The 144,179-nt window shown below is 36.3% G+C and overlaps 5 protein-coding genes and 1 long non-coding RNA gene across 17 annotated transcripts in view; 5 read left to right on the top strand and 1 right to left on the bottom strand.

Moving 5' to 3' along the window:
• Nucleotides 1-64,861, top strand: part of ptpn13 (protein tyrosine phosphatase non-receptor type 13) — an 86,214-nt gene extending 21,353 nt beyond the window's left edge. For 4 of the 10 annotated variants that reach the window (XM_015340101.2, XM_069186973.1, XM_015340106.2 and 1 more), the window contains exons 4-49: nt 1,482-1,547; nt 2,052-2,237; nt 2,587-2,680; nt 13,497-14,051; nt 21,645-21,740; nt 22,550-22,646; nt 24,134-24,353; nt 25,252-25,326; nt 26,283-26,457; nt 27,803-27,953; nt 28,410-28,548; nt 29,097-29,249; nt 31,005-31,187; nt 32,143-32,305; nt 32,499-32,943; nt 33,641-33,747; nt 35,604-35,660; nt 40,064-40,153; nt 40,928-41,035; nt 41,521-41,652; nt 42,616-43,061; nt 44,014-44,157; nt 44,924-45,017; nt 45,418-45,503; nt 46,049-46,211; nt 46,742-46,956; nt 47,520-47,618; nt 48,110-48,495; nt 49,142-49,349; nt 50,453-50,608; nt 51,203-51,374; nt 52,037-52,247; nt 53,087-53,175; nt 53,499-53,560; nt 54,549-54,704; nt 55,615-55,771; nt 56,084-56,191; nt 56,397-56,503; nt 56,653-56,708; nt 57,654-57,763; nt 58,462-58,610; nt 60,512-60,602; nt 61,241-61,578; nt 61,756-61,971; nt 62,546-62,608; nt 63,403-64,016. In XM_015340101.2, coding sequence (XP_015195587.2) covers nt 1,482-1,547; nt 2,052-2,237; nt 2,587-2,680; nt 13,497-14,051; nt 21,645-21,740; nt 22,550-22,646; nt 24,134-24,353; nt 25,252-25,326; nt 26,283-26,457; nt 27,803-27,953; nt 28,410-28,548; nt 29,097-29,249; nt 31,005-31,187; nt 32,143-32,305; nt 32,499-32,943; nt 33,641-33,747; nt 35,604-35,660; nt 40,064-40,153; nt 40,928-41,035; nt 41,521-41,652; nt 42,616-43,061; nt 44,014-44,157; nt 44,924-45,017; nt 45,418-45,503; nt 46,049-46,211; nt 46,742-46,956; nt 47,520-47,618; nt 48,110-48,495; nt 49,142-49,349; nt 50,453-50,608; nt 51,203-51,374; nt 52,037-52,247; nt 53,087-53,175; nt 53,499-53,560; nt 54,549-54,704; nt 55,615-55,771; nt 56,084-56,191; nt 56,397-56,503; nt 56,653-56,708; nt 57,654-57,763; nt 58,462-58,610; nt 60,512-60,602; nt 61,241-61,578; nt 61,756-61,971; nt 62,546-62,608; nt 63,403-63,480 — 7,452 coding nt within the window. In that variant the 3' untranslated portion in view covers nt 63,481-64,016. Of the gene's footprint in view, nt 1-1,481; nt 1,548-2,051; nt 2,238-2,586; nt 2,681-13,496; nt 14,052-21,644; nt 21,741-22,549; nt 22,647-24,133; nt 24,354-25,251; nt 25,327-26,282; nt 26,458-27,802; nt 27,954-28,409; nt 28,549-29,096; nt 29,250-31,004; nt 31,188-32,142; nt 32,306-32,498; nt 32,944-33,640; nt 33,748-35,603; nt 35,661-40,063; nt 40,154-40,927; nt 41,036-41,520; nt 41,653-42,615; nt 43,062-44,013; nt 44,158-44,923; nt 45,018-45,417; nt 45,504-46,048; nt 46,212-46,741; nt 46,957-47,519; nt 47,619-48,109; nt 48,496-49,141; nt 49,350-50,452; nt 50,609-51,202; nt 51,375-52,036; nt 52,248-53,086; nt 53,176-53,498; nt 53,561-54,548; nt 54,705-55,614; nt 55,772-56,083; nt 56,192-56,396; nt 56,504-56,652; nt 56,709-57,653; nt 57,764-58,461; nt 58,611-60,511; nt 60,603-61,240; nt 61,579-61,755; nt 61,972-62,545; nt 62,609-63,402; nt 64,017-64,065 lie in introns of those variants that run through there. The other 6 variants (XM_015340104.2, XM_015340112.2, XM_069186975.1 and 3 more) reach the window with 6 other exon arrangements.
• Nucleotides 64,862-66,669: 1,808 nt separating this feature from the next.
• LOC102685233 (methylenetetrahydrofolate dehydrogenase (NADP+ dependent) 2 like) lies at nt 66,670-91,017 on the top strand. Of its 3 annotated transcripts, none has more exons than XM_015338657.2 (8): nt 66,671-67,007; nt 67,879-68,063; nt 72,447-72,521; nt 73,193-73,345; nt 74,747-74,854; nt 86,086-86,178; nt 89,164-89,289; nt 90,617-91,017. In XM_015338657.2, exons 1-8 carry the CDS (start codon nt 66,874-66,876, stop codon nt 90,730-90,732), a joined length of 990 nt encoding a protein of 329 aa, XP_015194143.2. In that variant the 5' UTR covers nt 66,671-66,873; the 3' UTR covers nt 90,733-91,017. The 3 variants fall into 3 exon arrangements, with proteins under 3 accessions (XP_015194147.2, XP_015194143.2, XP_015194128.2); XM_015338642.2 differs by having other exon boundaries at nt 72,399-72,521; XM_015338661.2 differs by lacking the exon at nt 74,747-74,854 and having other exon boundaries at nt 66,670-67,007; nt 72,399-72,521.
• Nucleotides 91,018-94,123: 3,106 nt separating this feature from the next.
• Nucleotides 94,124-102,219, top strand: LOC102685433 (epigen). The gene is made up of 5 exons (XM_015339063.2): nt 94,124-94,230; nt 97,051-97,164; nt 98,886-99,006; nt 99,493-99,645; nt 100,521-102,219. The coding sequence occupies exons 1-5, from the start codon at nt 94,194-94,196 to the stop codon at nt 100,573-100,575; spliced, it is 480 nt and encodes a 159-aa protein (XP_015194549.1). The 5' UTR covers nt 94,124-94,193; the 3' UTR covers nt 100,576-102,219.
• Nucleotides 102,220-108,049: 5,830 nt separating this feature from the next.
• On the bottom strand, nt 108,050-115,408 carry LOC138237844 (uncharacterized). The gene is made up of 3 exons (XR_011189154.1): nt 115,330-115,408; nt 109,504-109,655; nt 108,050-108,365 (listed from the first exon to the last, which is right to left on the bottom strand). It is a non-coding gene; the product is annotated as an uncharacterized lncRNA (long non-coding RNA).
• A 433-nt stretch (nt 115,409-115,841) lies between these two features.
• Nucleotides 115,842-132,883, top strand: LOC102685644 (proepiregulin). The gene is made up of 5 exons (XM_015339054.2): nt 115,842-115,975; nt 126,826-126,906; nt 127,720-127,852; nt 129,429-129,575; nt 130,365-132,883. Exons 1-5 carry the CDS (start codon nt 115,936-115,938, stop codon nt 130,423-130,425), a joined length of 462 nt encoding a protein of 153 aa, XP_015194540.1. The 5' UTR covers nt 115,842-115,935; the 3' UTR covers nt 130,426-132,883.
• A 9,084-nt stretch (nt 132,884-141,967) lies between these two features.
• areg (amphiregulin) overlaps nt 141,968-144,179 on the top strand; it is a 4,412-nt gene continuing 2,200 nt past the window's right edge. The window contains exons 1-3 of the mRNA XM_006627221.3: nt 141,968-142,096; nt 142,876-143,091; nt 143,520-143,733. Of these exons, the coding sequence (XP_006627284.2) occupies nt 142,060-142,096; nt 142,876-143,091; nt 143,520-143,733 (467 nt within the window). The 5' untranslated portion in view covers nt 141,968-142,059. The remainder of the gene's footprint in view (nt 142,097-142,875; nt 143,092-143,519; nt 143,734-144,179) is intronic.

Here is a 144,179-nt window from a genome sequence, read left to right as displayed (position 1 = left end):
TTTTTACAGATGACAAAGGCATTGCAGGGAGGATTTCTCTAGTTTTTTCCTAGAATAAATTTGAACACTAGCGTGTGGTGTTTGTTGCAGTTGGGGCTATTATAAACAAATTGAATATATTCTGCGTGTGATCAATTCGTTCTTAGGCTCCACTTTGCTTTTTTTCTGAATCTGGTGAGCATGATGTATGCCACTAGTTATAATTAACTACGATCAGGAGAAAACTGTAAGCTGTGGCAGCTTGCCTTCATGCTGTAGGAGCATTTCAGCTTCCGCTGCTACTTTGCACACTTCTAAATGTGTATCAATTAAATGAACTGAACATTCTTAACGAAGTCCGTTATTTGCTTAGAAGAAAATCTGGTAACATTTTAGCTGTGATATAAGGAATTAGGAATTGCTTTTAGTTTAAAATGTCATTTTTTATTTCCAAATAGTTCTTCATAATTCTACAAGAACTGTGAAGTGTAGTTATATAATGTAATACCTGAAGAAATTTTACGGCCTTTCTTGTTTACTTGGCTAATTGATCCAGGGGTCTTGCTTATGTGTTTCCTGAAGAGTTGAGCTTTAACAATGTAACTAGTTTTAAGATTGCTTGGAAGTAATCACAAGGTTAACCGTTTCACTGAGTTTACTTCACAAATGTTTTCACTTCACTGATTTATTTACTTTCTGCCTGGATACCATTCTCATGTGTTATGGCCCAGGTTTTACTGGGGAAACAAATCAAAGGTGATTTTAAGAATGGAGATCATCAGCCAGTAAAAGATGGTGCACTGACTTGCTCCACTTCTTTCTTTTTGTTGGAAATGACCTTTCATGGAAAAGTTACTTATTCTGTTACTAATTATCTTTACGTTGTTGGTGATCATAACACAAACGATTTTAACTGAATGTGAAACAAGTAAAAAAAAGTACGAAAATGGTTGTTATTCACAGGTCCTTTGTCACAGTACAGGATAACATGGCTCCAGATCCAGTGTGGTTCTTTCCAGTCCTGTTCCTCAAATCAAGACCTTACGGTCCCAGGAACCTACTGGGTTCAGAACCTCCTGGGCTCTCAGTGGCCTTGCAGAGCCTTTATACAGAAGCTGAAAGACAACATTTTAGCATATTTTAGCATATTTACCAGTTTCTAAGTATAAGAAATAATTGTTTCATGACTATTTCATAAAGAAGCTTAACTTTTTTAACTCGGAAGTCACCTTGTTCAAGTTAAAAATGTGTTTTTTAAAGAAACACCTCAATATAATTATTGAGTCTTAAATGAAATTGTGCCAAATGGCCTCTTGTTGGTAAAGTTTAAGTTCTTAATTTAAGAACCTTTGCCAAGAATTTACTAAGCAAACCTCATTAGTGAATGCCAGCCCTGAAACTGTTGGGTATTTCAATGTGTTTTTCTTTTTTTGAACTATGTTAACTGGTATTTAGACCTAAACAGACTTTGGTTCATGAATATTAACTGTTATTCATTACAGATGCATATGTACTCTTTGGGGATGACCTTGTTTTGGGGTGCAGACTACAAAGTGCCCCAGAGCCAGGTAAGAGTTCCAGAGAGAAAACAACTTTTCATCTTAATAAAAACAAACAAACAAAAAAAAAAACGATCACACCACAGCTCATGTCTTACAATTCCTTTTGAGTGTTTTTGTTAACAGAGTTCTGAAGGGTTGAAATTACAGTACTTAAGTTTAATTTGCAGACAGGCATCAAAAGAGTTGTCTAAATGTTTGGTTATGTTTGTTCTAACAAACAGGATAATTATATTTCTCATTTCATTTGTTTGCATTTTTACCACTTTTTAATTTACAGTTTTGAATTATTTACAATTGAGCATAAATGTTTCTCCAGACATGTTGGAAAGTTTTGTAGACTTTTTTTTTGCTAAACTCCATGTCCAACCCCCCACCCCGAAATGTCAGAGATCAGAAGTGGTGAAAATCCCAAGTCTGTTGTTTTGCAAGACATTTTTTAAAAGACTGTAAATGATTGAGGGTCTTGCTTTAAAAAACAGTACCAAAATGTTTTTCTTCTGCCTCTTTCAGCCAATCAATCTAGGAGAGCATCTCAACAGCATCATGCTGAACATGTGTGATGATGCCGATCACACTCGAGTATCGGTGCGGACTGTGCTAGATGCCTGTAGCGCGCACGTCAGGAACACCAGCTGTGAGCCCTCTTTCTCCTACGTCCGGAAACTAGTCAGATTGGTGTTAGGCAGTCTATCTCAGGTAATATGCACCATTTTCTTACCTTGTTAAATTTTGCGTTCAAAAATGGCCTTCTTAAAAATTCCTAAACATTAATTTGTGCTAATCACAAAGCTGAAAAAAGACTATTTTAAAGAACCAAAGCAAAAGGCTTGGTTATTCAAATAGTAAATCAGCATTGCCTGTCAAATTAATTTTTGCTAACATTATTATTAAACGTATTACTATACCAATGTAATTGAAATCTCTGGCAGTAATGGCACTGATTAATAGAAATCTCTGACAGTGGGTCAGTAGACTGAATAGTCATAATTTCTGGTTCTATACAAACATAACAGCACTACAAGTTACATTTCTGTTTGTGTCGCAGTTGGATAGCCTGTTGTCAAAAAGTGAAAGGGAGTCACTACCAGAACGAAGCAAGGAGATCCGAGAACGTTTGAGAGGCAAAGGCTTGCCCTCAGGTAACCCGAGCCGATTTCCAGAGAATGTCTTGTCTTGCAGTTCCTGAAAGGTACTGAGTGACCGCAGCAGATATACGACCTGCATCTAGGGTTATTAAGACGTTAAGAGGCATATTCAAAGTGTAGTGTCATTGCAGTCAAATCTGGTGCACAAAATAGCAGGACTGTGGGATTTCTTTTTTTCACTTAGTGACATCACCAGAAGGAAGCAATATCCTCAGTGTTAGGGAGAATATATATGTTGCAAGTTAGTCTAAGCAATTACTTTTTTGTTAAATTATAAGAAAATTTGCTTTTTATAGATAATGTATTATATTACATGGTAACTATACACACTCCATTATAGATCAATTAAAATTAGATAATCTATAATTGACTAATTACAGTGATTTCCTCTCAACATCTTGATAATTTGGTTAATCCTTACATAAGTAATTTGTAACAGCACTGGATTTCTTTTTGAAAATCATTTCCCCCAACTCTGACCAGTACCCACCTGATTGGTACTGTCAGAATGTGTTAAGACTCCCCAAATGGTCTTCATATGTTTGTATAAAGGTAAAAAATAAAACCCAAATGTATCCAAAGTGTCAATAAGGTAAGCACCACAAGTTACAGTATATAATGTTCAGAGCATATCCTTATCAAGCACAATTATTTTAATGAATTTAAACTAGAGGGTCAAAGAAAAAAAAAACAGCTCAAATTGTAATAAGAATCGAAGAATCAGTCAACCTTGACCTCCAATTACAGTACTTGGACAGCAAGGGTTTTTTAAAGAAAATAATTTGGGCAGATGTCATGAAATGTCATTTACAGATCTACAATACAAGATAATGAAATGGCTTTTATGCACAGTTTTTGTCATTACACTGTTGAAATGGCAAAGTATAGAACTGATTCTCTGTTTTTCCATTGTAGTAAGTAAATTACTTTAGTTATAAAATGGATGGACAGTACAAGTAAGTGTAGGTTTTGTTCTGCTTCATGAACTATCCTTATGTTTGAAACTTGTAATTGAGCCAGATGTTGTGCAACAGGCATCTTGCTCCCACTAATGGAGTGACCTCATAATGACTAATACTGACAACCTCATCCTGAATTTGCATATTGATAACTCCATCTATGACATTGAGGAAAGCATACAAAAGATTTCTTTCCTGCTGAATTTGCTCATAAGTTGCAACAATTATGATTTAAAGGAGAACACAAGAAAGGTTGCAAGCAGAAGGAGGCTGTCAAGCCCTGATATCCATGACTGTCTTCAATCAGTCCTGCATTGAGCACATTAAAATACACATGCAGTGGTCAGCCCCAGTTTGTGATAGGTGTTTTGTTAAACCTGTATTTCCAGTATTTACCCTGCTCATTCTAGTGTGCCAGGACTCTGTATTAAGTATTGGAGTGAGCATGTAACAGAGGAACTGTATTGAATAGAATCTGAATCATACTTTTCATCTTAAGTAAAGAGGTGATAAAATTATCAGTTCATCCCTGATTGGTCCTCACAAGTTCTGTTGCTTTAATGGTTACTGTAATGATTTTATTCTGTAAGCTCCAGTGGCTATAAAGATATGCTCTGGAAAATGGAAGATTTGACTTATTTAATGTATTTGTTCTTTCATTTTTCCATAATTGATAGAATGTCACTAAGTACACCACCTGCAAATGCAACTAGAATAGAGTTTTGAGTGCCTGGAGCACTTTTAGAAACCTTGTTTGACCGCTTTACTAAACCTTTTTGTAAAATACTTTTTCTCTACATTGAAAAGTAGTTCATGCACTTACTAGATGGGCCATGATAATGGTTGAAACTTGGTGCATAGTGCTCAATTGAGAATCTGTTAAATCATTCTGCAGAAAGCTGGAATAAAGCAGGAAGTGAGTCAGACTGTTTTCAGGAAGGCTCAGGTTCTGACAGGCTTGATGCAGTGTGAACTGCACAACATTTTGCCAGCATTCAAACCTCTGTTGTCTCCCAGAGGTGATCATTAGACTTGTTTTGAATCCAAGCCAATTAAAAAATCTCTTCCAAAAGGGTGCTCGCTCTAGCACAGAACTGCTGTAGATGGGCCTGTGCTTGTTTAAGGCTTTGTGCTATAGAGATTTTCACCCATCAGAAATTTAAAAATATCAGTGTACCCTATCCTTAGCAGGATTTTGTATTATTATTATTATTGTACCATGTGTTTCTTTTGGAAGCAATTTATGCTTTGTGTTGCTAGTTTTTGGTAAAATGAATTAAATGTTAATCATTTGGAAGCATTACATTTGAATAAGCATGATTTTATTTTCATTTTGTAGAAAGTAGGTTCATCAAAGAATGAAACCCATAAAATCGTTTGCTGTATGAGCTGCATCACTGCGAACCTATTTCTGTGAGTTTGAGGTATAAACTGGAGTAGATTAAGATACTGTGTCATAGGAATGCACTTTTGCATGCTAAAGTGTTCCTTTCTTTTATTATTTGTGTTTCTGCCCTACTTGATGCTTCTTTGGGAAGACCTGTTGTGCAACTATTTAGGTTCAGGCAGTGGATAAAGAGGACAGAATGTATTACAGGAGTTTTTTTGAGCTGTTGTATTCTGAAAATGGTGCACTTTGAAGAAATGACACCTGACACGTTTACAAATGGGATGAGGGGCAATGTTCTTCTCCAGACGCTGACAGTATACAGCTGGCAGCACGTGATAGCTTGCATGTGCTACATGACATCACATGCTGCTGCACAGTGCTTGCTGACATTATCTGTGGGATTCTCTATGGCAAGTTACATTCATAAGTGTTCCATATTTCAGTGTTCCACCATACATAGTGTATAAGAGCGATGGCTTGTTCAGATGGCTACATTCTGAAAAGTCTTTTTGACTTTCACTGCTAAATTTAAATTCTAATCTCAGGCAGGTGACTAGAACAAAAAATAAGATTCTTTCACTGAAACAGCAGCAAAGAGTAATGTAGTTATTACAATTACAGATATTGAGTAGCTCACAAAGCATAGATAGGCTCAGATTACTTTGTGCTGGGAAATTATTCCCTCTCTTAATACAGCACATTGAAAACAAAATTAAAAGGGCAGATTTATGAGAGAAACCTTTAAATCAGATGTATAGCTCAAGTAAAATAATTGCTATACCACTTCGTGGGCTTACATTCAGAACAGGCTGTTTAACAACAAATTGTTTTGTGTGTGCTCTATTATTTATAGTAAAAATTATTTACGGAGTAAAATTAGACTGTTTCCAATGAAGTCATGTCTAATTTGAATGATGTAATTAGAATTCAGAAGACCTTTTTTTGGCTTTTGCAGGCAAAAGCTCTTATTTTGTAGTGATACAGCACTGTAGTTAACAAGAGGGTATTCTTATTTTACACTATTGACTAATGTGGTAAATTCAAGACCACAGTTTATGATGTATTACCTTAAAGGTTCTGCAAGTTCCAGTGTAGTACAGAAAATATTAAATATTTTTTGTAATGTAGCTAAATTTTTAATGAGAAATAAAGATTCATGTTTCCTCTTGTATCACCTATTTCTACATGAAACACATTAAAATGATTTAACTTACCAAAAATGTTTCCTAAGAAAATGGTGAAACATGGCTTAATTCTACTTGTTTGATCTGTTGCACATTTTGAATCATACTGAGATTTCTTTGCCATGTACAGGGTAATTAGGAAAATTGTGTGTATATATATATAGCTAATGCACACATTCCACTTTTTCTATCTGATAGAGGAATCCAAACAAATTTACCACTCCTCCACTTTTGCCTTATTAGCAAAAAGAAGTTAACTTAAAAAATCTGAAAAATGTTTTTGCTCCACATGGTCCAGAATATCAAGTGAATTTGTTATTGTTTGAAAGTCTACACAAATATGAATGTAAATTCTCACATTGTTAGATAAATAAAAAGTGGTTTGCCTTCCAAATGTAACCTTCCCAAGCTTGTAACAAGTTTCTGTTGGAAAATTTCAAAGTATTTTTATAAAATAGAGGTATTTTGTACTATATTACCCGAAGCCATTTATAGAAGAGTTGTCTGGTTAAATTGTAAATTTGGGTTAATTTGATCTTGCAATGTGATGCTACCACATTTTCTGTCCCCATAAATGACAGAAAATTAATTTTGAAGAGTAGAGGTACAGATAAAGATAAGCAGGTGTAATTATATTTCCATTGTATTCTTGAGCCTCTTCCTTCATCATTTTTGTGTCCTTGGGAGATTCTCGGTTAAGCAAAATACCTTTTTCTCCTAGCTCCTCTGTAGTCACATATGCTTACCCCTTGTCCTCCTCCTAACTAATATGAAAATCTCAACTCCATATGACTTGTCAGTACTTAGAAATGTCATTAAGGCAGCAGAAACAAGTTATCTTTGACAAACGTAGTACCATTTCAAAATAGCAGAAGTGAATGTCTGGAATGACGCATAAAGACTAAGATAAGATATTGGCCATTAAAATTTATTGTATTAGGAATTTGTCTTTTCACATACCCCAACTTGCTCTCCATGACAAAGACAGGAGAGAAGCTTGGGGTCAGAGCGCAGGGTCAGCCATTTATACGGTGCCCCTGGAGCAGTTGGGTTTAAGGGCCATGCTCAGGGGCCCAACGGAGTAGGATTCCTCTGCCGGCCACAGGATATGAAGAGGTAGCCTTCCAGGCACAGGTGCAGGTCCTTAGCTACAAAGCCACTGCTCCGAACCTGGTACTTCTGAGCAGTTTTAGATATGGAGGTGTTAATATTATGTGTTTCTGTGCAGTTTGTCAAGAACCCTATTCAGAAGCTGTTGAGTTTCAAGTACAACTCGTGTTATATAAAGTATAAAATATTTGTTATCTGTGCCTTGTTTGTGAAATTTGTGTTCGTATTTCAAATTTGTATTGAAGTTCAAGTTGATGTGTATGCCCTTCCCATATTAAAAGAAGTACTCTAACTTTGCATGGCTTTCTACTGTAGAGACTGCATCCTTGATGTTGTTATCATGAGCTTTTTGGGTGAGACTGAAAAGGACACTGTGGCCTTCAGCATAATTCCATTCCAGTTGCTAATATAATTGCCTTGTTGCGGTCATTAAAATATACTCTTGCTGCAATGGGACAGTCTATCTTGAGTTATTCCTGTTAATATGAGGAAATATGATTTCTTAATGGAACTAAATGTTTTTTCTGCTTCTAACAGCTCCTGTTTTACCATTATTCAATAACCATTCAAATTCTGAATTGCTGCTTTAGCATCAATTTCATCATGAAGCTTTGTATTTTATCTCTTTTGTGTAGTTTTCATGCAAAGGAGGGATTTGCCAGCACACTTCTGCTTTTGCCCTCCACTAGGGGGAAGTTGGGTGCAGCACTGGGCTATTGCCTCACGGGGCTATGGGTGCATTAATTAAGGCACAACAGTTGGGTCTCCTATCTCAGGGAGGATGATTTCTTTGCCACCCATAACTCTAGCAGCTCAATCTTTGTTTATGGCACTAGAGGATTGCAACTAGATCTACTTGAGGTTTCTCAAAAAGGCTTGCAGATATTGAGGAATGTCTATATTCTTTGTATACATTTCCAGTGTAGCGTGTGCTGGCAGCTTGGTTAGAACTGCTATCTAACTGCTTCCAGAAGCTCTTCAGCAAAGGCAGATCTCTGTTGATGGTGAAAGTGTCTGGTCACGATTTTCATATTTCATGGACAAACTGACTCTGTGTTCCAAGCTATACTGCTGCCCTCCAGATGAAATCCTGCTCCACAGTGAAGGATTAATATAGTCTCAGCTGTCCTCTGGAAGCTGCCCTTACATTTTTCTGCTCTTCGAGATCTCTCCTTGAAGGCAGCCTTTTTTGTTCCACATGGCAGATGCAAACTCTCATTTTTAGCTGATTTCTATTTAAATTATATTTCTAGCTTTTGCATTAATTAGGCCGTCAAACTAGAAACTTTCTGCCCTCCTCCATTCCACCTGGGGTCTGAGAGGCTGTTTTGCATTTTGTGCCGTTTCTTTTTATGTTGAGCAGGCCAAGAGCAAGTGCCAGTCAAATAGTTTTGTGTGCTTTTGCACTCGCTGTTGGGTTGTCTCACTGTTGGGTGTCTAAGCTAATAGGAGGGTTTGTAGGACTGCTGGATTGCTTCCATCAATGAAGACTTCTCTGTTTTTTATTAGAGGTACAGGCTCTTGTTTCTCTCTGTGCTGCCCCTGAGAGAAAAGGCAATTTAGTGCTGTCTTGTGCGTGCAGTGATATAGCTTGATATGTGGTTCCTGCCACTGTAAATCACGCAAGATCTTTAGGAATGTGGTATATTGCCTCTGGTGCTAGGGGATTAAATAGGGGATTATCCCAATTGGTAATAGTAGAATTTACTTCAAGGAAGTGAAACTTTTCTGTGTAACTAGTATGTTTTATACTGCAGGTATTAGAGACATCTTAATGATAAAGTTTCTACAAAATGATTGCTTTATTACTCCTTATTTCTTTCAAATAAGAGGCATTTATCAATTTTTAGAGTATAAAAATACTATAATGAATGAATTACTTATCACATTATGCAAACTTGTGCACAAAAATTAAGAAAGTATTAGAAACAATAACCTGATAAATTCTGCTTTTTGTTAGCTTTGCCCTCTAGCACTTTTATGCTTTTACTAGTATACAACACCAAGCACTCCTCTTAGAAGTGCCTGGATATTTGATGTTACTTTTGGAAATTCCATTTGCTCAAAAAAAGGCATCTGCTCTGTAGATTAAACCAGCACATTTAATGGCTATGGTTGGCTGCTGAGAGCACTGCACTTTCTAGAAGGATTACAAAAAAAGGAAACTGCTGTGAAGATCTGTACTTCAAAGAGGATTTTAGCTCAAAGGTGACCGACCACACTTTACCAGTGTTATCAGAGTCTGTGAGCTTAGGTCCCCATTCAGGTTTCTTTTTTGTATAAAAGCTGTATTGTGTTTTTAACATTAAATTGATACATTTTTTAAAAAAGATTTGAAACATTCAGGCTGGTCGGTAAGCATTTTTCATCAAGATATTACAAGTTTCTTTAGCTTTTTTATTCTAGTCTTCCATTGTTCCCATTTATGGTTGTACAAAAGAGGAAGTTGCAAAGCTGAAGTAGCTTAGTTTGAGGACTCTTAATTTGTGGTCTTCAGGTATGTGATTCCTGAAGGGTGATCTGTAAGTGGGCGATCTGGGTGGATCTGTGCCTGTGGCTGGCAGGGGAATCCTACTCCAAGCTAATAAAGTAATCTTATCTAAATCACTGCATGCTCTAGACATGGTGAAACCACTCTTACTGGTTGAGTTACATGAATGTAATAACTTAAGGGATCATGTACCTGTTGGAAAACCTCCACCCTGGTTTACATTAATTGTGACAGTCAAAATGGACTTTTAGTATTTGATAAGCTCTTTAGAAGGCTATTATTTAGCTCATTAGTAATCATTTTTGTTACTACTGACCATTTCCGCTAGCTCAGTACTAATATGTTAGTGCTGTTATATTTTGTCTGTGTGACTTTTTTTACTCTGTGCAAGTTTAGCTTAATGTGATGTCACAGTGTTCAGCAGAACCATACATGTTCTCGTATTGGTTGTGTAGTGGTAGATTTCTTGTGAGATACGAATGTTGCAGTTAGTAGGATTCTCTCTCTCATACTCTCCAGACCTGAATCCCTTGGAGCATATGTGGGATGAGCTGTGGTCTGTGTGTGTCAGCAGTTAGGAGGTGTTCAACAATGTGTAACCAGGCTTTCTGAGAGGAATGGGAGAGAACCCCACAAGACCGCATCTGCAACCTGGTACACAGCATTCACTGCAGATGTACAGTGTGTATTGCTTCCAGCTGTGACCACACACTGCACAGATTATTTTCCTGAACAAATTGTGAATTTCTTGCAGTTATATCAAAAGAATCTTCCAATGTATATTTTTCATGAATATCTGTAGTCTTAAAATTGCTTTGCAAATATTCCTCACGATTAGTGGCTTTACTTTTGTACATACGGTAACTTTATAAATGCTCCATGAGTGATGTGGCTTGTTGCTTTTGAAATAGTATTAAAATATTAGGTGCTGTAAGTGTCTGGATTACTCATGGTGGTGCACTCAACCTCTAGATTTTTTACTTTTTATCACATTGATTTTTTTTGGTCCGTTCTCGGATATACAGTTCTTGTTGATGAGAGTCATATCACTGCAAAGTCATTTTAGCTGTAATTTTCATTATCTAATAATGTTTCTTTATTAGCCCTATACAATTTCTTGCATTAGGAATTCGTCTTTTCGCATACCCCAGCTTTTCTCCATGAAGACACAGACACACAGATAGGGAGAGAAGCTTGGGGTCAGAGCGCAGGGTCTGCCATTGTATGGCGCCCCTGGAGCAGTTAGGGTTAAGGGCCTTGCTCAGGGGCCCAACGGAGTAGGATTCCTCTGCCAGCCCCAGGATTTGAACCGGCAACCTTCCAGTCGCAGGCGCAGATCCTTAGCCACAGAGCCATCTACTGTATGCTAGATATGCTTTTGTAATAATAATAATAATTGATTACACTTATATAGCGCTTTTTGGACACTCCACTCAAAGGGCTTTACAGGTAATGGGGACTCCCCTCCACCACCACCAATGTGCATCATCCACCTGGATGATGCGACGGCAGCCATAGTGCGCCAGAACGCTCACCACACATCAGCTATCAGTGGGGAGGAGAGCAGAGTAATGTAGCCAATTCATAGATGGGGATTATTAGGAGGCCATGACTGGTAAGGGCCAATGGGAAATGTGGCCAGGACACCGGGGTTACACCCCTACTCATTTCGAGAAACGCCCTGGGATTTTTAATGACCACAGAGAGTCAGGACCTCGGTTTTATGTCTCATCCGAAGGACGGCGCCTGTTTACAGTATAGTGTCCCCGTCACTATACTGGGGCATTAGGACCCACATGGACCACAGGGTGAGCACCCCCTGCTGGCCCCACTAACACCTCTTCCATCAGCAACCTTAGTTTTTCCCAGGAGGTCTCTCATCCAGGTACTGACCAGGCTCACACCTGCTTAGCTTCAGTGGGTTACCAGTTGTGAGTTGCAGGGTGATATGGCTAGAATAGTATAGTTTTGATGTTTTAGATTTAGCTCATTTAGATGTTAATGTACACCAGTATTTTGATATAGTCAGAATTAAATGGCCCCAGGATAAATAAAGTATTTTGAAATGCATGGTTTAGGAAAGCATTCACCAAAAAAAAACTCTGTGGAGTCATTATTTGGTAGTGCATAAATAAGGAACTCTGTTGTATACTGAATAATAGAATATTCTGGTTAGTCTGAAGAACAAGGAATTGAATGTGACCTAATTCTTGGCAAGACACCAGGGCAACACTGCTGAGGCTAAAAAAGGTTCAGCACAGTCAAAGCTCATGAGGTTGAATGTAGAGTTCATCTGGAAATTGTGTGCAAGATGTTGTAGCTGTGTTTAGTTACTCAAGTATGAGTTTTCTGCTTGTGCAAAATCACTGGTCTGTAAAGCTTACATTAAGAGAGTGTTGACGGTTAAGTGAGCGAAACGTGGAAGTAAGGTTTTGGAGGGATTATTGAGTATCCTAAGAATTCTAGTATAAAGCCACAATTTGTTTTTAAAATTCTACATTTTGTTTACAAAACAGTATTTTATCTTCAAAATCAAAATCTTGTCTAGTTCAAAATTGGAAATAATCTCCATTTATTATCTTGTCCAGGATACACATACTGTAGGGATCCAGACCTCATCAGGTCAGGTATATCGTTCGGTTTTGGTTATGTAACAAGTGAACTTTAATTCATTGTTAGAAATTAGAAAGGAGAAATAATACTTTCAACATAGACAACTCACTCTAAACAACGCAGGGCCTTCTTCGGGTGTCAAGATGATGTTTTCAGGTGACAGCAGGAGAAGACTCTACAGCCAAAACATTTCTCCGTTGTAACCTTTACTTTGCATAAACAGCCACACACTTGCTTTCACATTTGTCTTTGCTAAGTAAATTTAAATGGGTATTCAAATTACAGAAATGATAAATCAATGGCATAAGGTTGAAAGGCGCAGGAAGAGGATGAGCAGGATTGTTCATGCTATGCAACTGGTACAGAATTTGTTACTATTCTATGATCTGTACTGTATATAATAGCCCTTTCCTGGACCATTATATGTATATTGCTGGTGGCGCATCTAATAATTCAATTCCAAAATAAGTAAAACGAGGATTAATTATGATGATTCTTCTTCAGATTTTTTAATAGGTTTTAGAAGTATCTTTGGACTTCAGTTTCCCAGATAGTAAGGTATTTCAGGAATTAGCTTATGGTACACCAGCATCTCAGAAAGAACTAAGAATGAGAACTGGTTGTTTGATCTTGATAAACACTAAGGTTTTCGAAAAGCACTAAATACTTATACAGAAACAAAGGTAGAATTTGATATAGAAGTGTTTGTTTTAGCCTTCTGATTACAATAGGTATTGGAAGACTGATAGTGAATTGTAAGTGCCACAGTTATTCAAGATTTGTCTGGAAAGTGTAATAGTCCAATAAGTATTTTAGACAGATAATAAAGGGTTGAGTAAATGCTAAATTAAAAATTGTATTTTGAGCTTTTTACAATAATAATGACCCCACATTTGCTTAATGTATGAGTACTCTTTTCACACTGACACCTTTTAAGCGTTTTGGTCTAGTGTCTTTTAAGTTTAAAAATATAGTACTTTTTGACTACATTTTGCCCACCATCCAACAAAATAGACCATTGCAACTTGACAGTTAACCAACGCATTGTGTTTTTGAACTACAGGGAGAAGTGCAGCACCTAGGGTCCTGGAGAGGTACAGAGCCCGGGCTCAAGAGCAAGTGCCACTGAACCGGGGGCTCAGCCGGTCCATGGGGTCTCTGCCCATCAACGACCTCCTCAGGGGAGAGGAAGAGGGAGGTGCCCCCTACACATCTTTGGATTACAATCCCGGGCACGCGGGTGGCCCAGAGCAGTTTTATCAGCAAAGAGTCAGGCGAACTGCAGCGGACAGGAAGCCTCCTTCCTATCGTGGGGATTCGGGATACCCCAGGAAAAATTGGTCGTCCTCTCTGGATTTGGCAGGCTATGACCTGGAAGCTCTCCGATACGGTGCAGGGGACGGGTCTCACAAAGCCAGTTCCTTGTCTCAGCGTTCTGAAGGAAGAGTCGGGGAGTACAGGAGCACTGACTTTGGGGGACTGTCAAGCAGCTTGGAGCCCAGGAAAGCCCAATACGTGCCAGCCCACAATGTCAACTCTGCACTCCTAGGTGCATACGACAGGATTAAGGAACGGCAGAAGAAGCTGCAAGTGCTCAGGCAGGCCATGGAAGTGGAAGGTAAGCTTCTTGGCAATTCCTGAAGCTGTAGATAAGGTAGTAGTTATCTTGCTTTTCTTGTCAGACTAGATGTTTGGCTTCTTTTGGTATTCCTGTTATTTCAAGATTTTTTTTTCCCCTCATACTTTTGAAATCTACTTGGGCATGGCCTTGGTGGCTTCACTTAACTGGGTGTTCATAAAATAGCACTTTTGCCTTACAATAACTTGTAAATGCCAGAAAAATAGCCTTTTAGATTCAAGGTTTAGGTTCTAAACTCTTGGTAAGTTTGGGGAAAATGGATTGTGTTATTAATTCAGCTGACTAAGTTTTGCTTTCAGCATTAACTTACAGGAGCGGAAACATTTTGTGATGGACTAATTTGTCAGAAGTTAAAAAAACTTACTTAATCTTTAAATTATAGATCTGGAAAAGTGGTAGATCCTAATTTTGTCCAAATCTGCTCTGTGAGTATTCAATGCAGCCAAAGACGTTTTTTAAGACTTCCCAAGAGCTTCCCCTGAACTCGCCTTTTAAGCAGAGGAGATTGATGGAGATGTAAATGAGCAAATTGGCCTGGCATAGTAATGTAGAGGTTAAGAGTTCGGTTAGGAATCTGGGAGAAATGTTGCAGAGCACTCAGCAGGCTAGTAATGTGATTCATTTGAAGCTGAATGAATGAATAGCCAATGTCGACAAACTAGATGTGAAGTACTGTTTGTGTCACTGGGTGCCAGCAAGAAATCAGTTTGCTAGGTTATAGAGCAGGCTTCTTCTTTCCACAAAATTGTCAAGTCTTATACTGTATGTAGATACACACTTTTGTATATCATGTGAATCTTTGTATTTCAGACAGTTATAGGAACTTAACATTGTTTTTTTTTACTTTTTCCTTAATCCAAAATGATGCGTCTCGTATGTTAGGCCCCCCTTCTTTCAGATTGGGAAAAGTTTTCCAACAGCCTAGGGGTCAGTAATCAGTAATTGGAGTCATGTGTGGAGGATAATGGAATTCCAAGCATGATTTGTGTCCCTGGCTCCTGGCTTACTGTCAAGGGGCTCCAGGCAGGACTGGATGGTGGGTGTGTGTATGTTCTGAGGCTCATGTGTGAAGCTACACGTCCAAACGTGCTAAATCTGCAACTGTCAGCTACAATAGATATCTGCTCTCAGAGATCAATGTGATAATATACAGTGTGCCTATTGATGTTTCCTGAAATGCTTAATGTAAAGAAAATGTCTAAACATAAGAGATTGCTTTTAAGTTACAGCTGTATAGGTAATTAACAATGATGATATAGATGTTATGCCAGTGAAACCTGGATGAAGATTGGATAGATTTTAAGACCACACCACAAAGAAAGGGAGCAATACACTTCAAAATAGGGCAGATCCCATTATCTGAGAACTTTCCATGCCTAGTTATACTTGTTTCTGTTTGACTCAATCAGTATTCAGTTCCACAGCACTGTTTCCACACTGCATCCACTGGAAGGCATTAGTTTCAGTCACATTCTAGAGGCTTTCCTGGTAGTCATGCAACACTATGGTGTGTCTACCTTCACATCAACAATAACTGATAACGTTCCTATCAGCTATGCAAAATACATCTAAAAACATTGAAGACTTATCGAGTCAGGTTTTCCCAGTCCAGAACTTGAGCAGTACTTGAGCTGTACTCAATTTCGGACCAATTGTATATTAATGCAATTAAATGAAGACCCCTTTTTAAGTGGTTGAACAGGTTAAAATAAACAGCCAACATTTTTAAGGCAAGTGTTGCATTTTCTGCAAAACAAATAAGTGGAGGATGCAGTTTTCTTCAACATTGAGACAGTTTTTCAGTATTTTCAACACATACTGTCTGATGAGACCCTTCTTATCTCTTAAAACTGGCAAAGTGATACATTATATGTTCAAAAAATATAATGCTGTGGAGTTCAAATTTGTTCCAAGATCCACAATGAAATCTGAAGATCCAACAGGGGTCGGCAGTCCAAATATTATCTAGCAGTGTTTTAAGAAAATAGCTTGCCTATCATTTTTGAGCTGTAAATTCTTGAAATCCTGTTTTCTTTGCACCTTTAAACTTCTTTGGATTTTCTGGAAACAAATCTGCATATTTCACAGTCATTCTGAGGGTGAACAGTCCTGGCACAAAGGAAATAAAACCTGATGATGATTTTCAAGTATAGGGAAATGATCCATGAATATGAACTTTTCTTTTGAATTGTGGTGGGCATCGCAATCATACTTCTGGGACACCTAATGCTGCTTGAGCAAAGGTTTTCCAGCGTATTTGGTAACCTTTGGTAGGTCATATTTCTGTGCACAACGAAACCTTTTGGAAGATTCCACTTTTGATGATCTTAACTAATGGCAAACATATAAAGATCAAAATGTACAGTAGGTGCATACATCAGAGCTTACTGAGGTATCTGGAAGTATATTGAAATAGCTCTGACCAAGTGAGTCTAAACTTAAGTTATAATATTCGAATGTGGCTCTTATCTTACCACTTCAAACTGTCGCTGTATCTGATTCTCATTGAGGAAATGAGATTACTCTAAGAGCTAAACGTTCTACCTTGACTAGTGACTATTTCAATTTCTTACTTTTTTATAGTCTTTGTAATTGAGTGGCAGCAAAACCGGTGATTGCTGAAATATGTCAGGCATAGCAGAATATATTGATTCATCCGAGATTTAGACCGTGACATACAACAGATTTTAAGCATTTTGTTGACTTATTGAGGACTAAGAGAATACACCTGGAACAACAGTTTAAAGTTCAGAAATTGCAGAAGATTTCGAATAGTTTTATTGCATTAAATATGTATTTTAGGTCTGTTCAAAAACAGGAGGTGAAATTTCTGTAGGAAGGCTGGCTTAGGAAACACCTGTGGAGACAGATTAAATGTTATTTTTTCCATCAAGATTTGTTTTTCAAAGACATTTTCCAGTTCTTCTGTAATGTTTCCCTGGATTTCTCCCATTTTTACATTTGTTGCTTCCCAAACGATTATGAATTCCAACTGCAAAAGTAATTCACAATAATAGAAGAAATGAGCTGCATGTTTGCTTGACCAGAAGTACAGACTTCTTTTTTTTTTCTCCTTCCTTCGACATTTTGTTGAGGGAGCCAACATTTCAGATAGTGTCTACAGGAATTCTTTTTGGCTCACTGTTGTGAAAAAAACCTTATATATATAGCCTGCTCTTATACTGTATAAGCCTTTTCATGGTTAATTCTCAATTTTAAACAAAAGTACAAGCACAATAAGAAAGTACTTATAGAATACAGTAATTCATACTTCTCCAACTATTTGGAAGGAAGCATTTTCTTGAATTAGAATTTAATGTTTAGAACCAGCTTTGAAGGGCTGCATTTGGAAGAGTACCGTGTTTTTTCATAGCTTGTTTGTACTGTAGGTGCTCATTAAATTTGAATTTAATGTGCTTTACTGCAAATTGGAAGCAAACTTGTTTCATACCTTCTATTATCCATGTTTTATTGTTTCAACATTTTTTTTTGGTCTACTTCAGTCTCATTTACAGTTGATTCATAATTCAGCAGTACATTTACATATACGTTAAGACCACAGCTACATAACATTACTTCTGTACTTCAAAAACTGTTTTGGCTTCCAGGTGAATTATACATAAACCTAAATAGTTATGAACACCTTTGAAGTGTAGCTCTAGATTATCTAGTGGAATTGTTAAAAAGCTTCATCCTGTACTTCTCATTCTACATACTGGTCAACTGGAAACAGTTAAAAGTTGGGTTTCTCAGTTGTATGGGTTATTCTTCTTAGACCTCTGAGCACTCCCTAAAGTAAAGGCACTTTATTAACTTACATTGTATGGACTTGTTTTCTTATCTACTGAAGTAAGGGATTTAACATTTGGTTGTTATTCCATTTGGTTTATGGCCAGAGATTACTATTTTCAATGTTGAGTACGGAGTGACCACTGAAATGCAGTGACACAGGCACATAAAACACAGTGAGGTTTATCCACCCATCCATTTTCTAACTGCTTTATCCAGTTCATGGCTGTGGGTCCACACAGATAGCACCCAAAGCTGGGAATTAAATCCAAAGCTTTAGTGCTGTTAGCCACCAATACTAATGTGCTATTGTAATGAATCACTGGGATGGGTGGATGGAAAGAATTGGGACTGAATTTGATTGAGTAGGCTGGTACATGAAATCATTACCTGAGGTGCTGACCTTGCAGGTTTTAAGTACAGTACATTTTCCATACTTTGTTTAGCACCCCTGCACATACCTTGGAGCCTTTTATTTTATTTCTGGCTATCTTCAACACAAAGCTTGGTTTAAATTTATGAGCGCTCTTATGTAAGAACAAATTAAGCCCAAATTGCAAACTCCTGAAATATGCAGACTGTTTCAGCTGTTTGTTTTAATTGTCTGACACTTGGATATCTTAAAAGCTTAATCTCTGTATACATTTTAACTTTTAACGTGTGATTTGCTGATTAAGTGCTTCAATATCAATTTGCTGATGTCTTTTTACTCTGAGAAAGATCGGTCACTGGGTGATAGCCTTGTCTAATAGTATCCATTAGTAATTCTTTGGCATTTTTGGCAGTTTTTAAAACTTACTTGGAGACCTATGCCTTCACTGTAGCTTTTAATGTAAAATTTAGCTTTACTATTCGTTTACTGGGTCAATTTGCTGTTCTTTTTATGTGTATTGCGTGCAATGATACTGTACAGAACATTATAATCTAATGAGTACTTTTCGAGAGAGATTTTCATTATCACAGTGCAGTGTTATGTTAGGCTAGGCCTTTAGGTAAAAAGCCTGGACTGTTCTCTAAAACATTTTGTATAGAGCTCCTCTTTACTTTTGAGCAAATTCTTGGAAACAGATTATGGCTGCTAAATCACGGTCTCCACTGTTAATTTGCAGAATGCTTCCATCCATTTTGATCCTATTTCCCCTCCATTTTCAGAGGTTGAATGTAAATGTGGTGTTTTGAATTATAATAAAAATATCATGATTTTGTTAGTCAATGGAATATTGCCAAAGGGCACCAATTTCTGTAATGCAAATGAGTGTTTAAATGATAGATATTTCATGAAAGGAATCACACTTTCACCTCAAAGGATGCATACAAAAGCATCAGTTTAAAATAGGTTTGTTTAAAGATAGCACAATGAATCAAGTTTACATGCCTCAGACATTACATCATAAACAGGCTAGATTGCCTTTTGAAAATATCATTGAATTGTTGGTAACTGTAGGCAAGGTTATTCTGTTTGGTCTTGTTTAACTTTGAATGGAACATTGTGCACATTTTAATAATGCTTTATTATTTAGTGCAGCCTACATCAATTTTTTGCCATTGATCTGCACATACAGCGGGTCTGTCTGTGTGTGCAGGAAGCTTCTGGGTGTGGCTGAGACAGCATCTTGAGAGGCACAAAGGGAACATTTTTGTGACCAGGAAATAAACCTGGTGCTCCAAAAGACCACTCCTCCATCATTGGAGTCCAGTGAAGTGAGATCATTATGGTTTCATTTGACACTAAGACCTGTTGACACACTGTATTATTTTTACCTAAAATGATTTAAGATATCTCACACTCCCATGCAATTACAGAGATTCAATATTTTTTTATTGACTAAAATAGATCACGGCCATTAAGTTTGGTTTTGTGTTGACACTGTCAAAAATGCTTTTGTTTCGTGTCGCATAAGTTATTATATCAATTAACTTTCTGATTCATAAGGTGTAGTGAAGTCTAGAAGGTCTACAAGTCAACAGAAAAATGTTTGTCACAAGACAAGTCTCTTATCAGCTAGTCTATGTAAAGATGAACAATCAGTGAAGAATGTTATTTGAAATATGTTGTTCTCACTATTTTTCAGACTGGATTTTCTAGTTCCGTTTTGTGTAAAAATAAACTGATGGATTCAATGGGTACTTTCAATAGAAACTGAGTTTCTTTTTCCCTTAGGTGCTTAGAGATAACTGGAGATATATATTAGCTTGTAAACAGTTCAGGGCAAAGTATTTATTTTGACATGAATGTTTCCAAACTGAGTTGTCTCTGCCAATTGAAGGGTGGAATAATGGGTAGATGGAAAGCAGATAGGTGGATGGAGTGTCAATGTTTTATAGGTTAGGAAAGTATGGTGTTACTGTACAGTATGTCAAAATTGTTGTTTGGAGTGTTCTTCTTCAAGACAGGGCCATGAATCCTCCCCTCCCCCCAAATAAATTAAATCAAACAGCATTTTCTGTCAGGCCCCCATGCTTATGATTATGAAGAGCATTGCGGACTAAATACTAGACAGCTTGTATATTGGCATTCAAATCGTATGTTACTTTATTTTGCTGTCTCAACTAATACAATGGAGTATTATGTCACTTTCTTTTTTGTTAACAGGATTTGTTTAGCTTCATCTTTCATTTGCTCATCTTCCTGTTATTTATTAAGTTTATAATGTACTGTCTACATTGTGTGGTGTTGTACTGTGTATGTCCTGAGAGATCAGCATGATTTAAGAATTCCATACAGTATAATGCATATATTCCACACCTGGTATATTGGTTGTGGAGATGTTGCAAATGCTATCTGGACTGGGAACAACGGATGTTATGCCTTTAGTTTAGAATGTCATACATCCTGGCATTCCCTATCAGAATAACCTCAAGCCTTGTCTTCAATGCCAATACACAGACAAGAGCTAGTTTGGGCAAGAACCACAACTTGCTAACTTTTTGGAATCAAGAGAAGCATTTCTATGTGAAGTTGTTTCCTTGAAGAAATTGCTGTCCCAATTTTCAGTCCTTTGCAACAATGAGATTTATCCTGTACTTCCCTAGCACTGTTCATTTCAATCGCAACACTGTTAAAGCCCTTCTCCCAGTGTGCACGTGATCCGTCTCTTCTAAAATATTCCCATGGAAACTGCCAGCTGATACAGACCTTTTTTGCAGTTCACCTTGTGCTGTACATTTTACTGTTAAAATTGATTACATGCTGTCTAGACTACAGATAAATCATATTAGACAATTGAGTATATGAGGCTAGGGTGGCATCCAATTTCATATTGAGCTTTTCTCAAAGATTTAAGATGGTGCGTTTGTCTTTAAATACTTATGCTATTAAATATATTTTTTTAAATCCTCATCCCTTCTGAGATGGATGACAAGCACACAGATGTGGCTGCTCCTGCATGAGTTTATTTTGAAAAGTGGGGCAAAAGAATGAATCCATCCACTGTGGTTGTCTGTGACAGTGGGTAGTGAAGCATGTATTGTATAACCTATTTGCAAATCAGTTAGTGGGTTTTCTTCTTTGGTTTTGTTAGGGGCTCTGAAAAGTTAACTGCCAAGCAGGTGGGATATGGTATTTGTTAGATAAGCCTGCACAGGAGTGGCTTTTGGCAGAGAGCAGTGTTAGCATGCTGTAGACTGCTATACAGTAGACTACTTCACTTGAGTTTTTTAGTTTTGAGGCACCAAAAGCGCCTCTTCTTGTAACCATTTACATGGTCCATGTGTGATTTTGGTTAGATTTTTGGAGTGTGAGCTTTTGATGAGGATTGATATTAATTTTTGCATGTGTTGCAGAGCCTCTGAGCACTCATCGAAGATACCACAGTGATGCATGTAGCAGCTCCAGTGAAAGTCCATCTATAGCTTCTTCAGATGCAGACTACAGACAAGGTAGGTAATGTCTATTGAGTAGCTCTGTAGTAGCATCTTTTGAGCTATCTGTGGGCTCTGGAGGCGGGGGAGAATTGTAGGACCCTCTCCCCCTTCCTCTTTGCTTAGCCCAGTATTCTTTAGAAGACTAGTGTAGGGGAAAAATGTCTACTGTAGTTGTCCTTGATAGCTCAAGCTCTAATCAGGTTATGTTTATCAGGTTTGGTTTATAATGAAATCTGTGGTGCTGATTGAGGTGTTTTACTGTGCATACAAAAACTACAGAGTCGCTTCAACACTGGCAGATACATTGATTGTATAGTGGGGAAAAATGGCTGTAGTTCTTAATGTGTGTAAATTCTGATACTGATTTTACATTTGTCATCCTTATTGTATAGTTATTGTATTACCATCTTCCAATTTGTGCACTATTTCCTCATTTATCGCATCAAGTGAGTTTATCACTGATCTTAAAATTGGATATTAAACATTCACAGTGAAAATTAACATGGGAAAGTGTATATACCAATGTTTGCAAAAATAAATGCTTGGCCGGTACAAAAAAAGATTTGGATTACAATTGTCTTCTTAATAGTTTAAGATTCTATTATTCCAACATTCATAAGGTGTTGTAGGGAATGCACTTTAAAGTAGAGGCATTGTCTTTGGTACCTTTCTTTTTCACTGATAAAATTTGCAGAAGCTTAGTTTGGCTGCTCATCTCCGCTGGCTTGTGAAGTTGCCAGGAATCTTGGCATCTTGTAAAAGCTGAGCTAATGTGAGGTCAAATGATAGAATAACATGTCATTGTTGATTTTTTTTTCTGATAGCAAGAAGACCCGAGGATGTGAGAAGATATGGCTCTCAGGTGGGCATGTCTGAACATGATGTCATCTCTCTAGCCAGTCATGTGTCTTTACGAAACAGGTAAGGCCTGGGGGAGGTTGTTTTTGTTTTGTTTTTAATGTTCGTACCAGGAAAAGACTATGGATGTTATCTAAAAACAAAACTGAACCTCGGTTTTAAATCTGGAATATTTTGCACTTTCTTGTTAGTTGACACTTGAAAGTTAAAGTAACATTTTATAAAAGACTGCTTCTAACAGTGTAGGTGTCAGTTTCTTGAAATGTTTGGTTTCAACTTTTAAATCCATAGATGTTTTTACTATTTTTTTTTCAAATCAATATACAGTTACAGGAAATCCATGCAGGTATTTATTTTATAGTACTCTGGAAGGATTATGGCAGTAGCTAATGCATATGCTGTTTTTTATGGTGGTTATTCATCTCTAATCTCTTGAGGTAATTGTGGCATAATCCTATGGCACCTCATCCTGCGGCTAATAGTTTCAAAGATTTTGAAACATTTTATGGATTTTGAACTTAATGGCTTTCATAAAGTGTTATACAGGGTAGAACACTTGTATTACTTTATACAGAAGTATATTGGATGGTCTGATTTTTAGCTTGAGTGCTCCCTCTGCAGGATGTTCAGAAACTCTGTTGCCATTTGACACAACATCAGTGCAAATTAGTTTGGGTGTGATTTCATAATGAAAAGATTTTGATTGGGAAGCATTTCAACATGACAGATTGCAATTCTGAAGTATGAGGCTATTTTTATTGGGGGAACATGAGAATTGGAAATACTGTATGCCTATCTTAAATCGGTATCAGCCATGTGTAGACACAAATAGGTTTCATGCCATTTTCCTACATCTGCCATCAAATGAGCTTGGTGCAAACACCAATTCTTGTGATTATTTAACACCCTTGTGGATTCAGTGTTTAGCTACATATAACATAAATGGAAATAAAACATACTATGTGTAATAGTCACGTCTTAATCAACGTTCTGCATCCTGTTATTGATGGAATTGAATTTCTCACTTTCTTAATATTTGATTCTATGAAAGGAACCTTTAATCAAGACACTAGCCTGCTACTTAAAGGCATTTCACTGAAATGTTCATACTGTCTCCACCCCTCTTCCATCCTTTACTTAAGGGAAATTTTAAATTTAAATGTATGTGCTACAAAGCTGATGTCTGGTGCAGAAATGGCATGTTCAATGCATATTGAAATAAGTTTTTTTTTTTTACTTTAATTGACTCAAGTAAGTAGGACTCAAGATAAGTATCAAAAACACATTGGATGGTGTATTAAGTGCCATTAAAATCGGGACATTTTAGTATTGTGGTTATTTCTTTATATGATTTTGGAGTGTAGTTACAGTGAAAACAAAGGTATGTTATGGAACCTTTGTATGAGAGCCAGGCGTCTCTTGGGAATAACTGGCATTAGAAAAAGTGCAGTATACGTGGTTGAGGCCAACGTTGAGATGTAAAGTAGTTTTGAATGTTGGAGCTTGTGCCGTGTTGGTTACAAATCTTTACAAATTTTTCTTTTTACCAGGCCCTACGATGTGGCCTCTGAGGAGGGCCTGGTGAGTGGGGAGGTGATGTTGAGGAGGCAGGAGGAGGAGATGCAGAGGCTGCAGGCCCAAATGGCACACAGGCACTCATTAGCCAGCCTGTACTCGGGGGAGCTGCCCAGGACTTCGCTGCTTGACATCACACGAGACCCGTTGAGAGACATGGCTCTGGAGAACTCTCTCACTCAGAGGAAACTGAAGGTACAGTTGGACCAACTGAAACTGCTCTGTGAGCAGTAGTTCAGAATCCACTTCTAGCAGGCAGATTTGCACAGATCACATTATTTCTTTAAAAAGCAGAGTAGAGACCATTTTGTTCCCAAGTGCATCCACAGAGAGTTGAGGAGCACTGAGGTGGCAAGAGGTGTCCACAACAGCTTATATAGAATAAGAGAATGTAAAATATTTTAGAAGGGAATTGATGCTTACATAACCACCATAATTTGACATTGAGAGTAGAGAGTAGATCTTTATAGAGAGTGAATCCTAAACTACATGAAACTTGATTAGAGTTCTGTGTAGGTCAGTGATAATGTTTTTCTGCCGTGTTGAAATTCTGAAGGCTTTTGCTTTTTAACAACTTGTGAAACCTTGTATTACATTGCAGTCCTTGTTCTAAGTCCCCTAATTTAGTTTTACAGGCAACTGCTCAACCTGCCAGTTATCCCCATTAAAGTACTTTCTGAATATTACCATAAATATTTGATCAATCACTTTCTTGTATAGCACCTTTCAATCCGGAGTGTTCTCAGGATGTATAAATAAATGTATATTTATTGAAATAAAAAGAGAAAAGTTGTATTTATTAAGCGCATCGTTTCCATTCTTACAAATTTAGTTAGCAAGAAGTTGTCTTGCTTAGTCGCTTAGCTGTCTTTCTTCTGCAAGAAGATGCATTAAAAAGGTAGGAGGTTACATAGCCCTTTCTCGTCCAGTATTGTGACTGTTCTTGTATTTTGTCATGTTCTTAATTTTTTGTTTTATTTTTATACTGTTGCCAGTATCACTGGGCATTGTCATATTCTTGTCCTGATGATTCACACCTTGTTACCTATCTTTTCAGTTCCTTTATTTTTCTGTGTTCTCTTCTGATGTTTAGAATTTCTTCGGCCCCGAGTTTGTGAAAATGACCAGTGAGCCCTGTCTCTCTCTGGATGTTCCTACTTCAATTCTGGTAAAGGGCTGTGCATTTCTTTTAAGATCTCCATTTGTGGGGAAAATGGGATCATGACATATTTCTCTGTAGAATAATGTTCTTGCTAATGCTAGTACCTACTTGGAGCCATTTTGTTCAACATCCTGTACCTCGTTAAGTCAAAAGTCTCCATCAAAGAATTAGTTATATCCTCAGCTAGTAATTGTTCTTTACTGCTCACAATAGGGATTAAAATGCAGATGTCAATTGATGATAAATCCAGTTTTACCAGTTCTGCTCTTTTAGTGTAAATAGCATTCACTTGCTAAGGTAGTATATGAAATCCACTTTAATCAATAGAATATTCTTTATTTCAAATAATGTTTCATACTTCTAGATTAATGTCCGCTTTATTCAGTAATTAAGGTAGCTTTCATTTTAAATGTATGTGGTTTTCATGCATGCTGTTCATTTCTGAATTTAATACATGCCTGTGAATATCTTCCAAATATTCAGAAATGCAGTTTTGTTTTCATTGTCTACATAGTGGGACTTGTATTTGTTTCAGTTAATAGACTAGTTTAAATCATTATTCCTTTTGGATGCATTTGCATTTATATTTTGTAAAGTTTGAGACGTGGTTATAATTTATCATATTACATATTTTAGTAAAATAATTTTGTTTGCTAGGAAGCCTGCAGAGGAAGTTAATTGTTACAGTGTGCTGGGCAAGCATTGTGATTGTTATAAAAAGGTTTGTGTTTGCTGGATTGAAAATAACACCAGGAAATATCATGTCTATAATGCAGCAAAACATGGCAAGAAACTGCTTAAAAAATGCAGTTCCAGAGAACAGCTTGAAACAAAGGGGAAATAAAAAATCACTTTAGTTTTCAAAACGGAACAATTCAATGTTGCATTTAAAAGTACTTGCTACATTTAAGTAACAACAAGACCTGTTGCTTCAAGGCTTTTTCTCCTTTTGTTTAAAATAGAACAAAAAGGGAAAGGGGGATGACATTCGAAGGATAATCAACATTGTACTGCTGAGTGGACAGAGGCTTGAGCTGACATGCGATACCAAGTCTATCTGCAAAGACGTGCTGGATATGGTGGTTGCCCACATTGGCCTTGTTGAGCACCATCTGTTTGGCTTGGCATTCTTCAAAGGTAACAGTCAGAGTGCTACTTTTTAAAAGCAATATGTTGGAGTGATCTCCTATCTGAGTACTAAGTGCAGTTTCAGACTTCAGCATTTTCAAAATATAATTATAGCTAACGCAACTCCTTTCCAAAAAATGGTGTATTACTGAAGTGCCATTGTCACATTTTTCATTGAAGTATTGAAATACCTGTAAAAACAATATTTTGGTAAACCTCTCCATCATATGGTTCTCATGTGCAATGGCCTGACTTTTTAAAAATAGCCTCAGTATAAAAACACAAGAATAAACACAAAGTAAAACAGACATGACAGCACTGGTGTCCAGTATGTTGTTTGTGTGTGTCAAGTAGGACCCGGTGGCAGAACTGTTGATTTTCTCATTTATATGTGGATGGGTTTATTATATGTGAAACATGGTCAGTTTCTTCGCCCTAGTCCCAGTATTTCTACTGTTCAGCATTTGCCGACTTGCTGATAACCTGTCAGGGCAGTGAAAGGTTGAATCTGTACTGGTAGCAATTGTTATACAATTGGCTGCAGGAATGGAATTCACTTGCTCCTGATAATTTGAAATGTGAATGACAAAGGATGACACAATTGTCAGTTGATAATATACCAGAAACAGACAAGGTTCAGCCTTAAGAATAGATCAGATTCGTTGGCATTTCTGACTTTTGTCATTTTGATGCATATACTTAATTTCTGTGTATATGTATGCTATTGTGTGTGTTTAGGAGTATCTCCTCCAATAGATATCCACTTCTGAATTTATGCTTAATGTAGAGTCAGAGCTGTGAGTTGTAGTTTACTAATCACTATATAGAGAATCAACTTCACAAAAAAGGGTTAATTGTTTTCGCTGTTCAGGTGTATTATTAATTTGCTTGACACTGTCATCCAAAGTGACAAAGCTGTACAGCTGGGAATGTTACTGGAGCAATCTAACCAAAGTACCCAGTTTAAGGGTAAATTAGTAATACACCTGGGGTTTGAACCTACAACTGTCCAGTTATGCAGTAGGTTCAGAGCCCAAACCACTCTTATGCTGAATAGTCCACATTCCACATACGTATGCATTCATTTTGAACAAGAATAAAATTAATCCATTACTTTTTAAGATTTGGACCATTTTAATTTTAAAAAAATTGGTTTACTTTTTAACTGCCAGTTATAAAATACTTTTTCTTGAAATGTTGTCTTTATTGGCATCCAATGCAAATGTACGTTTTTGTATCATTTTCATTGTAGCTGACAAAGCCTGTTTTCTTTGAAGAATTCTCGGGCCATACACACTTGCAGTTCACTGTACAGATGAGATGAAGGACCTTACCCTCATTTTTTTCATTTCAGACAATGAGTTTTTCTTCGTTGATCCTGATGCAAAACTTTCTAAAGTGGCACCAGATGGCTGGAAGGACGATCCCAAGAAGAAGAGATCGGATGTTAACTTCACACTTTTCTTCCGAATCAAGTTTTTTGTGGATGATGTCAACATGTTACAGTAAAGATTTCTTTTTACTGTAGTTTACAGTAAAGATTTCTTTTTACTGTAGTTGTTAAACAACTGTGCTGTTCCATAACGCTCTTTTTTATTCTAAAATATTTCAAGATGCTTTGTCAGTGCTCATTTGCACTCGAATATCCATAATGTAAGTGTGTGGCTGCCCTGAAAAGTCAGCTCTCAACCAGTTGAGTCTAATGTCTGTACTGCATGCATTTCCTTAAATAAGGCCAGTGTAAAGGGGGGAAAAAAAAACAAAAAAATCCATAGGAGTTTTTAATAGAATGGATAGACACACTCCAATAGTTGTAGCCAGTACCTAGTCTCACCTAGCTCTCTTTGCTAATTCGAACATCATGGTTTAAAACATTTTTTAGTTTTTAATTCTTTTTAAAATAATTGTTAGTTTTAAACATTTTTTAGTTCTTTAATTATAACCTCTTTTCCCTTGCCCAGGCACACTCTGACCAAACATCAGTACTACCTGCAGCTGCGGAAGGACATCCTGGAGGAGAGGCTGCGCTGTGATGAGGAGAGTGCATTGCTGTTGGCAACACTAGCACTGCAGGCAGAGTTTGGTGATTACCAGCCAGAGGTACAGTGGAACCCGTTCACTTGTACTTGTGAAAGGTGGATATTAAAGGAGGAGTATCTGGATATCTTTAATTGGTCACTTTCTGTTCTGTGCTGTGATGTGCTGCTTGTATTTAATGAACTTTGAGGACATGGGCATGTGCCACAGCATGTAACCATTTTCAGCGATCGTCTTTTTAGTTGCAGTTTTGTTGCTTGTTCAGTTTTGTTTAAAGTTCCTGCAATTGACCCACTCCTCCAAGCTGAATACATTGTCTATACTACCCTTTTGTTCAGGCCTGCACTTCAGCTCACTCCCAGTTGTACAAATCTCAGAGCAGGCAGGCCCATGTAGTTTGAGAGCATAGTTATTTCTTTAAAAAAGCCATGTTTTGAGTTTACAATAGAAGGTAAATGGAAAGGAAGATCAGAATCCAGCATGCACAGGACTGGCAAATGCTGGAGAACAATGCAATGCCAAAATTCATTGCATTGTCCATTGAAGTGGGTAAAGATTTGAAAGCACTGTAGTTTATACAACAGTTGCATTGTTTATTATTTCTCTTTTAGATTCATGGGAAAAGTTATTTTAGGCTTGAACATTACTTGCCCATCTCCGTGCTAGAGAAGGTGGACCAGAGGACTGTCAAGGAAGAGCTCCCTAAACTGCATTCTACCTATACTGGGGCTTCAGAAGCAGAAACGGAATTTGAATTCCTCAAGGTAAAAAATAACGGGTTTACACTGCCGAAACTTTTTTGGTTATTGAGTAGATTATTAAACTCTGAAATAGTTCTAATTTTAGTTTTTCCTCCATTTTTTTATGTGTATCATCTGCACTTTTGTAAAATTAAATAGATAACTTTTTCCTGATATTCTGCATGTCCTTTGTAGCAAAAACAAGTTCTTATGACACGGCTAGTTCTAGGAAACCACTTGGAAAAGTTTGTGTTGTATAACACCGGTGATCTTTCCCTAACTTTTTTTCTAATATTTATCTAATCCTTAATTCTCCAATTTTGTTTTCTAAGTACAGTCTGTCCTGTGACCTTTGGCAGTTGAGCTTTAGCCTTTAAACACTGGATCAGATAGGCCATGTGCTGGTTATCTGCAAATTTGTTTAACATTAGTCCTGAGGCACACTAAAATAGTACTCATATGAGAAACAGTTGCAGGTCCAAATATCTTCAGCCTGTTTATCAAATCAGTACATTCATTGGAACATTCACTACTTGGAGTCAATTAGTGTTCAGTCTTAGTGGCAGTATCATTAAATATAAGTAGGTTTGCAAGGGAATGCTTTGCTTAAAAGTGAGTCAAGATCCTTCATGACAGTCCAGTCATTGCTGGTTCAAGCCTGGATCATGTTAGTACCTGTCTGTGACTGGAATTCCCCAAGTGTGGAAAACAATAGGCCAAGGTGCTGTAAGGATGGAGTGGGGGTATGGCAGCCAGTGGCCTTTTGGTGAAAGATAGACTGCTGTGCTGCAGTCTTGTAGTGACATCAGCAAGCAACGTGCCATTCCTGCAGTGAGTGTGGGCTCTCCTGGATGGGGCACTGTGGAGCTTGCAGGGTGCAACTGCGATCTGAGCTTTTCTATTCTCCCAGTGTGACAACGGTCATTGCCAAAAGTCTAGGTACTGTACTGTTAATTGGACATAAAATATAATTGACAATTACATAATTAAAAAGAAACCTAAAAAAACTTTGGACCTGTGATTCAAATGCAGAATATATCATTAGAAATGTGTATACAGATATTTAAATCTAAAATAGTTTGTACCATATATCCGTGTATGCACAGGCAATACCTATAATCTAATTGTTTTTCCTTTCATGCAAATCAGAATTGAAAGGTAAAACTATTTTTTATTAATTAGCTGTTGCTTGGCATACTTGTTTTCAATATTGCAGTCTTAGTTTATTGATTTATGTAATTCTTGATCTTTGTCATTAGGACATTGAGTATTTGCAAACCTGTGTTGCACAAATAACAGAACTGCATTGATCAAGGCATCATTCTGAACAATTCTAGTTTTAACAGACATGAAATTAGATTAAATAAAAACGTATTTCATTCTGCAAGCGCTTTGTCCCAGTATGCAGAAATTAAAGCAGAATTAAACACCTCATACCCCATGCATGACAGTGCCACACAATTTTGAGGATAATGTCACTTTCAATGGTGAGATGAGTATTACTGAGTAAAGAGTCTCAGAGCAAAAAAAAAAACAGCAACCAGCTAATAACATAAAAATAAATTAAAATGGATTAAAATTTGCATACTTAAATACGAGATATTTTAGGAACAAAATGAAAGAAATCAGAACCTGTATGCTGATAGATTTGTAACTCTGGAGATGAAAGATAAGGAAATCTTTAAAATCTTCAAGCTGCATCACAGGACACTATTTAATTCTACTTATCTCTGTCTCCAACAACCCTAACCCTAACCCTAACCCCCCCCCCGGCTACAGGTTTGCCAGAAGCTCACAGAGTATGGGGTGCACTTTCATCGGGTGCTCCCAGAAAAGAAATCGCAGACTGGGATCATGTTAGGAGTGTGTTCTAAAGGTGTGCTCATTTTTGAACTGCTCAACGCAGCTCGCACCCCGGTCTTGAGGTTTCCATGGAGGGAAACCAAGAAAATCTCTTTCACGGTACGGTTGTATTCTTTTGTGTCTCTCATGAAGAAATGGGAGGGAGGGGGAAATGAAAAATGTACCTTCCTTACAGCATTTAAATCCTTTATGTTACATTTGGAGTCTTTGGATTATTAATCTACTCCTTACCCAAAAAGCAACATGTGCCTCCTGACATTCACCACTGCCATTAAATTATAGCTCTTTTTAACTGGATCCAAAGGAAAACAAGCTGTTCCATGGTCTAAAACAAACTTCAGCTGATTGCTGCTTTGCTGCTAAAGAACAGTTATACTTTTTTGCACTTAATGATAAACTGTTGCTCTGGCTGTTCATTTAATCTTCACTAGATCACAGTTTATTGAAAAGGTGTTCATTGCTCTCACTCTCAGTTTAGCATGTTTAATTATTATTTTGTTAATTTTAAATTATGATGTGCAGTATAGTTTTGCTGAATAGAATGTTTGTCTAGGCACATAAATTGTTTGCATCTATACTGTAGTTTAACTGCAGCTGGAAGCCTGCCTACAGCCATAACACAAACCAATCCACTTTATGCTTGTAAAACTGTAGGACTGAAATGCAGATTTAAACAGACTCTGGGATTAGTGATCCCTGTAAACTTTACTTGAGGGGTTGATGAGGCATAGCACTTAGCAACTGTGATGTTAAGTGAAAGCAGCTCATCTTTTATAATTAGCAGACTTCTTTTAAGTGGTTAACAGAGTCTGCTGATTCCCTTTTGAAATAACCACCAAAAGTGAAGAGCCGTAATTATTCCTTATTCTGGATGCCTTTACTGGATTGTGTTTATGGAAGATTTTCCATTTCTTCATTGTCTGTAGCCTGTGTCTACAGGCTAAAACTGGATTTTATCTTCCTTTACCAGAGCAAGAGTTGGAGCCAAGAAACCTGTCGATGCCACAGTATGTTTCACATTTGGTATTGAAACTGTACTTCTTTTCTTCCAAAGAAAAAAAAGATCAGCTTACAGAACACCTCTGATGGGATCAAGCATCTGTTTCAGACAGACAGCAACAAGACCTGTCAGTACCTCCTTCAAATGTGCTCTGCTCAGCACAAGTTCCATCTGCAAATGAAAGCAAGGCAGACCAACCAGGAGCTCCAAGACATCGGTTAGAGCACTATTCTTCGTATCTTTTTGAGATCTGTTTATATATATGACTTTCTGTCTCTATACTCTATATTTTCACTACTTCAGAACTGAAGGTCATTGTCCATTTACTGTATATGTGAAATATATTTAATGACCCTTAAAGCAAGAATGATGTGAACTCATTTTAGTCAGTTGTCTTTTCCTCCCTCCAGAAAATTCCTCTTTGGGCAACATGAACTATCTCAGTGCGACGCCTCCTAGAAGTGGATTGGGACACGCCATGAGTACTGCTAGCCTTGCCCCTAGCTCCACTGGGCTTTCTGCTGACCTGCAGCCTGTACATACCGACCAGCTGAAGAGGATCTCCCACTCTGAGCTTTCCCTGAATAAGCAAGGGCCAGGAAGGTGGCAACTTGTAGTGGACCCCCCCTATCCCAGTTTCGGCCCCAATCCACGAGCGATGAGCAGATCACACCATAATCTTAGCCGGGTCCCCGAGCCCCCCGAGGGGCCTGGTGGCACGCATGCCAGCCAATCCCGCAGTAGCCTGAACAGTGCCCATCTGCTGGCTAATCCAGACGGGTCCAGACTGCTGGCCTCCCACCAGAGAGCCAGCTCTGACACAGGCTCCATCACTGCGTCTAGGAAGCACGAGACGTGAGTACATTGGGATGCACTGTTAATCCTCAGAGGTTTATGAAGTAACAACTGTTAAAGCAACAATTAAACTGATTGTTACAATCCTGTATTCTGATTATCCATGGAATAGTCATGTTTAGTCATATATAGTCATGTTTATTCAATAGTCATGTTTAGGAACTACTTGGGTAAGGCGGTGCACCTCTGGTAACTCATTAGGATATTGTAATGGCATGGAGTGGTGAATGACCAATCGTGAATTCTAAAATCATTTACAACAAATTCCTTTTGTTTATAGCCCTAAAAAGCAAAACAAAGCATCTCGTTTGTAGTGTGGTTTGTGCTGGGCACCTTACAAAGCTGTCAGCGATCGCTTATTTGAATGTTCCCTGCAGCACTTCTTGCTAGAAAAGCTCTTAGGTTGGTATGACAGATGTTAACAAACTGTTTTTTAGCTAATAAAAACGAATATATTAAATTGAAGATCTTATACGTTTGCAGTTACAGCAGTAAGGCTGTGTATTGAATTGTCCTGATTTCATGCATTTAGATTCCTAAGAAGATAGTGTGCCCGTTTCTTAAAAGAAAACACATCCCATGTGGCATTTCTGCTTGAACTAATCCAATATCTGCAAATTAAATAAGACAAATCCTACTCTGCATTTCCCTCTGCTCCATTGGCTCTGATAATTGCCTTTTCTCTTTCTTCTAAAAGTGTTTCCAGCTCCAAGTCCTTTGCAGGCTCGACTCGAAACCCTGAGAGATCCCTCAAGGATTCTGACTCTTCCTCCTTTGAAGAGACAGGACAAGCCTATGTCGTAGGTCAGGACTTTTTTTAAATTCTCATTTTCTATGTCAGCTTATCATGGTGTTTATTGTAGCCTTGCAGTAACATGCCAGGTAATTAGAGCTTTTTAGCTCTAATCATGAATTGGTAAAGCAATTTTAATTATTTACTTAATGTAAGATGAGGTTGTAAAACTCTAAAACCAGTATAAAGTTTTCTTCAAAGTATGCTTGGGGTTATCTTTTTTTGGTACATTCAGGCTGTGTTTGCACACTTGCCCCCTTCACATGCACGTTCTTGTTGAAGTTTGCAAGGGCTTAGGGTATTCCATCTCTGAATTTGTGTTTCACAAGGGTGCTCATGAGCACCCCGATGCACCCTTCTTTGCAGTCTGCATCGGAGCGGACTCCTCTGAAGGGACTTACCCCCAGTTCTTTTTTGTGTGTTCTTTCTCATCAAAGTGGAGTTGCCATGGAGAATAATTTTTAAAACTCATTTTATATGAAACAATTTCTTTAGACTACTTTAGATTCATGTATTTCTAGGTATGAAGTTTTGACACAAAGCTTTTATTTCATCTCCCTGTTTCAACTGATAAATATTTGTTTACCTGTGATGTATTTTGTACATGGAGTATTTAATAGTACAACCTTTGAGGTATTGCCAAGTCTACCTTATTTAGTTTCTTGTGAATGAACGGGAATGAATGCGTTATGTTCCTCATACTGCCTTTTTTGTAATGGGACAGATTAAATGATGTGCATTTAGTAATTTAGCTTTGAGTAAATAAACTGGTATTGCCATATTTTCCTTAGTTTGCTTAGTTTTGAGTCAAGCCTGCTCAAGTGTCCTTGGTGTGTCACTACTTTTATGCAGGGACAGACCAGGTGAAATTCAATTTTGTCAAGATGTGAGCAATGTGCACCGCAAAAGCAGCATCAGCTTCAGAAAGTATTTTGACCTTGAGCCATGTAACCTTCGACTGACCTTACTCTTTTTATAAACTGCACCCTCGAATATTCATGCACTTGAAGTCCACACATGCACTGAAGTGGGGACATGGAGGAAGGGCTTAGTACGAGAACTGGGACATCATGGCCACAGACTCTCCTCCAGTGAAAATAGATGAGGGACTAAAATATCTGTTGGTCTCAAGAAGAGTTTGAAATCAAATCGTTTGGGATATACAGTAATACATAATATACTAAATGTTTAGAATTACAGTAAACCCAGTTTTTTAGCAAAGGTTGTTAACATTTAAACATGATGGGCTAATTTTAAAACTGTTAGGGGCTTTTGTAGTTTAATTAAGCATAATTAATACAGTTGAAAAAGCTATTTGTCTTACTTTCCAAAGGAAGATGAAAAAAGACAGTATTATTAGCTTTCTGTGACTGCTGTGGCATCTTGAGCAATTCCAGAGAGATGGTCAAGTGACCACAGCTCTGAGAGTGCTGCCAAGATGTCATTGGCTTGACAGTCAGCACTGAAGCAGCTTTTCATGGTATTGATGAGGGCTTCATCAATTCTACCTGCAGTGCCCTGACTCTCACTGTACAGTAGCAAATGGTTTAGGGCACAAATAAGAGGTGGACATCCCAACATTGAAATATCCTCTGAGATATGTACGTCTTTGTATCTCCTGTGTAAGTATAAAGGGTGCTACAGTGAGCCCAGCTGATAAAAAGTGGGCAAAACCAAACTGGAGAAGATGGAAAGAATGCTTGCCAATTCTGTTTTTTAAAACATTGAAGATCTCCTTGCAGCTAATACCAAAACTATTGTACTGTGATGAGAAAAAGACTGAACTGTGCTGCAGTGGTTGATTACAGTGGACCATCAGTTATGGTTTTTGGTTGAAAAGAAATGACAATGTCATATCTTTTTATAGGGATAAGTATGCACAGCTCTGACATGCCTTCTACCCCTGGCTCTTTAAGTGTGAATGGTAGGTTAGTGTTTTTTTCCCCTTTTCTTTAAATCTAGGGTTAAATTTCTTTCAGTCTTTACACTTGTAAATATAATTTTGCTTTACTGTCTTCTGTCACTATTTCTTGCCCTTCCTTTCTCTACCATCCTTGCAGACATCTGCTTCAGGTAAAAGCATTGTTCTTTATTGTTCCTTCCACTGTTTTTCTTGTTTCTGTTTTGTATTAATTTTAACCCTTTTCTTCCCTGGGGGCTGTTTTTTCAGAGGTTAGTTCTCATGATGGCGTAATGCATTATAGCAGCTTTTGCTTGGTGTATTCCACTTAACTGTGTTATACTTTAACTTTTAGAAGATGTCTTCAGACGATCATATTTTGAAAAATGTGACCCTACTCTAAGTCTGTTAAGGCAGAACTCCCTAAATAGATTTTGTTGTTCAAGGACCTATGCATATGAACCCCATGTTTCCTATGTTACAGTTCATACAGCAGCAAGATAAGCTTGCACAACTTTTCTCTTTTAAAAAAAAACACTGGGGTCTCCCTTTTAGTTGAAGTGCCAACAGCACTTGGTCTGAGCACAGACTAAGCTCTGTAATATTGATATCGCAAGTATTAGCCTCACGTTGTAGATGGATGATTACAGAACATGTCTGGGCTCGTTTTTGATATTAGCCAGAGTTGTTGCATCTTTGTGACGAGCATCTAATCCTAAAACTTCTCTGGGGTTTACAGCGACATGAGGGAGTTGCACACTGCCAGTTAACACCAACTCTCAAGGCATTGCAGAGCCTACATTGTATCAGGAGCTGAATGGCTGGATGGGTGGGCATGTTGGATTTTGTCTGCATACTCATTTTCTCACGTAGTAGGGGGCCCATTGCTGTGAGCAGAGATGTAAATCATTTTCAATTCCAGTTAGATGGGCATGAAATGTAAAGCACAAAAATGCTTAATTTTCTACAAACAGAAGTCTTTTTTTCTGCTGTTTCAAAGTTAAAATGGATAAACAGTTGAGCTGGTTCTTATCTTAAATGTGGTCAATTTGGGAAGAATGAGGTGACTGTGATCTTCAAATTGTGCTAAACACAGGGCATTTCCTTTAATTGCTTTGTGCTCTCGTGCGTATCACAAAATTTGTGAAGTTTCGGTATACTTGTGCATTCTTTGGCCTTGCATTCAACTTAGAATAACTTTTAGTTTGGCTTAATGTAGCCAGCTAATGCAAATCAACATGGCCTAAAACATTGTTTTGCACATAAAGTAAAAATACTGTAGTTATAGAAAAGGTCATTTCCTGTACTTCATTGTCACAAGCCAGAAGTAACTAATTCAGGACAGGGGATTTTACTTGTCATTTCATGCTCTGCAGTTGAACAACTGAAAACCAATGTAATATAAGAAATAATTAAAGGTTATTTTAGAATCTGTTACAGACACTTGGGGTCCCCTTTAGAAAATCTCTAGATAATTGAAAATTATTCAATATTGTCCTAGTTGTTCTTGCAATTCTACTGAAAACAAAAGCTTTACAATTTACTTACCACAAAATAATATGTATTGATTTTGTGACCTTCTGAGAAACCACCCCCTGCTTGAAAATTCATTAAAAAATTTGCTTGTAAAAACGTCACCCTAATTCATACTAATATTGTGCAAGAGTGCAATGCATGGAATCACAATTGTGTAAAGAATTTTGTATTTCCTTTTCCAATAACTGAGCTTTTTAACATGTGGTCACACTTTAGTAACAATAAGGTCAGTCTGTAGATTTTCCATGAAGACTCTTCGAAATAGTTATAGTATTCTTAAATTTAAGCTTAAAAAACAGACACAATGGTTGAATCTTTCAGAATTGGTTAATTTATTACTGAATATACAGTGGTGTGAAAAAGTGTTTGTTTCCTGATTTCTTTTTTTTTTGCATGTTTGTCACACTCATCAAACAAATTGAAATATTAGACAAAGATAACACAAGTAAACACAAAATGCAGTTTTTAAATGAAGGTTTTTATTATTAAGGGAAAAAAAAAATCCAAACCTACATGGCCCTGGGTGAAAAAGTGATTCCCCCCTAAACCTAATAACTGGTTGGGCCACCCTTAGCAGCAACAACTGCAATCAAGCGTTTGCGATAACTGGCAATGAGTCTTTTACAGCGCTGTGGAGGAATTTTGGCCCACTCATCTTTGCAGAATTGTTGTAATTCAGCCACATTGGAGGGTTTTCGAGCCTTAACCGCTCCGAGCCTTAAGGTCATGCCACAACATCTCAGTCGGATTCAGGTCAGGACTTTGACTAGGCCACTCCAACGTCTTCATTTTGTTTTTCTTAAGCCATTCAGAGGTGGACTTGCTGGTGTGTTTTGGATCATTGTCCTGCTGCAGAACCCAAGTCATTTCAGCTTGAGGTCACGAACAGATGGCCGGACATTCTCCTTCAGGGTTTTTTGGTAGACCGCAGAATTCATGGTTCCATTTACCACAGCAAGTCTTCCAGGTCCTGAAGCAGCAAAACAGCCTCAGACCATCACACTACCACCATATTTTACTGTTGGTATGATGTTCCTTTTCTGAAGTGCTGTGTTACTTTTACGCCAGATGTAATGGGACACACACCTTCCAAAAAGTTCAGCTTTTGTCTCGTCAGTCCACAGAGTATTTTCCCAAAAGTCTTGGGGATCATCAAGATGTTTTCTGGCAAATCTGAGATGAGCCTTTATGTTCTTTTTGCTCAGCAGTGGTTTTAGTCTTGGAACTCTGCCATGCAGGCCATTTTTGCCCAGTCTCTTTATTATGGTGGAGTCATGAACACTGACCTTAACTGAGGCAAGTGAAGCCTGCAGTTCTTTGGATGTTGTTGTGGGGTTTTTTGTGACCTCTTGGATGAGTTGTCGCTGCGCTCTTGGGGTAATTTTGGTCGACCGGCCACTCCGGGGGAAGGTCCACCACTGTTCCATGTTTTCGCCATTTGTGGATAATGGCTCTCACTGTGGTTTGCTGGAGTCCCAAAGCTTTAGAGATGGCTTTATAACCTTTTCCAGACTGATAAATCTCAATTACTCTGTTTCTCATTTGTTCCTGAGTTTCTTTGGATCGCAGCATGATGTCTAGCTTTTGAGGATCTTTTGGTCTACTTCACTTTGTCAGGCAGGTGTTTTTTTAAGTGTTTTCTTGATTGAGAACAGGTGTGGCAGTAATCAGGCCTGGGTGTGGCTAGAGAAATTGAACTCAGCTTTCCAAAGACTCAGCTTTCCACTTTTTCACACAGGGCCATGTAGGTTTGGATTTTTTTTCCATTAATAATAAAAAAACCTTCATTTAAAAACTGCATTTTGTGTTTACTTGTGTTATCTTTGTCTAATATTTCAATTTGTTTGATCTGAAATATTTTAGTATAACAAACATGCAAAAAAATAAGAAATCAGGAAGGGGGCAAACACTTTTTCACACCACTGTAAATTGACTCATTTTTATGGTCACTGTTAGTTGCCTCTTATGCTTGGATAATATAGGTCTTCAACTTTAATGGGTATTTCATCCAAACATTTCTAGAATTGTTAAAAGCTTTCTTTAGGTGTTGTTGGGGTGCTCTCATAGTTTGCTGCTAGTAATTCCTTTGCAACAGCACAGCTTTAGGTCTCCTTAAGTAAGTTCCTATTTACTACATTTGCTAAATATGTTACAGCTCTTTTAAAATAACATTCAGAGGTCCTAGAGAAATTGAATTCTACTTCCCTTGTAAAGTGTTTTGATTGATATAGGGTTAACATGGAACTGTTCCATCAGTATCAATTTGTGTCTTCTGTTCCTTTCTTTTGTTCGTGCCAGGCATCCAAAAACAAATGCTCTAATTTATATGCCAACTGGCTGGTTGTTAAACATGGGTCATTAGCCGTTTGTTGACCTTCTGTCATTCAAGACAGCAGACAATTAATGTGCATGATTATAACCTTTCAGATGTATGCAAATTGTCATATAATCACATATGTAATTAATAGCAGCAAGCAGTGCAAATGTGGGGTTTGATAGTGGTAAAGTTGTTAGAATTATCAGAAATGGTACATTAAAACATTGTGTACTTGCTGTGATGATATGGCATGAAGAAGCAAAGCTGTTTTACTTGATTTATTTCTGTAGCAGCCCTGAAATATACACATATATCTTGAAGTGAAGTGTTCTGCATGGCGACTTTTTGCATGACCAAATTGTTTTCATTGGTTTTAAAAGAAATATAAATGTTTTTGATGTAAAACTGATGGATCATTTTATGTAACTTTTAAATTAACCAAACAAGGCCAACAATGCAACATAAAACAGTCCCAAAATAAAACCAGATTTTCCCTTGTTCTTTATATTGTGTACCTCCTGGTTTGCTGTAAAGCAGGATGTCTGATAAATGTTCCTGTGTTGCATTTGAATAGATTCACTGAGACAGAAGCTCAATGCATTACCATCTCCAGAGAGAGAGATTACAATGGTGAATCTGAAGAAGGATGTGAAATATGGCCTGGGTGAGCCTGCTGTATATTCCTGTGACATTGGTCACTGCAACTGTCAATGCGCTATAAACTGATTACACTTCGGGAAATGCTGATAAATTCCACTGTGTATGCAAAGAGGTTATCAGGCTTGTACCAGATGTTTATCTTGGACTTATTTTAACAATGGTTCTGTATTTTAATGTAGTTCAGTGATACTGTGGTCTCTTTTTTTTATTTTATATCGTTACCTTCCTGGGAAAGTGGAAGTGAAGAAGTGAGAAGTTCTGTGTAGAATTGTACCTTTAATATTAACACACATTTGTTTGGTATGGATTCCAATTTTTTGCACGTGTAAAAACTATTAAAACTGCGGTTTGCTTCTTTAGGTAGTTTCTGAACTGGTTATAGACAAATCAAGCCACTAAAGATGGGACTTTTATTTATAACATCTTAAAGACAATTAGGCTTTCTATTTCTGGGATTTTGATGATTGTAGTATCATTTGATTCGTGTTTTAGTTTTAATATACCCTTTTACATTTGTGGTAGTATCTTCCTTACGTTTACATTGGCCAAATTGTTTTTTGAGAAGAAAGCTGTAAGCCTGTGGCAAATCTCCTGAAATACCAATGCTCTAGTAAAAGGCATACCTATTTTTTTAGATGTGCTAAACTGGAGCTTTTTACGATTCAGTTATTTATAAGCATTTTTATCACACATGAGAAAGGACAGGATAGAGCAAGCTGTTTTTTTTGGCACATGGATGTATAATGTGTTTGAAGTTCTATATGATGTGCTACTGCAGGGTTTCAGATAGTTGGGGGAGAGCACTCTGGCCGGAAAGATTTGGGGACATTCATCAGCTCCATTACTCCAGGGGGACCTGCTGACCTTAATGGGTGCTTAAAGCCAGGTATGCTATTTGGGTTTGTCTGTCTGTTTGACACAATATAGTATTGTCTGGGGTCTCATGCTGCTTAATTGACTGTGCATTTTTGCAGGAATAGGATTGGAATTAGCCAGACCAGAGCGCTCTTGGTGTTTTAGCCAAGTGACACCTATGACTTTCTGGGCATGTGTAGGCTAACCGTGACATCAGTGATAGATGTGCCACAACTTCAGTAGGTTCAACCCCTTCCCATAAGGCACTGTGGAGCCTTAATGTGAAGTGACGATTGGGTCTGTAGGTGAAAATGTCTATAAAAATCAATCAATTTATAACCACATGAAGGAACACATACATACTGTAGAGATGTAAGTAATATCTTCCAGACTTTTGCATGATGGAAAAAAATCTAATTAATGCTCTGCCTAAAGTTGCTTTTGAACATATGACTTAAAAAAAGATTTGCTTGGCTGAGATAATGATATCCTGTGATTGGTCTATCCTTTCCTTAGGAGATCGACTAATTTCTGTGAATGACGTGAATCTGGAGGGCATCTCCCATGAAGCAGCTGTAGAAGTCCTCCAAAATATGCCAGATGATGTCACACTAGTGGTCTCGCAGCCAAAAGAGAGGCTTTACAAAGGTACATCATTATTCTGTATTTACTATTGACAACATGATTAATGATTTCCCTTTGTTTGTTTTACTTCAGAGGAATAAATCTCTCCTATGTAAAAGACAAATCAAATATGCATCCTAGAACGTATACCAAGAATGTGTCTATGTACTACACTCTTTATAAGCAGAAGACAAAATGCATACGCTGGTTGAAATATCTTGGAGAAAAAATCATGATCATTTATTGTCATCAAGCATCATAACTATAATTTCCAAGTTAAGCACTCTGATACTGAGAGCGAGTGGAGGGAATAGAAAGTTGCTTTTGCTTTTTACCGTTTTGGCACTTTCACACATTGTTGGATGAGAAAAATCTGCACTTTAAATTGGCAGAAATCTCAAGGCAAGTGTGGATGTATTGTATCAGTATGGATATTAAGATGCAGATTAGAAGGCATGGATAGCATAATGTGTGTCCAGTAGATAACCTTTTAACTTATGCATTTATCATTAGAGTCTGGAGTTATTACGGATAACCCTATGATGTCTTATTTATAAATCATGGGAAACAGAATTGCTTTAGGAACAGGAGGAGATCGATCAGGCTGACTAGTCTCACCCCAGATCAAAAGATGGTGCCATTCTCTTGCGAGCCTCTGTGTTTCCTGTACCAGCATCATGGTTTCCTGTCTTATCTTGATTACATTTATATGACGTTTTCTATAGCTTGGATCTGTGTAGGAGGTGATGGCTTATAGTGCTGCTACTGCAGTCAAGCCCTTATTGTTGGCTGGATCTCTCATAGCTGCCTGATTCTTGTTTGGGAGTTCCTTGATCAGATGGAGGGAGATAACCATTAGAATGAAAAGGAAAATCGAATAGAAAAGTTCAAGAGATGATGATAAAATAATGCTGTTATATTGGAGTATAAAAGCCAGAGTTTCTATTAGTTCATCTACTTTTGCTTCTGTATTGCTTTTCTCGCTAGAATCTACAAGTACATTTCAGCTCAAGAATCAAAGTCGCGCAAGGTCACCCGGACAGAGGCAAAAACAAGATGATGAATCCTCATCAGAAGAACACAACAGGGCCCCGAGTTGCTCCAGACCAGCTTCAGGCGGCTCGGCGACTGTGTCATTAAGCAGGCAAAATGGCAGCATGAGTTCACAGGATTCTAGAACCGAAAGCGCAAGTCTCTCTCAGACCATCATCAATGGCTTTCATAAAAAACAGGTCCCTGATGGAGCAGCACCACTTCCTTCTTGCCATCCTGAAAACGCAGTGACTTCTGACACGCCTGCACCAGCTTTACCTCCAAAATCCTGGAAGGGACGAATTCCTGAAATTGTTAAAGACCAATATGATTCAGACAGAGGGGACTCAGACATGGATGAAGACACATGCTCAAGTAGCCAGGAGAAGCAAATGTCTAAAGTAAGCAAACTTTGTTTTTTCAGGAGTCAGGATTTAACATTTCCTAAAAAAAAGTGTTGTGTATTTGAGGTGTGAGTGAATGCACGGATGTTGTCGTTCACATCTACTAGAGGGATTGAGAAGCAGTGACAAACAAAACAAAGAGCATAATGGCATTTGACGTATACCCTTTACATTAACATGCTGATTGTATTGCTTAAACTATTAGAACTGCTAAGCACATTGTATGCCATACAACTTGAAATTATTTTTGATTGTTTTAAATGATAGTTACAGGTAAAAACTATAGCAATAGTATTAAATATGTATTAATTACTATATCTTTAAAGTTGTCTTTCTTAAATTGTTGCAATGTCCAGGTGGAGATTGTCAAAGAGCAAAGTATTTTCAGTAAATAAAGTATATAAAGAGAATATTGTGGGTTGATTTGTCTCCTTTCTCACAATTGATGGTGTATAATCAGTTACAGCACTGACATGCCATTCACGTTATCTGTGTAGCAGGCATGCTCAGTTAAATTTAAGTTTATGGGGTAAATATTTAACATGATTCTGGAGTGCTGCAAAAGAGTAGCCAGGGCTACACATTTTGACTTATTCTGTTGTACACAGTACGCTTACGGACAAAGGTGGTTTTATTTCATAGGTTTGTGCAATATTTTGCTGAAATCTTTTCACAGAATTAAAATGACAATATGAGATTTCATTATAAGTACATTTAATTCAGTTAATACCTAATCATTCAGGCACACAGTATATAAATAGTTCAACCTAAGAGTTTTTTGCTTATTACTTCTGAATATTCCATTAAATTTGCATGCATTTGTGAATGAGAGTGCATTGCACAAAGCATGCTCCTTTTCTCAGCTTTCACAATTTATAACTTCCAAGACTTTTGCATGTATCTGTTTTCTTACTTCAAGTTACAGTCGTGTGATGTTTTCTGTTTACAGGGGTTGTCTCCAAGCAGCTCCATGGAAAAATTAAGTGGTAATGCCCAAGGTGTCAATGATCTCAAACCTGGAGATTTATTTGACGTACACTTGTCCAAAAAGGACAACAGTCTGGGCATAAGTGTCACGGTACTGTTCGGCAAGGTTTTTGCACTTCTTTCTTTTTTTTCTTAACTCGTAACTGTTTGTGTTTGTCTCTAGCCTCACTGCATGTGAAGTGCTTCGCTTTGCTTGATTACTTGGGAAGCAAAAAAAAATGTTCCTTTTCGCATGCAAGTATTTGAAGCATTTGAATGCAACACAAATTCACAGGGGATGTGTACAATAGGTACAATGACTTATTTGAGCATGCGGTTAAAAATCACATATTAAGAGTGAACCACAATGTATTCTTAATTTGGTATAATGATCTTGCTAATATCTGTGCCTGCACGGATTTCTGTTTTTGAATACTTGATAGTTCTGGTGTGTGGAAAAAGTCTGATTACTTTCAGCATAATACTTCATATCTTTGTGATCTGAAGCATGATTCTCTTAACAATTTGTCTGATTACAATCTTAACACTGTTAATTTACCATATTACATAAGAGTAATACACTATTTAATTGGATTGCCCGCTGCTTTTATAAATTTAGAAGGGGCTCCAATTACATTATCTAAACTGTTATCAATAAGGAATACCTGAATCAAGTTTTTCATTGAGCACAAAAACAGTAAAACACTATAACCACGCTGTAGCTGCTTGTATTGAAATTGAGTGAATTGTTGGCTTTTTACTTTGCTTTGTTTGCTTACCATAACCAAACAAAATGGAAATGTACTAAACTCTGATTCTGGGGGTATTTATACCACAGCCTGATCACTTTACATGACTGAGATAAGTTGGTAATTGTTTCTTTTCCATTCCAGGGTGGGGTGAATACCAGCGTGAGACATGGAGGGATATATGTCAAGGCCATAATTCCTAAAGGGGCAGCTGAACTTGATGGGAGGATACATAAGGGTACATTATGGCTACGGTTTTGACTTCTTATTTGAATTAGCCTTAAACTAGGTGATATTGGGACTACCACTCTTCTTTTCAGTCTTTGCAAGCAATCCTTAGGAAGAAAAGTCAGTTAAATGAAATGTTGCAGTGATTATCGAGCTTGTAAATATTGTCCATGCATTGTTAGCTTCTTTCCCCTTCATTGGTGTTTTCTCTTTAGCCTTTTTTAAAAATATGACATGTTCTGAAAGCAGTAAGCTCTCCTTTTCAGATGCTGATAACACCCAATGTAAACTTCAGTAACATTTTAAACTTCAAATTAAAAGGTAATTTTGGTGGCACACCTGTGCCTGTATGCATATTCTCAGCCCTAGTTACCTTGAGAAATTCTAATATTGCCTTTTTTGCTTGTTAGGTGACCGTGTGTTGGCTGTTAACGGGACTAGTCTGGAGGGTGCCACTCACAAGCAGGCTGTGGAGACCTTGAGAGATACTGGCCAGGTCAGAAACAATTTTCATGTCCTTTTTTAATTAGTGCAGGCATACCTTTGAGAATTATATCTCAAGTTCTGTACTACATCCTTCTACAACCTGCTTGTAGTGCTAAGAAAATAAACAAGTTGGTTGAAATATCCAGAAAAAATGCTAATGAGCAAACAGAAGTGTCAAGCTCCTGAGCTCATTTTGTTTGAAGCCTCGCTTTTGCTTTATTTTCACTTTTTAGCACTTTTGACCCCACAATGTGGAAATTGGAATTAATACCATTGGTAAAAAAAAATTCCACCACTGAAACACATCTCTGGCAAAACTGGGTTATAATGACCTCTGTGTGTGGTTTCTTATAGCTCTTCACTTTGGTGCAACGTGTTATAAGAGGTATACATACTTTTGTTAATCGTCATTAAAAGTTAAGATTTTTGTGTTTTAGTGGAGAATTGATGATTGTCAATTGGCTACTTCCCTTTGCGTGTAAGAAACAGTATTCAGTTTGTAACATTATTCTTTTGACACCTGGATTGTCTTTTGCTGCTTGACATGTTCTGCAGGTAGTCCACCTGTTGCTGGAAAAGGGCCAGCTTCCTGCTGCAAGAGTGCATGCTCCTGTCACCCCACAGTGCACCCCTCCATCAGTGTCCAATGTGCAAACTGATCAAGAGGTGGTGTGTGAAGCACAGGGCCCACCCAAGGAGTACAGCTTCATTAATGATGGTAAGGAAACTGAACTTGGTTTTAATCAATTTTCCATCGCATTGGCCCAACTACAATCTGTCCCAGGGGTAAGGAAATAATTTCATTACCAAGTAGGAATTTAAGGGTTGCTTAACTGACCCAACTGAGTACTTAAAGAATTAGGAAATACCTGTAAGGGGTGGTTTCAAGTTTGCCTATCACTGCTTTATGTTAAAATGACTACACATTGGCTATTTCAACAGCTTTTGTTCTTGCAAAAATATAGCATTATTCAGTTATGTAATGTGATTTGAATTGCTGAATGTTACAGATCCTTTTGCCCTCAGTGAATATCTGACAAACCAGAGTGAGGGAGCAGTTCTGAATACAAGTTAACAGGTTGGCTTTCAATAACAATCAAAATGTTCCAGGAATATTTTGAATGGTTAGACCCAGAAGAGTGCTCAGTTATTACTCTTAAGGATAAGGAAAAAGTATAAAATTTAATGACAAGGAGGTGTAATATTAGTCTGCTTTTAAATTAATTTTTGTACTGTCAATCTCCACAGACAATGTGTTTGAAGTGAAGCTGCTGAAGAACACGTCAGGCCTGGGGTTCAGTTTCAGCAGGGAGGAGAACCTTCCCATTGAGCCAGCGGGGGCCAGTGTAGTGAGGGTGAAGAAGCTGTTTCCAGGGCAACCAGCAGCGGAGAGTGGCAAGATTGAAGTGGGCGATGTCATTCTCCACGTCAACCAGACCTCCTTGAAAGGGCTTTCGCAACACGTATGTCAGTTCTTTACTGTCCAAGTTCAAAATGTCAATTTAAGAATACATGGAACTGGGCTGTGTAATGTGTATTCCTATCCTTGAGGTTTTTTTATACCAGCTCACTCACATGGTAGAAATAAAGTGTAGGATTTCTCTTTGGCCTTTCCTTTAAAATTATTTTGAATTCTAAAATATTCAGAAATAAAAATCAGAAAAAAAATCATACGATCTTTAGTACCGTTTCCTTATATTAAAGTTTTAAATTTTATAGTTATATAAATTAAAATGAATATTCAAGTTGTGATTATTGGTTGTTAAAGGGGAAGGTTTGCCAATATACAATATGTTATTATTCAGTTTTATTTTACTTGAAAACTTAAACTTACCTTCCATATTGAAAAATGTGTTTTTAATACAATAATAGTCTTGACTTCACCTTCATGTTATTTTTTCTATTTTTCTTCATCTTTATGCAGTCTATATTACAATGTATACATATATTGGATATTGATATGGTCAATATTATTTTAGCAATTGCAGTCATCCTCATCATTATTTTTGCTGTTTGTTGATTTTAGGAGGTGATATCGGCACTAAGAGGGACAGGGCTAGAAGTCACCCTGCTTTTGTGCCGTCCTCAGCCAGGAGTCATTCCAGAGATTGATGCAACGTTTTTGGTAAGAAAAGCTGAACCTTTATATATTTTTTTTCATTAATCATGCTGACATTGTCTGACTATCTAGTCATTTAGACCATAATGCAGACAAATTTCAGACTGCAGTGGGGTTCTGCTCACAGAAAGTGGCTTGAACCTAAGGTACTACAGTGGGGCCTTTAACACTTCCTTCACTCAATAATCAACTGTAAAATATACTATACTGTGATACATATTAAAGAGATTTAGACATCCTCAGAAGCTTGTAAGAAACTGTTCTATGAAACAAAAAGACAAATGAAAAAACAACAACTACTACCACATGGAGTTGTCTCTTTTTCCTGCCCAACTTCCAGACAACCAGTTTTGAACTACCTTAACTGCTTGAGAGTAAACAAAAAGGCATAAAAAGATTATTTAAGATATATTAAATACATTACCAGACAATTTGACATACACTCAATATTGGGACAGGACAGCAAAGTTTTAAAATCCCCTTTGGTCTGTTGGCAGACACCCATGAGTTCTCCTAGGAAGGAGCTTTCAGCACCTTTGGAAACCAACCAGAATAAATCGGCCCTTCTACAGAAGGAGCAGAGCGACAGCTCAGCTGAAGAGATTGAGGAGAAGGTAGGGGAGGCTGAGGATGGACTGGAAAGGCTCCAGATCAAATCTCCATCACGGCGGGACAGCTACAGCGACAGCACGGATGATGACGAGGTAGAGAAGGCCTTCAGCCCCTCGATGGAGCAGAGCAGTCAAGCGTGGGATGCCAGTATCTACCAGACCCCCAGCTTAAGCACAACCCAGTATGAAACTGCCTGTGAACTGGAGGACACAATACAAACTGCTACCTATTCGCCTCAAAGATCACCCAGCAAGCCAGAGTTTCATGACAGGTTGGAAAACCAAAACATATGCCCTTTGTAGGCTTTTCATAAAGGTTTTAGCTCCTTGAAACTGAAAAGAAAAATTTTATTGGGTATACTTATTCTATGCTCCATTGACTGTTCCCATTAGGAACATTGTTTCCACCTGTTTTTTCATTATTTCCCTCTATGTTTTGAATCCTGCTAGTTACAATACAGAGCTGTGGTTTTGAAAAACCCACCACTGTGTTGTGGAAGAGCTATTAGCTATCAGAACTCTTGGGCTAAAATAATCTTCCCTTTGACAAAGAAAAGTTCAAACCTCTTCACATGAGATGTTTAATGACGCAGTATCTTCTTACTGTAGAAGAGCATGCCTGCAGGGAGATGACCCTATAAGATGCTTATACTTAAACTGAAGTGGGAGGCCATACTTTAATAGTACTATTGTTTTCCTTTGCAAATCATTGAATTTCTTTTAATGTTTTTTCTTTGCTCCATTTTGTATGCAGTGCTGTCTTAATTTCTTCGATTAAGGCTAATTTACAATGACAGGGCTCTGTAAACTAGGAGGCAAGATGGCTTACACTGATATTTAGGTTTGGTTTACCTTGTCTCTCTCTTTTTTTTTACTAGCTTGTAATTGGTTTTCAACCTGTCATTCTAATCCTTGCAGCAATCCTCCCTCCCCACTGCTGTCTGAGATGGAGCGCCATCCACAGGCTGAGGTCCCATCTCCTACACCTTTGGATGAGAGATACTTCATCTCTAGCCCCAGCAGTCACTTGGCCACACCACTTGCACATGAGCGTCAGACACAGGGAGTAGAAGCCAATACAGGCTCACTCAGTGACAAAGGCCAAGATCTTGAAGAGTTTGAACCTGTAAGAATTTTGAAAAATGGGGAAGGGTGGAGGTAGAGGCTGAAACATGTACTAAAACAAGAGTCTGCAGCCTTGTGTCTGGAGAGCCATGGTCCCTACAGTTTATATAGATAACCTTAATGGCCAGTGAAATTTGGAAAGCCTCAAGTTAAGTGACTGAATAATCCATTTCTGCCTCTATAATCAGCTGGAATGAAAATCAGAAAACACTACAGCTCTCCATGACTAGGGCTGCAGGCCCCTGTGCTAAGTATAATCTTATAGAGCTTTAACTGTTTTGCAAACTCTAGAAGCTGAAATTCATCTATAATACTATTTTTCAACAAAGAAAACATTCCACATCGTAACCAAAATACAAAACTAATGCAATTTTAAATGACAATTTACAAACCCAATGTTCTATTGCTAAAAATATCTCAAAGTAAATTTGTCAATTTTTATGCGCACACTACTAATTAATGTCGTATGACAGGGACTAGTCTACATTACAGCCACAGATCTCCTGTTTGCGTTGCCCCGTTCATTTCCATGACAAGAATTCAACTTCTTTTGCTTGCTTCTACAGCTGTGACATCCAGTCCTGAGATACTGAAGTTGTCTCTATTCATAAATTATTGCTGAACAGATAACTTTCTGTTACCATTGTTATAATAAAAATTACAGTTGCAATAAATACATTGCAGTCAGTAAGTAAATTTGGCTCTGTATTCCAGCACATTGGATTTGAAATGAAAGAATGACTGAGGCTAGAGTGCAGAATGTCACCTTTAATTCGAGGGTATTTACGTCTCCTATATGGTTCACACAATAAAATCAGAGCCCTCTTTATAAATAGTTCCCCCATTTCATGGGACCAAAGGTAATTGGACACATTAACATAGTCTTAAATAAAATTTGACATTTTGCTGACAGATGCATAATTATTTTTTTAGAAAAAGAAGCAAGAGTGTGTTAATACACATTACTGTACAAACAGTATTTTTAAAACTTTTTTCTTCGTCTTGTGATCTCAGAGTGTTTTGCTTTTGGCTCTTGTTTTCACTACCACTCTTGCAAATCTGACCTGTTTTTTTTTCCCCTTGCCTTCTTTCTCTTCCACATAGGAAGCTGAGCTCAGTGTCTCTTTATTGAAGTCTGAGAAAGGTAGTCTGGGTTTCACTGTCACAAAAGGAAATGATCAGAGCTGCTACATTCATGACATCATCCAGGATCCAGCCAAGAGTGATGGCAGGCTGAAGCCAGGGGACAGGCTCATAATGGTATGTGGAATGGTGACAGCTTTCTCTGCAGCTATGCTTGTGTTCCAGAAAAGTTCACTGATTCAGTAAACTGATTGTAGAACAATGCTTGTGTTGTATTTCTGTTTAATACTTGTTCTTTTGATGGGGAAAAAACAATCATTACATTTAAGTATAAGAGGTTGTAAAATGATTAATTTAGACCTTGCAGTTTCAAGTTAGGTATTGTTGATTAAATCCAGAATTTGTTGCACCCCTAATAGCAATCTGAGGAAGGTACAGTAATCCAAGTAATTATTTTCTGGTTAATATCAAGTTGCTACAGTATGTCATCTTGTTTATGTAGTCAGTATTTATGTGTAGTCAGATAAAAAGCAGTCTTGATAGGGAGATGTGTCCCTTCACATAGATGTTGTATTTTGTTAAAGTTGCAGCTTGAATTTTTTTTTTACAGATTTCCAAGCCTCTGTTCACTATTAAGTACTGGTAAACGCTAATGTTTGAAACCAATAGAAGTTATAGATTATAAATCCTGTATGACATTTGCAAAACAAAATGCTTATCCTTTTAAAAGCTGCACTCAGACTAGTGTACATGTTCTTTCTGTCTTTGCAGGTGAATGGGACTGATGTCAGCAACATGAGTCACACTGAAGTAGTCAATGTTGTTCGAGCTGCGCCCAAAGTGGTTGATTTAGTGATCGGCCGCGTCTTGGATGTCCCAAAACCTCCTATAGAGCCCCGTCTTCTGCCAGATATTACATTTCAGTGCCAAGAGGAGAAACTAGGTAATTGTTAAATGTTTTTTTAATATTTCTTTAAAAGATCAGTATCCTGCAAAATTCTTCCATAATCCCCAGTAATCTTATATGCTTATGGTTTACATATCTTATATAATATGGATCCCGAATACTTGCTAAAAGTAATAAACAAAAAACCTGATGAGTCTAGCATCAGAAAGGCATTTTATGCAGCCAAATGTAACAGAAAACTTGGCACACATCCTAGCCTTTAATGGCTCAGAGCGTCTGCTTCCCCTGGGTTATACTGGCTGGAAAACTTGCAGGCTGTGCAGGAATGCCACATGTTATTCCAGCAGACTTGGCTTTAATACACAGCATAAGGGTGCAGGCCTTTATTATATCAGGTGGTGTTTTAATGGGGTTGACCAGAATCAACAATCACTGTAGGTCACTTCCACTGATGTTGTTAAGTTAGGTATGTGAAAAGTATGTCGTTTAGGAGATTGGCGATTACTAATAATTCTTCACTGTCAGTTTTTATAAACATGTAATATGTTACTATTACCAAAGCTGTTTTTTCAGCTGTGATCAATATTGAAAGGGTATCAATATCCTTCAATGGTGACATTAATAAATACATTTTGAGAATGATTTTCCTATATATGCATCTATTTATAACAATGCTTATTTTTCCCCTCAACTTGTAGGGCTGGTTCTGGGAGGTGGCAGTGAGAGTCCATATAAGGTGTTATATGTGGCAGACATTATCCCGGGATCAGTGGTTTCTGTACAGACATGTCTACGACAGCTCGACCTCATCCACTACATCAATGGGACTCTAACTCAAAACCTGTCTCTCATGGAGGCCAAGAGTCTCCTGGAGTTGTCAAAGCCAAACATTATACTGAAAGCCACAAGGTAAACTGCACAAGGAAGTAAAAAAACTTGTAATATCTGATTAACTGATTATTTTTCAGTAATACGGTAGTGCATTTTCTCATGACACTTCAAAATAATCATTCTCTTGACTTCAGATATATCTGTCTGAATGTAGTATCTGTCGCTTGTTGTATTAATTACTACAGTGTATTATGACTGGAGGGTATAGAAACAAAAGTAGAAGAGAGGTGTTTTAGACTCAGGTGAATGGCCACATTGTACTGTAGTATCATCACCAGCAGGTATATTTACATTTGGACTTGTTGAAGATACAATAATTTAAGGTCACGCACTAAAGGAAATGAGAAGTACAGTTTACATGCTTTAATGCTAAATATTATTGATTATTTGATCATGGGAATACTGATCATTAAATATTGTAAAAGAAAATATATGCATGGCAGATCTCCACTGCATCTGTTGATCGTAATTATAATGTTGACTTTTGCCATACATTTTAAAGAATGCACTATATACAGTATAAAAGAAACCAGTTCTAGAAATTGAAACAGTGTCTCACTGGTAAGTCTCTGAGTTTTAAACATTGCCAGAACGTGCCTATTCACATGAGTACAGATTAGAAAAAGAGTGTAATTTGTAATGGGTTGCGATTGTAGTTGCACCCCAGTTGGATTTTCAGTCAGGTATTATCAAGTGAATCGGTGTCCAATGGTTGTCTCCCTTGCATACACAAAGAAATTGCTTTATCTAACACTCTAAGTAAAAATGCAACTAAAAAATGTCGCAACTAAGCAGGAAATATTTGGTTTCTTTCCTTGTGAAAATAAATTCTGAATATTTCATATTTTTCTTTCTAGGGATGGTAGACCACTCGCACCAGGAACAAAAAGACTTGTATCATTAAACAACCTTAGTCTAAAATTAAACGGATCCTCTGGTGTGAATGGTAAGAATTAATTGTTTAATAAGTCAAATGCAGGGCAGTGCCTATAGCTATTGTACTTACTATAGTAATTTTTAGTGAAATTATTTATTAGACGTTTAAGTAGTGTAGGTAGTGTTAATGCACAATGTATAGCATTAATCAGTTTGTCCACTTCTCATTAAGGCTTGTGGGTAATGAGTAACTTGCTAAGTGTCCACCAATAAGGAGGTTTCAAAGTTTTTCCTCCAGGAAATGCACATATGTTGCTCCTAAAGCATATATTTACTAGCAGCTCTGTATCTGACTAAGTGAAACTACATTTTTTCATGTCCCATCACATAAAGGTTATCTCCATGGAGATGAGAGCAATGAATCTGAACTCTACACATCTCTAAGCCCCTCTGAGGTAAGACTGGCTAAACAGTTCCTTTCAATTTATTCTTAATAAGTAAAGTATTGTCTTGACTAGTGTTAACAGTCACATCTTTTCAGGGAAGAGGTGTTAGTGGGGCAAGCAGGGGGCGCTCACTCTGAGGTAAATGTGAGTCCTAATGCCCCAGTATCGTGATGGGGACGCTATAATGTAAACGGGCACCGTCCTTTGGATGAGATGTAAAACCGACTCTCTGTGGTCATTAAAAATCCCAGGGTGTTTCTCGAAAAGAGTAGGGGTGTAACCTCGGCATCCTGACCAAATTTCCCATTGGCCCTTACCAATCATGGCCTCCTAATAATCTCCATCTATGAATTGGCTTCATTACTCTGCTCTCCTCCCCACTGATAGCTGATGTGTGGTGAGCGTTCTGGCGCACTATGGCTGCCGCCGCATCATCCAGGTGGATGCTGCACATTGGTGGTGGTGGAGGGGAGTCCCCATTACCTGTAAAGCACTTTGAGTGTCCAGAAAAGAGTTATACAGTATAAGTGTAAGCAATTATTATTATTACGATTTAGGCTTGAGCATAAAACTAGATCTAAAATAAATGGTTTAGGGGTATGTTTTATTTTTTTTTATTATTCCAGGTCTGTGTAATATTTCAGTTATATTTTTTTCTTTCATATTTCCAAATTTAGCCCAAATCCTGCATTTAATGAATGTGTAGACTTGCCAGTATAAAATGTGACTTTTTTGGTATAATGCTTGGGTTGTTTTTTACTTTGACATTTTGATTCCATTGTGACCAGTTTTCACCATTAGGAATGAGGAAGTTGAGATGAGACCCTACTGAAAGTTAAACAAGGTGACACTTTCAGTGATTCTACAAGGCCGAGAAGATAGTAGAATTCTTAGATCAAGGCATTTGAAACTGCTTCTACCAATTATCACATCATATTGCATTAATTGCTGATAATTGACTGTTTATCCATTTGTCCTTGTGATTTCTCCATTTCAGGAAAGAATAATTCACATTGAACTGGATAAGCCTGACTCAGGAGGTCTAGGATTTTCTGTGATAGGTGGAGAAAAGGGCATTTTTGTGAAGTCGATCACACCGGGAAGTACAGCTGACAAGGAAGGAACATTACAAGTCGGAGACAGGTTGCTGCAGGTAAAATCTAATTTTGCATTATTTTTATTAAGAGAATCAAAGCTGATGTTAAAATAATTTTGTGCACTTAGCTCTGTATTTTCACAAAATTTATTTTAGACCTCCACAAATTGATAGAAAGTCACGAGAAAACATTTACAAAACACTACCTTGTGTATGGTACCGAAAAGCCCTACAGATGGCCAGTCTTTGCTTTAGTTGGTCAACTACACGTACAAGATGAAGAAACACTTAAATGTATTTTTCTTCCAACATTGTTTTAAAAGCCTTGTGTATATTTGAGTGCTTTGTTCAGTTTTATATAACCATAATCAGATTTTTGAGGACTGTTGTCAACAATTAACATAAGCTTGTTTTTTAAACACTTTACTTTGACTATTTTTGCACCAAAGGACCAGATGAAATTCCTTGTACATGTACAGTAATGTACTCTCCAAATAAGTGATTCTAATTCGTCTAATACATATGGATTGTTGTACCTTCTTTGATTGCCTGAATTCAAGACTAGTTCAGACTAACGTGATTTTGTTTTACAATATTTTAATTGGTTCTGCATTCTTATCAAGTTCAAGCAGCTTGCTTTAATGCTCTACCTTGAAGTGCTATCCCTTTCAAATCGCATGCTGCTGAGTTCAACTGCAATGGATAACTTGTTAATTCATTTTATGTATTTTATTTAAAACTATAAATATGAGAAATCGGAACCAATAAAAATTTTTTATATGCTAGTATTTATTATTTTACTTTCTCTTACTTGAAATTTGCATGATCCCACTGGAGGGCAAAGAATGTGAAAATTGAGTGTGAGTGATATTAGTTTTAGATATATATATATAGTGTGCATGTTTTGCAACTTTTAAGTATTTTGTACCCTGGATTGTGGGAACTCTGGACATGTGTTTGTCATCAGGTCAATGAGGAGTCGATGGCGGGAGTATCCCACCACAGAGCTGTGACCACAATCCGCAAAACCCGAGGAGTGGTGCGCCTTACAGTCTCACGGCCTCCAGGAGAGAGTCCGTATGACTTTCTGCCATTGCTCCCGGCAAAACATAAGTCAAATAAAGGTATGTGCTTCTTGATTCATCATCGTCTCAGGATATAGCTAAGAAATCTTTCAAGTTCTCACTGTAACAGAGTCACAAAAGCTATGTGTTTAAAAAATGGTTACTGGTGGAGTAATAGGGATTGCTTCAATATTATTAGGACAGTCAATAGATCATTGCTTCAATGTCTGCAAGGCTTTCCAGAAATACAATCAGGCATTGCAACAGTATACTGTCATATAAACATAAACATTGTGCTTCCTGGATTAAAATTACAAATGTTTTCTGTTGAATTTTGAATTTTGATTGGTGTCAATTTGACTATTATTTCAGATACTGGCTATGACAATGGCGTGGAGTCTTCACTGTATAATCATGCTGATGGCCAGATAAGTAATCCACTAAGCAAGGCAAAAACACCACCATCTTTGCCTCCTATAGGTAAGATACATGTTTTTATTAACAACAGAACGAAGGGACAAACAAAAGTTTGTCATTCTGGTATAGGCTTGAGTATAACAGTGGTACTTAGTAGCTGACCGAGTGTTGTGGATTATGTTATTAGTACTGTAATTGAAAAATGAACTATGTAGTGGGGGAAAAAAAAGTATTGGGAAAGGGTCTGATGGTGTGTTTGTCATTCCAGATTATGTCTCTAAGGCATTAGAGGTGCTAAAAAGGGAGGAAGAGGAGACTCCTCTGTCTGAAGATACAGACTGTGATGGCTCTTCTCTGCCTGAGGACTCACCAGAGGTAACACAGTTGGACAAAGGGAGTGTGATCTACAATAGGACTCAAAACAACCTTTCTGTGGGCATGGCCTGTATATTTGCATTGTGTTATAGCAGTAAAACACAAAATACTATACAAGAAAACTAACCAGACCTCCTTTATTATTGCAGGCATCAAGAAAATATGGTTGGAAAGAAGAATCTGTGGATGGCCCGCTTCTAGAGAGGTAGGGTGAAGGTTTTAGTAACTTTTTTAACATATTTTTAAGCCTATAGAGTAAATACTTGTTGTATTTATTGAACTTGATTGTGGTTATCCAGGGTAGTTAGTCTTTAATGGTTTCTTGGAAATTTTATATTTTTGTTTTAGGGCAACACGTTTTTTTACTTTTCAATTTCAAGGCTTCTTGCTTATCTCCTGTCTCCTGCTCAATACGTTTCAACAACTTCATTTGATTAATATTTTCCATTGTATTATAAGTTTTCTTTGTCTAGTCCTCATTTGTCATTGATCCCCAGAATCAATGATGTCAATCAATGTCAGTGAAGATTAAATTGTTATTTTTGCTTGTTTTTCCAAGTGAAAACATAATTTTTGTATATAGCCAACACCATGATCCATGGCAGTTTATAATGTATGAATTGTGTTAAATTCATAAGAAACAATAGTTCATAAAATGACAAGATGGAAAAATAACATCTGATGTAATGAAATGGTTCGAATTAAAGCACTTTCACTTTCAACAAGCAAGCAATCGGGATCGACTCGCAGCAGGGGCAAGGAGAGCTGCACTCATCACATGAACACACTGCTGGGATCAGTTCCATATTTACAGCATGTGCAGTCTGCAAAATCACTAGATTGAGACTTAAAAGCGTTGGTGCAGTGCACTGTGAGAGTTGCAGAAGGATATAGTTAAAACCCTAGAGAGAACTTCTGCCTGACCAGATTAGACTTTAGCAGATGCTGGAAGGTGATTTAAATGTGTCCTTCTGCAACAGATTGTTAAAAATGAACAATTTTCCTAACATAATAGTACACTGATAGATTAAAGGCAGCATGGAAATTTGTATTTTTTCCCCACAAGAAATGGGAAATAAAATATTGTTTTTACGTAGATTTTTTGCATCAGGGTTCTGTTCTTAACATTGTCTTATTAATTCCTCTTTAGTTCTGCCCATAGTAGCCAGAGGTCCACTGTGGGAGCTGCAGATGAGGATGACATCACATGGGGAAGTGAAGAACTACCTATTGAGACTCTAAAGCCTATGGTCACAGAAGGTAGGCAGTCTATGTGGTATTTCTTAAGAATAACTGCTCAATTGTTGCTGTTCATGTATGTGAAAACTTTTTCTCTGTGGTACCAATATTTAATTGATTGTTTGCTTTAGTTAATTTCTGTACATATTCATTTACATTTACCTATTTTAGCTACATCTCTCTGATCTTAAAAATAAACTGTGGTGTTTGGTAATGAGTGACCATAAAACACATGAAATAATTATGTAATGGTATTTGTAGCCTTGAGCAGAGTTGAATTGGAAATAATGGCATGAAGTCTGTGAATTATTGAGCTCACCAAACTGTAACTATCCAAAATGCTTTGCCAAGCCTTTGTTGGAACCACTTTGTGTTCTTGCCTGTTTTTGGAGGGTTTTGACTTTTTTGCTCCATCTTGTAATATGTACAGTATGATAACTTGATATTAAATCTGGATATTTTACTTGACCCATCTAAGGTTTCTGAGTTTCATCTCAAGATTAACTCATTGGTTGCATTGGCCATATGTTTTGAGTCATGGTCATATTGCAAGTAAACCTACACAAATGTGATGGATCAGTTAAAGTGTGGATAAAGAAAAGAAATGTAGATGTTCCAAGAATACCACGTTGTGAGGCATGATATAATGTACTGACACTTGTGTGTTGTACAAAGTGTAAGAATAATGCTGTCTGTTTCACTCCTTTTACCCTTTTCAGATGGTCCTATAATAACTGATGAAGAGCTCACATCGCTTCCTCTCATCAATGTGATTCCTGGTGGCCAGTATACAGGGTCCAAGCTTAATGCTGTTATTCGCATGATGCGAGGCCTGCTAGACCAGAAGATCCCTTTACAAGAGTTTGAGGTAGCCATGGCTATCACTTACAAATATTTACACATTTTTGATAGAGCTGTTTTTTCTTGATGTAGATAAACAAAAATCCTATTAATGTTAAAACAAACTTGATATTGTCTGTTTTTTTTGTTAAACATATTGGAATAAATATAGCCAACTGGGCAAAACATTAAAAAAGGGGGTCAGATAAACACGTCTGTCCACACTGACAGCTGCAGCACCGTTTTGCTGTTTGTCTTTTACATGTTCAATCTCTATAACCAAGTATGAGTAACAAGCATCGGCATGTCCACCCAGGCCTTGAAATGTTTTGTTTGACAGTTGTAAGACCGACAAGCAAAAGATGCAATGTGAGCAAACCGATAGTAGCCAACTAACCATTACTACTGAATCTGATTGGTACAGTCACACTATTAAATAAAAAAATACAGTAGTTGGATGCAACCAGAAGCACTTTTTCATAGAGCATTCCCAAACCCAGTGAATAGGTCAGTCCCTGTTTATCTAGAAGAAGAGAAAGTATTTCACACATCTAGACTGATCAGCTTTGACTGGTATTATACGGTATATAGAGATAAAGGGATGAGAGCAGACCCCATGAAAAAAGTAAGAAAATGATAGTCAACCCGTGGATGAGATGTTAGGGCAGTATAAAGTTGTACACCATAGGGGTGGATGACTGTGTGGAATTCTTAAGACCCTTAGCTAAAAAGCCCAAAAGTAATATAACCACTGCCTTTAACATGCTATAAAGTAATTAACCAAACCTTTGTTAGTTTGCTCCTCCGAATAAAACAAGTTAGAATGGAGTTAATGTTTTGGTGGTGAACTGAAATGAAAATCGTGGGAAATAATCCAAAGAAGTTTTGTTCGTTTTTAGAATGCAGATTCTACTGTGTAGTGTGGGTTGAAAATAATAGAAAAGAATCAGCTTATCAGCATAAAGTGAAGCCTGATGTTTAGACCCATCAAGGGGAAAAGTGCTGATGTGCTGTCTAATACCCTGAGCCAGTGACAATGGTGACAGTGCACATTCCCATCAAGGGGCCTCTGTCAAATGTAAAGCAATGGGATATTTTAGCCCTAGTCTGAACAAATGGTGAGGTGTAGGAATCGTACTATTTCATGACTTACTAAAGCCAAAAGTTTGAGGACGGTCCAAGTGTACAGTCGTTTTGTTCTATTGATCTAATGTCTCTTTTGCATCTAAACACAGCACAACACCACACTACTTGGTGAGAGGCTCTACAATGTATCTATAATGTGGAAACGTGTTATATTTCATTACAGAAAGCCTGTTGGAAAAAGCTAAATGTCAGAATTTAACAATGGAAGTGGCCGATAACATTCATTAGGAAGCTGAAGTTTTCCATTTATAATTAGGGATAATTGAAGTAATTTTAAACTAATCTTTTAATTCAAGCCACACAAGATGTGTCAGGATATAAACATACAAACAGATAGGTATAAGCACAGTGGTGGAAGGTAGCCTGTACACTTGGAAGTTTGATGCATATACTGTAATGCAGAGTGCAAGTACTGTACACATTGTAGCCAGCCTTTAAACAGAGATATAATCAGATGACATGAGTGGATATTTTCATTTGCCCCGCAAGAATGCAATACTGGGTTCTAACCCTAACCCATATGTTTCAATATTAATTCAGGACAAACTGATGTGTTGTATTTGTTGTTGTGATAATGATTAGTTCTAGACATTGTTACTGAGTTTTTGACATTTGAATCAGAGTCTAAAAGTAAGGTAGTAATCAAATTGTATTTCTGAGAGGACTTTCTTGTTAGTCCTCTTTACTCAGTATAGCCAGAATTTCCATTTGTGAATTCTTAAGTGATTTGTTTTTTGTTTTAGAATATACTCTATATTGATTCTTGTATGCTGCCTTTTACAGAATCTCCAGAATCTGCTGCCATTGGATAACTGTTTAATTGGGCAGACGAAGGAGAACAAAAAGAAGAACAGATACAAAAACATTGTTCCCTGTAAGTACAGCTGATCCTCTTTGTGTCTCAGACAAAGCCTAGCTTTCTGATCCAGGAGAATAGTAGCCATGAGACCGCTTTAATTAAACGTCCTCATCTAAATTTCAAATAAGCAAGCAGCTGTGTTCTCATTTATGCAATGCAACCCTCTTCTCCCCAACAATATAATAGGTAATCAAGCAGATTTTGAAAAGCTTTGCAAAGTGTCTTTTCTACCAGTCCTGAAATTCATCAGTGATAGAAGTATGACTCATTTAGTTTTATTTTCCTTCATCTGCTGTGTTGAATTCCAAAATAAATAAGTGACAAGCTGTACAAAAAATGCATCACTATATTTACTATTTAAGATTTAATATTATATAGGACAATATTTTGTCATTTCTGTGAGTAGCAAAGGCCAAAAGAGGAAAAATAGTAGAATTGAAAGAACAGATTGCTTATTTTGTGTAATATTTCCCTAGGTGAAAATTAAGTCTTGTTTTGCTTTGCTCTTGCTGGTATGAGCAATATAGTATAGAATTTGCATACATTAAAAGTGCTGGATGTCCTTCAGTAAACATTTTGTTACATGTAGGGTGTGAACAGTAGTACTGAAATACTACACAAAACAAAGTGCAAACCATTTGTCTTGTTTTCAGTTGACACAACAAGAGTAGTTTTGGGAAAAGACGGAGGTTATATCAATGCCAGTTTCATAAAAATGCCAGTCAAAGACGAGGGATTTCTGTACATTGCCTGCCAAGGGCCCCTCCCAACAACACTGGCTGACTTCTGGCAGATGGTTTGGGAACAAAAATCCAACGTCATTGCCATGATGACCCAGGAGGTGGAAGGAGGAAAAGTGAAGTGTCAACGATACTGGCCTGATACCCCCAGAAGTCCTGAAATGGTAGATGACAGGCTTGAGTTAACACTGATCAAAGACCAACATTTGGACAACTTCGTAATTCGTCTGATTGAGGTCAAGGATGTTCAGGTATGGTTTCCAGCAGAATCCTCTGTGGAATGTGCAACCCTCTATAACTGCAGTAGTTTCTGATAGGATTTAGATTTAATTTACAAACTGATCCAACATTATAAAAACTTCTACTTCCACTACCATTTCAAAGCTGGCAAGCTGAAATTTTTAACTTCTTTGTTGGTGTGTTTTTAGACTGGCAAAGTCCAGCACGTCACCCATCTGAACTACACTGGCTGGCCAGACCATGGTACACCAACACAGCCAGAGCAGCTGCTCACCTTCATCTCCTACATGAGGCACATCCACCAATCAGGACCCATTATTACTCACTGCAGTGCTGGGATTGGCCGCTCTGGGACTCTGATTTGCATTGATGTGGTTCTAGGTCTAATCAGCAAAGATGTGGATGTGAGTATTGTACACTGTCATCAGTATTAAAACTAGAACCCAGGGAATGTTGAGTCATTTTAAAACTAATATTCAATATTCCCTATACAAGACAAATATAATGAGAAATGTGAACCTTGTTTTAAAATATAAATTTAAAAACTTTATTAGGAGTATTAGTATAAGTTAACAACTCCAAGTTATTAATTTGCAGAATAGTTTTTGGACATCTATAGTATCAACATAATAAACTAAATCAAAGTGGCAGGTTATTTGTTCTTGTGGGTAAATTGAAGTACAAACTACTTGTATGAAAAGTGCAGATCATTTCATTGCAATGCCGTCAAGAGTAATGCACGCACACACAGCACATCTTATAGTCCAGTCTAATGTCACTGTGTAGCTGACAAAAGCCTAGAGAAGCATAATGAAAGATCCTTAAAATAATCAGCACAGATTAACCACCTTTGCCAATTGGTCTGCAATCCACAAACATTGCAACTGTGTTGCACTGAACAGCTTCACAGCCACAGCGAGAAATCTGCTTTTAATGTTATTTGTTACTTGCAAAGTCTAATCTTGTTTTTGTTTGAAGTTTGATATTTCAGATGTGGTCCGCACAATGAGACTTCAGCGACAAGGGATGGTCCAAACAGAGGTGATGACTTTTGTTTCTTACATTATAACATTCTACCACTAGCTAGTAATGACGTGTGTCCGATTCATTGATGTGAGCATATAACAGCAGGAACAAAGGACTAGCTTTTTACCTTGTTGTTCCATACTGTATGTGCATTTAGTCTTTATTTCCCTAGTGTGCAGAAGACAAAAACCATAAGCATTCTGTAATAAGCTTTATGTGCACTTTCTTTCTGTGCTATTTCCAGTCACTACCACACCATGCAATGATGGCTCCAAACAACCTTTTATTTCTTAAAATTATTTATTCCTTTAAAAATGTCTTTTAATGCTTTTGCATGGAACAATTCAAGAAATTCAGTTCCTCAGTCCAGTAAACATAAATATGTAGGTACCTATCCATTTTCCCATTTGTTATATTATTTGTACCATAACAATGAATAATGTTATTCTGTTAGTGGGTGCAACAGTGTGAGTTCAGTCACTGGAGTCCAAGCAACTAAACCTTATTGCGTTAAGACCATTCTGGGCAAGTTTTCACATTGGAGGCCAAGGTGCTCCAATTTCAGATTTCTCAGCTATATTCCTAGGTTTCAGAATTCATTCTAAATTCATGATCCTGAAGTTCTGCTAATATTAAGTAGCAGTCAATCATGTATCTTTGGTGGTAAGATGAAATGTTTCAGTGGCTCTCGTTCATTTCCATTTTATTTCCAGTTTCAAAGTGTTTCTAATTATTTAGATTCAGTAGTATGTTTTGCTTGTGGACAGAAAAGCTTATTATAAACATTTGTTATGCTTTATTTTTAACAGGAGCAGTATATTTTCTGCTATCAAGTCATTTTGTATGTGCTCAGATGTCTTCAGGCTGAAGAGAAGATCTCAGGATAGCACATTAAAGGTTAACAGTGAAATGATATTGGAGCCCCCACTTTGGTGAAAACAATGCAGTCCCCTTGATAAACAGACACGTTTCTATATAAAACAACTTTTTTTTTTGCCATAGAAGGATGTTTTGTGGAAGTTCAGAAATGGCCTTACAATAGTTGTCAATAACATTTAAAGGAAAATTCTGGGGTCACTTTGTATCATTAATTTACTGTATACTGATTGCTGCTTCTATGGCAACAAAAATATTGACTCTTATTAATTTTATGCCAGATTTAAAAAACAACTTATAAAAATAATCTTAACAATGAATTAATTTTACCTATATGGAACAAAGACATATTTGGAAGTGGTTTTAAGGATATATAAAATGCCTACGATACAAAAACAGTATTTGCTTTGTAAAGTTGTGAATTATCATACTTTCTGTGGTAATCAATGGAATTAAATTGAAATGTATATATTTATTAAAATGTGGGTACGTTTTTAATGTTTACAGGCCTTTTTGCAATTTGTAAATAAAAGTGTATCATACAGTATAGCTACGTTTCTCGATAATTTATTTTTATATTTTGTTTCTATGCCCAGCTACCCCATAGGACATATGCTACTGGTGCAGTGTGAGACCAAAACTTAACTGACCTAATGGACTGTGAATCAGAAAAGGCCCTGGATTTAGAGAAATCAGATGGCATTGTCACCATTGATCTTGGGGTAAAATTAGACAGTATGCTTGCAATAAATGTATCCAAAGCTTTGTTGTATGAGTTTCAGCTCATTTTTGCCTGTTAGTATGCAATGATTTGGTTGATGTTTTTTTTTATTAAGCTTTTGTAAAGATTTACATCATGTCTACATTCTAGAGAGCACGTTTGAACAATTAATAATTGACCTGTCCTTTTGGAGGGAAAAAGGACTTGACTTGATCTTTGTAAAAGGACCAGACCACAGAGTGTCACCTTGACCATTCAGTAGTAGAGCCAACATTAGTGAAATAAAAGTCAAACGGCTTTATTACACAGTGTACAGGTTGGCACTATGGTGTTGTCACTTCTTTTATTTAGAATGTAGATGTTTGAACTTCTGCATAATATATAGAAACTGCATTGGTTGCTTCTGTGCTAGAGGTCATGTCCTTTCAGGGAAAAATCTTTTAAGCCCCAACTCTGCCTGCCCCCAGAATGCAAATATTTGGAAAGTATAATTTTGTGAAAATTTCTGGATCCTGACAAAGTAAATGTTTAAAATGATTATTCATGGGTGCATATGAATCCTCTAATGAAACGGATCACACAGGCAACCTTTATCAGTTTTCCTGACAAGGGAGATGAACTGCTTTCTTGAATCATTGGGTCCTGAATAAAGAAGCCTTTTCCTTCCCTGAGATATTATCCTGCGCCCCAACAACATACTGTACAAAGAGCTGTATGTAACAAAACTGCCTGCTGCAATTCTAAAAGTAAGATTCCAAGAAAATATTGTAATTGATTGTCGTGAAATATTAAAAGTGCCCTTGACACTAAGACAACAGTTAATATCACAGTAACTGCAAGTCAGACATGTATTTGTTAGCACGGTCTTAAGCAATATGCTGTACAGTAAACTTATTTTATAAAGTTATGAAAGCAGTCTGCAAATGAATTTTAATACAAAACAACATCTGTCAATCAAGCTGTTGTCTACGGCTGCTTTCCATCAACTTATAGGAAAGGTAACCAAAGTAATGTTAATTGTAGGGTGATGACTAAAATCTACTGTTGCTTAATTTTAATACACTTCATATTAAATGTTTTAACTTCTGGAAATACTTCTAAACTGTTTAGGCCTTTTCATCATAAATAAGAAGTAAAAATGAGATCTAGCAGGTAGAAGTTTATTGCACGATGTAGTACAAGACTGCAGTAAGTTTAAGGATTAATGGAATGCTGAAAAGAAGAATGCAGTTTAAGCACCAACAGGTTAGACACGTTTTTAAAATCATAGCCATTCTGAAGATGTGTACAGTAAAAGTGTAAACCATAATTCAATGAATAGTAATGCATAATACATATTGATATTTCCTAGACAAATTCTTATAAACACTTAATAGTATAATAAAACCTATAAATTTAATCTATGTTGGTCGTTATAATGTACCCAAGAATATTACAGGGGTTTGTTTAACTGCTTATGTCATTCTGGAGTATAAAGGTACCTTTGTATTCAAATTTACAGGTAACTTTTCTCAGCAACTACACCAACAACAATAAATTGGTTGATGGGGGGGAGAATGATTTCATATCCCTGAAACAAACTTATTTGGCAGATGAAAGGGGCTATGATTGTGATTGGTTCAAATCAAAATGTGTACACATGTACAGAGAATAGTGTGCTCAATATACCACTAATCACCTTATTTAAGAAAATTGTCACTTTCAAGGGTAATATGAGAACATTGAACAAAGAGAAATGGTCACACTCCAGCTCAGTTCTTAGAGGTACTGTAGTATTGTAACCTATAATTAGATGTTTAATGGAAAAGGGATATTAAACAAAATAATTGACTTTTTTATTTTCAATTTAAATGAATAAATGCCGTGTAATACATATATTGTATATGTGTAAATCTATAAAGTATTGTTTGCTTCATATACTGTATATGAAATGATATATACTAAGGCATTATTGTACATGAAATAAATATATCTTTTTAAGGTATTCTAATTTGTCACTGACTCACAAACATCTGTTCTGACCCTAGTAAAGACGTTCTGCTTAATGAATCAATAATATGGGTTTTCACGTTTATGTAAGAAACTATAGACATTCATAACATAATGATAGTGCTTAATATTGTTTCAGGTGAAATGTGGCAGAAACTGTCTTCATTTGTACATACAGTATAATGTTTTGTTTTAAGAATTCAGAGCTATAATCTTAAAATTGTAACAATTCGTCCTCACGAACTATACGAAAGAAAACGTTAAGGTCCCTGTTAAAACGAGTGTCGGCTTTATGGTCTTCAATAGTTAATCTTGAATGTATGGAGTGGTATTAAAACCGCAAGAAATTAATATCAGTTGGAACCGGCATTTCTTGCGCCTTTAATGACATTTGGTATGTATACAGTATATGATGTACAATACTATTATTGCGATACCCATGACAAGGATCTAGCGTAAACAATCAGGAATACGTTCATCGCGATTTTCCTAGGCTAGGAAAGTGATTTCTGTGTAACGGACAACAAAGCTTGGGTCGAAAAGCACGATGCGCCTCCCTTTCGACTGTAATTCCCTCTGACCCCTCCTACTAGTGTCTACCTGCATCAACACTGATGCCTGCCTTGGTCTCCATGCTCTGCTTAGGACCGCTTTCAGCTGCTCAGACTGGCTGCACGGCTGCAGACTGTGGATCATGGCGGCCTCCATTCCAAAACCGCTTTCCTTTTTCAAAATCTACGGCGGTTTGCCTCAGCCTTGCTGTCAAGGCAAATCACGGGCTTACATGATATCTTGTCAACACAGACATTTTCATTTATCGACTCGTAGGTAAGAGGATGTTTTATCTCAATGCACCGGTACATTTACACCGCGGATGCTAGTGAGTTTCCAGATCTGTCCAGAGTCAGAAGGATGTTCGTCACGTGTCATTAGTTTTGATTTATTACTGCGGGAATATTTCAAGGAGAGCTGTGCAGCAAACGGAATAATTTCTAGTATCAAGAAAATGAATAATGTATTTAGCAGCTATGACATAATTGCGAATTGGCAACTAACAGCACTTCAACAGTTAAATGAACTAAGCGTAAAAGTGTAATATTTCCGTGTGCAATAGTTCTTAAGAGTCCTTGAAATACTGGACGTTATCTGCCAAATACAGCCGTCTTTAAGTTAAATCCAGGAACTGAGTATTCGGTTACCTTTGTTAATCAATTCTGATAGCTGCGCTTTTCATTTCTGCGGTATTACTTTATAAAAAAGCGTGTTTAAAACAGCACGTGTTTGTTGTATGCTATTGGATATCTCAGTTGTTTTATTTTCCCCATAACCTGTTTTTATCACTACGGGAAGTAGATTGGCGTTGTTTATGACAATAGGAGATTTTAGAACCACAATTTTAAGAGACAAAAGAAATCAAACACCCTGTTAGAAATCAATTGCTTGGCAACTGCTAAAAATCCCTTTTGGAATTGTGCATGCTTTTGTAATGTGTTAGAAAAAATAAATATAAAGCGACATCCTTCTTTTGTCGTGTAAAGATTGCTTCACAGTAACAGTGAATTTATCTGAAGCTAGAGCAGGTTTCCTCAGAAGCTTCCAAACCATTATTTAAAATATTTGTGTAGAACAGGGTTTGTAAGTGGATTTATTTTTGTGACCTGCTGCAATTGTGATTATAACCCCTTTCTGATTGCTTCAGTCATGCAGCAAAAATAATCTCTGGTACAGAGCTGGCAAAGCAGATTCAGAAAGAAATTCAAAAGGATGTGGAGAACTGGGTGTTCCAGGGCAACAAGAGACCTCATCTCAGTGTTATTTTAGTGGGAGATGATCCTGCCAGCCATTCCTATGTGAGGAATAAGACCAAATCTGCCACGACCTTAGGTGAGTTCATATTCAGATATATGATGCATTTCAAACACTAGTATGTTTTCATAGTTTTAAACAAACCTAACATGAATGACGGTCAACTCCTTCCTATTAGAACACATCATCTGTCATGTTATGCCCTCCACACTGAATGAAGAAGGAGATGAAGGTCTCTAGATGACAAGCAGCCTTTTTATTCTTTCAGTAATACATGCAGACTTTTGGGTGATTTCCAATTTTGGGTGATTTCTGAAGATATTTCCAAAAAAGGTCTAACACATCCTATGAAGGTTAGCTAAGTATATATTCTTCATAGAATAATTATAGGTGTTTTCTCTTTTCTCTTTTCAGCATGGAATAAACCTATTACTTGATCCTTCATAGGATGTGATAGATCTTTTTTTTTTCCTTTGGGGGAACCCAAACTTGCTTGGAATGAAAATCTTCAACTCACATGGACATTTTTCCTACTTTCCCTATTTTTGTGTCTCTGTCACATTTACAAATTATTCCAGGTTTTAGATTCTTAATGTAAATTAGAATGAATAATGGCCCATTATCTCATGAGTTCTCTCTTTTCTGCTCACTATTTCTTAGCCCATCTGTGCAATGTATAATATCTTGATTTCCCATGTTTATGAATTGGAGTTTTCATCTTTCTTAATGGAGTTTAATCAAAAGGTTTGTGTAAGTGATAGTGCATGATATTGTAACATACTTTGCGTTCTCTGCTAATATTAAATGTTCTTAAATTAAATGTTCAAAGAAATGTTTCATTTTGTTAAACAAAACATACACTTTACAAGTCCACATGGTGCCACTGTATTGCATAAATATGGATTTTGTAATTTAGTTTTATTTTTTCCATAACATGATATGACAGAGTTAAGGGATTGTTAAATAGTTTCTTACCTTGAATTTGTTTCCATTTATATGATTAGGTATTGGTATATTTTGGTTAGATAAAATTATAACAGTGTCAGAGTGTCAATAGAACTTGGCTAAGAAGACAAGTCTGGAAAGTAAGACTCTGGACTCAAAGGTGTCAGGAAATATTGAGTTTGTAAAATTGTGCAGTTCTTGACAACTTCAGTCTTTTCTATGTCTTCATTTAACTGATTGAAATCTGGACAAAGCATTTGCTTGCCATAAGATGTTGAATACCTGCTAGAATGAAATATTTATTCAATTAATTTGTTTCCTTTTTTATCCTCTACTGTTTATTCAGCATGGTGATAAGTGTTTTTGTATGGGTGTGGTTCACACCTGGGTTTACAGGTGTATGAGTGTAGTGTTTTTGGTATAATATTTTTATTAATGCAGTCTCCTTCAGTTTTTCTAGTAGGGTTTGACATGTTTTGTGAGGTTTTTGTATCACTTATGCTGAATTCTCCTGTTGACATTAGCACTTATTTTGCTAATGTGCTAAATGTACAGTAGGACAATACTGCTTTTTTATGCTTTAAATCTTCACTCTATATCTAGGTCATTTGGAGTCATTTTAATGTTAAAGCAAGCCTTAAATATCTTATCACTATATCATGCTTTTTTGCTTTGCTACTAAAGAAAATTACAGTGAGTTCCTATGAGCATGCATAATTACTTATTGTGTTTTTTCATTCAGCAATGATTATAGTGTGTCCAGAATGGGAGTTATTCTTTGCATATATGTGTTTGACAAGGAGATATAGCACCACACAAATCATGCACATTCTGAAGATCTGTATAATTTCCAAAGAAACATTCACCAAACAGGAATTATTCATCAAAATGAAGAAACAAAGTCTTAGAATAATAAAAATGCAGCAACTAAATATTGGAGCCAACAGCAATAGTTGAAATCTGTTTTTAATGCTTCTCAATATACAGTAGATATGCTTTGATAATATACAGTCCAAGATTTTCATCCTGGCATCTGATCTAAACAATTCCAGATATCAATAAGGCTAAAAGTTTAAGTGTGCTGTTTATTCTCATTGACTAAGGAGACATTCATGAGGAGGTGCTTTTGGAATTCTGTTGGGATTAATAGAATAAAACATACATACTGTAGCCCTTTGTAAATAAACTCTGCTGCTGTGAAAGACGTCTAAAAAGTACCTATTTTTAATCATTTCCTGCTTCGCATGTCTAAAGAAAAGGTTGTACTAAAGATAGTGGATGTTTTCTTGTAGTGGAAATAAAAAGGTGTAGTCCATTCTGATTTCTAAAGCTCATTCTGATTTCTGGAGCAAGAAGTGGACTAAAGAGCATGTGAGTGTGCTCCTATAAGGGATGCTTGTTGCACATTGCAACAATTCCAGTTCCCACTTATAGAGCTGGGAGGACTGGAGCAACTGGGTGAAGTACATTGCCCTAGGGTACAAAACCAGTCAGCAGTGTTGACTTGGACACATACTGTACTGTACAGTACCCTGAGTCCGAAAGCTACCCACAATGCTAACGTATGACTTCCACTTTACGGTTGAAACAGTGTAAAGTGGGTGTACGGTACAGTATATTTTAAATTTGTAAGTGCATGAAATTCCATGTGTTAATCAGCTTATCTCATTGTTCCTATCCTTTAACAAACTTCGGGTGAATGAGGTTATGCATATTTTCCTCTGAGGCCCGTGTTGCCAAGCTATTAGCCATTTTATACACCGGAACTTCCAACGGGGATTACAAGGGAGTCAGTATTGACTGGAGAAGTAGTGTAGTCCTCACTGACAACATTACAACTTAGCAGGCAGACGGCAATTGTCAGGGGTCATCAGGGGTGACTGATATCCAGCAAACAGTGGGTATCCTGCCTGACACAAACCCATCTAACCATGGTGGCTATTGTGTACTGCTGTTTAGAAAGTGGACTGCATTTTGGGTTCGTTTGACTAATGGCACAGCACTGACTTAGCTGGATATGTTTATGTCTTTACAGAAATGCTAGCAGTTGCTTCATTTATGCATTACCAGATACTTAAACAGCATTGAGATTTTTTTCAGTTCCTGTGATCTTTAGCTGCTATTTCCATGCCAAAGTCTTTTTTTGTGTGTTGAAGTCTTTTAGGTTGCCACATATATTAGAAACACAATACTGTATATTTTGTTTCATGTTAAATGATACAATTATTAATAATTGATGCTGAATTACACTTGGCTGCTTACAGAAAAGCTGTCCACGACTCATGAACCTGAGGCAAAAAAGTTTTTTTGCTAATTAACGTGACAAAAATGTCAATAGTAAATGTAAAATGACAAGAAACATCTAGTGTAAGGGGATGTCTTCCATTAAAAATTGATCAAGAAGATGAATGGGGACTTTGTAATAGCCGCTGACAGACAGATCCAGAGTCAGAGAATGATATACAGTAACTGGGGTTCCCTATTGGCTTGCCTGGAGTGCAGGGTGAGGCCTGTGATCTCAACTTCATTAGTTCCAGCCTGGGTGATGCCACTAGGGGATTCCCCAAGCGGTGGCATGTAATTGGCAGCCCTAATTGATGATCAGTGGCTCTGTTGACTCTCTGTGCGTAGAACCCCTTGTGAATTACCAGGCATGTGCAGACATCGCTGAGAGACAGATGACAGATATCTCCACAGGTGGGTGTGTCTCAGACGTATGAGTCTTACTGTATCTCACAGAACAGGAGTTATTGCTGCAGAGCCATGTCTGCAAAATAATTATTGGGTGGCTGTATTAACAAAAATAGTATGACAGGTAACTGAAGGTGGAATTCTATTATGTAGGGGGCGTACAGGCAAGACTTAATCAAGGAATCCTAATAGCTATATTAACAATGTAAGTGTTAAATCACAGAGAGACAATAAGGATCACTGTTGCAGAGGGCTTGGTAATTTTAAGCAGTTGTGCAAAATGTATCAAGCTTAAGTATGCATTAAATAATTACTTATGTTGTAATGAGGTTATTCATTTTAATTATGTAAAACAAAATATACAGTCGATTAATGTTGGTTACTACCATTCAGGTAAGATGTCCTCTGCAGGGCTGAAAAAATTGAGGTGTATGTCGTCTGTCTTATTCGAAGGCTTTGGTTTCCAAGTCAAAAGTGTCTGAGATGCAATGTGTTTTTACAGAGACCAGTGATTCAGTTGCTTGCAGAGAAGGATCTAAAGGCGATTACCTTCTGAAAAGGCTGTATACAAATAAAACCACTGAAGAAGCTGACTGGATCATTCATTCACACAGACTACTTGTTGTAGGTGACTTAGAGCAATCTATTTGCACTGATGCTGTCAGCTTGTCTTATATTTTTACATTTTTATAAAAAACAGTTTTTCATCACTTCATTAACCTGATTTGTTATTTAAAAGTTATGATGTTTTAAGTATATTGCCTTTTTTATTCTTAGGAATCAGCAGTGAAACCTTACTAAGACCCAGTTCTGTTTCCCAAGAAGAACTTCTGGAAATGATTGACAGACAGAACAGAGACTGGGGAGTCAGTGGTGTACTTGTTCAACTTCCTTTACCAGGTACGCTAGGCTATGTTTCTCAGTTCATTCCCCTGGTTAACAATCAATTACAAAATATAAAATATTAATTAGTTCTGGTGGGTAGCTGTGTCAGCATGAGTAGGCTGTAAAGAAACAAGTAATACCTTTCTTCCATGCTGAAAAGAGAAGAAAGAAAACACGTTTCTTCACCTGTAGAGGGCACACAGACAAAATATTGTTTTTTCTGTCTTCTCTTTTCAGCATGGAATAAACCTGTTATTTATTCCATGTACAAAGCTATAACATCTTGTGTAAGGGCCATTTAAAGCTATCTTGAATAAAATTCTGCAATATTCTGTAATTCAGCAAATTTTCTATGCATAACATAATACTTTGAATGTTTTGATTTTTGCATTTTACTAGGCAGCAATTATTTAGCTATTAATACTTTTTTACTCAATTTCTATTTCTCTCTCCAATTTATGAGAAAAGATTTAAATTGCCCTTCACAGTTATGTATTATCGATTAAAAAGTGCTGGGAATACGCACTTGTGTCCATCTTAGTTTGCCCTGTCAATTCTGTAATGATGTGATCATAACTCAGAACGCTGAAAGATGCAACTGAATACAGGTATGCATCAACAGGCACTTCCTCCATAGGTGTAAATGTACAGCCCAGTCAAACTTCTCATTTTTCTGTGCCATTTAGAGCACATCAACGAGCGTGCTGTGTGTAACGCCATAGCCCCAGAGAAGGACGTGGATGGGTTTCACATAGTGAACATTGGAAAGCTGTGCCTTGACCAGAAATCAATGGTGCCTGCTACTCCTGCTGCTGTCTGGGAAATTATTAAAAGAACTGGTAAAAGAAATTCTTCACTCAACTCTTCCAATTTTTTTCCCCATGTATCTACCAAGTCAAACAAGCAGTTAAAACTAGCACTTTGAAGGCAGTATTTCAAAATAAGATTCTAGTCAGTTTTAATTGAGGTTTACTTGTTACTTGAGGCTTATACTGTACAGTAAGTACATTCTGTTTGCAGGTCACTTTACCATAACAAAATCCAGAGGGCTCTGTATACAGAAACTTCAGTTATTAATAGTTGTATTACTAATCTGTTACGTAAAGCATGTCATTAATGCTCTGTAAGATTTTTTTTTCTTTTGACTGTCCATTGTGGACTGATTTCACTTAGTATCATTTAGTAAACCTAATGTCTTTGTGCCATAAATCTCGCTATATGTCTTTAATATAGCCAGCAGGTGGCACTAATTTATAAGAAATGTCTGTTTTTTTCCCTTTTAGAAAGCTTTGTTACATGTGTTATACCAACAGAATGCAAAAAGAGTACATTATATCCCCATTTACATTTATTTATTTTTTTCTAAAGGTTAATTTTGTCCTTAAAGTCTTTAATAAAAAAACCTCATTTTAACTGCTGTATGCCTTTATGTGAGCAGAATTTGTGGTAACTATATGAAACCATATGCACAGTGGGAACATTGCCACCTCTTCAAATTTGTAATAATTAATTAATCAAACATAATCCAAAGAGCCACAGACATGTGAAATGCAGAGTGCCAGGAATGTATGGACAGGCTAATATTTTTTCTTCACTATTAGAAAAAGAGGGGCATTTTATTTCAGCCAAGCTCTTTACTTGAATCCTTAGCTGAACTATCCAGTTGTATGAGTAGACCCTTTGCAAGGTTTTTTTTACTCAAAACTTTAATTTATAAACATTTACAATAGTTAAAAGAAGACTCCAGCATGTTTTTCAAACTAAAAACAGTAAAGGGTTCAGATTAATGCTAATAGTGTTAAGGGGTCTATTCAGCTGTGCAAGTCAATAGGACCAAAATTGGGAACCTCTGTCTTAGAGCATGATTCTTTAAAACATTTCTCACCAGACCATCTTATTTTAAAATAAAAATCTTTATATTTGATTTTTTTTATATTCCCCTTGGTAATCAAATGGAGTATTATTTTAGTTACTAAGGTCCATTGCTTGGATCGTTGTTTTTTTTAATGATAAACAATTTGAAAATACTAATTCATACTAAACTTCCTACACCTCCTTTAAGGATAAAGAATAGCTTTTTCAACATTACATTTATGAGAAAAACACATTGTGAATGCAGTTCATTCCTAATATCTTGTGTTCTTTCAGAAGCTGTTTTCTTGAAGGCATTACAGTGAAGAGCGAATGTTAAGGGTTATAATGTATTAAGAATGGATATTGATGAGTAGTGTCTCTTAAAGGAATCGACACAATGGGAAAAAATGTTGTGGTTGCCGGGAGGTCCAAAAATGTTGGCATGCCAATTTCTATGCTTTTGCACACCGATGGGAGACATGAAAGACCAGGAGGTAAGGGAACCAACTGCTGTTACTGTGGCCTTTGCTGTATATAATAAAACATTTCACTCTAATAGCAGTGAAGAGTAATTTTGCCCAAAGTTAATCATTTTTGTAGTATTTCAACCGATAGGTCAATTATCTGTTGGCGTTTTCCTGGTTAATTAAAGTTGACATGTTTAGATGTTTAATCTTTTTCTTTGTTCAAAAATATTTTACATTTAAAAAGTCTAACATTTTACTATAAACCTTTCACTCTGATTAAGTTTATATGACATTTCCTGTCACAGTTGGACTTTACATGAAAGACCTCACATTTTTCACATTTTACCATAAGAAATAAAATGGGCCACTGTCTTTTAAATTTGACATCTGTGTTGCACAACATTGAGTGCGTGTTCTGTAAACATGATCAAGTGTGTTGTTTTTGGACTGGATTCCATAGCAATTAATTTATAAATTGAAATATAAATTGTGCTACTTATGTAACTTTTATTGCTTTTTCAGTTTTTGCTTGGAAAAATTAACTTAGGAAAGGAAATGTAGATTTACTTAAACCATTTCAAGTAGGTAGCTGTGTCAGCTTGCATAGGCTGCTAAGCAACAAGTAAAAGGTTTATTCCATGCTGAAAAGAGAAGAAAGAAAACACAAAGTTTTGGCTGTGGAGCCTTCTTCGGGCGAGCACCCTCATGACCGAAGAAGGCTCCATAGCCTAAATGTTGTGTTTTCTTTCTTCTCTTGGAATAAACTCAGCATTCTCAATGGAATAAACCTTTTACTTATGCCTTTACTTAAAGCATTCTCCTTCCGGAAGCATCTTTCAAAACAAAAGCTACAACAAAGAAAATGTCAGTGGCACTATACATAAGGGAAATGATAATATGATAGATATGGTTTTGAAAAATAGATCATATTGAAAAACAAACTTAGAAAAATTAGAATTAAAATTATTATATCTATGTAGGAAGAAGTTTAAAATTTAGTAACATAAAACAGAGCAGGATAGCACTAGCATTTGTATGTGCAGTATACCTTTACTGTAAATGTATCCTTTTTTGCATTAGTAATAAAAAACAATACTCTCTAACCTTCCATTACTCCATTACTTTCATATACTTTCATTTCATCACATTTTACAGTAGAAAGTATTCACTCTAAAACAACAATTTGTTATTGCAGCTAAATACTTAAACTGGGAATCACAAATGATTCATCGATTTAGTTGTGGTCTTACTAATGATCTGCTTTCGTGTCACTGCTTCTAAGATGTTTTAATTCTTTCTCAAATAGTGCACATGAGGATTTCAACAGATCTAGTCATTGGCTTCATAAGTGGCTTAACTTTGCTTAATCAGAAGACATAGCATGATGTCTTGATGATCCATTGATTTTATTTCTCCAGTAATAACTCAGTGTTTTTGTTGCACTAGTCACAAATGCTGTGTTTACTATTTTTAGCAAGTAAAAAAGCAACACTTTTGGCAAACTTTGTTTTTGCTATTAAATGTGATAAAAGATTCGGGGTTCCAATGATTGGAAATATCTTCCTAAACAATGAAATGTTTTACAACCTTTTCTTAGAGAATTGAAGGTGATTTTGTTAGTGGTGTTTAGTATAATGTTAGAAATGGTCTGCTCACGCTAGCATCTTCAATGCAGAGAGAAGACAAATGGAAATTTTCCTTCTTTTTATCCACTCAAGGAGGTTGTCCATTATAAAGAATTAACTAGAAGACCAGACTGGTGTCCAGCTGGTTTGGAGACAGAATGAAGGTTCTTTGGTGCTATACAGTACTTAATGCTTGTTCTGTTGAATACACTTACAGCAAAGGGTCCACATTGAGTGCAGGCTGAGTGTTATAGTCAAGTCCTTACAGGTGTGAGACTGGGTGGTCCATTACAAATTGGTGACTTTTTCATAGCCATTGCAGAAACAGAAAATGTACAGTATGATGATAAGTTTTCTCCTTGTCCTGTCATCAACTTTGGAGGGTTGTGGTGCCACTTTTTCTCCACTTATTGATGATAGTCTTCACAGTGCTCTATGGTACATCCAATGCCTTTGATATTCTTTTACACCCCACTCCTGACCGGTACCTTTCAACAATAAGATTCCATAGATGTTTTGTCAGCTCCTTGTGGACTATGGCTATCCCAGTAGGATGCATCCATGAAAGTTTCAAGGAAATCCTACAGGAACAGCTGATTTTTATTTGGGGTTAATCAGAATCACTTTTATTGATGGCAGGTGTACGCTATTTACCTTTGGACAGGATCAGTTAACTCTGAACACAGCTACAGCCCCCATTATCAAAAGGTGTGCACACTTATGCTACCAGGGTGTTGTAGGTTTTTTTATTTCAATTACTTTTCCTAATAATTATCTATTTGTTTTTCTCTTGAATTTTGTTGGTTGCAAGGTAACATTAAAGATGTACAAATGTCTAACATGATTTATCTTGATTTCTGGCTTAACTTCACAAAAATCTGCAATTTTAATAAGGGTGTGTAGACTTTTTATATCCACCATATGCATCTCAGCATGCCTAGACTGCATGAATTATATTATGAATTAAAGAAAGGTGTGTCTTTAACGTTTTTCTTTGACAAAAAATACTTTACAAAAATACTGTTAGTGCAATGAGCATAACTCTTTAAGAAAGTGACAAATTAAATTTTACAGCAATTCTAACGTCAGGGTTCTTGGTTTCCAGGATTGGCTCACCCTTGGATGTGAGTGGAAGTAGAACTAATTACATCTGCTTCCCATAAGCAAAAAAAGTACTTTTTTGGTGTTCTGGTTAAATTTCCAAAATAGATTAAACTGCTTCTATTGAGAAGAGTGACTGCAGAAGGAAGTTTAAAAAAGCTTAATGTCAACAGAAAGATTTAAAAACTAACTTTTCTGAAACTGAAACTTAAACATTTGTTTTTAAACAACAGTCCATGATTCATTTACCAAGACAAGATTACTTTCCTAGTTACTTGGAGAATCCCAAGTGTCAGTACAGCAGTATTTCACATACAGATCACTGAGACTGAGACAATGAAGAAGAATACAGTATGTTAATGACAGCTGTAACTTTTGGAATAAACTCTTCATCTAGTTAGAATTTTGCATGTTGTTTACAAAACCAGTTTAGAAGGTGAATTATGTTGACCATTGAATAGAGAGCTAGAGATGACTGTAGGTGTCAGAGCAGCCATTCAAAATACGTAAACTTCTTCAATGAACAGCTGGAATGCTAGACTTACAGTACCCAGAACAAAGACGTTAAGAGTACAAAGTATAAACAAGTAAGACTGTGAAGTAGACAGTGGTAATAAAGCACTCCCTTTCATTCAAACAGACCAAAATTATTAGGTGACGGCTTGGAAGGATACCCTTTTCTCTCAAAGGCATACAATACATCACCTGAAAACTAAATTGCTGGACGTTATGTCATTTGCCAAACCGCTTTATACCACACAATGTTGCGGGAAGAAACGAGGGCAAGGCAGGGTACACCCTGGATGGGGTGCCAGTCCATCGCAGGGCAAGTACAACCCAATCATACATGGGGACATTCTGGAGGCCACAGTAAAGGCCGAAGGGGGAAATTTGGCCCGGCCGAAGGGATAACTCCCTACTCTTATTGAGAAATGCCTGGGGTATTTGGACCCACACAGTCCGCAGGGTGGGCTCCTCCCAGCTCCCCCCCCGCTGGTCCCACTAACACCACTTCCAGCAGCAACAACAGGTTTTCCCAGGAGGTCTCTTATCCAGGTACTAACCAGGCTCAACCCTGCTTAGCTTCAGTGGGTTGCCAGTTGAGAGCTGCAGGGTGATGCAGTATAGCTGCTGGCACATTTACCAATGTATTGTTTTATTTCTAGAAGGTAATTAGAGCTTATTTATAACATTGAAACATTAAGCATTTTTCTGTCAGTAATTAGTGGATATTTCAAATTAGTTTAACATCACACAAAATTGTTTTTGGCATGAGGAAGTAAAATATATTTCCGATATTCCTGTAGTTTTATGTCTTCTTACTAACATGGCCAGTTTCCACATTTGTATTGTCATTTCAGCAATCCAACACCTTCAGCTTCCTACTACGGTTGTAACATTTCCTAGCGTGCCTGTCCCCCAGACGCACCACACATAAAATACTTGTTTGATGTATGGCCTAATGTGCTTGCAATCTCAGCCTTGCTTGAACCAGTTCAAAACAAATAAAAATGTCCTTTTACTTTAGCTTGTAATATACAGTAAATAGGCAAGTACTTCAAACCAATATGGTTTACCGTTCTTTGACTTGATGGACTTTAGAAATGTATTGAAAGTGTTTTAAAACATATTTACCACCTACAGTATTGTCTCCAGTTACATTTTGTTAGTTTTCAGTCTGGGTGTTCACAATCATAGCACTGCTTGCACCACTTCAAAGTAAATAAAAAACTGGCCTTTTACTTTGTTCTTTTCCTAGTTTCGGTATTTGCCTACAGTATGTCTTGTAAATAGACAAATACTGTAAACTAATATGGTTTATAGCTCTTTGACTTAATTCAATTTGGAAATAAACTGAAATTATTAGAAGAGAGAGCAAAGTACAATACAAATTTTGAGCCTTTTTACACTATAGAGATATCCAAAACTGCTGAGCACTTGGTTCTTTGTTGTACATTCCCATTACAAATTATACCAGTATTGCTTTGGAAGCAAACCTATTACAACATGTCCAGATGATGAAATGCTTGAAAAAATATATGGTAGAATTGACTTCGTGTGGTAATCCACTAATCCTTGTCAAGAGTTAACATTTTTTTAAGTGATTTCTCCAGGATGTCCATATATAGCAGAGGAGGAAAACAGGAAGGAGGGGGCCATGCTTTTCATTAGGCCATACATCAAACAAGTATTCTGTATGTGGCGCGTCTGGGAGCAGGCATGCTAGGAAACGTTAGAATTGTAAGAGGAAGCTGAAGGCGTTGGATTGCTGAAATCTCAACAAATGTGGAAACAGCTCTTGTTAGCATTCTGAAATCTATCATTCTGTCCAGTGCTATCAGAGAGCTTGTTTTTTAGCTGCTGTCTGTGGTTTGTTGGGTGAAAAAAGAATGGGGAGAGTTTTCACTGATTTCATGTTCTGTAAACTCCAGGCTGTCACACAAGTTTATTACTTCATTCTTAAGCACACATAAAAACTTCAAATATTATAATGACAATTCTTTTTCTCATCAGTCAAATGTATTTAAAGAGCTGTAGGCTCTTGTACGATGCAGCAGGAGTTTTTGCTCTGTTTCTGATGGAAAATAAAGTCAAATAATCTTTTGACTTTAAATATAATTTGTACTAATGTTACAATACACGCCGTGCTAAAATAGGGAACATGCTTTTTTAGTAATAGAATTAAATAATAAGAACAATAAGAACATGTATTTGTTAATGAATTGATTATGTGTGGAAATGTAATTTCCCATATCATTACAACATTATGTACATTAAGAATACCTGTCCATTATGTACCAAATCAATACAGGGAAAATAATTGCACAGTATCATCAAATATTGAATACATGTGAAGGAAACATTTGCAACATTATTTTTTCTATTAAGAAGATACAATGAAACTTTAATATTTAATTTCTTAAAATATAGAAATCAAACAAATTTGTGACTGCGTGTTTAACTTAACCATTATTAATGACATAACCCTGCTTTTGAAATCTTGACATTGTCTTGATGATACAAGGTTTTGGCATGAACAAAGAAAAACCTTTATGAGAAATGAGAATAATTGCAGATTAGGGTCTACAGGGTGTTTCCAATGAAGTTTACTGTCATCTTGTAGTCAGGATGTAAAGTAAGGATGAATGAAACCTGTTGTCTGACATGAAACCCCACAACTATTTTTAATGTCCTAGTCTTTCCCATACAAACTAGTTAATAATTAATAATAGTAATAATTATAAGACCTGGGATCTTGAACGCAAACATTTTATAGAAAGCTATATTCTTTTAATGTGAACAAAAAGCTAATTCTGAATATATTAAGGTCTCAACATTTGTGAATTTGCTTATTCTTGATTCGGTCTGGCCGATGTAGTATTGCAATAAAGAAGAGCAGAGAGGGAAGAAACTGAAGGTTCGTCATCGCAACTTTCAAATTCGTAGCGCAACAGACTAGGATCTTGAGATGAATCCAGCTCGTAACGGCCCGCCAGGAGTACATTCTCCCCAGCAATCACATTTCAATGTAGTCTTGTTTCCATATACTAACAAACACTCCAGGTTCTGTGTTGAAATCGTGGGTGATGACAGGCTTTACAGACTGACAATTTTATTGCCCGTTTAATTACAGTGGGGAGTGCTAATCACAGATGCAGAGAGAAAGTGCTGGCTGGAAGCAGAGGCGGGATTCATATTGTTTACTTTAACTGATTACTTTAAGTTTGTGATTACTGTTGGTTCTTTCTGTTGATCAATGTTAATCAAATTAACGTAAAGGCAATGTATAGTTGTTACGTCCCAGTGTGTGTTCTGTGTGTGTTTTTTCTGTTATGTCCACACTGCTGACCCTTGATTGTTCTCCCTTCCCCATTGGCCAACCATCACACCACTGTTTCAATATGATGTCATCATCAATCAGCCCTCAGCCAATCAGAACACATATTATTCACTATATAACATGGAGGCTTTCAGAAAGAAAAGGCCTTTCGTTTGACTTTGGTCCCGTTCGGTTTTGGTTTTCGCTTCGCTTCTTGTTATTGCTTCGGCTTCGTTAGTTGGTTTGTATTGCTTTGTGTTCGTGTATTTTCGTATAGCTTCGGCTTTGTTGTTTTGTTGGTTTATGTTAGTTTCTTTGTACTTTTGTTTGTTGGTATGCTCATCCTTGTTTTGTCATTACCTTGCCCAAGTGTTACATGTTCAACTTTTGTGTTCTTTTGTACCCTGCTCCTGTTCATTACTTTTGTTTTCCCTTATTTGTCTTCCTGGTTCCCTTGGTTTTGTGTGACCTTTTGTATATAAGGTTAGTTTAGGTTGTTGGGTACACTTACACACTTAGTTGACTTTGTATTAGTACACTAGTTTAGTACGGGTGAGTGCCATTTGTCTTGTATGGTTTTGGGTAGTCAGTGCAGGTTAGCTAGGGTGTTGAAGACGCCGAAGACCGCGTGTTTCGGGTTTTCTTTTGTAGTCAGATTAGCTTTCCCTCCCTGTCCTAGCCAGCTCCATTTTTGTTTGTTATTTTCTTTTCTTTGGCACCACTCTAGTTTCTTACCCTTGTTATCACGCTTCCTAGTCCCTCACCAGAATCCCCCTGCTTCCAAAAGAATTATCCTAAATGTTACACCCCTTTTCCCCTAGACACTTGGGGTCGTAACAATAGTACTTTAATTATCACATAGGGGAGGGCTACCTATGTCTTTTAATGCATATTATATAGTGTCGTACTGTACATTGTGCAACAGTATAGGCATTGACTTTGTTCTATGTGAATTTGGCTTTTTGCTCAGCTTCTCTCCAGAGTTGTGGATACCTTACTGTCCTAGATATATTGTGTTTCAGCTGTATAAGAGGACTGTATTGTTTAAAAGGCCTGTATTGATTAGGGTCTTGTATAAGAGCTTTTCTCATATTGGCTAGAATCAAGATTAAATAAGCACCAGTTGTCTTGTTGTCCTGCCATGTTTCAAACAGTGCTGTACTCAAGTAGTTCTGCTGCGACATTTGATACACAATAATGGTGAAAATAATTTGCAGTGGTGGGTTCAGAACTATAACTTAAATGAAAGTCTGTTTGGACATTATTAGTTGTTACCTGAGGGCCTTGAGAAATCTGACCAGCATCCCTCTTGAATTTTCAAACAGTTCAATGGTGGTCTTGTGGTATATTCTATCAGCAATAAAAAATGATGGGGGGTTCAATTTATCTTTATTGGTACTGTTAATGAATAGGCTGTCACAATAAGAAACAACTGGGTGCCTAATTCTAAAAGTCATGTGATAATGAATTAGCAATGAATGTGATTCCCATCAAAAGAATGTTAACCCTTCAAACTATCAGGGAGGTAATGGACCATTCCAAAACCCCCATAGGCTCTATTCATCAGTTCATTCCCATCTGGCTTCAGATGAAAGCTGAGTGTAAAGAACATGCTTTAACTTGAACTGTCACCCACAGTAGAGTCAAATGAGCATGTGTGACTGGTTAGTAAGTATACTACTTCTGTGACAGAAGTACTTGTTGGAAAACATCTATGATATTTTCATTTGAACCTTCGCTCAAAAGTAGATTTTGTTTCTTAAAGTCATTTGGAAGCTCAATTCTTAGATATGAAGGAGGCTGTGATGTGCTGAGATATACTTGCACGTAATATATGATAAAATGTTCATGTTGCATACTGGCAACATGCCCAATGCTATCCTGCGGGACTGTTACTTCTGACTCATGGCAATGAAACTGAAATTAAACTTGAAACAAAAATAATTCCTTGTTTAGTTTCCCAAACACATAAATCTAAGGTATGCAAATTGCTTGTTTTGTTAATGTAGGACTGTCATAAAGTATATTTTGGTTGACTATATATTTATAAGACTTATGTTTATGAATGCTTGAAGAGCTGCACAGTGCTAAAGTGATTCCAATAGGTTTGTGGTATACAGCAGTTTTAGGGAATAAGTGAACAAAAGCAGCTAACTTTATAAGGACCTTTTAAATCTATTAAATGTTGTTTTTTTTTCTTGTCTCAATTTTTTTGGAGGTCTATCTAAAGAAACCCTATACTATATTTAATATTTTTAATCAATACCATTGTCACATTTGTCACCAAATAATGTAGAACAGTGGGTGTAACACAAAAATAACTTTGAGATGTTTTGATTTAGTAAGCAATGCAAACTAATTCTGTTTCTAAATTGTGATAATAAAGATGAATGATTTCTCACAACAATTATGTTTGAAACCAGAAAAGTTTCTTTCGTATATTACTGAAACTGAAGATTTAAAGATATTTACCATAATTACTAAGTATAATTCATGGATAACAATTTCCAAAAAAGTAATACTGAGTGAATTTTGTTAACTATTAAGAGTATTGTTGTATTCTGTACAAAGTACTCAGTTTTCCTTTATTAGGGATTTCATGAAGAAAGAAAAACACATAATTCACTTGCTGATTTGTGTGTGGTATCATAAGTATTCACTAAGTAATGAGTGTTTAGATCCTTATTTAATGTTGTGAACGAAGAGTTGTGTCTAGATAACACCTGGTTTTAGCTGTTCTTACCCCCACACACAGAGCACACTATCCCCCTATCATTATAGACTGGCTTTGAACAAGTGTATTCATTCTTTCAAACAGTGATGACATGCCAAAACAGCAACGGTTTCCTGAATTAGGAGCACATTTTTGTCTCGTTTACAGAGTATAATTAAGTACAACTTGCATTTTAGGTTCCTTTTGAACTATGTAACATATATGTCAGGTAATGTGTTGTTCTCTGGTCTATACCAAAGCTGCTCCCATCAGGATCCCTATGGATGTGGGACCCTGTGGCAGGACCTTCATAATGATGTGCCAGAAGGCTTGCAGGCCATGCTGCTGATGCTTCATTGCTTCCTAGAAATCCCCTAGAACAGACTTACAGGAAGAATGGACAACAGCACAGCAGTGTCTTGTAGAAACTGCCGAGGGGGTTGGTTACCCATGCTCTAGTGAGTCACTAGCCAGTTGCACACCTGCATCTTTGGTCAGCTCATCCGCTTGGTGCTTCTGACCGAGCAAGGCTTTTATCCAGGGGGCCTCCGAGCCATACAGAATGGAAACACCACCCTTAGGTGGTAAATCTCATTTCAGAGGGAGCCTTCTATGGAAAATGCTACTAAGTCAAAAGCCCTGGCCCATACTGTCTGAAAGACCTGCTGTTTTCCTTCCCTCTTATAGTGCTTCCCCATACTTGAATGTGATCAGGGAGGATAAAGCCACAGTCTACCTAATAGCCTGTTACTGACAATGGCAAACTGGCTTTGCCTAGCCAATGCAAGTGCTATCTGGTCAACCCTGGAGACTACCAAATTGCCAGATCATGCTCAGTCAGGTACAGGATACCCTTTGTTATTCCAATCTCACTAGCTAAATAAAGACTTTGTTCAGATGGCAGATAAACACTGGATTGAATTTGCTTCCAGAGCCTCCATTTGAATTATTTCTCTACTTTTATCTGACCTTTATGACCTGGAAGAAAATCCTGCTTGCCGTTACCTTGGTAAGAAGAGTAAGAGAATTGCAGGTCCTGTAAGAATCACCTGAACACATCTTGTTTGTTAACTCTGCAAGCACACGTAAAACTATTTCAGTATCCCATAGAGATTTAGCTTTCTTTTCAGTTCTATTTACATTTGGTCTGAATCAATCTAGGCCCTCCAAGTGCTGAAGTTAAGGATGACAGATTTGCCTGTCTCTCCTCATCTTCAGTAAGGTGAGTTCTCCTGTCTAATCTCTGTCCCTGAGACAGCTTGGATATGAATATATAAATACCTATGATGCAATGGGTTATGTTACTACTGTATGTTGCGTTCATGAAGGGGAACACCACGTTGTTATCACAGCCCTGGTTCCCTGAGATTGCAGCTTAACCATTCATCTCTGAGGCCACATTATCCTTTGTAGTGTCCTTGAGTTATTCCAGGGTGGTTTCCTCGCGCAGGTACCTGACATACAGTATGATCCCCCATTCATATACAGTAGCTCTGGATTGGAGCAGCTTTGGTATAGAGCCCTTTGGGATGAATTAGTTAATCAGCGGCTTACCCCTGTGGATCTTACCTTAGTGAACCCACTTTATGGTAACAGCTAGATGATTTTCAAGCATACTTTACTAATTTGATGTAATCATTCTTATAAAGCTGAAATTGTTTTTCTCTCATTAACAACATTGTAGAAAACCTCACAAGATAGCAAAATGACCTGTGCACTCTTGCATTAAACATTGTCTCATTTAAGTCTATACTCTAGACTAAAAGAAGCACTTTAAATGCTTTTAAGATTGTTTACTTTTCCTGGCCTTAAAACATTAATTAAATATTAAAATGAATTGTACGCTTTGCTTTTCTGTGAGATACAGTATGTGTGTGCATTATTGACAGTCAACATCAAATGCTATCCAAGAAGCAATATGTAAAAATTGGACTTTTTAACTTTTTTGTAAAACAATTTATGTAAGCTATATATACATGTGTGTGTTTGCACATTACAGGGGATGCCACAGTGACAATAGCACACAGGTTTACACCCAAAGATCAACTGAAAGTCCACACCAGCTTCGCAGATATCATCATTGCCGCAGCTGGTAAGCATCTAGCTTTAAATATTTGTGTGGGGCCTTATTTAGTAATTAAGCTATTTCCTGTACATAAACATTGCAAACTGAGAATAAGTGTTCTGTATCATAGTATGCTTATTTCATCCCTTTTGCAACTTTGTGGATGTTCAGTTTAATCAAACTTTTCCCCAAAATGGAAGTTGTTGATACTACTGAGGAGGACTGAGAGAAAATATTTCTTGAAGGTACTCCGAAGAATTTGTGCAGTACATTTAATAACCTAAAACATGCGTACTATATTTTGATTAAACCACTTTTGTTTTTTTTATGGTAATATGTGATCGGAAATATTTCTTAGAATTTTAAAATGTGGTCAGAAAGAATGCATGATTATGGAGCTAAATCTACATTCCGTTATCCCATATATTTGTTTTTGAGTAGTATATAAAGATATTCTGTAATTGAATATGTATAACAATGAAAAACAAAAAATCTTTGTAAGTTGGGAAATAGAAGTTTACGTGAAAAGGCATTTTTTTTAGTTATTGACGGATTCATAAGTTTACATTTATTTAATGTGATTTTGAGACAGCCATAAAGTATTAGGACACACCAGGATGTGCTCAAAAAATTATTGGAGGGAAAATTAAGTTGAAATGAGTTTAAGTGTTTTCAGGAATAATGTTGGAGTATTTGGCTTAATTATCCATCCCTGGCAGTGCAGAAAAAAAAGCTTTGCAATGTCTTGACAGTTTTAACGGAAATGAAGGATTAAACAAATACCTTAGAAGCAGCTTCTTGTGAAAACATTCTATAATTTAAAGTCAAAGAAAATCAAGTCATCCACCGTGTTTTAGTTTTTGCTGCCATTCTTTGATATCTAATATTTATCATAATAATAATAAAAATAATAATAATAATAATAATAATAATAATAATAATAATTTGACAGCATTAAAGTTACAATTCTGAAAAGCAATCATAAAATACCCTTTTTCATCACACATGAATTATTGGAATGCATGTGTCTTTTGTCAGGACATGTTCCCTATGCAAATTCTTCTCTATACATATTATCTCATTATTGAACATCATAAGACCGTGACTTCTACCCTCCAAAATACTTCCACAGAACTTTCTTCGTTTAAGAATATACTCTACCCCATTTTCCTCATACTGTACCTGTATACATTGTGTTTTCAAGTTTTTGAATGACTTAAAAATATGCATAAGAGTTTATCCTTAGACATCTCTAACAGAGATCCAGAGTGAGGGTGATAGTTCTGCATTTTAACCCACATTTCCTTAATTGGATGTTTAAGATGGGTGGGGATGCTAAAGATTTAAAAGAATCAGATAAGATCACTTGCTGAGCATCAGGGATATAAATTATTCTTTAATTAAGGTGGGTATATTTGTGTATTATAAAATATACCCAAAGGAGGAGGACATTTGTTTAGAATATATAGTACAGTATAATGCATTTTAAAATTAACCTTAGCAATATTTAGTAAGATTTAGTAATATTTAGTCAGTGAAATAAGCTAATGACATATCTTCTTTAATGAATAAATACATTGACTTTGGAGAAAATAAAGAGTATCAGTTTGAAAGGGGGTATTTTTAGTTATTCCCCTGAAAATAAATCTTAAGAAAATAAACTGATGCTATGTTAATCCCTCAGAAATGTTTATTCATCTGTGAAATGCTCATTGTGTCACTGCTCAATTCACTACTAAAAATGCAATACCTCTAAATTTTGATGAACCTACAGTACTGTATATCAAAGATCATAACTGTATTTGATGTCCTAAATCCCCTTGATATTTAATGAAGGACATTATTTAAAAACTGACTTGTGTCTGACAGTAAAACACTATAAGTACTAGGCACTTGTAGTGTTTTACTATCAGACACAAGTCAGTTATTAAACAATGTCCTTCATTTAACATCAAGTGATTTAGGAATTCCATTGTATGTATTTTGATAAGTCATGATGTCAGGATAGTGTTTAAACATTTTGTCGTTGTCAACTATTTGCGTAGTTGTAATTGAAACCACTTTTTATAGTTCACTATGAATTTTAATTTGGCTTTCCTTTTTCGATAAATCCAGCAGATTTGTTTCCATAATATTTTTTTCCATCAAATATGAAATGGCTGTATTCACAGCTTCTTTGTATAGCATTGTTCTAGCATTGTTTGTATATAACTTTAACTGGAATTAAGTTGCATACCTAGAGGTGCATTTGATGCTAGCAGTCTTTTGTTCACAGTCAGAACAATATTCCAGACTTTTCAGTGCTAAATGCAATAATAACCATCAATCATCATGGCATTTCAGTGGCTTGCATTAGCAGAATGCCAAAATAAATTTGAAATTGTGGGGAATGATCTTTGTACGACAGCACTGCAACATTACAATGAAATTGGAAAGGAAGTTCAAAACCCAGACATTTTTGCATGACCAGATTAAAATGAACATTTTAGTTTAATAATGCTTTATCCTTAACTATTTATTGAAAGGCGCTATATAAGAATAAAAACTGATTAATTGGTAATACAGTAATAGGAGGTTTTTAGCATTAGCCCGTTGGTGGTTTGTTGGAGGATGACTTTATCGTCAACTGATTGATGTTGAGGTTTCAGATTGAAAATCAGGTTAGCCAATCACTCAGATGCACCAATGATTTTCACAAGACTCATTTCTAAAAGTTTATTTAACACCTTGTTTGGGAAGTTTTAATAGTTAGCTTCAAATGCAAGATGGATATATCTTGTCATACACATTTATATATTTCTGTCAAATGCTTTAAGGATGCAGGACACTAAAATGCTGCAATTTCTGTGCTAAACATTCTTGGGTGATTACTTGATGATATAACATTTACTAAAATGTATTTCAAACCAGGATAAATATTAAAAGATTATGGCATAGGTTATCATGATTGCCATAATTTGTTTTTCTATTAAGAAGGAATATGAAAGTAACTATTGGTTTACTTTTACTCAGGAGTTCCTAATTTGATTACAGCCGATATGGTAAAGGAAGGAGCTGCTGTCATTGATGTTGGTATCAATCGGATCCAGGACTCTAAAACTGGGAAAGCTAGATTGGTTGGAGATGTTGACTTTGAAGGTAAATTAAATTACAATTTATTCAGTTGCAAGATGGGGGTCAGAGTAGAGAGTTGAGCCTGGGGATTGAAAGTAACATTTTTTAGTGTAGCTAGTTATCTGTCCGAAATTGTTTCAATGATAGCAGTAATGGGTGAGTATTGATTGGAATTTCCAATTATACTTGTGAGTTACTTGAAAAGGAATTGATCCACAAGCATTAAGAAACAAAATCGAAGCAAAAATAAAAAAATATATATGTTCTTGTTATTTTTTGGAAGGTTGTGTATATACAGTATAATTTTGTTTTGGGAGATGGTAAATGGTGTTACTGTATTGTTTTTCAAGATGTTTCTGCATTGAGTACCCATCTGATTTTATTTTGTAACACATGACACCTTTCATCCCGATCCGGGTTAATAACTGGCGGTTAAGCATGTGCAATTGAGACTGCATTCCACAGACAGTTAGTAACCAGGAGTATGGCTATTAAAGCGCCTGTACATCAGTTATTAAGCTAAGATCTTCTTAAATGCCACCTTAACCAAAGCTTCCTCCAGTTATGTTTTTTCAGCTGTTGAGGTTGTGGATTAAAAGAACATAATTAAATTGTCAACAAATACTACACACTGTTGTAGTAGCTGAACAGGTTGGAGTACAACTGCAGCTGTGTTTGTTAGACGTTTTATTATTATCTCCAATCCTTTTCACCAATAGAGCCACCCGAGTGTTTCAAAAGAAAAATATATGCTGTATATGGTACTGTACATGTACATATAAGGGTGGTATTGAATTGTATGAGTCCACATCTGAATACAAGCACTAGGAAGAAAGGCATCAGAGCCACAGGATAATGGAGCTGTCAGGTAGAATTTGTTAGGTCTCTAATGCAAAGTAATGAAGTAATTAAACCGATAGAGAGCTGTTTGTTCATTGTGATTTGGGTGTTACTCAGGTTATTGTTATTTTTTCCTTCTGAATTAAAAGCCTGAGCACCTCAAACAGTAGAGGGTTCTTCTGGATCACAGGCCAAGAACAGGATCCACATTTTTATACAAAGGATTCTGGGACTATAAAACTAACAACCCAGCCATGTTGTTGAAACCGATACTCAAAAAGTGTCTGGATGAGATCCCTGGAACAATTAATTGTTAATGACCAAACAGGCTTGATGGGCAGAATTGCTTTTTTCTCATTTAAAACCTTTATTTTGCTGTATAGTATACAGTATAGTGCTGTCTGGTGTCTGACCAATCATTTCAAGGGTCCTGTCGGCCTAAGTCAGTTCAGGTCCTAACTGCAGTTTGATTAAATTATTACAGTATGATTACTTATCACATTTCTTTCAGAGGTGAAGAAGAAAGCTGGATTCATTACACCCGTACCTGGAGGTGTGGGGCCCATGACAGTGGCCATGCTGATGAAGAATACTGTGACTGCTGCAAAAAATATACTGACACACTGAAGCACTGTTGCCATTTCAATGTTTTAATTTGATACTACTGAAAAAATATTTTATTACTATTAATTTATTTATTCTTATTTAAGGTATTTTAAATTTTTTATTTTTTTCTACAGTAAATTTATGTTGTTGTTCTGTTAATTTATTATGATGGAATGTGAACACGTCTGACTTCTTTGAAAAAAGAAATTGAAGTTGTTTTAGAACGTTATGATCTCATAAACAGCAGGGTTTTATCAAAAATGTTAATGCTTTAAAATATCCTAATTAAAAAAAAAGTTTTCAAACCCAGGGTTTCTGAATGCAAATTAATTCAGGAATGCAAAAGAAATGTATTATAGACAACCATTGTAAGACACGTTTATTCTTATTCAGTGTGTATGCCAGTTTTACAAGTCATCTCAAGACTGAACTGCCTCGGAAAGAACATGATTCTGCAGAACATGTACAAATACCTTGGAATGTACACTATCTCACAATTACAGGTTAATCCCACTATAAGGAGAAATTAATTTTTGCTTGTTATTTTCCCTTCATCATGCAGATGTGAATTGCCAAATTGTAGGGTAAGGGTGTGAAGAGCTTCAAGAAAACATTTAGAGATGATTTGAGGAACAAAATAATCCAGTATGTGTTACTTACGGGTGGCAGATCAGGTGTTTATGTTATGTATTTAAAGACCACCGAAATGCAAAAAGAAAATGTTGTATATTTTATGATAATACAGGAGAGACAATGCTAGACGTCCTTTCAAAGAGTTTTTATTTTCATGTTACTTTTTCTTTGGATGCTGTTACTGCAAAATTGTCTATTTACTTGGTAAGATGCCACCTGTCTTGTAGTCCGAATCGCGTCACATTTACCAAAAACCAGCTCTGAAGTTTTGAATCTTAAGTGTTGCAAGACTAAAGTGCTGCTTCCCATGGCTAGATGTACTGACTCAGAGACGCCAGCTTTTTTTATCACTAAAATCACTCAGATGAAAAGAAATATAATGAAAGACATGCCAATTATCTTAAAGTATGCTGCGCGGCCAGATTTTTGTCTGTGGTAAAGGTACAGTATATCATTTTTTTTTTTCAGATAGTCTGAAAACCCCAATGTAAGTTACACACTTGGAAAAAATGATATGCAAGTTTGGGTCATTAATGTTATTTATCACCAGTATGTTGTTGCCAATACATGAAGTGTTTTGGAAATTGTGGAAGCTACTCCTGTTTCCGAAGTATACCACAGATAATGCAAACCTCCTAAACATTTGAGGAGCTTACACATTCACAATCTGCTGCTCCTTTTCTGTAGTATCCTAATATCCTTTAGTATTTCAATACACCTTATATATGTTGTTTTTAGAATGTGAATTTTTTGTTGCACAAAATATGTTCCTGTGAAGGTAAAGTAATTCATAAAGTTTAGAACAATTCTTTTTTTTATAATAAAGCATTTGATCATTGCTAGGGAAATAGATATTTATTATGTTGCTGAGCAAAATATTGAGTTGTTTCTGTAGCTGCAAAATAATATTTATATTTATGAGTAATTCTAGAACGATTTCCACTGATTTAAGAATGAAAGATTCCAGTTACAATTCTCCAGTAAAATATACAACAATGAAGCATTTTTTCCATGACAATTTTTTTCTCAGATAAGAAATACAGTACATATTAGATTGTTTCATGACAATTTATCAATGATATATAACCTAAAAACATTATAATTCCAGTGTAGCAATATCTTTTTGTACCTTGGTGGCCAAAATTGCATGCAATTTTATCAATGTTGTCTAACTAGGGCATTGAATACAGTAATTCTAATTACTTTTGTTTAATATTAATATTAATTAATATTGTTTCAATTATCCCATGACTGAAATACTGCATTTTAAACCATATATCCTAACATTCTGTTTGAATATTTTATTTTTTCAATTTGTATTGCTCACATTGTCTAAAAGGAAAATGTCACATCTTTTTCATGACTAGTCTCTTCAAGTTCTATGTTTCTCATGTTTTATTTCTAGTCAGTGTTTCTGCTTTTGCCACAATCTTTAATCATTGACAATAAATATAATCTGTCTGGGGTTTGCCAAGTCTTGAATCATATCCAGCTCATTTTGAATTTTCTTGTGCACATTCTACAGTGTTTGGTAATCCTCCAATTTTGAACCATCTGCATGTTTGAAAAGTTTGGTAAGAATATGAAAATCTAGATCGTTGCTCTTGAGTAGGAAGAGCTGCAGTCCTAACAAAGATCCCGGGGGTACTCTGATTGTATCACTCTAATCTCCAATGAGCATTTAATCTCTGTTTTCTTTGCATTAACCAGTTCTTAATCCAAATATAGTACATGCATTTCTTTAATTGCCTACCACCTGTAGTTTGAGGATTTGAGAATCATAGCTTGTTAATGGGCTATATTTGACTTCAGTCAGCATTAGAGATCTTCCCCATTAAATTAAATTTAAATTTCTCCTGCCTTTGAAGTAAAGCATTACACAAAAACGTACGCACAAATCAGCGTTTGACAAAGACTTTTTTTTGTTATGTCAGACTGAGTGAAACACTTTCACTAAAATAAATGCACACATACTCATCTGTGCATAGTCTAAATAACATACTGTACTACAGTTACTGTACATGCTGTAGGTCTAAATTCTCGATAGATGGTCTCAGTCTTTTCAAGGGTTTTGGGTTCAGTGTTGCTAAGAATGTGAATGTAGCAGCTACTGAGCCTCCTAGTTTCACTGGTTGTAACCAGTCTAGACTAATCACAGCACATTGTCAATAGAATCATTTTTGGTGTTCTCGCGTCTAACAGTACAGTGATTCTATATGACATATACTGTAATTAAAAATCTTCTTCAGTTTTTAAGAGTTTTCCCCTTCCTTTCCCATTAATGGACTTCTATATATACAGTACTTAAGCAAGTGATATTAAATTAAAGTTCACAATGTGCTGAATTTTAAGTCAAAATTGTTACTGTACAGTTTGTACATCTATAATTATGTATCATGTTTAAACATTAACAAACAAAAGATTTACAGAAATCCACTAAGTCATTTAAAAAAACATTTATCAACTAGGCTTTAAAGCTAAGTACTTGTAAGAATCTGCTGAAGTGGTCTGCATCAATGTGTTATTCTTAACTTCAGGCAAATACTTCATCTCACCATAAAATTCCATAAAAATTGTCCTTGCATGTACATTGCCTGAGGAAACAGGAAGTGCTATCACAATGTTTAGAGACACCTGACGCAGAATAGGAGGTGTCCAGGTATTGAATAAAAAAAAAACAAGAAGCAACCAGCTACTGCCCGAGAAATGTTTTTCATTGGCTGATTGTTCTAGCTCATTTATTACGACAGTACATTTAAAAGATATATAACTGAAACCAGTGTGCACTGTAAATTGAAGAGAAGAAAGTCTAGGGTTCTGTTTCATAGAAGAGCAGAAAGGCAGAAACAATGGAAGGATGGGCAGACAGACATCTATTACAAATTGGTAAGTATATTTGTGTCTGATTTTCCATAGTAAATAATAAAAAGGGGTGAAAATAACAAATTGTATCCCAATAAAGCACATCTGCTGTTTAACTTAGAAACCAAAAATAACCAACAGATTGCTACGATTTTTTCAAATAGATTTTAGGATATTTATTACATTTAATTTAGGGACCAGTATTATAGCACAAGAGTTTATTTTCACAATTTTAAATGGAAATGTAAACCAAAGGAAATAACTATACAGTATATTGTTCTACATGTTTCTACTGTGGTAACCTACAGTAACTACAGCTTTTCTTAAAAAAATATTTCTGTATTCTGTAATCAATCTGAGATTTCCCTAATTACAGCAGGACTGAAATTACTACTGAAACTAAAATGTTGTCAGTCAGTTCTCAGTTTATATTCTGATTTTGGAATTAAGATTAATAAAACTACGAACCTGATTGTTTGGTATTTCTATTGACAAGATATTACCAGCATAATTCCATTTACTAATAGAATCTGATGTTTAACATGTTCAATTATAGAAATAATAGAGAAATAAAGTGTCATTTAGAAGTCAAGTATAATAAGTTAGCTTGCTACATCAATGTTGTCACAATTACAGTATAACACTTAGATTACAAATGTGATTGGGTGGAAGGTGTGTAATATATAAAGAAGAACACTTCATTAATACAGTAAGTTATTGGTAGTCATTCTATTGACAAACATTTAGTGAAATGTTATTGAATTACGATGGTATTACATCTCTGCTAAAAAAACTGCATCATTGCATAATTAAACAACAGTTTCCTTTCTTGGTCTTTTCTTCCTCTTTTTATCTCACAGAGCTCACTCACATAAGACTTATATACAGTATAAGGTGTAATGTTTGAACATGACCTAATATGTGAGGTTTCATCTCTATTTTGATTTGCTCGCCAGTACTTCACAAATATTTTAAATAATTTTAAATCCATTTTTCTTTCCGCTTCAAACACCTGAATTCTCAGTTTCGAGATCAGAGGTAGGCATCTTTCATTGGAAGAACACTTTCTTAAGTAAATTTTGAATTCTGTTCTAGCATGACATTCAGTGCAGAGCAGTAAATTTTACTGTTCTTGAAAAGGAAAAATGGATTAAAATCTGGCAGGTGCTCCATCACCATGAAACGTGTGTGTTACAATTAAACAGAAGCTTGCCAATTAGTTTTGCAACCCTAAAGGTTACACAAGGTCCTGTACGTTTCCAGGGATGACCTTGAGCATACTAAGATACCAAATTAAGAGCAACTCAAAAATGTAATTTCTCTTAAGTTTGAGCTTGATCAGGTTGGGGATGTCCTCTCACTAACAGGTAGAGATTTACATTATGCTGCAGAAAATTGTGCTACCTTTTAATGTAGTGTCAGGCCGAATTATTGGATTAAACCAATAAAATATCTTTCCTGATCATTTAAGTGATCTAACTGTTTTAAAGGTGACAAAGGTGACAAATAGTGCTATAATGAGCACCAGAGTAAGGCAGCTACTGTGAATTAAAAAAACATTTAGTGTACTGAAAATTTGAGACTTTAGGTTTCTTATGGCCTATTTAGAAATAGATATGAAATGGCTTCTACAAACAATATGTAAGAAAAAAATATAAATAATACCACCTAATATTCCGATCTGTCCTGAAAGAACTGGTTCAGATGTTTTCATTGTGGTTGACTATCACTGCAGGTGGATCCTGTGAATATAACTGCACTATCTTTATAAACCATGAGAACAGGACCCAAAGTGGTTTTAATTACTATGAAAAGTCATTTGTCTTTGATCCTTGTGACCAAGCAATTATTGGTACCAAGCCCTTGCTTTAAGGCATTTTCGAAGACAGATGCTTTGAGAAGCACGTGATACCTTCTAATTATTCTCATGAGAACTTCCTTCATACACATGAATTATTTCTAAAACCATCATATTAGCTTTGTATGTAACACACCTGTAATTTTTAAACACTCCCTTCTCATTTCGACTGAACATAGTTCTCTTCTTCCTGATAAAAAAAAAGTTTATATTAGCATTGTATAGTATGGAAATATAAAGCATTCCTGTATATTTATTCAATTTTTCACAATAAATATAAAAGCCTACTAATTTATGTACTGTATAGTACAAATCTTTACAAATTTATGTAAAAAAGATTTCTACTTCAAATTGTATCACACCATGCTAAGGTATGTCTGTAGTATTTGTCTACAATTTATTTGTCTTGGAATTGGTTTTAGGCCCTAGACTGGATATTCCCATTATTTCAGTAGAAAGTTTCATACAGCACTTTTCAATACATCAGTATAACCAGAATATAAGATTAGAACACAAATTCTCATAGCTTATAACAATTAGTTTGTTTTTGTTGTTGATTAATCTGTTATGGTTTCATACAGTATACTGTATCTTGACAAAAAAAATAATTCCAATATGGGGGAATGTCTATGCTGTTTCCATTTGAAATACTGCACAACCCACATTCACATGCTTTATAAACTAAATGAACTTCTTAAGACTAGTCCGAGGCTTTTGGAAGAAATTTCTGGTTGGATAAATTAATGCTTATACTGTAATTAGGTTTCTAAACATGCATCCAAGTCAATCACAAATTAGATTTCTAACAGGGTTGTGGTGTTTTGGTGTTTAATACAGTACATTTGCTTGCATAATACTTAAGGCATTAGATGTACTTTTATGACAATTATATTTACTGTAAAACACTTGCATTATCATTGATTTTCATGAACCCATTCATGTTCAGTGTATTCGTAAATGGCATTGACACTCATCCTTTTTCACAGCAATATCAGCTTTAACACTAGCAGCTGTCTGCTCTTCGTCCACTTCTATGACTGAGAAATCTTCAGAAAGTATGGAACAGCTCAGTGACATTTCAGAATTCAATTATACCACAGGTATGTTTATGTTTTCATTTACTTGGCTTTTCTCTGTATTATATGATTGGTTCTTTCACAGAACAAATACTATGTTTTGTGAAATGCCACGCAAAAAGGTTTATTTTTTGTGCTAGAGTTAACATAATTTTAATTATTTTAATTTTAACATAAGTTTGGCTATTTGGCTCATGTGGTCCATTGGTATTTCGTTTCCAATTGATGGGAATCACACAGCTCCTTCTTGAAAGAAGACAGAGATATGACAACCAATGAAAAACACAAATCCCATTTTTTTTTGTTACTTGTAGTCAAAGTAGAAAAATATTTTTACTGTGAGAAGAATAACACGAAATGTATCGCACAGAGTGAGGAAAATTAAAAATCAGTTGATCTAATCACTCTTGATCTAAACTATGTGGGTTCCTTAACCACTGAATAATCAGCCAGGAGTCTTTATGCATTAGTGATGAATTGTTGAAATATGGAAAAGATTGGGGAGGTCAAATTACAGTTAGTCAAGGTTCTGGCAGTTGGCTTGTCAGGTATCTGTGGACTTTCTGTGTTAGTTGTGAGAGCAGATGCAACAGGTAGTGTTTGATTGGAATTCCAAATTAGAGAAGCCAGAGCATCCTTATCCTGGTCATTGGGAATCCTGTATGATTTACAATAGATTTACATCTGTGCTTTTCATTATTCCTGAGATCCCGGCCACTTAAAGTAATTGAACTTTCAGCTGAACTTATTTTGCTTTTAATTTGGCCCTTTTTTGTGTTTAGGTCTTTGACAGCTAAATATCTATAGCAACTTGAAAATGTAAGCTAGTTTTCAGTGGCCTGAAAACTGTTAAGTAGGTCTCGTATAGCTGATAACTGGTGCAATAAAGTAACTGAGAATTCAGCTACAGTGAAAATCCGAAAACAATAAATAGTATTGTCTCTGCCTATATCCCCATTGCAATAGGACAGTAATCTTTTTTATACATACTGTACAGTATGTACTGTTAGGATATTAGTCCATCACTGTTTTACCTGTTTAGGTTTTGCATGCTAGGAGGATACAATGTTTCTCCATGGTACCATTTTTGCATTTTTTCAGATATGACTAAATGGCCATTCAGCAAAATGTAACAGGTTGAATTCATGAGTAATGCATACAGATATCAATTATTAACTTACCTATTTGTGTCTTGGGATCCTGCCCATCTAAACCAGTAACAATGCAGTTTGATCTGGAATACTTTGGCTTAAAAATAGTTTAACCTCAATTGTGACAAGACATGTCAGTGTCATATTCATTTTCCTTTTTTTTGTGAATTTTGTGGTGATGACGAAACAATATAAACATGGTTTGGAAATCGCTGTGTCTGGGCTGTGTCTGTGGTGAAATTGCACTTATGGTTGGTATTACATAAAGCAAAGAAAAATCCATTAGAGATTAGGGAACCAATGATTAAGACAAAAAGAAGTACAGTCACGCCTTTTCGCTCAAGTGATACTAGCACCAAAGATTAAAATGAAGCGTGACACAGTTTAATCTTTGTTTTCAGTGCTTACTCACTAATATGTTTGTCTTGAAAAAGAAAATCATTGAACTTACAGTACATGTGGTAAAAGCCAATTTTCATTTATTGAGTAACACAAAATCTTACCACTTACCTGAATAGTTAGTTATTCAGAAAATAACGAGAATTTTAATTTACCTTTCTTGTCCTGTTACTTTAATCTTTTTTGTCCCTTTAGATGGAAGTACACAAGTGCCTCTTACATTAGAACTTCTAAGTCCTTGTGCAGGCGATGACCAGAGTTTCTGCATGAATGGACTCTGCAGCTATCACAAAGATCTCAATAAACCTACTTGCAGGTAACCATGTGCAAATGTAATAGATTTCTTTGTGTATATATTTATTTGCAAATAAAGTATAATCAATTTAGTTTATTTCCTTTATACTAAACACTAGATGAATTGATAATGATTCCAGATGTTATGTTGTCTTGACAAAATTATTTGTTCTCGCTGCACATGAAGTTGATTAATTTTTGTTCATATTTGTCAAGTAAACCCATTTAGTCATAAATGTTGCACACTTTCCATACATTTTCTATTCTATTCCTGTATCATTGAGATTATATTTTCACCACACATTTTTATTGTTTGCACATAACTTGTGGATTACATATATAAATTTTAACCTATCCCAGTTTCACTCTGGTTAAAATCCCTGTTCTTGTGTTGCTGGAAGACTTTTTTTGTGAACAGTTCCTTATCGACATTTTAGCTCAGATACACATGGTCATTGCAGAATTGTTGTTTTACACAGGAAAACCTGTTTCTATTTTGTATTTGAAGGTGTTACAAAAATTATACTGGTGAAAGGTGTCAGCACCTAGTCTTGGACTCTCATGGCGAAGAAAGTCCTGAAAAGCTCATTGCTCTAGGAGTTGGTGTTTTTCTGCTCTTCTGTGCCATTTTAATTCTCTTCTGCTGCTGTTTAAAGAAAAGGTACAGTATACAAGAAACACCTTATGATGCACAAACCCATAAAGCATCTATCAATCTGTTTTTTTTTAATTGTATTATTTATATTTACTGTAGATGGATATATGTAGATTTAAGACTAACCTTGTATATTTTTTTCAAATTCTGAAGTTTTATTTTAGGTACTGTAGTGTAGTAATAAAGTATACACGAATGAGTTAAGTCCAATTAAACCACAAGTCAGTTTATGCTGTAAACTAACTGATACAGATCATCAGAGTCCAGTGTCCCACTAGTTTTCTTCATACAAAGTACTATATAATGTATTTCTCCCTCAAAATAATTATAATAGTTATTAAGTATATGACAGAAATAGAGTTAAAGTGCTATTTGTGAATCCATCCAGCATTGAGACAAAAATCAGAGAAAGAAATCTTTAACTCATCAATCATTACTGCTAGAATACTACGGAATTGTGACCAGCTGTTTTATATAGAAATAAATATGAACTGCACTAAAACCCCTTTATCTGATTATAGGAGGATATTATTATTGTATTAATCAAATTGGATGAAAGACACAAGGACCACAGATGTCAATAAAGACAAATACATAGTCAGTGAAAAAAATAGATGATAAAGCAAAACTAAATGAGTCATCTCATTCATTCATTAAAATGATTTTTTGTTTGAAAGTATTATTTTAATCAAGAAGCTACTATACAAGACCTTGTTTCTGTATTATTTCTGAAGATTCCAAATCAGATACCTGAAATAAGGTGTCTGACCTTCATAAAAAAATTGAATGATATTTAAATATGGGACTGGTGGTCCTGTACAGTATGTGGTTTAAACAATGTTCTTAACGGTATCTTACAGTGTCACTGTGCTTCTTTTCAGATGTGTGAAACAGAAGTCTACGTATAAGATATGCCCACCAGAAAACACAGTCTGAAGGTTTAAAGTGAACATGGGAAAAACACTACTGGTTGTAATAGCAAACTTTAAGTTGCTGCTCACCCAGACAGTTATAGTAAGAGAGACCAAATGATTTCAAATGCATCCCATAGTAAAGCTTTCACTTTATGAATGATAGCTCATTGTGAAAATTTTTCAATATGCTTTGTCTTGAATTCTGTAGCTGCAAATAAGACACTTAAACAGTTACCGAACACAATTGCAGACTACATAATAAAATAACATCTCAGTGAAATTAGCAGATGAAAGATGGACTCAAAGTAAAATAAATCTGTAACACCTTAGCAGTGATTACCGAAGTGAATAATCCTTGACAACATAACTTGTTACAGATGCCAATTAAATCATTCAATGGATTATTCACAAAATATATTCATAAGAACATAAGAATGGTCACATAAGAGACAAGGCTGTTCAGCTCATGTTGACCATTGGTTTGTTGGTAGTTGACTGATGCATGGATTTCATCCAACTGTTTCTTGAAAGAAACTACTGTACAACATGGCTGAGTAGCTTGTGTCATATGACCACAAGTCAAATAACAACTGTTATAAAGCAGATTATATTGGTATGAAGACCACATTTTATTGGTATGACCAGCTAAACTTCTTGGTTTTGAGGGACAGCTGTATGGCCATTAGGATAAGGAAATCTGAACTTCCTATGATAAACCAAAGGATTACTGTATTAGAGGTGCCTTAGGGAATGGTGCAAGGGTGTTAGTGTGCCAAATGTTATGGGCTAATGGACTAAATGTTTAGGTTTATACCCTAGAAAGCTGGGGAGTGACAGGAATTAGGATTTGTCATTCTCTCAATCTTTTGTTATAAACTAAATTAAGAAGCTGGTGCACTTTAATATTTTCAGAAAACACAAGCAACATTTCAATATTCTTTGAGACCCAAGACAGAAGGCAAGGGTTTATGTTCACTAAAATCATCATCAGTGCCTTGATGAACAGTATAGTGTTAGTACAGAATAGTATGTATCCCAATAAGAGGTCATTCTATAAAATTATACTGTACTGTAACCAATTCTATAAAATTATAAACTGTACTGTAACTATTATTCGATGTGTTCTTTAAAAAAGACCCAAGTAAATGCTAACCAATATTCAGTGTATGAACAATGATGTTCTTATGTTCTACTCAAGGTTAGAATGATTAGAAAAAGTTATTTCATGACATTTTGATCTGAAGCCAATCCTTTTTTTCTGAAGCACTTCTATCCAAAAAAAAAAAAACAAGAAAAATATAACTTGTTAGAAAACAATAAACTTTGTTTGTGTACACCTAAACAAATGTAGAGAGGTTTAATACCCGAGAATAGTGATTCCTGCTCTTAGGTGTTCACATTCATAATGTTGACTGACAGTAAAATATATATTTTTTTTTTTTGCTGGGAAAAGATTTTTGCAATGTATTGAAACCATTATTTTAAAAATCATTTTAGCCCTGTGTACAACACGAAAGCTCCCTTTTCTTCCAGTCAGCAATGTGCACACTTCAGATCAACTTTCTCTAAAACAGTGTGATTAAATATTTATTTAAGTTATTAATGAAAACATTCTGTATGTTTTATGTGCATGATGGTTTTCTAATAAATCCTAGAATAACTTTAACCAAACTAAACTGGGGTCTCATTTGTGTTGTCTTTGTGTCTTCATTACCTTATGTGACTCTCTGAGGGGTGCAGCAGTTCCCAATGCTGTCCCTTCTGGCTTTTTGTCCTTCCTGAGTTCTTAATCACAAGCTAATCAATTTCAGTCTTTTTGTTTGCATATTTAAAAAAAAATTGCTTTCAACTCTTAAAACATATAAGAGTTTTGTAACTCTTATCAACCTAGTGCTACTTTCTAAATTGCAGAACTCCTCTTATTTAGGTACATTGAAATGTACTGTAAATGTAGAAGGAAAAAGTGGTCATTGACAGAGGGTCTGATACATTTTATCTTTGTAGATAAAGCCCAATTCTAGATATATCAATTTGCATAATAGACAAAAGCTGTTAAAAGATCATTAAATACATACATACATACATCATATGTTTCTATTTGATTCTGCCTATATCTAACTTGTAAATACTATAACTTTTTACCCTCTAATGTTTATACTGTAGCAAACATTCTAAAACCTTCACTACAAAGCTGAAGTTCATGATCTTTTTTTCCATATGATTATAACTACAGTATGTTTTATTAGGAGACATGTGAGTGTGAGACAAGATGAATAAACAGGCTACAGTATATCTTGAAAGAGTTGATCTCAGGTGAAATGCAGGGACAAGAATGTTTGCCTCATTGTGCAGACATCCGTATGTCATACAGTATGTTTGTTGATGCATTCCTAAGAAACAACATGCTCTCCTAGTACCTTAATATAGACTTGACATTCAATAGTTGGAATTCTTAGAACACTTATTGAAATCACATTGTTTATGACGGCATTTACAATCAGGTGCCTTCGTCACTGTGTATATTTTATAATGGATGCTGAGCCCAGAAGGTTTAAAGACCTGTATAAAGGTGTATTCTTGTTTTTGGTCCTCCTGTCCTCTTTGTGTTTGTGAGTTTGTCAGTTTGTGGCATGGCCATGAGCCCAAGTGTCACCACCCCAAGATAAGAGGGTAAGTAAAAGTGAGTTTCCCATGTTCAAGGTGTCCAGAGTAAAGGACTGGTGTTGCATTGTGTACACTTGCTTGGGTAAAACTGTTGTCTGCTATTTCAGCCCTCAGCGAGCTAGGCTTTCTTTTGATTTTCTAATTACTTAATGTTGCTAAAACATACAGTACATTTACTGCTTTTTCAGTGAGTGGGTCTGATCATCATTCACTCTAGGACTCACATTTGGCAGTGACATATGTATGTCAGTAGTTCTGTTAGATCCTAATGAATGTGATAGAGAGATGAAGAGTATTTGGCATGACTTGCTTAGCTGAGGGAATGGCAGGCTGGGCATGAGAATAGGCCCAAAACACCCTCACTGTTGAGAGGATTGAGCTAGGGAGTGGCTGCAGGGGTGTAGATGGGGTGGCAGGAGGAATGAGCAAAAGATCTCATTGTAGTGTAATGCCAGTTTTAGGCACTTTTGAAATACAATGAAAATATATCAATAATAAGCTCATTACTGTATATTCATTGAGTATCACTGCATAACACATTTTATGTGTTAATAACACATTTTAATTTTACCTTCTCCCCCAAAGTGGAGCTAGTGGTTCCTAATGGCTGTGTCTCATCTAGGTGGGTGCTAGACTTTAGTGATGAATGAAGTGCATGCTCTCCTATAAACCTTTGAGCTAATAACATGCAAATAATTTATTACTCCCATAAGTGATATGGTACTTCCATTCCATGTGTTACGACCGTTGTACTTTATGTTGTTGTAGTACATTTTTAGTCTTTGTTTTAGGATAAAATTGATATTGCAACAATGTTTATCAGGATAGTCCCATATGATTGAGTCTTATGGGACTACCCCATAATATAGTACCTGAGAGCTGTGAGGTGGCAGCACTACTGCTAAATGCTATGATAGAAATATACCGTATAGTTTTCTCTGGAGGCATCAGGGAAAATATTCTCTTCTTTATTAGCCTTTTCTTCTTAATTCCTTAAGCATGATATAAGAGGGTACAACATTTTCAAATATGTTGAAATACTATAACCAAAATTAGCATTTGCTTCACGGGTGTATGTTTCTACTGGATGCACTCTGGGAATGAGTCACTAACTGGTATGTTGTTTTCCCCGTGATATCACTACTTATGTTGAGCATGTGTCTTACATGTTTAACTGTCCTTCATGTTGTTTTTTGTTTTATTAAATATAACTCTGGAAACACATCTGTGGTTTTGGTTTTGCCATACTGTACCTAATCTACTTTTCCAAGTGGTGAATAATTTGACAACCACCAAAACAAAATGCTGTAAACATGTTATCCAGTAGCACGCACCTTTATTCATTACTTTAAGAACTTAAATGTAGGCTGTTGTTTTTTCACGTTTCACTTGCTTTGGTGCTTTGGTACCTAGGGGACACTACATTTTTAAACTTTCTCTGAAAATATTCTTACCCTTTGACAGGAATGCTTGGTTGATTTTTGTCAAATATATCCTAAATCAAAAACTAATTTTGTGTTAAAAGACAATGTTTAATATTTTTCAAACAATTTTTATTGGTTTTAACAAAAAATAATATGTACTCTACAACAAGACAAATTATTTCTTCATGTACTCGTTTTGGTACTGTCTTCATGAGTAATATGAGATGCAGACAGAATACTTTTTTTCATGGCTGTGTGGGCCCTTCTCTCAGGGTGAACATATGAAGTGATTTGGTAGTTCCATTTACTGAATTGTTTTTTGTATTCAAGACTTTTGGGTCTTATCATGGCTGAAATGACAATGTCACAAAATATACCATAAGGGCCCCAAACTGTTGCCATTTTGATTTTGATTTTCATTGATGTTCAAGGGAGAGCAGAGTAAGGTGGTCACACAGGTGTGTGTTTAAATAAAAAATGACAGTCACATGTTGTTAAATATTGAATTTGTTATTTTACAACTGTAAGAAGAGTGTGCATGATCCTTTCCTCTGGAAAAAGTGTCAAATAGTGTATGTGATGACTAAGATCTTAAACTTTTCCAGTTTGTCTGTTTTCTTACAAAACAACAAGAAGATAATTAATTATCACTAACTTAGTAATTCATTACATCATGTGCCACATTTAATAATTTTATCAATAAACATAGTGCTTTAAATAGGCTCCTGTACTTAATTAATTTCCACCCATACTGGATTGTTTTCAGCTTTTCCCTGAATTGTAATTGTTAAAACAATTAAAGGTACATGTATAACAGAAACTGGCATACATAAGGTGTGTAAAAAGAGTTTTTTTTTCAGTTAAACATCAAGAATTTGTACTTGAATCTTAATATTAAACCAGAATGAAAGCTTATATAATTAGTTCTTTCTTTGTTTTAGGATCTCAATTCATGTAAAAGTAATGTACAGTTGTGAGAAAACATTTGTGAACCCTTTGGAATTATCTGGATTTCTGCATGAATGGCTTCTAAAATGTGATCTGATTTTTACCGAAGTCATAATAAGAGATAAAGACAGTCTTACTTAACAAACAACACACACAACATTTTACATTGTCATATCTTTATGGAACAAAGGATTAAACAATCAAGGTTATTGATGGAAAAAGTATATGTACCCTTCTATTTAGTAACTATTGGAACCTCATTTATTGGCAATAACCTCAACCAAACTCTTTCTGTAGCTGCTGATCAGACCTGCCGAGCGGTTTGGAGGTATTTTGGCCCATTCCTCTATACAAAACTGTTTCAGGTCATGTATATTTTTGGGATGTCATGCTTGAACGGCCTGCTTCAGATCACGCCACACCATTTCAATGGGATTGAGGTCAGGACTCTGACTTGGCCATTGTAAAATACGGAAGTTCTTCTCTTTGATCCACTCCTCGTTGATTTACTCCTGTGTTTTGGATCATTGTCATGTTGAATAACCCAACTTCTTCTGAGTTTTAGTTCATAGACAGACACCCTGACATTCTGCTGTAGGATTTCCTGATACAACTTGGAATTCATTGGTGCCTCAATGATTGCAAGCTGTCCAGGCCCTGAGGCAGCAAAGCAGCCCCACACCATTATACTCACGCTTCACAGTTGGGATTAGATTTTGGTGTTGGTATACAGTTTTGTTTTCTCTATCTTTTCAAGATGTCGTTATCCTAGAGGTTCACATACTTTTTCCATCAATGACCTTGATTGTTTAAACCATTTGTTCAATAAAGATATGACAGTGTAAAATGTTGTGTGTGTTGTTTGTTAAACAAGACTGCATTTATTATTATGACTTAGATGAAGATCAGATCACATTTTAGTAGCCATTCATGCAGAAATCCAGATAATTCCAAAGGGTTCACAAACATTTTCTCACAACCGTAGTTTGCCAATACAAAGGAACAGTGTTTTAAAAACATTTCCCATATGCCTTCAATAAAATGTAATTCTATATTTTAATTTCAAAAGTCTATGAAAAGAAGTCCCTATTGCACCCAGATACGTAATTGTTGATTAAATGAATACAAATACAAATATATTTGTTTTACCCAACTTTAATATTATAGATTGCCAACCACGATATCACCACAATTGCAGTATACAGCAGTTCGATGTAGCTGAACATGTATATTGTACACTTCATAAGATAGCAAGTGCTGATCCCTCCACTTAAAAATTCCCAGTGACAATGTGGTAAATTTTGAAAACACACCCTGAAGAATTTCACTGTAATGCAACTTTGTACTACAATACAAGAACTCAGTGACCTTACGTTTTTCACAGGAATGCTTTACAGTATACTCGGCACCTCCACATATTCTGAGGAATTTAAGTTACAGCTTTAGTTTTCAGAGATTTTGCAGACATTCATGTCATGACCAAATAAGATATCCTGGATAAAATCTGGATCTTTTATTCAGCAACACCTTGCCTTTCATTATATTTAATGTATTAATGTATTTATTCATCTCATTTTTATTATTTTTTAAAAAATAAAAGGAAATGCATACTATTTCTGTGATTTTATGTCTTGTTGAAAGTCTTTAACTGTAGAATGTAGTATGATTATCACTACCAAACCTGAAAGAAAATATGCTATAATTATCCATGTATTGATTTGTTGATTTTCCCAATATTTTTATCAGTTTCATTCCAGTAGCCTGGTCATAAACATAAGGTATTGGACTGAATTGCAGCTTTGTTAAAATGTAATTATCACAAATCAAGAGGTCCCTATTCATGAACCAACTGCTTTAGTTTAACATTTAACTCTAAATCTATTTAGTGTCAATAAATGTGCTATTGTGATTATTGCATTTTTGCTCGGATATTAGCCCTACAGCCAAGTTGAAAGTGAGTATGCATTCATTAGTTAGCAAAGAGTATTTTGTCACTTGTGTCTGGTATGTTTGATGCCCAAAGGTAAAAGTCTTACGCAGTTAGGTGTGTTTCAGTCTAGACATTTGAGAGACACATCAAGTTAGACAGGCAGGCAGACTGGGTTGGTCTTTGGCCCGTTTTCATATGGCTTCAGTAAAATATAAAGAATTGTACACCCAATATACTAAATGTGATTTGAATTAATTAGTATAGTTATCAAATCATGATAAACATGGAAAGGATAGTTTTCCATTGTATGGAATTAAATGGCTATCATATGAGACATATCAGATCTTTCCTACATAAAAAGTGTGTTAATCCAGTGTTTTTCTTCCCGTTTTTATTTCTTTCTAAAAGGCTGTAAAAACGACATGCCAAAAGATGTGGCTTTGGATATGCAGGAGTTTGGTCTGGCAAATTTAATTGTGTAGGCTGGCAAATGACATGAACATTTTTACAATAGGATGTGGGATGTGGGATATTCAAAGGAAAAATACAGGAAGTTGAGGGTTAGGCTTTTATATTATCACTTTATTGCCCATATACAATTTCTTGTATTAGGAATTTGTCTTTTCACATACCCCAACTTGCTCTCCATGAGACACATAGACAGGCAGAGAAGCTTGGGGTCAAAGCACAGGGTCAGCCATTTATACAGCACTCCAAGACAGTTGGGGCTTAAGGGCCTTGCTCAGGGGCCCAACAGAGTAGGATTCCTCTGCCAGCTGTGGGATACAAACCAGCAACTTTTCAGCCACAGGCGCATATCCTTAGCCACAGAGCCACCGCACCGCCCTAATGAAGGTTAAAGAAAGATCACATACAGTCGGAAAAATAGTCTATAGTTTTGATCTTGATTAAGAAATTAATCACAGACATATTAGTATGCTATTCATCTCAATGCCATTTTAGTCTACTTGTTATGCATTTGGTTGAAACACATGAATGATTTGTTTTGCCGTTTAAAAAGAAGGCACTTAATTTTGAGAGACACCTCATGTTAGACAGGCAGGCAGACTGGGTATTACAAATCCAAAAATGTAATGGCTTCCTGAGATGTACCAAATGTACCAAATGGCCATTTCTAATTTATCGTCTTTATTTCATTCTAGACATATGAAGATGATTACAGGGAAAAGAAGGAACCCAATGGGAATCTAGTTCCTAGAGTGGTTTTGAGACAGAGGCAGTTGCAGGTTTTTGGAGTAGTGTAAAAAATTAGTTTTAGGGCAACTTATTTTCTATTGAAGTCTGAATATGAAGTTAAATTAAGCACTTTGGACCAGAGGGTTGTGGGTTCAGATCCTAGATGGGACCACTGATGTTGCATGGTAGAGCAAGGTATTTTGTCCAGATGGCTCCAGCAAACCTACTTACTGTATATAAATTGGTATCAAAATTCTATATGTGGATTTATCAAAAAAGCAATTATAATTAATTCCAGTGGCACACCCTGGAATGTTAATCTAATTTATACGTGGTTTTAGGTGCACAACATTGAGTTTTCTAGCTCTAATAATCCAGGTCTGTTGTCACCTGTATTATCTGAACTGGAAATGAAAACTGGCAGCACTACGTCTGTAAAATAGGTGACGCAAACAAAGTATTCATTCTCCGAACAAAATAATATATGGCAAGCCTCAACTAAGACTGCCAAGAATCATAAATATTTTCTGCTTTGCCCATTACCCATTTCTTTATTACTTTGATCTCTAAAATCATAATGTAAAAAGGATCCTGATTCATTTCCGCTGTAATTTGGCAAATAAACCTGAATAACATCTTTTTGTAGGACAAGTTGTAAGTGGGATAGGGTAGTTTAGAAGGCTGGAAAAGTTCATAAGTTATTAACATATTGGGATATCTGCAATGTGATTTGCATGCCTTGATTATTGTCTCAAACAGGAAAAATATCATGCAGACATATACCCACCATTTTTCAAACTGGTTTATCCTATTCACGGTTGTGAGGGAGCCAGAGCTTATCTTGGAAAATAACAGGTGCAAGGCAGGACACACCCTGGAAAAGATGCCAGTTCCATCGCAGGGTTCACATAAACAGGTACAGAGTATTACACACAGGTACTGTAGAAAAAACAGAAATTATAAACACAAAATGGGAAACAATGAGCTTAAGCATCTGTTAACACATCATTTAAATTCTCTAGCCAGCAAAGGGAAGCAATAAAAAATAAAAACAAATTGTTAGGATACTCTATATACTGTGGTTAAAAGTGTTTAAATAAATTGATTTTATGTTAAAAGTGTACAATGCACTTTCAATATCTCACTTAAAATATTGTCTACAATTTTGGTCACCATTATAAAATAGTTTGACTAATTATTTGCATAATTAACAGTTGAGTTACCATTCTTTCTATGTCTTTGTTATTTGAATAACTGTTTATGGTCAGGGATTGATACACTATCAATCACAAACAGAAAATCTGGGTTTACTGTTGACCAAGACTCAGACTAAGGTGTGCATAGATTATAGCTTTGTGAACATAATTACCACCTCAGCCTGAATTTGGGGTTGCTTCTAAGCAGGTTAATAAAAGTGTTACCATTTTAAAAGAAATGTCTTTCATGTCATCTTGTCTATTGTGAGCAACAGATATATGCCAAGATTTGGGATGCCAGACATTATACTATACTGTAGAAAATATGAGATCTTTAATATCTTCACGTTAGAATGAGAAAGTAAAGTGCAAAGTATAACATTCACAGTAGTTAAACCAGAGCAAAAGACAAGCAATTGAAATGTTCTGCACGTTTAGCCTTGCAAAACACAACAAGGGCTATTGCTCAACACGCTTATTGAAAAAAGAAGGACTAATCTGTGACTGTGGGCAGACAGCCTCAAATACTGTACACAGTTTTTGATAAACTGCATTTACACTTACTTCAAAATCCATTGTATAGATAATATCGAGCACTTTATTCTGAGTCTTGCGCACTGTTCAAATATATCATGTTCCTTTGCTTATAAAGATAATTGAGCTATTCAAACACCTGTCGTGAGTAAAGACACATAATGGGGCTATGAAATTTGTTGTATTTACAAATGGGACCATAGAGAGTACGTTCTTATAAAACAAGACATTAATCATCAGCAGGTGCTATATTACAGTAGCTCAATGTATCAGCTGCTGTCCCCTGCAATGTTCTGTATATTGTCTGTTCCCTGTACACTGTAGTAGCTGTTCTCTGTAGTACCGCATGTACAGCAAGTGTTCCAAGTTTTGTTATCCCAGTATGCAGTCTTCATAGTGAAGCTGTGAACCCTTTTGCCTGTCACTGAGGTATAAAGAAGAAAATGAGAATCACATTGTGCCTATCTGGAATAGTTTGTACTTCATCTGCCTTTTGCTAACTATGGACTGAGGATTTGGAGGTCTCCAGAGCTACTTCTGATTTGTTTGGTAGAACTTGCTTGAATAGATCCAAATATCTGTACACCTTTACCAGAGTGAAAGAAAGTTTAAAAATATAAGGCTATGGTGTAGCTGGGAATGTCTTCCATCTTTTATATATGTTCACAATATACAGTATAAATGTTTGAATTGTGTAGGAATAATCTCACTCAAACAAAATTAACAACTCCATGTTCTTTTGAATGTTCTATTATACTATTAGTATTATAGAGCACAGTGTTTAAGATGTAACTATTTTTTTCTTTCTTTTGGAGGTTGCATGTACGTACGTACTAGTGATATTTGAAACAAAATAATTAAGATGGTCAATGGTCAACCACTATTACCATTTGGTCAGTTGGAAGACACTGTTACTGTATATATTTAGAAATACTAAGACATTTCGACAATACTGTATTGAAGAAGAAGGACACAATATTGTAAGTACCTACTTTATCCCTATAAGAGTAACAGAGCTCTCTCTCACACAAGATACGCTTTCTACATTCCCAGCAAACAGGCTTTCCTGGCTATGCACCCCAGTTTCCCTCTTATCGGAGAACTGGCACAGCCTAAACCTGTGCCTCACATTCACTTGTCATGACCACACCACAAACATGCAGTAACACGCCTTTGCTCTCACATTCCCAGCAATTATACACTCCATACAACAACATCAACAATGAACAGTTTCTGTCAAATTCCAGCTGGGACTGGGATTCTCCAGGAGGCAATCAAGAATTGGATGAGGGCCACCAGGGCTTGGGTTAGGGTTAATCGGTCAGGGATAATTAGGTGTAGGTGAAAAGGCAACATCTGTGACAGGTTTGCGGGGGTTTCAGTGAGAAACGCAGTTCTCCCCCACTCAGCCCTCACTCTTGTGAGTGGCACTGTCGAGTTTGGAGCATGCAGCATATGAATGGCTTGACGTGTCATCATCAGAGTTTCATCATCAGGGAAACTCTTTTACCTTGTGGAGTTACAAGAGTCACTGCTGGGAAACATAAGGAAACAACTGCCTATTGCAAAAATTTGTAAGTGGGTAAATTGAAAAAAAAGTGAGACAAAAATCAACAAATACTTTCTCGTTTACAATATTACTCCTCAGGCCACACGCATATTCTAAAATGTATCAGTTCAATCAAAACTAATGTGAAATTAAGGCTGGACAGACATGCACTATACAGTATGAATTAGCCCATTTAGAATCCTCTGTTTAGATGTCAAGTAAGAATGAAGTTTCTTTCTATATAGTACATCACTGTATGTAATGACATATCTTTTGGTATTTTCACTGTTTAAGCAGTTCTATGGTGAAAATAAAAAGAAAAATATGGATTTACCATATTCTGTATAAAAGTATAATGGGAATTTTGCATCTGTTGCTTGCAGGGAAAGCATTAAACTGTGGCCCTGTATTGAAACAAGTGGCTAGAAAATGAAAGGATAGATATTGAGAATTCAAAAAAATATAGCTTCAGAGGAATCCTACTCCGTTGGGCCCCTGAGCAAGGCCCTTAACCCTAACTGCTCCAGGGGAGCCGTATAAATGGCTGACCCTGCACTGACCCCAAGCTTCTCTCTCCCTGTCTGTGTGTCTGTGTGTCTCATGGAGAGCAAGCTGGGGTATGTGAAAAAGACAAATTCCTAATACAAGAAATTGTATATGGTCAATAAAGAGATCTTATCTTATCTTATCTTATCTTATCTTATCTTATCTTATCTTATCTTATCTTATCTTATCTTAGTCATCACAGGGCTCTGCAAATTAAAATATTTGATCATGTTCTGTGAACTCTCCCTTTTCTATTTCTGTTTTATGTAAAAAAGATGTTAAGATTAAATTCAAGAACATATTCACAAAACTTACATATCACTGGCACATTTGTCTGAAGAATAATAAGAACTATATGAGACTCATTCTTTACCAAGCTCTTCTGAAACTAAACTGACATATACACGTTTTGGTTGATAGCTGTGCTACATGCCACTAGAGGTCAGTATATACTTTTTATAAAATCTATGATTCAATTGCACACCCCCATTTTTATTTGAATGTTAAAATAAAGAACTGAATTACTCACTAATGAAACCCTTATCTGGTTCTGCAGTAGTAAGCCACCACACCTAATCCTTAGACCATGTGTTTATACTTATGGTTGTATGTTTATTGTCATCGTTTTAAACACTAAAATTCCTTGCTGTAAATGTTTATTCTGTAAGCGGATCACGGGCAATTGAGATTCCACGTATTTGATAAAGATAAAGTTAGTGATACTTCCCTTTACGTGTTTTTGGTGCTGCTGTGAAAGGCAAACAGAACCTGAATTTGCTGGATGTCAATTCAGAGTAACAAAACAAAAAACAAAGCGTTACCATGCTGATACGTGAAATGAATTATTTGGGGCCAAGCAGAACAGCAAGTGCCTGTCCCATGTGAACCCTGTCTCTGTTTTCACTAACGTCAGTACCTGACAACACAACAGATTTCATTCAACACTCAGTCGGATTGATTTCCCACCCCAGGCTAACCTCCTTACCTTTTCTTCTCCTTGGAGTTTTTGTGTACAGCACAAAGCACAGGCAATAAGATCTTCCAATAATGTTTTATTGGCAGTAATGCTAATAAGGCATACTGTTCAGCTGAATGAGTTATTTATGACTGAAACTAGCACTCATTGAACAACAAATGTATGGAAGTCTTTGTTGGTTCTTTTCATCATGTCAGTATTAAATACATTACCTACTGTACCTAACATATGACTTGGAATTACTGCCTGCATAACTCACACTGATTATTAAACATTTAGAACTGAAAAACCAAATACTGATATACTGAAATACTTTTTTTCTGTAAGAAAGAGCCTTAAGCAGCACATAAAATAGTTACTTTTACCTCTGTCTTTCATTCTGTTATTGGAATTAACTTCAGAAATGCAAAGCGGACAGAATTTAGTTAATAATAATAATTAATAATTGCTTACACTTATATAGCGCTTTTCTGGACATTCCACTCAAAGCGCTTTACAGGTAATGGGGACTCCCCTCCACCACCACCAATGTGCAGCATCCACCTGGATGATGCGATGGCAGCCATAGTGCGCCAGAACGCTCACCACACATCAGCTATCAGTGGGGAGGAGAGCAGAGTAATGAAGCCAATTCATAGAGGGGGATTATTAGGAGACCATGATTGGTAAGAACCAATGGGAAATTCGGCCAGGACGCCGGGGTAACACCCCTACTCTTTTCGAGAAACGCCCTGGGATTTTTAATGACCACAGAGAGTCAGGACCTCGGTTTTATGTCTCATCTGAAGGACGGCGCCTGTTTACAGTATAGTGTCCCCGTCAATATACTGGGGCATAAGGACCCACATGGACCGCAGGGTGAGCGCCCCCTGCTGGCCCCACTAACACCTCTTCCAGCAGCAACCTAGTTGACCTCATTAATAAAATCTAGCATTGTTCTTTCAATCATATGAAGGATAACTAATCAATATATATTTTTGATCCTTAAGAAATCTATTTGTTTCACTTGTTTTCTTTAGTAAAATGTTTTTTCTACTTTTTTTCAGGAAATTATAAAAATCTAACAGAAAAATAAAAAGCCTTATTTGTTTTGTAAAAACAAACGAATAATGATTAAAAAGAAAATCTCTCATACACACTGTGTGATAAACGTGTACAGAAGGTATTTATTTGCATTATCTGCATTTGTACTATTTGATCTTAGTCTACCTCCAGTCACTTTAGGCATGAGGTGAGCAAAGCTCTGCTAAGCATGTTACAATTTTTTTCTGTGTCGTTCTGTCCAGCTTTTAATGTATTTTCCATGACAGTTGTTCTTGAACTGAAGCTGCAGAGGATCCCCAAACACCTGGAAACATCTTACATGGGGTAAGCAGTGGGCCAAACTTACAACTTTGGCCCACTTGACACCTGAAGAAGGCTCCACGGCCGAAACGTTGTGTTCTCTTTCTTCTTTTTTTCAGCATGGAATAAACCTATTACTTGTTCCTTTGCAGCCTACGCATGCTGACGCAGCTACCCACCTGAACTACAAACTTACAACTGACTACTTACAGTAGGTTTTCTCTTTAGTGCAACATTAGTTACACAGTGCAGTACAGTGTAGTTTATTTTTTCCAGTTATCATCAGCAGAATTACCTGGTCTGTTCACTTTTGTTACATTTCCAATTGAGAAAAATGTAGCTTCAAAAATGAGCCAGAAGAGTTTGACAGAAGTGTCTTCTGGGGCTCTTCACATTTTTTTTGTTAAGGGGTTTGACAAAAGCGAGCCAGAACAACAATAATCTAAATCTTTTCTTTTAAATCCATACCTCCTGCCTTTGAGCTCCTTGAGTACCTCCTGACCTCTGCCAAGGATTGTGTTTAGGGGTCCTTTAATGCCAGGTGAATCATATGCAGTAGGCTCCACAAACATTAGACTTTCTAAAGTGCACTTGAGAGGAGTGGAGGGTTTTTATCAATATGAAAATCTACAACAGAACAAAGACAAAGAGTTGTCTGTAACTATCCATTCTTAGTTGAAAGAAACAAATCCCTTTACAGTGCAAATACTTTTTTAAAACAATGTATATTTTAATCCACCACACCCTTTTAGTAGCTGGTTTATTGGCAACCAAATATCTTTTTAGCAACTGCAAATACGTTAAAATAACAGACTATATTTATTACAGTGACAGGAAAAATGGAAATAAACAGGTTTGTCCCACTCATTGCACCTGGAATCACCTCCTTCTGCCCAGTTTATCCATAGATCCTGCTTGACAGGTTGTAAATACCTACAAAAGCAGCTGCGAAGAAATTGGAATTAGTCACATACCTTTGTCTGCCCACAGGCTTGGTCTACTCGGGAAGGGACTGGCTCACACTTCAGGAGTGTATTCTACAAACAGGATTCAGCCCATTCCTGACTTAAGGCAATGACTTACTACAAGGCGTTTCTGCTTCTGTCTTTTTTAGGTGAGTTTTACTAAATCTTTTTTTAATACCATTTTCAAAAAAATCAGAGAACAATGTTTCTTTCGTGTGCTAAAAAGATTGGTGCTGGTGTTAATCATTAAAACCATTTAGTGGTGTGAGGTTTGTAATGTTAATATTACAGGTATTCATTTTTGTGCTCAACATACTTCTTTACTTTATGTGAAGTTGAATTTCAGAGAATTAAAATAAATATGCTTAAAGCATTTTGATGTTTATAGAGAGCGTGACACTGGAATTAAAAGAAATGTGAGATGTCTGTCTCCCTTGTTAATGCAAATATCTCCACACACAGGCAATGTATCTCACACTGAGATGGTGTGAACAATTTTCACACATACATGTGTATTTGTTACACAATGTGTTAAAATAACATAATAAATTCTAATCAGTTTTTAAATTTTATAATATATTTTGTGTAGACACCAGTTTTTATTTTATAACTCAATGAAAGCATGTCCTCTTATGTACTCTAATTTTAAATTACAAATGGAATAAGATTGTCTTTATTACTTCCTACGAAAACTAATTTAAAAATTAAATGACTGGTTTTGATCTATAAAAAATCTAAAATGACATATTGTGTTTTAGTGATGAAGTAGTTCAGGTGGTTGCTGCATCAGCATGCATAGGCTGCAAAGGAACAAGTAATAGGTTTATTCCATGCTGGAAAGAGAAGAAAGAAAACACAACGTTTCGGCTGTGGAGCCTTCTTCAGGTGTGGCTACACCCCATGTGGTGGCAGTTGAACTGATTAAAACAGGCACAGCATGGTAGGATGAAGGAGTATCCCGTAGCACCTCATAGACACAAGGAGCAAAAGAGAGTCTGAGATACAGAAAAGAGAAAAACACAATCTCTCTCAGAACCTCAGATGTGCTCAGGCCATTGTTATCAAACATGTCACCAAGAATATGGTCATCAGGTGTGGAAGTATGGAACAAACCTTCCAGCCACTTTGCTGAAGCCGATGCCCACAGGCCTTTTTTTTTTCAAGAAATACAGTACTGTAGCTGTGTGAGATCCCGTAGATGAATTAGCTGCTAGTCACCAAAGGGGGCTCGATGGGCCAAAAGGCCTCCTCTCACTTGTACAGTATCTACTCTTATGTTCTTATGAAGATGAACAGTTCTTATTGACCAGGGTGGATACAGTAGGTAAAGGACTAAAAAGTTGACAAGTGAAATTTATGTCCTAGAGTTAACCCATGTCTCAAGCACTCTTAACTGAAAGGTCCAATGATAATTCTTAAAATTTGATAAAATAAAACTGTTATGATGGAATTGATTTGTTCTAGGTGCATTGGTGAGAGTGAAATGGGAGTTCTGTCAATGCAGCAGATTTTCAGTTCTGAATAGATTGCACAGCTTCCTTTGACTTCTTCAAAGTTAAAGCATCTAGACGTTCAACCTGTTTGATAGTTAAGAAAGGACATTTTCGCAAGTTGTAGAATTTCTTGATTATGCTCAAATCTGTACCACCTTATGAATTCTACATAGATATGATCAAAAGTCTCAGAAATGTCAAGGCTTACAGAGTACAACATTATTATTGCCTTTGTTTTAGTCCCAGTTTAACTTGGGCATTCTGTGTGTTTTGCCTGGTATTTAGCATTCTGTTCTAACACTTTTTAATAGTTTTTATACTAGCTTTTCTGAGTTGCCTCATGTCTAGCTTTGCTCTGTAGAAATTTAGGATTTTGTTTTGTTTGCAGATGAAGAAGGGCAGTTTCTAACTGAGCAGTCTGTATTCTGCATTTCATTCTTATTCAGATTAGATGCAAAAGTAATATAGCAGCCCCTCATAACACTTTCACTAGCCTCTCTTAAACAATAAGGATTGTTTAAGCCTCTCTTAAATACTTGGGATTATTACCTGTAGAAAATCCTTCAAACCCTCAAAGAGATATAGTAAGAAGGCTTCTGAAGCGATTCTTGATTGTAAGTTCAATGAGACCCCGGTAATCAATACAGGGTATCAGGATCCCGTCCTTTTTTTCAACAACAAAAAAAAACAGTGGAAGCAGGAGAGGTGGAGGGGCGTATAAAACCAGATTTTAATGAGTCCTGGATGTATTGTTCCAAGGCTTTCGGATTCTGTTCTGGAGAGTGGATATATGCGTCTTTTAGGAGGTAAAGTTCCCAGTAACAAGTCTATGGCACAATCGTAGGAGTGGTGTGGAGGAAGAGAAAGTGCCTCTTGTTTACTAAAAGCTTGCTGCAGGTCTATGTAGGTTGGTGGAATCTTGGGTGATTCTACCTGTGAAATGTGGGCGACTGAATGTTTCTGAGGCAGACAGCAGCACTGTCCCCTTGATAATAACTCGTTCTGCGACCAGGAGAAGTGCAGGTTGTGTTTCTGCAACCAGGGAAAGCCTAAGAGCAGGGGCTGTGAGGGAGAGTGTAGGAGAAGTAGCCGGATTTCTTCTGAGTGTGTAGCGCCAATTTGGAGACAAACCGGAATTCTCTGCCACTGAATAGATAGGGGGAAGCCGTCCAGAGACTAAATGCGGATGGGAGGTGTTACAGGGTTACAGGGATATCCCAGGATTCGGCAAGGGAAGAGTCTACGAAGTTCTTGACCTTTGCCCCAGGAAAGAATAGCAGGGAGAAACAACCTGGAAGTAGGATGTGAGAGTGAAATGTTTCTGACCTTGGACGTGGTAGTAAGTGATTGCAGAGATGGCTTGGAACGTATTGCTGGACAGGTAGCGCAAAGATGGCCGAGAGCACCATCTTTAGAGACAGCGTCCCTCCCATCGACGTTTATCCTTTTCTTTGTAGGTAAGTTGAGAGTGTGGGGCTGAATTCGAGGAGATTCCAGCTGGGTTTGCTGGTGTTCCGCTTTATGCTCCTGTATATGGTAATCCAGCTCCTGCTCTTATAATATGTACCGCACTTAGGAAATAAATCCTTCCAAAGATTGGCTGATGAGAGGTAGCAGCATCAGGTGGTCCTTCAGCTCCTCAGACAACTCTCTGCAAAAATGAAAAATTAGGGCTTCATCATTCCATGAGGACTAAAAGCCAGGGTTAGAAATTCTTGTAGTAGTCTTGGAGGATTATATTTCCTTGATGCAGGGTTGATGGGTGGGTGGCCACCAGGCGATCGGTGCTGGCTTGGCCAAAACCGGTTTTAGCGAGAAGTGCAGCTCCCCAGTCCATAGCTTACCCTGTCAGGAGCGAAACAACAAAAGCTATCTTTTCCTTTGAGGAGGTGAAGTGCTCATAATGGAGTTGAAAGGTAATCCAGCACTGAGCCAGAAAACCTCGGCATGTTGCGGGATTCCCATCAAACTTATACGGGTTGGGCAGAGGAGGTGATCTGGAGGGCGCAGGTGGGGAAACATCAAACTGAGAAGGGGGAATGGAAGAGGATCTGGACACATTGTCAGCGAGTTGCTGGATCATGGAGTGAAGTTGAACCAGGGCGTTTGAATGTTGTGCCAAAACGGAGTAAATAGCATTGTAGCCCGCAGGATCCATGTGTGCGTATTTTGTTAGCAATAGCTGATTGCGAAAAGGTGGTAGGATCCAAGGTAAGATTGAACAGATTAAACAGAGGTTTTATTGAGTGGAGCTGGGTTTACTTATCTAAAACGCGTAGTCAATATTCATGGTCGAGGTCAAGCATGGGTCGAAAAGCCAGTTGGAGAGGACAAGGATTTCACAGACGTACAAATTGAGGCGAAGGTAGCTCAGTGAGGGTTAACTCAATACTGAGCACGGGACTGCAGGTGACTACCACTTAAGTAGTGATTGTCAGGAGTGTAGGTGCAGGACGAGGCTCGTGGTTGGGTATTTAGGCTGTGCATCGGCGTTTGTGAAAAGTAGCATGGGCTTGTGTCTGATAAGTGAGATCCATGACAGCATTGCTGCCTTACAGCTCTGGGGCTCTGGGTTCAGTTCCTGGAGTGCTATTTGCATGGGGTTTGTATATTCTTTCCGTGATCATGTAGGTTTCCCCCAGGTTCTCTGGTTTCCTCTAACAGTCCAAAGACATACTGGTAGGGTAACTGCCTTCTGGGAAAACTGGCCCCTGTGTGACTGGGTGTGTTTGTGTCAGTGTGTGCCCTGCAAGGGACTGGCATTCTTTCCAGGCAGTCTCCTGTCCTGCTTGCCAAGGCTCTGGCTCCTTTGTGACCCTAAACTGGATAAAGAGGTTAAATGAAAACAGAAAAGTCCTGTGGCTTTTGATGGCCAGACCATTCAGAATAATAACACTCTGGCCAGGTAGGCTAATGATGGCCATCTCAAGACCTCAAAATTTAGTTGTTCAATTTGTCTTCCCAAACCATTTTTTAAGCCATTATTCAGGAAAAACTGCTGGAGTGTGGGTCAACTGGACATCACTAATGTGGAGTTTCTTCTTATGGTTTTGAAATTAGTACTTTTTTCTTTGGACATCAAATTGAAATAGCAAAAATATCAAGATTACCAGATGTTTCATTAATAAATAAGGCAGAAGCACACAATGTTTACACACAAATGAAAGTATTTTCTAACTGCACTGCGTAGCCTGCATATACTGTAAATATACACAGCATATTTGTACTGCAGTTTTTTTTTTACCATTGACCTTTCAGAATAATAAACAGAGGTATTCTGCAGAACACATATTTTGAAATTTCACTGCAACCACTAGTAACAAATGAGGTTTAAAGGCACTGATTTGAAACTCAGGGCATCCGTTTTGCAAACCTGAATCACATGAATCAAATACTTTTTTTTAATTTAAGAAATTCATTGTCCAGTTTGCTTTGTCTTGAGAAATGTTTTCTTTCCATGATATTTTGACATGGTTTTTGAACATTTTCATAATGTCATTTTGCAATCACATTAATAAATGCTCACAGACGGTTGATTTTTGACTAAGTAATCAATGAGCTTTATTTTTCCAAGTCTTTCAATTGTTATATTGATGACAGACAAAAGTGTGCAAGGGACCATGGCACAAGTGTCCTGCAATATGAAGAAAACAGTAGTAGAAGCTGTTCTATAAATAATTATGGAACCATGACAATATCATTTAACTGTGAAATTATTAGTGCTCATGGGATATTCGCTGCTCCTGTTACAATCTTCTTACAGTTCAAATAACTCTCCTATCCTTTCTTCTTCAGCAAATCTGGTTTGTGTGCGTTTTGGAATCCTGACCCCTTCAAGTTTTCTCTGTACATCAGCCTGTCCAGATTCCACATACTGTCAAATATTGCTCTCAACTAAACAAATTCTATGCACGCACAGCAACCACAGACATATAAGAATTCTTGTAGGTTTTACAGGGTCTTCTCAATTAATAACGGACTAAAATCTAGGTGCTTTTCAATTAAACTGAACAAAATCTAGACAATCAGGAAATATTCTTCTATCCAAATAACTGTTCCAATTAGGCAATTAAAATCCTATCGTTAATAAGAACCCTAGGATCACACCAACACAACTCTAATGTATATTTCTTCATAGGACCTAATCTCACCCACTTCTTTTATATCTACAGCATGTACACTATATACATATCTTGCCTTCTGGACTTCCCTGGGACACTTGCAGCAGCTCCCTACTGTTGAGGAGGGGTGAGGGATGGTTGGTTAGCCTTGGGTTTATGGTCAGGCTCCAATTCTCACGATTAGGCAACTTACACCAAATAACCTCTAATACATTCTACCCTCTATTGCATTCATTAGGATCTAACCAGACTAGTGAGACTGAGTTTATTGAGCACTGTAATAAAAACAAATAGGACTTTGATTGAGGGCAGAGAACTTTAGGTGTTAGGCTGCTGGATTTACCAGTCATTTTTTACATCCCTCAGCATTTTCTAGATCCTTGTTAAATTTTGTCCTCTTTCACCAGCTAACTGACTGGCACCAAAGTAACTGCAACATAATTAATTCAATATAAGATCACAACCAATAACCTAAAAAAATTAAACACACAGAGGTTGATTGGGGGATGCATTTATAGTTTTAAAATGTAAAGAGTAAATGTTGGCTTGCAGTGAGGTAGTTTAAAACATTCACAGACACTGACTTAAGGTAAAATGATTTGAGAATTAATGTCTCATTAGGAAATGTTTACCATTATAGCAAGAATGAGTGGTTTTGAAGAGTTAAATCCTGTCAACAATTAACATAGCAATCAGCCTTACATGGTGCAACACGTATGATGTGAGTTACTGTATGTATGGCAGGGTTGTTCATCCTGGTTATGCAATGAGCTGACCAGTGGCTTCTGTGGTATAGTTTACTTTTACTACTAATGATCACAAGCTGTATTTCATAAACCATGGTACGTCTTTTATGCCCGAAGCTATGAAACATGCAAAGAATGTAAAAAAATAGCTAAACTAACCTCAACTTGGAAACTCATTTCCGTCATGATATACATTTGTGAATGATTACAGGCTCTGAATCAGAAGCAGTGAAAAGGTATTAGCACAGCAAAGCCCTCATCATCCTTCTACATATGTTTGCATCTGAAGCTGAACAGGAGCTTTCGGTATAAGAAAAACCACAAAGAAAAGATGCACTTATGAAATAGTTTGAGGTTAGTCATGCATTGTTCTTAGGAAATGCCATTTGTTATTTGGAATGCAGGTCAATTAACACAGATAGCTTCCCAATTACAGTTTAACTAGCTAGTTTGTTGGCCAATACAAAGTCTGAGGCATATGCAGGGGATGTAAAATTATACAGAACACAGGATGTTTACATAGAGTAATCTCCAACCTCCCGCAATCTTATTTGCACGTACAATTGTTACCACCTCTTTTTCATATTGACTTCAACACGCTTTTAGATAATACAGTGCTTGGATCCAAGATACAAGTAAAGGCTAATTTTATGCTGCAAAACAGAAAAAAAATTTAAAACATTGTTTTGGAGGTTAAGTCTTCTTCTGGTGTGAAGAAGACTTAACAGACAAAACATGTCTTTTCTTTCCTTCAGCTTTCCAGCATGGAGTTACCCTTTACTCATTCCTCTGTTCACATCTGAAGCTCCCCTCTTGATTCCAACATGAAATTGAACAATTAAAATTAATCTTTAGGTTACAATTGAGTACTAAAATTAAACACACCAGCAAATACAGTATATTAGAATTAGAATATTTACAGATATATGATGTGGCATACTGTACAAGATAAAATCACAGACTGTTATCTTAAAGAAAATCTATTTTGGAACTTAACATTCTGCAGTATAGCAATACTGCTACTAATATTTCTCACATTAAGAAAAAATAAAATAATCTTCCAATAAATAAATGAACAAGGCTGTATACTCAGTTACAATCTAAAACTTTTAGATTAACTTGTGGTTAAATAAATGGAGGCAAGTGATTTCAAAATAACTCCAAATTGACAAGTGCTAACATGACATTTGCTCATCTTGCTGTGGAAAAGTATGCATACAATACTTTTTTAAAACATTATTCTCTGAAGCTTCTGTGAGAAAGTAAAGGTTTTTAAAGCAGGACACCTCACTGAAGTCCTTCCTCTGGACACATGTACTGTACCATTCTCCTAAATGCTGGCTTAACAGTATAGCTATTTCCTTTGCTGGGGAGTAACATTACTAACCACTTTGTGATTCCTCTAAATTCTGAAAGTTACTTGTCTGGTTACTTGCATGGTGTCTCACACAAAAAAAATCAGGTAGCACTTTATTAGAAAAAAGGGGCTGGGACAGATGCCAGTGGAAATCCATTATTTTATTTATCCATCCATTTTCTAACCACTTCTTCCAGTACAGGGTCGCAGAGGAGCCAGAACCCTTCCTGGCAAGCAGTAGGTGCGAGGCAGGATACACCGTGGATGGGAAGCCAGTCCATTACAGGGTAGATACACAAACACACACGCGCGCACACCAGGGCCAATTTTCCCAGAAGCCAAATAACCTACCAATATGTTTTTGGACTGTGAAGGAAACTAGAGCACTTGGAAGGAACCAATACACAACACAAATATGGATAGAACATACTGTACAAACCAGAGTTATTTAACCAAAGTGATAGTACTGCTTGCCAGTATGGGAAGGTTAATGTTACCTCTCATAGCTTTAATAATTAACAGGGGTCTCATCTAGATCTCCTTTGGTCATGGCTTGGCCTCTGTACTAATGCTGATCTTCACATTTTCATAGAGATACTAATGAGCCATCCCCTCACGCCCTGTTTTTCAAATTCAGCGTAAGGTGCAGTCCGATTCTTTTTGTCTCTCAGAATGCTTTCTAGAACATCCTTTTTCTCCTAGGTTACAAAACATATTTCCCAAATTGCCACACATTTTATTCACACAAAGCACAGTGTTCCTCATTCAAGGTCAGTTAGTGTTTATAGTATTGCTAGTTATAAAATTGTTCTTTTAGGTAATAATGCATTTGCCTATGGGGCTGACACTGTGACAGTGGGACAGTTTATAATCCATACTGTCACTTGTGTTTTAGGCATTTAGTATGCCTCAATATTTAGTTTCAGAAAAAAACTCATTCAGGTTCCCACACAATCACTCACATCTTTTCTACAAGATGTATTTCAACACCTTTAAATGAGTACAATCAGAATGGAAAGTAAGACCTGCCAAGAAAAAACCTTGCAAAACAGGAAATAACTATTCAACATTTTTGTTGCTTTAGAAATTGATCAAAAATTGTTTTTTTTGTGTTTGTTTTGTGCACATTTATTCCAGAGGCATGTTTTCCCTTGAATTGTAAAACTCCTTTTTGGGTGTATAAACATGTTTGTAATCTTTCTTAATCCTCCTTGCCACTGAAATGCATTTTTAACCACATACAGTATGATGAATTATCATTATGAGATGTTTTAAAAATAAGTTTAATCTGAGAGGATAATAGTGTTACAAACTGGTTTGTCAGTTTTATGTACCTTGGAATTTCTTTAAGCATTTAAATTATACTCATTATTAACCCTTCTAAGATCTTAAAAATAGAAGGTAGGGTACATGTACAGTATTTCATTTTAGAATTCATAAGATAATGGAAATAATGTGATTTTTTTAATTAGAGTTTGCTTTAGGAGCTCAAGTTGAAGAAATATATACATATATATTGAAGATATTATATATTGAACAAATATATGTGTAAAAACTGGTATGATCCAATGAAAAATATTATTTTACACTATCATTAATTTTTGTTTCAAATGTTACTGAGGGCATTTGATTAGTTTGGGAATTTTTCTAATACTAATTCATGAAGCTTCAATATTCCACTTAGACTTTATGCATTCAAGTCCATCACAGTGGGAAGCAGTGGTATCAGAAAGTAAGTTCAGCAATAGAATCAAAAGCATTTTTTTTTCCGATACTGACATGTTCAGGCTTTGGAAATATTTTTATCTCTTTGAGCATACTTCTATAATAACATGAAGGATGTGTAATATGAGAGAACTACAGAATTTCTGATTAAGCATATTTTTTTCTAATACTGAGTTCCAGGGTGTGTGTGCTGTGTCCCAACTTGCTTTTTCAATTACAGTATGTACAGTACAAAGTATTTACAGCCTATTTAAAAATTCTTTATACAGTAGTTGATCCTTTGGTAGAGGACAGCCTGAACCAAAAATGCACGCCTTTATGTTTCATTTCGTATATCTGACCTTAGTTGCCTTTGTGCTCCAGATGTTTACCATAATTATCCCAGTTTTGCATTTAATGGTTCGCTAAACAAAAAGGTTCAGTCCAAGACTACACACCTTTCAAAACTATTTACTGCACTATGTGAATTGAAGAATCTGGCAAGAGCATGTCTCAGTGGGTTGACATAATCTTTTTTTTATAACTGCTGGAGCTGTTTCGTATTTTTTTTCAGAGCAATAACAGTTCAATTCCTGCAGGTGTCATAACATGATGGTTTTAGGTTAGCTACTATATGTAAAAATATTATTTACAAAGAGACGTTTGTTGGAGTGCAATGTTACAGTGTGGTGATAAATAAAGAGAACACTCCAATCTTTGCTATGGATTTTTCTTGATTAACTGCTGTTAGCGCATTTAGCCTAAGTCTTCTGCATATTTTAATAGATCAAAGAGTGAATCGTGAATCACCTCTGAACTGTTATTGGTTGTTTTTCCAAGAGTGTAAATGACTCTTACCATGCTCTTTATACTGGTGTGAGGCTGTTGGTTTTTTTCTCAGTGGGTGGGGGAATCTGGCAGGAACTGTTATAGTTTACTATACTGGAGATACAGGTTCAACTTTGATTGAATTTTATTCGACCTTGCCAAGAGTCAAATTGCTGTTATTCACTAGATGATTTTTGCCTATTAGCAATAGGTGTGTGTAAGTATTCATCCTCAGCTGTCTTCTATTCACTAATCACCAGTACCACCAATCTGTTGCAGTAACAGTATTTTGCAATATTGCATAGTTTTAAGAACAAGATTTTATTTTATGCTCAGTGAGCATGCTACATAACCCTCATATTGGGACAGCATCAGAGTCCCAAATAATACTAGGGTGTGTCAGGTGCTTAAGAAGAAATGTTCTATGATTTATTATTATTATGTATTTGGCTGGAACCATTATCAAAGGTAAATTAAAAGGGATGAAATAAGCAAAGTATCAACCATTATGTCCATTAAGATATGGTTTAAAAATGGTTTATGTTTGTATCTGTATTGGGAAGAAACACAAAATTCCACACTAATAAATACTTACAAAATCTTAAATTTTAGAAACTAGCATTATCTTAGAATTGATGGAAAACAAATGTGAGTGATTGTGTGCTTTAGCAATGGTTTCTATGCACATTCAAATATTTTATCTACAGTATGTTCATCTTTTAAATAACATTGCCTGTTCCCTGCTACTAGGTCTGCAACTCCTGCAACATGTCCAAAGTACGACTCCATCTCCATTGTGCGGCCCTGGACAGGTGGAGTGTTCTACATTAGGTAACAATATGTGCATTTTTCTCAGTTTCTCAGCATATACACATTTACCATTTGCTGAATCAGTAAGGACTGTGCTTGTAATAAATGCTCTATACTCCAGATCCTCTAGAAAATGGTAACATTCATCCATTATGTAAAGACTCTACTTTCACAGAAAACATTTTACACATCATTTATAATTAGGAGCAGTTTTGTGAGTGGAAGGGAGGGAAGGGAGGGAAGAGTTGAGGTGCCATAAAATAAATCACTCACCAATGAACAGAGCAGCAAAGATAATATGGAAAACAAACCTTTACAGTCTCAGTAGTGTTCATTTTAGTGTCAGTTTCACACAGAAAGACAGATAGGCATTAAAAGTCTTTGTTCTATGCAGTTCCCAGCAGTTTCCAGTTTCTCTTGTTATGTAAGTGTGACTGTAACACCTTGTATCCTTGTCTACACCTATCCCAGGATAGGCATCTTTTGCCATATAGTGTATGGTTTGATTATATGTACTAAAAGTTTGATACAAAGTAAAAACATAATGTATAGGGCAACAAGTGAGATTCAAAGAATGAAAAGCCTGCACAATAATGTTTGTGCAATTAGTAAAAATAAAAAAAAAGGTTTAGGATAAAAATAAAATTATTTCATAATGATAATATCACAATGAAATAAAAATAGTAATTTGTAAATTTCCTTGCAGAGCTGAATCATTTTTGTGAGCCCTTGCAGTATAGCCAGAAAGTGGTCATTCACTGGCTTCTAATCTGCTGAGCTAGACGTTGTAAATTACCCTTTTTTTCACAATATTCTATTTCAATTTCTCCCCAGTTTCTGTGCCACAGTCTTATGAGACCCCACAAATAGCACAAGTGAAAATACAAAAATGTGATGCAGACATGGACAAGTACTGCTTTCACGGAGAATGCATTTTTTTGGTGGACCTAAATGAACACCACTGCAGGTGAGATGAATACTGGCATTCAGGCACTGTGGCACTGAACTGTGAGCCTTGATGGATGTTGGCTTTCCTTCTTTAACTTCAGTCATGGCTCTAGCAACTGTACTAGGATTAATTTGGTAAGATTGGAACTGTGGGAACAGAGATGGAGTCTTGCTATTTAGCCATTCTTAATTCAGTGGTAATTATAAGATTTTAACATAGAATTGAAAAAGGGAGCCAAAATATTTCTCTGTACTTTGCTGCATCCTATTTCCTTCTATCTTCACAAGGCTTTAAGATCCTGATGCAGTAAAGCTTCCCCATAGTATGATGCTGCCACCACCATGCTTCACAATAAGGATGGTGTTCTGAGGATGATGTTCACTGTTATGCTTGCACCAAACATAGCAACAATGAGCCCAAAAACATTAGTCAATTTGGGTTTAGTCAGACCATAGAATCTTCTTCCACTTTGTCTCAGAGTTCCACATGCCTTCTGGTAAAGTGTAGTTGAGATTTAATGTGAGCTTTATGTCACTCTCCCATGAAGCCCAAATTTGTTAGGCATCCAGGCAATTGTCATATGCACAGTTTCTCACATCTCAGCTATGAATGACTGTAATTTCTTTAGAGACCTTTCGATTGCCCCCCTGACTAGTGCACTTTTTGCCTGTTAACTCGGTTTTTGAGGACACCCTGTTCTTCACAGTTTTACAGTTGTGCCATATTTTCTACATTTGTTTATAACAGACTTTACTGTGCTTTGAGGGATATGAAATGCCTTAGAGATCTTCTAGTACTGTACCCTTCCCGTAATTGGTGCTTTTTAATAACCCTGTCCCAGATTACTTTGAAACTTTCTTTGTCTTTGTGATGTAGGTTTTGTTGAAAGCAATCAACTGTGAGACCTCCCACAGATAAAGGCATATTTATCCAGACCTCATATGAACCACCTAATTGCACACAAGTGGACTCCATTTAATAACAAATTATGTGACTTCTAAAGGCATTTTTTTTGCACCAGAGCCTGTTTAGGTGTGTGTCACAGCAAAATACTTATTCAATCACTTATTTTCTTTTTTATATTTATAATTTATTTAGGAGGATCTCTAGAATTTAGTTTTCACTTTGACATTATAGAGTGTTTTATGTGAGTCAATGGCAACAATCCCTCACAGATACTGTACTGTACATTGTGATTTTATATTTAAACAAAGTAAAATGTGGAAAAGTCCAAGGAGAAGAAATCATTTTGATAGCCACTGTACCATGTTGCCCATCGTTTCATTTACATACATTGATTTAGGCAACAGATTGATCCCTTAAAATTATTAAATCCCTTATTTTGGTCATAAATAACCAAATTCATCACTGGAAAGGGTACTTTAGTTACTGTACATACTGTACGAATGTAACTGAGTTTTATTATGAGATGGAAATCTAAGTAAATGTTGCACTTGACTGAATACCTTAAAATACTTCACACACCATCAGTGATTATAGTATGTATTGTATATATAATACTAAATCCATTTAAAAGAAGGCTCCATAGCCAATTTTTTTTAAAATCTATTCCCTTTGTTCATGTATTTCTCAGGTGTGAGAAGGGCTTCACTGGGTCTAGATGTGCTCACATTGAGCTTGTGAGCAAGCCGTTGAATAAAGAATACATCCTTCTCACCGTGGTGTGCGTGGGGTTGCTGCTCATCGCTTTAGCAGGAACATTATACTTCTTCTACAAGTGGTATGAAAAAAATACTTTTCTTTAACTGCAGCCAGTCCTCAAGAATTACAGAAGTTTTAGTTGTAAACCGTCCTTTCTGTTTTGTGAACTGAAATAATAATAACAAAACAAATTAACTTTATTCATTAAAGAATGTATTTTGCATGTGCAACACTGATTTCCAAGAACTACAACATGAACCAGCAGGCTTTTTACTGTTTTTAATTTTCTGTTTAACATATATGTACCCACATGCTTTGCGTTAGGGTACAGTATACAGTACATAAGTAGGAAAGCCTCTGGACTCATGACTGAGTGGTTATGGGCTGGAGTCCCTGCTGCAGACACAGCTGTTGTACCTGCGGTGAGGTACAGTACTTTACCCCACCTGCTCCAGTCCACCCAGCTGTATAAGTGGGGACCAGAATACTGTAGCTGTGCGGTGATCACTGTGATGGACCAGCATCCTATCTGGTGAGGGGTGGAATGCTCTCAGTTTGTTTAATGTTATTGTGGCGAGGATGAGCTCTGGCCCAATGAGCCACTGTGCTTTGGTTTACCTTGTTTACTCTCTGTGCCTTTCAGTTAAAACATTGCTGTCTCTGCCTTGTCTTATGTGAACTGGCTGGCGACAGCTTTAACAGGATTCAGCAAAATGAGGAGTAGGCTTTACAAGATTGTGGCATAGGTTTTGTTTGATATGAACTTGTTCATTTCATTTCTGACACAGGATATTTTGCCCAAAATACTTGTATATTACAGTATCATTCTATACTACTGGTAATGACATTTGTGGTGCTTTTTTGGCAGGTACAAAAAGAATAAGTGCACTTCACGAGAGAAAAAATACCAAGAAGTACAACTTGCATGAAGGAAGATCTGTTAAAAGAATGTAACTGTGGAATCAAATGTTATGACATCAGTCAAGCCTGTGAAATATATTGGCCCCAGTGCTCTTGTGATGAAGACTTATTGTATTTACCCTCTACTAATGTGTAGAGGGTATTTGTTTGATAAGCATATATGTGGTCTTTAGTGTATAGCTGTATTCATTCTTTTGCATTAGTTAGTGTGATTATTGGGATAATGCAAAACAGTATTTCTTAATATGGTAGCACTAATGACAATAACAGTTACTGTTGGTGTTCATATTATACATAGTTGCAGCAGTAGTATGAAAAAATGCATCAATGTAGTGTCAGTGTTAAGCAGTTTTTGTCTGAAATGTTGTGAAAAGAAAATGAACATGATTGTGTTACTAATAATCCTTTGGCATATTTTTATTTAAGCCTAGTGTATACTCTATGTCAAAACTACCAACAGTAGTATACACGTAAGCTAAGAATTATTAGCTTTTGTGTTAGGATTCTTTTTCACACTGATAAAAAATTGAAACTTTCTAAAGTAAGCAACTTCTTTGTAAGCTCTTTTACTGCTGATCTTAAGATAGCACTGCATGTTCAATTGTTCTTCTGCACTCACATGACCTGCAAATACAGGCATCACGTGTGCTACATTATGCCTTGCTTCATCGCAAAATAGGCCTTCAAAATGTCTCTTTAAAACCCTTTGCCGCCTTTGAAGCGAATACCTGCCTGTAATTAGAAAACCAGCAAAGGACAGAGTTTAGAAGCACACCCATCTTCCACCTGACGTAAAGAACATGGGAAGCAGTTAGCATTTCTGAACACATTTCACTATTCTGAACACAGGAAGTAGGTTCAGATTACTCATTGATTTCAAATGAAAGTTGAGGTTTTATTGAGTAGGTGCAGCAGTGCTTTCTTCCTTCTGTTGACACACGACCTTACATGAACTGGGAACTGTTGCTCCCTATTGGCAGTATTTTCTTTGTTGCCCTTATCCAAATAGTATTGTTAAGTTCATTTAATGACATTTTTAGCACCACTGTTAACAGTTTAGGTCCACCATATTTAAAGCTTTCAGTTTCAAAATAATAAAAAAATAACATCATATCTCATGAAACAAAGCAGACAGAGAGATACTGTAACTGTGTTCAAATCTTTCAAGATTTTGTCTGCTTCTATAACAACTATCAAAAATAATTATCCTTTTGTATAATCTTGATGAAGCCACAGCTAAGAGCATATCTGCTAGGTAAATTGAACTTCTTGACAAAAGGTGTTCAATCCTGGGGTGTAACCCTTTTTTATACATATAAAATTAGATTCAACGCCAACAAAAGTAAAGGGCAGTGGAAATGGAAAAATTGGAAACTGAAATTAATGAACCAGAGAGGATCCAAGAGCAGCCATGCTGCTCCTATAAAAAGTTAAAAGTAAATAAAAGTGTAGAATAATCACATATTAAAAACAGTTCTAGAAATCCCCCAGCATAAAAAGACAATAAGGTATTAAGACCTTACTCTTCCAATAAATAATTTTCTGCTTAAGATATAAAACATGTATATGTAACAATAATATGTAACTATTTTAAATGAAATAAAATGCTATATTTAATGTAATTTTGTACAGAATTTAATCATATCCGGACCCTTACCCTGCACTGTTACAGTTCAGCAATGAGCATCTCTGGAGTTAAAGTTGTGGGGATTATTGAATGCAATATCCATGATGTGGTAGTTTTCAAACATGAATCAGTTATGTATGCTTTTGGAACTGTGTGCAAATATTATTTTTTTATAATACAGTTATCTGAAATGTGCCATAGAAAGTTTTACAATTTTCTGAAAATATGCTTGTGATTTTATTTTAACATTGCTTGTTGCTGATATTGTAAAAAAAAACTGTCAAAAAATATTTTTACATTTCAATTTTTATATTCAGTCAAGCTTAAAGCATTGTTATTTTTCCTTTATTTTATTTATTTTATTCCATCAATGTTTTTAGCCAAATAAAATCTCCTACCATCTGCTAGTACTGTTTTACTGCAGTCCAGTGGAGGGCACTATCAACTTATTTAAAGACTTCTACATTGTAAGCTGTGTTTACAGTTCAGATATATGGTACATGGCTTTAACTCAACTTTTCTTACAGTTTTCTGCAATCAAAGGCAATTCTGGAGAGCAGAAATTTAAGTTTTATAATAATAACACGAACGATTAATGGACTCTTTTTGTCACTGGCAATACAATGCATTGTTCCTATCCTTTGTGGAAACAATACAAGTCTGTTTTAAACTGTGGGAACAATTGTGTTGTTTGCTGAAGGAAAAGGAATTACTGAACAATCGACAGTCCATAGATCTTATATTTAATGAAGATGTTAAATCCACCAGAAAGAAAAGGCAATTATTAAATTCAACTTGGAATCAACCTTTTCTGTAATTTGACTCCTCCCTGCAAGTAGACAATGAAGTACTGTATGAGTACCCTTTTTGCACCACATAGAAGGATGTGCTTAAATCAGCTCATCAGTAATATGAGTATTAATACAGTACATTACCATGGGATCCATACAGCCTTTTCTCTTGGTCATCATTTTGAATGACAGAAAGGATCGATATTTTATAAAACATCTTCTCTGCAATGTATAAAACAGAACACAACAAGGAACATATTCAGACATATACACAAAACTATCCAAACAATAGGGGTTTGTTTACAACAAACTATACAAAAAAAGGGGGGGTAATTCAAGGAATAGTGGAAATGAGAAATAAAATAACCTGACTACATCATCACAGTTCTTGCACTTTCAAAATGTCATCTACCCACGCTTATTTGATAAGACAAAAAATCTGGCATTGGAAGTGACCAAATAAAAGTTAAGGGTACCAAATCTTGGAATCTTAGATTATTTTATCTAAAGTTGTAACCACAAACAAAAAGCTTTGTGCAGAGTATATTGTATATATTCACTTGGGAATCCTCACTTAGTAGGAGTCACATCTGAAAGCCTATTTTCTAGAAGCCTATGAGCTAGGTGGATTAAAATTCTTGCATTTTTATTAGTGACAAGCACTCAGAAATGCTCTATCACAGGAAGTGCCCATGAACAGTATATAGAGGTAGTGGTGCCTCACTGAGCACATAGAAGTCACATAGCCAGGTGATATGAGTATTATATGTATAAGTGTAAAATGAATTATGTGTTCTGATAAGTTTTTAGAGAAACTATTGTTTCAGACTATATCACAGTTACGTACTTTTGAGCTAGTGTATTTATCAGTGCTAAATAAAGGCCACTGGGATGGTACTGATTTTAGACAACAGAAAGTAGTTATAAAGAGAAGAGACTAGAATCATTATCATGACTGTTGAACTGATTAGATCAGTATTTTCTGCCAGCTTTTTTATCCTTGGCATTGGGAAAAGGGATGCCTGGCTCATTTGCTAATGAATTGTGCTTCTCAGGAGTTTGCAAGACAAAGTGTGGTATCAAGATCTACTCTAAATGAAATTTTAAATTAAGTATAAGAAGAATGTTCAGAATACATTGTAAGATGAGTGTCTAAGAGCATACTACCTACACTGTCATCTTAGCCAGGAGCCACCAGAAATCCAGAAGGATTGGAGATTAGAGAAACAATATTTTTAAAACTGCTTGAACAAGTCAGCTATTAGAGGTGCTTTTTCCAAAGAGCAGGCTGAACCCTGCAGAACAGAAATCTCCAGTTGAGATCTACAGTAGGCTATACCGTATGGCTATTAATGGGATAAGGATAACTGTGTGATAAGGAAGTGATAAGGATAACTGCAAGGTACAGTATGTGTGAGCTTTGTGAGCTTTTGTCAGCCATGGTATCTCTGGTATCACCTGGTTGAATCGGCACCTGTGAGCTCACAGTACTGGCAAGTGCGTCATCATGGCTCCATTAAATAGCAATGTTAAAGACTCTGAAAGTCTTTTCTGTTTCTGAAATGAATTTTATACTACATTAGATTGATGATTTTTAAAAGACTAGACTAAAGTAGGAAGTAGTAGACTTTAGGTAACTGCCTCTATTTAATTTTATATTAAATTGAAGGAAGGAATTTCATTCCAATTGCAGACTTTGGAGAAAAGTGTGCATGGTCCTTGCTCCTCCTGCACAGGTTCAGAAGTTATAGCCCCAATGCAACAATTATCAAATTCATATTAAATGTCAATTCCAATCTAAAAAACAAACATCATTTTACTAAATTCCAGTTTGTGCATTTTGCCGGGTGTAAAGCAAAATTCAGTCTAGCAACAGCCCAATCCAGCTCACAGATCAGCAGAATCTTTTAAAGAAAATGCTAAACAAATTCCTGCACTATATTAAAATCCTTAATTCTAAATATTCTGAAAATGCCATGTGCAATATATTAAAAAATGACAAAGCAACTACTAATGAAAAACTACAATATGTTTACCGTAACTTATATATGTATATATATGTTGGTTTTCTTACTTTAGCAGACCATTTTATTAGATTGGATTTCTGATTTAAAAAAACTTCAGAACACCCAGGCAACAAGTAAGTGGTCCACTTGATTTTTATATTAAATTGTAGGATTTTTTCATTTTTATTGTGAGAGGAAACCATGAGAAATATATCTCTCCAGATGTACTAAAGCAGAAGGCAAATTCCATTCATTTCTAAGTTTATAGATGTGTTATTCTTTAATGAGTATGAGTATTCTGTATGGGCATTTCAAATTTGATCAAGTCATAAATCTCTGAAAACATTCATCCATCCATTTTCTAACCACCTCTTACAATTTAGAGTCACAAGGGAGCTGGAAAACACTGGGCAAAGGCAGAGTACACCCTGGACAGGACACAAGTCAATCGCAGAGAACACACAGACACAAACCTTCACCTACTCACGCCAGGGCCAAGTTTGCCAGAAGCCAGTTAACCTACCAATACAGGTATGTCATTGGACTGTGGGAGGAACCCAGAGTACACTTGATCAGATTACTGAAAGTTTAGAAACTACTTTACGAGATTCGCTTGACGTAGTCGCATCACTTAAGAAGAAAAGAGTTATTGAAAAAAAGCTTGCACCGTGGTACACTTATCATACTCATGCACACAAACAAGCCTCTCATAAACTGGAACGCAAGTGCTGCTCTACTAATTTGGAGGTATTTCGAAGAGCCTGGAAAGATAGCCTTTTAAATTACAAGCAAGCTCTAACTACTGCTAGGTCATCATAATTTTCCAGACTGATAGAAAACAATAGAAATAATCCCAGATTTCTATTTAATAGTTTCTAAACTAACTAGAAATCATGAAACAACTGACCTGCAGGTCCCAATTGGACTTAGCTGTAACGACTTTATGAACTTTTTCAATGAGAAGATTATAAAAATTATGGACAAAATTCATGCATCTAGCTCAACCTATAACAACCTACTGCTTACCTCAACCTAAACAATTGCTTAACAGATTTAATTTATTTACTCCTTCCCAGCATGCACTTTTTGGCTTCATCTGGCAGAGGGAGTGACAGCAAACTGCCCCACCCCTCATTTGCCCCCAGGGACTCAAGCAAGGTAGGCACTGCTGACCTACAATGAGGACAAGAACATAAAAGGTCAAAGTTGAGGCCAAAGGCTAAAAGTACAATGGAAAATGTAACTTTCCTTAACTGACGTGAATAAAATAATATTCTTAATATAAACTTGCTACCTGTTCTCCGCAAGAAGCAACTAACATAGAATGAACACAACCCTAAATTTGATTAATCAGGTAGGACGATGCATGTGCTTTCAATCAACAACAAAAATTATGTTTTTTGATACTGTGCATTGATCTGGCTTATAGTTTAATAAGCCAGCCCCTTTTCAGCTGTAAAAGCAATTTTTTCATTGCTTTTCAAGATGTTGGATGTGCAAACTTCATTTCACAGCTTGCAAAGTTAATGAATCACTATTTTACAAGTGAACCCAAAACTTTACATACATATCATCTGGAGGAAATACACCCTTCAAGGGAGTAATCATTGCTTTTAAATTTCATCATAATGCCACTTGATTTGGCTGTAAAAAATGATTACTCATTCACAGTTGTGGCACAGAGTTGAAACCATTTTGTGATTGCAATATCTGTCTACAAAAAGCAACAAAAAAAAAAGACAGAACGTTGGAACATTTCTTCCATTCTTAACATGGTTATTAAACAAAGACTTTGGAATCCTGTAACAGGTTCAACCTCATTTCAGCATTCTTTACAGTCATTGTTGGTGTCTCTTCCTCTTGCACAAGTTGAAGGAAACTCTTTGGAATTAGAATGAAAAGGAAGATTCGGGAAATTGTATTTTTCCACCTTTTTCTTCCATTCTTTCTTATGTGATGAGATCCTGCATACGTAAAGTATAACTGCACCCAAACCTATTCTATAAAGAATGTCAAAGAACCAAAACAATATTGTGTTGTCAGGTATAGCAGGGTGTTGTTCATTCCTATACAAAGAGGTCTATTAATAGCACAATTTATAAATACCACCCTTTAGAGAAACAACAAAGCTTGGAGATTTTACATGGCTGGTATTTTACTAGCACTTGTTATATGAAACGTTTTCACTACTATCAGATGACAGAAAAATGTTTCTGTCTTTAGTCTTTAGTTCTCTTGTTTTCATATTCCTGATTTTACCAGATTTTATCCCTCTTAGAAGCAGTACAATATCACCAAATCTTAAAAAACATGTACTTTATGGTACCTTAATTAGATAATATATATGGATACACAGTCATAAGTCATAAGCTCTTATCCAAAATTACTTTTTTGGGATACTGGTTTAAAACCCATCATAGTTTGGGGTAATTCTTGTTCACTTGAATGCATGCATGATAAGACATTTTTGTTTCCTTTCAGACTTTAATCACTTTTGTTATTGACACACTTCAGATAAGAAAATTTAAAATGTTAAATGCCAGGCCAAATCTGTCGGGACATACAGTACAAAAATTCTCAATTGAGGACCGCATTGCATCACTAGCTTTATGACAAAGGATATTTCAAAAGACAATTTGCTAATTGTTAATAACCGTTCTAAACATGCACATATATAAATGGAGGCAAATTCTTTCTGAACAATTTAGTCACATAGACGTAATTATTCGAATCAGTACATAAGCCTTTATGAGGTCACAGGCTTCTTCCTTTAACAATAAAAAATGGTAAACACCATAAAGTGTATATATAGTGGCAATTATATTTATTAATTGCTGAACTGCACCCTCGAGCAAGCACTAGTTCCGCAAGCAATACCCACGCTAACACGATCGGAAGTTTATTACACTCACTGAGGCATGCAAAAAAGCCATATCCTAGCAAGAGCGTTCATTTTTCCATAAATTTTCAGGGATACAGTACATGCCCTCTCATCCGGTCATCCGGTTTGCATAATCCAGAATCTGTTTTCAGGTTGTTAGAATTTCACGTTTTAAAGATTTGTCTGCAAACCAGCAAGTTTAACCGTTTCGAGATTTTGCTGTTCCGCTTTTTAAGGTCTAGACATACTTTCAATGTTTATGGTTCCTCAACATTCCATTCTTTGACTGCAGATGAACTTCTATACTGTATATTAGATTTAATCTGAATAGAGGGTTTTGAGGGTTTTGTAGTTCGCAAAAGACGATGACAACCTAGCCAAATCTAAATCATACTCATTCTTGACATCAATTCTAGCTATACTACTGTATATATTATAGGCAAATCACTTTCTGCATGGGGTGCCTTGTTCCTTGTCCTGTAACCCAGCAAAACAGGTTAAGTCAAATCCCACTGTACCTTCAAACTCAATAAACATCCTCTAACACATCTAATTCCTTGGTGTTGTTATTCCTTGTAATTACTTTTCTTGAATGAAAGCATTGCAGTAAATGTGACCATGCTCTTGAAAAACATTGAAAGGCAAAGAGGAAAACACTTTATATTAGTTTAGACGGGTAGCTGCGTCAGCGTGCGTAGGCTGCAAAGGAACAAGTAATACGTTTATTCCATGCTGAAAAAAAAGAAGAAAGAGAACACAACGTTTTGGCCGTGAAGCACACCTGAAGAAGGCTCCACGGCCGAAACGTTGTGTTCTCTTTCTTCTTTTTTTCAGCATGGAATAAACCTATTACTTGTTCCTTTGCACTTTATATTATGCTTTATACATGTTTAATGATTAGTAACAGCTAGAAAGTGCCAATAGCAGATTATGTATAGGTTATGAAACAGAATGGGATCTTTGATGCAGCTATTGCTATTGCACTTTGTAGCATCCACGTCACTGTACAATATTTTAATGACTAATCTGAAATACATAATCAACCATTTACAATATCTTCATGAACATCTATTGAGTATGAAATATAAGCAAATTAATGACCAATGATCTTTATAATAAGTGTTACTTAAATATAATTGAATATGTCCATGCATTTCAGATAGCTTTTTAATCAATGAGAACTGCGATATTGCCACTGATGAGAAGCATTTAAAAAATGCCTACTGGTACTGGGGTGCTTTAGGTTGTAATCCACAGTCATCTTGGCCATTAATCTCTCAAACAATAAACAGATTTATTTTAAAGCCAGGCTGACATTAAATGAATGCCTGTTTCTTAGGACTTTTACCAGTTGGGAACTCATGTCCTCACCTGCAATTTCATGCATTCATAAGTATTGGAACTCAAGTATGGAATGTATTTATCTGTGTATAAAGCAATGGGAGGAAACAAAGTTGTTCAGGTTGTGGTTTTCATCACATGCGTCCTTTCCATTCACGGGCTTCAATGCGTACCCTCTTAAAGCATACACCCACATGAAACAAAAATAAACAGTAACAAGAAAATAGACTGCAGTGACGCAGGACAGCCCCCTTAGATTTCATAAAGCTGGAATCACAGTAGCTGTCACAGGAGTGAGTTGCGTCCATTTGTGTATTGACTGATGAAAAGCTGTTCTTTCCCAGCTATTTGCGGATTCCTGTTGGTAAACATCAAGCCTGCATGTATGTTTGAAATTGTTTATCGCGTATAAAAAACATTATACAATTACCGGATTTCGCTTGTCTAATTCTAGAAACATTGCTCCACTCTCTCCTAAGAGCCCACTTTGTCTGGCATTCTCATTCAGTGAGTCACACAAATACATAATTAGGTGTATACTGTTTATTGGTACACTACCCTGATTGATTTTCTTCATGGCTATAAAAATCCTGGTGTATAATCAGAGAAAGAGAAAGGTAAAAAAAAAGCGTCATTTGAAATGAGTCAAATGAGCAGTCATACTGCTCAATATAATCATACTGTAAACTATCCAAGCTTCAATACATTTCTTAGAAAAGGCATTATGATCGAAAAGCCTGGAAAAATGAAAATTAGGCCTGTATTCAGTAAAGAAATATTTATTTCAAAGTTTGTTAGTAATGTAGTGTACACGTCGACCCAGTCCTCAGTGTTGGCAGGTGTAAATGTTGATTGGATTAGGTTTTGTTGTATGAAAATGGACAGTTCCACAGCACATGTACAAAGAATTTATATTTTTATACCCTCCTGAAGGTGTTTCGAAGGTTAAAATAAATCTTTAAACAGACTTACTGTAATTTCTATGGTGATGGCAACACAAGAAATTTATATGGTTTTGCCATACAGCTAAAAAATGCAAATAATTTTATGAATTTGACCATGTAAGTTCTTCAACATCAGGTAACACTGGACTTTAGAAAAGTTTTGGAATAACTATAATTTTCAAGGCTAGATAACACCTAACCTTTAAAAAACTAGATACAGAAGCTACTTTAAATAATGTCATTCTTAAAAATGTTATGTGTGAGGTTAGGGAAGACTTTTTTTAAACAATAAAACATCACTGATTTACAATTATTTAACATTATTCAATAATATATAAATGGAAAACAGAAAAAGTTGAATTACTACATGATCACTTAAAGGGACAGCTCTTGAAAATATTAGAATACATTTATCTGTGAAAGTTCGTATTAACCTAACATAAATTACCTTATATGTATAAAGTATACTGTATATCTAACAGGCCTGCTCTATACAGAAAGCTGGTGAGGCCCAAACACAAGGATCTTTATTAAGCCAAATCTCAGTTCTACCCAAAACAAAGGCTTGCTACAAAACAACCGAACACCAGCTACTACAGTGAGTCCTTTCGTATACTGTACCAAACAAAATGGGGCTCTTAGCCCTCCAGCTAACTAACTAAACTAACATCATACTGTACCTCGTGTGAACCTGTTTTATCTGGTTCAAACAATAGAGGCTTCAACGGCCTCTAGTGGAAGGTCAGCTGAAACTGTTAACTCTCTACAGCTAGCCAGCCACAATATGGTTTCTGAACATTCTGAATTCATTTTTGAAAAATCTTCATTATAAGAGTGGAATACTGAAAAAAATAAATTACATTTCAGCTTCACCTTTTCTGAAGTGAAGTTTCAGAAGCTGGTATATTCAACACAAAATTATCTGTACAAACTGAGGCAAATGTTATTATTTCTTTGAATGGAAACCTATCTGGTTGGTTAGCTATGATAATGTATATGCTATTATTGTTGTTTGACAATACTTTCACAGCACAGATCTGCAACATTAACAATGCATGAAAAGTGTATTCTAAAAGCCTAAACTTATTAGGTTGTTTATGAATTTAAAAATCAATGACAATAGGAACCTACTGTAAGTTGTACTAAATGAAATGTTTGAATAATGTCAACATTTTGTAGATCTGTATGATTTTGTTGTTCCTATTTATAACTAATAGAGAGACATAAAGACAACATATATAAAATAAATTTACACAGTACACAAATAAAACAGATAAAGGTTTATTCCATCCTCAAAAGAGACACAATGTTTCAGCTGTGAAATCGTCTGCCAAAACGTTGTTTCCTTTCAGCATGGAATAAAACTTTACCTGTTCCTTTGCAGCCTATGCATGCTAATGCAGCTACTGTACCTATTTGAACTTCTTCAACCCTATCTATACAAATACATAATTCAATAACAAACCTAATGTTTTATTTTTTTTCTGGAACAAAATGCTGTTATTTTTAACATAAACATTTAATGTTGTATCTGAGCAAGTTTCTAGATTTATACTCTTCTAAAGTTATACATATGTATATTCAGAACTTTGCATATGTTGGAACATTCTCTAAAATAAAACTGTATTGTTACTTTTATACAGTGTTTGAAATTAGCAAAATGTTCTTCAAAAAGATTCACAATACTGCTAATAGTACCCCATAAACTTTGGTTAACAACAATACTTCACTTATTTTCTTTGAAAAAATGTACAGATATAAAGCTGTATGAAAAAACGCAAACCTATGCCACACTGAAACATGTATTGGAGTTTTATGAATGAAAATGAGTTTCAGTACCATAACTCTGTGGTGATTAACATTAGTATGTGTGTCCTAACCATTGAAATTCCGCTTTAGGCTATAACTTTCTGATGAAGGCGTGACATCATTCCTCTGATTGGTTGCTTCTCAGATAAAACAGTCATAAGGCACAGAGCCGTAGAGCACAGGGACAGAGAAATCCTACCATCTGACTGAAAACTTCTTTGAGAAGGAAACTCCGTCTGAAACATGAACAAGCTATTTTGTATTATTTCAGGAGTTTTAGGTAAGTTTTTTTAATGGCTACTTGTTGTTGTTTTTTATTTCTACTTTTAAAAGATCGAGAAAACAAATAACTGTAAAACGAGAAATGTTGTGCACTGCTTTTTTGGTAAAAACCTGTCAAGACAGGGATACCTCTGAATATGTTATGAATTGAATCAATCTTTGTTTCTGTTTGAGGAAGTTACTGTCTTTTGTGTGCTGTTTTAACCAGAGTAGACATACACTTTCATTATTACTGTACAAAGAGAGGCTGTTCTAGATATTAAGCAAACTTTATATATATATATTGCAGTACAATAGTAGAATAGGAGAGTTATTTTACAATAAACTGCATTACATTTGATAGTTTTGTTGGAAATACATTTTTTTTATAAAGGGCTGCTATGTGAGATTTTCTTTTACAATGTACTGCAGTGTGTTACAACATTTCATTCTGACATGCAAGGACACATCAGGTACTTAAGACACATAATTTGTTCAGAAAATAATTCAAAGTCCCAAAGACATACTGATCAGCACCATTACAAAAAAATGCTAAAATACTGTACTACAGTATGATTAAAAATGTTACTATTGGTTGCCTTTCATTTTGACACATTTTGAATTTTACCATTAAAGTTGTGAAATGTGGTCTATTAAACATTCAAAGTTTGTTGTGGATTTTTAATAGAGTATTTTAAATTTTATCATGTTTTTACATGATAGTAGTTCCAGTTCTACTGTAATGCATTGAAGTTCTAATAAAATGAATACTCAGTTGTGTTCTATTTTTCTCCACAGTATGTGGTTTAATAGGCATTCCAGGATCTCATCAGGATGAAGTACACAGTAAAGGAATCTTAGCTCCTACTGTAGCTTATGACCATAGTGGTGCAACAAATAATGTCTCTTCGGGAGATGGCCTTGAGAACTCCAATGAAGATTATGAGGATAATGAAAATGAAGGTGACTTGTCACCAACAGAGGGATCACTTGTAGATCCAGAACTAATAAGAGGTAAAGAACAGTTTTTTGTTTCTATAAACATGTCCTCCATTGAAACATGCTGGTCATACTTTCTACTTTCTTGCACAGCTCTAGAAAGATAGCTTTTTAATCAACGATGTGGCATTTTGAGATAAGCTGCTGTTGATTCGTAAGTATGTTTAGTAACTCAGAAAATAAGATTTATTAACAGGCCGACACTAATTCTTATTGTATTATAATTATTTTTCATTACAGATTTTCATTCTATGAAAATCTATTTCTCATAGATTTTAACTCCAAGCTATAGATGTAAAAAGTTTTCTGACCCATTTTCCCAAATTTCTGTTCTTTTGGGCTTGTACGTACAGTAGACCTTCTTTTTAAAGTTACATGGCACATTTCAACGAAGCCACATTTCTGACAGGTGCTGACCTTTTCATCTTGTGTTGCTTTTCCAGTTCAGCCTGTTGCCCGGCCCGAGGACAAGGGAAAGAGCAAGAAAAAGGGAAAAGGAAAACGAAAGAGCAAATCTAAGGGAGAAAAGAGTGGCAAGAGTGTGAAAGGAAAGGAAGAGAAGGAAGTGACACCAGACCCTTGCATCACCACACATGCGGATTACTGCATTCATGGGCAATGTATTTATAATCAGGAGCTGGATGAACCTACTTGCATGTGAGTGCAGCAAAATTCTTCTCTCACTGCTTGTCACCGATGTCACAAAGTCCAGGTCATAATATTTTCATTTAAACAAGTCAGCCTTGGGGAAGAATGTGAAAGAGTTTTGTATTTGTAGATTTATTTTAAATTGTCATTTGTAACATTTTTGTGAAGAAAAAAATCAACATGAGTCAAAGGAGATATGTTTTATTTTTTACCAAAAAAACATTTTATTACTCAGTTCAAACTTAAAAGTTATTTTATTGATTTGAAATTGTTGGGATTGATAGATATACAGTATACAGTAGTTGGCCATCTTGTTCTGCTGTTATATGTGGAGTTCAAAATTCATATTTCACATCAAACTTAGACATTTTTAGTTTCTTTATTTTCTTTTTTGTACTTCAGCAGAAACTTATTATTTTGAAATCATGTTATCATACCAAATTGTCTAGTTATAC

This window comes from Lepisosteus oculatus, chromosome 3 (genome assembly GCF_040954835.1).
Source record: "Lepisosteus oculatus isolate fLepOcu1 chromosome 3, fLepOcu1.hap2, whole genome shotgun sequence".
Lineage (NCBI taxonomy): Eukaryota > Metazoa > Chordata > Actinopteri > Semionotiformes > Lepisosteidae > Lepisosteus > Lepisosteus oculatus.
Note: the sequence above shows the minus strand (reverse complement) of the source record. Positions and strands in the feature narration are given on the sequence as shown.

Bases quoted from the DNA above. Each gene is read 5' to 3' on its own strand.
- LOC102685233 (XM_015338642.2), top strand. From the start codon at position 66,874: ATGGCGGCCTCCATTCCAAAACCGCTTTCCTTTTTCAAAATCTACGGC. The intron at 72,522-73,192 runs GTACGCTAGGCT...TGTGCCATTTAG, and splicing joins TGTTCAACTTCCTTTACCAG to AGCACATCAACGAGCGTGCT. The intron at 89,290-90,616 runs GTAAATTAAATT...CATTTCTTTCAG, and splicing joins TGGAGATGTTGACTTTGAAG to AGGTGAAGAAGAAAGCTGGA.
- LOC102685433 (XM_015339063.2), top strand. From the start codon at position 94,194: ATGGAAGGATGGGCAGACAGACATCTATTACAAATTG. The intron at 97,165-98,885 runs GTATGTTTATGT...TTGTCCCTTTAG, and splicing joins AGAATTCAATTATACCACAG to ATGGAAGTACACAAGTGCCT. The intron at 99,646-100,520 runs GTACAGTATACA...GCTTCTTTTCAG, and splicing joins TGCTGCTGTTTAAAGAAAAG to ATGTGTGAAACAGAAGTCTA.
- LOC102685644 (XM_015339054.2), top strand. From the start codon at position 115,936: ATGACTTACTACAAGGCGTTTCTGCTTCTGTCTTTTTTAG. The intron at 115,976-126,825 runs GTGAGTTTTACT...CCCTGCTACTAG, and splicing joins TCTGCTTCTGTCTTTTTTAG to GTCTGCAACTCCTGCAACAT. The intron at 129,576-130,364 runs GTATGAAAAAAA...CTTTTTTGGCAG, and splicing joins TTATACTTCTTCTACAAGTG to GTACAAAAAGAATAAGTGCA.